We start from the raw sequence: 144,179 nt of genomic DNA, 5'->3' as shown, positions 1-144,179 counted from the left end.
TTTTCAATTCAGCTGTTTATGAGGCAGAAATAAAAGCAGACACGGTTTGTTCGTGCCATGGTTCGGACTGGTCAAGACTTTGAATTAATCATCAAATATCCCTAAAATAATCTTTTATTTGAATCATGTTCTATTCCAAAAATTCCTGTGTTTTTCAGTGGCACCATGATCATTAATGCTGTCAGGACGTATTGGTGAAATACGCAAAAATACACCCGGGTCTTTTTAAGCTAAATGTGGGCATAGACACTGATTGCAGCACTGAACATCCATCATACAGTTAGACAGGGCTATAAATGTGTTCCTTACTGTATATAAGCAAAGCCTGGTGGTAAGTGATTTAATCCCCTTTCTGTTTCTCGTCACACAAGACCAGCAGCTTCCATTACTCAGCTGAGATTGTTTCAGAAGAAGCAGACATCATTTCGAATATGCAAGAAATAAAACATGACGCTTTCACAGGAAAATAATCAGCAACATGAAGGTTCAACCGGTTACCGCTCAGAAATGAATTATTTCCCAATAACAGTATGGCTTGAAGTGTTTCATTCCTCATATTGCACAGAAGTGCGCCTATAATTCAATTTTTAAATGAATTCAAGCACATTTTGTCAACTTATTTTTAGACATAATGTTGTGGAAGACACAATAGACAAGTTTGTTCCTGTTACCACTTAGCTTATAGCAGCTATAAATGGATCAACAGCCTTTTTTTTTTTCTTTCTCTTTACACTGCAGAAAAATAACATCTTAGAAATGGAATATCTAGAATTTACTTAAACGTATCTAGTATTTTCTAATACAGAATAACAAACTAAATCTAAGCATGTTAAATCTTCCTAATCACTTTGAAAATAATTTCAAGCTTGAAATAATTTCTTTTAATATTGCCTCGATAGTTCTTTTAATATTCTTTCATTTTAGGTATTTATTTCTAGACAAATGTGAAATGATCTTTCATAGAGCTAGAACAAAATCTAAGTTTGAAATAAGTCGGACTAGAGATAGGTTTACAAGTCTTACATATGGATAAATGTAAGTGTCTGATGAAGTTTATGAAGAACATGAATACGTGTTTTTGTTTATCTGTTTAAGTGGAGTGTCCACCATTAGCAATTCCCAGTGTAAGTTGGTACTTTGTAAATGATTATCATTCAATAATCATAACGTGATTCACATAATGTGAATTAAGTCATAGAACCCTTGCAGAAAGCAAGACTTTCATAGCTGCTGTAATAGGAAATGTTTTACCATCTTGAATCTGATACTGTTATAAACAATCATTCACACACCGAGCAGAATTAAGCAATAGCATTGTGGTATAAGAAATGTTTATACAAACATGTCCTGGCTCTTTCTGGGTTTATCAGCTGATTGAAGCCAATCCGAAATCCAAATCTGATGCCTGTTTTAGTGTTTGGAGCAGAACAATTGACCTCCCTGTCTTTCATTCGCATACAGTCTCGTATTGTAAATATGCATTCAAACAGATCACATCACACAGGCCAAATTTTCTTTGTCTCTCACCCTCTGTGGTTTCCAGTTCAACCATGCCTGCAGGCATACTGAGGCAGCTGGAAGGGGAAGGTGAAATAGCCTTGAGAAGTGAAAGAGCGAAGGAGCAAAAGAGAAAGAAAAGCTCTGATTCTGCTCAAGCAGAAGGGCCACACTGATGATGGGTGAAGTCATTGTTTGCTTGCATTGCATTTCTAGTCACCCAACACTAGAGTTCCAAAGGACTGGTATTTATGCGCATGGGCACACATGATGACAAAATTTGCACGTAGCCAAATGGGAAAAGGAAATGTTCATATTATTAGCAATGACAACCAGTCCAACACATGTTTCTCACTCCAGTTAGAGTGTTTGTGTTGGAGGGACTGAACAAAGCTGTGTGTGTGTGTGTGTGTGTGTGTGTGTGTGTGTGTGTGTGTGTGTGTGTGTGTGTGTGTGTGTGTGTGTGTGTGTGTGTGTGTGTGTGTGTGAGAGAGGGAGAGAGAGAGAGAGAGAGAGAGAGAGAGAGAGAGAGAGAGAGAGAGAGAGAGAGAGAGAGAGAGCTGGAACAGACCCTGGAGGCCTTCGATTTTAGCCGAACTTCAAATACAGCTGAGTTTTGTTTGACACATGGATTTTGGCTTATGTTCACACAGAAAACGGGAATAATCAGGAAACAATATTTCTGTTCCAGGTTGAGTCTGTTGCAATGTATAATACTCAGTTGAACCCCATAAACCTAATTACATTTAACCTGAGTACTGATTAAATTAATAAATTATGTATGGCCTGCTTGATCTAATCCATTGAGCACTAGTTATTTACACTTACCTGTCCTGCCATCTAGTGGACAACTGTTAAACTGATTATTTTTATTAAATGAAATCGCCAGCTATCTGGATCTGGGAATTTAAAGATTAGATAATTACCACCCTATGTAATTGTACCAGTCTTCCGTGCCATGAAGCTTTTGGACCCTCACTGAGATGAGGCCAACCATGTGAGGATCCTGAGACATCTAGAGATGTGCCAGCTCCAGTTGGACTCTTCTTCATGAAGTATTCATACATACCACGAGGAGATGACAACTAGATGTGGTCTTTAAGGACAACAACCTCCTCATCAATGCAACATTTGTCAGACTGCATATTGAATTAGCGTATGTTTACTATCACACCCTTCAGTGTCACCCAAATGAGGATGAGGTTCCCCTTTGAGTCTGGCTCCTCTCAAGGTTTCTTCCTTTACCATACAAGGGAGTTTTTCCTTGCCACAGTCACCTCAGGCTTGCTCATTGGGCATAAATACAAACACGTTTAAATATATATAATATCAATCTTGAATTTTTGTATTATATTGATCTTTATATTAACATTTTGTTTTATGTTTATGTTCTGTAAAGTGGCTTTGAGACAATGTCAATTGTTAAAAGCACTATACCAATAAAATTGAATTTGTGTGTGTGTGTGTGTGTGTGTGTGTGTGTGTGTGTGTGTGTGTGTGTGTGTGTGTGTGTGTGTGTGTGTGCGCGCTGCATTAAGAAGTGCTTTTCTGCTTATCACAGAGTAGATATTTGAGTTCATGTAAACTTTCTGTCAGCTCAATCTAGCTTTACATCTTTGACCTCTTTTATTAAAAAGGCATTTCTGTGAGCTGAAATTCTGCTCACTCTATGTTTTTCCCCCACAAAATACTGTGTAAACTCTATGGACGGTTGTGTGTGAAAATCCCAGCTGATCAGCAGTTTCTGGGAATCACAAGTTTCAAATCAAATTCTGAAGATTTTTGTGAACATTAACTAAAGTTTCGGACCCAAATCTTAGTGAGTTTATTCACTGTGCTGCTAGTAAGTATATACAGTATATATACTGTGGAGGGTGATTTAAGTTGTATAAGCGTTATAAGAGATCCGAAACAAGAATGTTCTGTGGCCAAGGTATAAATTGTTTTCTAGGGATCTGTCATGTCATTGTATTAAACATTACAGCAGCTATCATAACAATTACTCACAACAATGTTATACTAAACCTGTTTTACAACTAGACATAAATAGTCATGGTGATTAATGGCATTATGGCTTCCGTCATGACATGTCTATGGTGTGAGTTCAGTGTCAGATGGTGGCTATTGTTTTAGCTTCCCCGTTCTTAGATGCTCTATGGGGACAGGCAGAGGGAGAGGAGGGGGGGGAGAGAGAGAGAGAGAGAGAGAGAGAGAGAGAGAGAGAGAGAGAGAGAGAGAGAGAGAGAGAGAGAGAGAGAGAGAGAGAGAGAGAGAGAGTAAAATCTATACCTGGGGTGCTGCCACCATCAAGCCCTTTTGTACCTTTTTTTGAGAATGTGCACACACACACACACACACACACACACACACACACACACACACACACACACACACACACACACACACACACACACACACACACACACACAGAGTATCATTTTTATTTATTTTCTACCCTGTTTCCATTGCTGACTCCTAACTCTTTTGCTCTACCCCTTACATCAGACATTCATAATAAATGAACCCTATTTACAAACCCAATAATACATTGCCATTAATAATATAAGCAGAAGTAAAAATGACAAGCATACAAAAGCCTGTCAAGAAGATTTTACCCACATTTGAATTTCAAATGTCTTCTTCGGGTCTGTCACTTGGACTGGAACATATTATGCTTATAAACCATTGTCTGTCGAATTATTATTTTCTTTTCTTTTCCTTTTTTTTTTTTTTTTAAGAAAATGGAAATATGTAACAACAAAAACAAAACAATCTGGCCACATATGCAGACGAGTGCAGTTGTGGTTTCAGCATTTTGCAAAATAAGTGGATTGTTTTCTCTGTGCCCTCAGTCGTTTTGCAGGTTCGACTCTAATTCATCTCTATATGTCTGTAAGAGAGGGTAAGGGAGATGTGAACCGGACCCACGACTCCTCTCTTAGTGCCAAAATCCATCCAAGGGGATGCAATTTACTTCTCCAACATCAATAACCCTGAAACCACAGACAAAACGGGAGACTTCAATCAAGCACACATGGAAAACTTATGCTGAAACCTATTGCATGCAAGCAGTCAAAATGTGAGTCGGGGAATGATTTTATATTTCGTAATTTTTTCAGTGACCAAAAACCAAGTGGCCAAAGAGAAAAAATCTATATTTTAATGAGAATATAATGTTATGGGTTAAGCTTCAAATCAGCTAAAAAGCAATTAACTTCTCTTGAACTGTTGAAATGCCAGTGTTGTTTGCTAAAGATGTGCCATGATTTTGTAAAGACATTTGTTTTAGTTCCACTTTATGGTTTATACACAATTCCTTTTATTTACCACAGGAGCCGGGGGCAAATTTCTCAACCCAACAGGAGCCAATGAAGAAAGTTCTGTTTGCACTAAGGAGGAAAAAAATATAATATTGAAAACAAGGGATTTGTTTTATTGCACCAAACACTCAAATTATCTACTGCATGGAAAGATATAAATAAGAGCAGTCATGACTGGATTAGATATTAGATGTGAGGGTTAAATTTATTGATGGGGAGGAATTCTAATTTTTTAAGTCTATAATGAATTTATTTTGTGTGTGTGTGAATGTATTATATATTTCCTCTTAAAACCCAACATAAAAAAAACAACAGATAAACATAAAAAACTTCTTTATTCAAACTTCTTCAAAACACTAATCATAAACTCCTGTTCTCTGTCATATCTAATTTCTATTTTTTGGGGGGACAATGTGTGCTTCTAATCTAATTTTAGTTTCTCCTCTGACTCAATATTCAATAATAAAAAAAGGGATGTGTAAATAATCCACCTTGTTCACATGTATTACTTCCTGGATCACTGCTGTGGGTGTTATGGATGTCAGCAACCGGGCTGAAAAATATCAAACTAAAAGCATACAAATCTTTACCTTTTGCTCACAATAAATAAACACACAAATCAATCAATCAATCAATCAATCAATAAAATCCTGCAAATGTGTTAAATCAGTAACCTGATCTAAGCCATTTTAGCATGGAAAGACATGGGGCCCTGCTAGCATCTGTCTATGAATAAAAGACAACAATATAACAACTGTATTTTATCATTTGAATATTCTAGAGGAATACAGACAAAGGTACGTTGAAGCAAAGTACTATTGGATGTACTATATGAAGGTTAATTGCTTATTTACACTAGATAAAGTCTGCAAACTGTGCTGTTATCTTTCAACCTTTATTTCCAGGGTGTGTTTGTTTTTGGAGACTTCTGACACAGAGAATTTCTTTTAACTGGCGAATGTGAGGCTACCAGTGACTTTTACTATTGTTAAACTGTTTTATACTGGTCTACTGGGCCAGCTATTATTAACTGATACTATAATGATCTACTACTACTACTACTTCTACTTCTAATATTACTACTACTACTTCTACTACTAATACTACTACTAATACTACTACTAATAATAATAACAATAAAAAAATAATTATACATAACTAAAATTATTAAAAGCGCTATACAATATAACTAAATTAATTTACTTAATATTTCACTGTATTCATATTTCTATATTATATGTGAACTTAACGTAAACTATATTAGAGGTGAAATATCTATATTATATATGAGCCTATATAATGCCTAACATATCAAAGAACAAATCAAAGTACGTAGCTTTACCAAAAGCAACCACACGATGTCACTATATCACTATTTTCTATTTGGATTATATATTCCACTGAGCTGTGCAATTGAGCAGGAAATTCAGCAACCCACAACAAAGGTCCAAAAACAAAAGCCCAAGATCATTACCGGTGTACTCCATCGGGTGTTGAGTAATGACCTACATCCACCGTAGTGCGCTGTTTGTCTGGTACAAAGTCATTTGGAAATTGTCCAGTGTCACGGTTGATCGCTTAACGTGAAGCCATCGTCTCCTGCACTTGTGACGTCACAGTGCTACAGGTGAACCAGAGCTCGGGCGTCACTTTAGTGCAATAATAAACAAATCATACGTGTTTATAATGTCAGAACCTATAAAGGCAGGTACATGTGGTGTTGCGTCGTGTTGACACAGTGTTCAGTAGTAGTTTTTAGTGTGTTTAGAGTTAGGAAGTGCTGTATTTGGGACGTAGCCGAGCGCGTGCAGACGTGAGAGAATTTAAGACGCAGAACACGGAATGTCGGCGGAAGGTGACACCTTGAGTCACGGTTTCTGTTTGTTCGCTTATTTTCGGACTCACGTAGTTAAGTGTGAGCGTTTCACATGATGTAAGCGACAAGTCGAGTCCCAACAGCATCCCTGAAGAAACATGAAGCTCCCTGAGTTAATGGTCTCCTCTCGGCTGTAGGTGAGCAGGTCGCTGTCGATAGACAGAAACTTTCGTATTTTGCGTCTTTTAATAAACGGGTTTGTTGTATTTTTTTAGTTTCTACACATTGTTTGTGCCTGTGTGACAGTTGAAGAGTAAAGTGAGTCCAGTGTTTTGCTTTAAACTTTTGCTCTATATTTTAAAGCTTTGATGGAACACTGTCACTTCACTCAGGGAGCTTCCTGTTTATTAAAGGATGTAGTAACAAATGGCAACAAAAATTAATTTACTTCTGTTATTATAGCAGAACTAGTTTGTTTGAACTATCCCAGTGTAATGGAAATTAGCTTGGAATAATAACATGTTGAATGTTAAACATACACACACACACACACACACACACACACACACATATATATATATATATATATATATATATATATATATATATATATATATATATATATATATATATATATACACACACACACACACACACATATACATATACACACTTTAAGGAATGTTGACCTTCCTGAATTACCTGAAAGTGAAATATTGCCCTCCAGGCAGTATAAAGAGTTAAAATTGAATCTTTAATTTCGGCTATCATTTCATTTTTGTGTGAACAGGCTGCATTTCTTACAGTATCATGATTTTTTTGCAATCATTCACTAATTTCGAATGAAATGTAGAATTTTAAAAACAAAAACAAAATCAAAGAAAGACAGAGTTTTCCAAATTTCAGTGAAACTGACACTGTGTCTCAAGCTGGTGTTGTAAAGTAAACATTTAACGTGTTATTTTTATCTTCCTGTTACACAGGAACACACATTACAGATGAACCTGAATCTCAGGTGAATCATCATCACTTGTCTTATACAATTGAATGTTAAAGCATTTCGTTATTATTATTATTATTATTATTATTATTATTATTATTATTATTATTATTATTATTATAAGGATTTAAACATGGATAAAGTTAACTGTAATCTATTCCACTTTTCACTGGCGAGATAAGGAAATAAGAGAGAAATTTCATGTAATCGCAAAATCTTTTAGGCTTTTTTTTTAAGGAAACGTAACATTTATTGTTACAAGAACTATTTCTCAATTTAGTTATTCATCTTTCAGTAAAACAGAATGTATTATGCATTTAGATTTCTTTCACTTAACATCAAGAATTGTATCAGTAAGTTATTTTACGCTCAGATTGTCTGCTTTCTAGGAAATGGTTCATATCCACACTTCTGTCTATGTACGCGATAAGGGCCACTGCTAACTTTTTATCAGCGCGGTTATCGTTAAAAGGAAGTGGTGGGGAAGTGGAAATACAGTGGTTGAGCTTCCAGAAGTGAAATCCTGGCCTCAGTTTAAACATGATATGAATTTAAAATCAATAAATAAATAAATAAATAAAAGTTCCAGAGAGCTCTTCTTAAGAGCTTTTGTTAAGCCCTGTAACCCAAAAAGCATTGGAAGTTTGTAGTTTTATTCAATAACAAGTCCTATAACAAGTTTTTTTTTTCCCACCACAGCATTTTGCCACACTTTCAACTTTCATTTACATTCATTCCAACATCATGCAACATTTGTTCCGGTTATAATTCACCAACACCTGCATCTCAAGTTAATAAGAGAAACTGAAGCAAAAAAAAACCAAACAAAACTGCATTTATTTTCTCTGGCGTCCTTCATCAGAGTTCTTTTAGATGAGTTTTTATGTTAGAAATATAATGAATTAGATTCATATAAATCTTCCAATCAGATTAAAGATTTCAGTAACCCTGTGGTAGAAATAAACCTCCTCATGAAGTTGGTCTGCCTTATAGGAATAATAAATCAGTAAATACTTCATTGTGTGTTGTAAGGATCCTGACCAATCCTAATTGTTATACATGAGCATTGTTGGGATTACATGAATCACAGCATAATGCATGATTCAACAAACTTGTGGTTTGTAGTGAAATTGTGGGTAAAAAGAAAAGAAGAGAAAGAACGCAAGGGAATTTTACCATTTGACATTAAGGCTTCACAGTTGAGATTTTCTACCATGTGTCACAAGGCAGTGTGTAGCTATATGATCACTCCCACCTCCTTTCTGCTCTTTTGTGACAACCAGTCACGTGCACGTTTGCCTATAATTTGCACCATGCCTTGTTAATTTGTTCACAGCTTCTCAGTTTGTAAGTCTGTGCTTTGTTTAACTTTCACGGTAGTGTGTAAGTAAATCACATCTGTTACAGTTCCGTAGAATGTTTATAGCAATTTAAGCTTCATATTGCAGTTAATGGATTATCAAGTGACGTGATTTATTGTCAGCCTACTTATTTTCCAGGGCACCGGTTTGATCCAGGTGTTCATGTGGGTTTCCTCCCTTGTGAGTTGTTTGAGTTCTCTGGTTTTCTTTCATGCACTTTCTTGAAATATGGCAGTAGGTGAACTGGGCTGTTCTTGCCCCAAGGTGTGGATGAGTGTGTGAATGTGTTTTCACCCAGTGCCAGCACCCATCCAGAGTGTATTTCAGATAGCATGCTGTTGGTCTTGTTTAGTTTAAAACATGCCCGTAGGTACACAGAGATTTTGCTTTTAGTTGTTTATACTCTGATGTTTCTTTCGATAGTGTGTGTACGTGAGTATCCTGTCACTTTAAACTTTAGGCTGCTTCCTTAGCAAGCATCACTTCCTTTTCACAAGCTGCTGCAGTCAGTCAGACCATTCAGCTCTGTGTGTGTGTGTGTGTGTGTGTGTGTGTGTGGGGTGTGTGTGTGTGTGTGTGTGTGTGTGTGTGTGTGTGTGTGTGTGTGTGTGTGTGTGTGTGTGTGTGTGTGTGTGTGTGTTGTCAGTGGCCTTATCCCATTCCCTAATAGCCCCTCCTTTCCTTGACCAACCCATCCCCCTTCAGTCACACATCCATGCCACATGAGGCCCTGCAGTCTGACTCAGTGAAGAAAGTTACCCCAGCCAGATTGTATGTACATGTGTGTGGGTGTTTGTGTTTGTCTCAGACGTTCCTCTGCTGAAACACACTGCTCTGCCCTGCTCCGTCTTCACAGGAAGATCCGGCATTAATTATTCTGTCTTTGAAGGTAATCATGCAGTTTATTAGCTATTTTAAGCAGTCTGACTCATAGCAAACCTGCCGCTTTCCTCTTGTTTCGACTGCAGGAGTGTTGCACTGCACTGCACCACTTTTTTCAAGGCTGTCAGCTCTGCGATACGTGCTGAGCAGGGGCTTTTTTCCTGTTTGTGTACACGCGAGATAAGACAAAGTAACGCGACTTAGAACTGTAAGAGATCTGTGAGGTTTGTTTTGGTGAAGTGTAAATTGAAGCTTTTGGTATCTGTGAATGTTGACTCATCTGATGAGAAGAGTCAGAGGGAAAATATTGGGTTTGATGCTTTCTCAGCAATTTTGTTTATTTACTTGGTCATGCAGTATGTTTCTGACATCTCTGGATCTTCTTCTTCTTTTTTTAATCAGGGTTTTGTAAGTCAGAGCAGTATATAAAAATGTGCCATATGACAAGTAGCATAATTTAACAATGCTAAACAGGAGAGACGGAATGGCTCTGAGCTACAGACGTTAATTTGCGAACAGCTTGTTGTAGAGTAGTATCATTAGTTTATAATTATACCTTTAGGATCAGTGTTGTACCTGTTCAGCAGTTGTTTACGTTGATCATACTCTAGGGATCTAAAATTTAACTATAGAACTGCTGACTGTTCCTTCATTTGGCAAATGCACTGCTTCGTTCCTGTCCGTTTATATTTTACAGTCCCTGCTTTTCTGTGCCTAGCCTTTCTGAATGCTAACCTAAAGTTTTGTGCTTCTCCAGCTATGAGCAGGTCCGGGATGGAGCGTCGATTTGGGAGGCTAAGCAGACAGGGAACGTCTGAGGAGCTCCCTGAGCTGAAAGAGGTGGCCGAAGAGGTGAGAAGCCAGATACCAGTGTTGACTGTGGAAGATGTGGACGGAGATGTTGAGAACAAAGAGGAGAACGATGGGAAGAGGAAGACTAAGGAGGAGGAGGCAGCAGAAAGGGAAAGGAAAGCTCAGAGGCAGAGCATGACCATACAAGAGCTGGTGGATACAGAGAGGAACTACTTGAAGAGCCTACAGATTTGCACAGTTACTATCCGCACCAACCTAGAGAAGCTACAGGTAGGTCAACTTCTTACTGTTTTACTGTTACGATGGATCATCTAATCTTCACCACATTTGATCTCTTTAGTGTAGTGTTGACAGTATGTATGTCTCTTGTGGAGCTTGTGGTTTGCTTCTGAACTAGCGTCAATGCCGCTGCTGTAGGAAATGAATCAACACCTTCTGACTCATGAGAATCGAGAATTAAACAGCGCTGTGTTATAATATGTTACATACTAAATATTGTACTCCTTGCAGCCCCCACTGGGTAATCTGGATGGAATGTTCCAGCACATTGACAAAGTCATGGACGTGTCTGTTCGACTCCTGAGCCTCCTGGACAAGGCACAGCTGAAGCCCAGTGATCCTCAGTTCCTTGAAACTCTCTGTAAGTATTACAGGAAAAACTAGACTGTAAAGTTCAGGTTCATCAGAATGTTTTCTGTGTGCACTGGCTGCAGTCTAGATACGTAAAGCATACCTGGAGATATTTAGTGTTGTAGAACAGGAATGTCAGGTTCAAATTCTTCAGAGTGCTGTCTCATCTCTCTGTTTCACACCCATCATAAGTCTGCCGTATGTGTTGTCTGACTGGAATGTTCCAAAATTAGCACATTTTGAAATGTACGATCTCTGGTACACTCTGAAAACCTTGACGTAATGATGGAATTTCGCCAGATACTCAGCCTCTAAGCCTCAGGGTATAGTAAACAGGAGCAGATAAAAAACATTTTGCTGATACCAACCTTTAACTTTAAATTTAAATTAATTTTAACTGTCCTATTTTGTAGGTACTTCTTTCCTACAAATGACAGAAGATATAGAGATGGCATACAAGGAATATCTGGCAAACTATAATAACATCACAGCTATAGAGGCTGGCTACAAGCAGAAGGAAGTCCAGTGGATGGAAATGGTGAAAGTCATCAAGTCCTCTGCGTAAGTTGCTGTCACTCTTCAGGTGTTCAGTTTACAGCTTTGTAATCACCTTGGAATCAATGATCTGGCTAAATGTCTTTCAGAACGTAAACCTCTACCAGTGTTGAGCATTAACGCAGTACTATAACGCAGTTACTTTTGTCAGTAACTAATACTCTAACGCGTTACTTTTTAAATATACGGTGTTTGGCCGTTACTTTTTTGAATTAATTCATTTGGGCTGAAGTGTAGCCTACAGACTAACCTGTTTACAGCAGCGACGCATTGTAGGATCAGTGGTTGCCAACCACTGTAAACACTAAGACGCACTGTGGGCGTGTTTCCGTTTATACAAGTATGTGCAGCAGTAATGGTGAGTCAAGGCGAGAGCAAGCCAGGTTTCTCAAAGTGGAAATATGCTCATTATTTCTTTAAAAAAGTAACTAAAATATTACTTTTAACAGTAACGCGTTACTTTTTTGGTTTAAATTAGCAATTTTGAATGAAGTAACTAGTAACTGTAACTAGTTACTCTTTCTTAGTAACTAGCACAACATGGACCTCTACATAGGCCTGTGACACATTAACATCCTTCTACACTTTTCTTTTTGTTTCTCTCAGGCCAGATGTGAATGCCTCCACTCTCAGTTTCTTTTTGGTGATGCCTGTACAGAGAATTGCCCGTTACCCCCTGCTGCTGCAAACAATACAGAAACACACTGACCCCCAGCATCCTGCCTACTCCCTGCTGGAGGACACGGCCCACGCCACAGTCCAGCTCAACTGCAGGATTAACGAGTACAAGCGCTTCCGTGAAGTGGGTAAGGATCTGCCTTCAGTTCAGGAAACATTTACAGCATCAACACTGTTTGCTTATGTCAACATAGCTGGCTGTTGCTTCTTAACAGGGATAGAAAGTTTATTATATGCCACTGTTGTGTTTTTCTTTTCCATTACACAAAAGCTGATAAGTACAAGAAGACAGAAAACTTGACCATCAAAGACAAGATCAACCGGCTGAGTGGTCACAGCATTGCTAAGAAGACAGCCAGACTGAGCCAGTACATTAAACATGAAACTGGTATTGTACCAAAGGTATTGCACATTGTTTACTAAACCTCCCTTATAGTATAAAGTGAGATTATGCCCTATAGTTAAACAGCTTAATCTTTAAACCGCATTGGCTTTGTCTTTCTTTACTATTCGTGCAAATGAGGCTGATGGGCAATCAGACATGTATGAATACTGTATTTAACACTTCACACCTTGTAAAGTGCTGTGACTTGGGTTCAGTTTGCCGAAAGAAACTATACTATTTAAAAGAAATGCTGTTTATTCAGAACACACTGCTAATGTTTAAAATGGTTAATATATTTTTCTCTTTTGACTGTAGGTTAAAGATGAAGAGTTTGATGCCCTTGTAGGATTTTTCTTTATTTTAGAGAAGTGTGTTACAGATCTGCATGCCAATATGGCAACCTATCTCAGCCACCTGCAGGTAGGTGATGAATGAAAAGAAAAAGAAAAAAACTCTTATTCATTATGAATTTATTTGACGTATTCTGACATAGTTTGTTTGGAGTTAGCATGCTTCCTTGCCTTGCTATTTTAGCTTTCATGGGGAAATCCTGTGGTGGTAAATTTGTGTCACATTAGTGCGTTATGATAGTGTATAGTATATGCAGTGGTCTGAGTTTTTTTTTTTTTCATCACAGAGGTTCCTCAGCTGTAGGCCAGAGGAGGCTGACTTGGACCTGGAGGGTGAGAAGGCTGCCCTCTTCTCAAAGGAAATTACTGTTGCTCTGAGACAGTGGATATTCCCAGTTTATGTGAGTGCTCAGGATATACTTGAAAGTGAAGTGAAAGTGACATTACATACAGCTAAGTACGGTGACCCATACTCAGAATTCGTTCTCTGCATTTAACCCGTCCAAAGTGCACACACACAGCAGTGAACACACACACACACACACACACACACACACACACACACCGTGAACACACACCCGGAGCAGTGGGCAGCCATTTATGCTGCGGTGCCCAGTGAGCAGTTGGGGGGGTTCGGTGCCTTGCTCAAGGGCACCTCAGTCGTCGGCCAGCCCGAGACTCGGACCCACAACCTTGGATTACGAGTCAGACTCTCTAACCATTAGGCCACGACTTGCCCCCGACTTTCAACTTACATACTTGAAAGTTATGAGAAAGAGGAGTCAGTGTGTCAGCCATACATCAGTTTCGATCTTAATGGATTTACTCATCCCCAGGCCAACGGAACCTTGCAGATAGCTACACACTTTTTTGTTTTAATTGTTTTAATTGTTGAAGCATTATTATTAACAGTTTTATGTGCCAGTAATTACCTCTGTCACACTCAGAACAAACTTGTTCAACTTTTTTATTAAAATCAGAAAAACGAAAAATAAGTTTTTGTTTGAGATCATGTTTAGAGATTATCATGTTCTCATTCTGTTTCTGCACCAACACATCCTGCATCATATGCTTATGATTCATCTTGAGCTAGACTGTGGAGGCAGATGTGCAGAATAAAAGATTCATCACAGTAAACCATAACTGATTAATTTGTTTAAACCCAACACTGTTTCAGTACATGAGATTATATACTTGATCATATTTAAAATGTACTTATGCTTCCTTTAGGAGGTTCGCCTGAAGACTTTGGTATTCAAACCGTTGACTTCTCTGCATGAGCTTATGGCCGGGCCACGTAATTTGATCCGCAAGAGAAGGGACAAGCTACTAGACTTTGAAGCGATTGAGGAGAAGAGTAGCCTGAGCTATGATGAACAGGCCATTGCCAACACCTACAAGACTATTAACACACTGTTGCTTAATGAGCTGCCTCAATTCAATGCTAAATCCCTGCAGCTGCTGTGGGCCACTCTGGGTGCCTTCAGCTGCCTACAAAAGGACCTGGCTGTGGACATGGAACAGCTCGCCACCAGCTTTACTCATCAGGTTGGTAGGAGAAGTGCAATTGGGAATAACAGAATGGTTTGTATAGAGTTTAATGCGTTTCTTGGGGCATCTAATTCCCGTAATCCAAAAACAGATGGTCTTTGTTCTCTCTGACCTTAATTGCATATAATGCTGGAATTGAAACTATTTTACTAAACTGGTATAAAAAAATAACAAACCAAAAACACTGCTCTATCACGTTATCACTCTGACATGGTGGAATCCACCAACCAGGAAACACAACTCGAGCAAGAGGATGAATATAGATGCTATGATTATATCTTTGTCTCCCTTTTCTTTATGCAGCTCCCACACACTTATATGGACAACAGTGCATTCTGGGAGTGGGCAGAGAGCTCAGTGCTGGAGGGTGCCAGGAAGCTGGAGAAGCTGTGTCAGAGCGTCCAGGATGAGCTCAATGCTCCCATTGTGCAGGTTCGTCCCAACACAGAGCCTTGTTATTTGTCAGTGCTGTATGGGTTACACTGTGTCCACCCTTAACTTGTTATGGAGCTTGTGAGCCATAGAGGAACAGTATAGGAAAATGTGCTTAGTAGAGCCATTCACCTTGAATTAGCCAGCCAGAGGGTCATGTGTTTCATAGGGAGCCCACCTATTAAGCAAAGCCCTATCTGAAGCCAAACACTTTATGACCAGGCGTACTGTATTACAGCTGGGAGCAAACATCTGTCGTCTATTTGTTCGTATTTTTTATATGGAACACATGAACTGGCTATAAGAAATTAGAAAGATCGTAAAGTTATATTTCATATTAGAACAAAATAAGTACACTGGACACAGTTGTCATTGTTCATAATAGTGTGATTCTCCTGTTTGGAAAATGGCATTACTTCACTGTCTGTGGTTAATGATAAAATGACCTTATTCCCATCATCATGATGTTGAACAGGCAAGTTCTGACAGATGAATTGTGTCTGATCTGTTCAACATACTATCAGAGCATAATTTCCTATCAAAAGTTTATGCCCATTTATGTCTTTCATTCTTTTGTTCTCCATAAGCAGGCCATGTATGATCAAAGACCACATACAGCATATTCTCAGTCCTCTGCCTTATTTCATTTGGGGCATGTGGAGATGCCCCAAATTAAAAGCTGACTGGTCTATTAGCGTAGCATTTTTGGGGATGGGAGTATTTAAAGTCTTTTCTAATCATGGGCCTGAGACATCCCTTCCAGGCGCACCAAATGAACAGCAATTCAAATGTCATGGTGCATGAGTACTCATGATGATCTCATCACAGTATATAATAATAATATTTTGTAGTCTGTTGCACTGGTTTAATTCAGCTAGACAGCAGCTTGTAAGACTATGGTTTTCACAGTGTCATGGGTAATAATTAGAGCACTGAGTCAGATAAATTTTGCTAAACACGTAACATTATTATTACCGCAGTGACAAAGCTTCTGTAATTGACAGTTTCACAGGATTGGATTATGCTTATGATTATTAGTGTTATTATGAAAGCTCTTGCATTTGTTTGGTTTGACAAAATAAATAGCAGTGACACCACAGTTATGCTTAATAAATCTTATTTTAAAATGTGATTCTGCCCCTTCTTATGCTTTTGTATGACTGTCTAAGCCATTACTTTCCTTGCAGTACCTTAGCAGTGCCTTGTATGTGAGATTTAGGTGAATTATTAATACTAATACATGTCATTATAAATACAGGGACAAGTTAACCAGTTTAGTGCTAATCAGATTTGTGCTATTGTGTAATGGTATTGAAAACATCAAGTTTTTTGATTTGATAATTTTTTTTTATTTGAACTTGCTAAATAAATAAAGCAACTTACTTTTTATGATCAGCACATGCAAATCAAAGCATAATTACTGGTTACATGCTCCTACAAATATTATGGTTCGATTAAATTTCTTGTTAATTTGAGCAATCAGAAAATTGCAAAATCTCAGTGTGTTGTGACTATTGACCTGTGTGTGTGTGTGTGTGTGTGTGTGTGTGTGTGTGTGTGTGTGTGTGTGTGTGTGTGTGTGTGTGTGTGTGTGTGTGTGTGTGTGTGTGTGATCTATCAGCCTGTTGTTACAGTGTCTGAAAAGAGCCTGAAAGGATTGATGGAAAAATATGGAACAGGAAAGCTCTACCAGCTGACTGGGCCTGTGGTGGCCACGCGTGACCTTGATCTTAACCTGAACAAAGGCGAACTGGTGGCTGTGATCAGTGAAATGGACACGCGAGGGGACCGCCGCCGCTGGCTGGTAGACGCAGGAGGTATTCGTTATTCATCATCATTAAAAACAACATTTAATACCAAGATTAAAAAAAGGTTAAATCTAACTTTTGTGCAGAGTATCTATTTCAATCATACATGACATAGGAGACAAAGGAAGAGAACATGATTTGTTTGTTTTTTTGAGCACTCCAGGGTTCCGTGTTTGCCCTTTATTCAATGTAATATGTTTATATGCAACTTTAAACATCTGCTAAGTCAAAGGTTTTTGAACCTGGAGTGTCTTCTTTATTATTATAGCTTAGCAAAACAAAGCAACACAGAATGGCAAATAAATAACCAAATGCTGCACCGCAGATTTAAGATCTGAACCTGTTATTTAAGATCCTATTAACAGACCCCTCTAAGATCCTAATGAGAAGCTAAATAACACTTCTAGAATTAAAGGATAATATACCGTATCTTGACAGTTGTGCTCATATTCACTACAACAGCATGAATATTAGTGTGATATTGCTTAATTATGAAATTGATTATTTCAGTTTTCAGAAGCTGTTGTAAAATCATCATTAAACACATACCTGTGATCACATACCTGTGATCACAATAACTGAATTCTGTATTAACACTGAAAGTTTTATACAATACCAGTTGTTACACTTAAGCCAATAAGCTAGCCACAGCTTACTGTTAACAGATTATTAATACGTGTCATTTAATTATTGAATGCAAACTTATGACATTGTTTTCATACCTTGAGCTTCATACCTCAGAACATTATTACCTGTGATACAACTATGACACACCCTGTCCTCGCTCATAGCTTCAGTAAACGTGTGTCTACTACTGTTCTATTTTCCCAAAGGGTTATTTTTGTGTTTTGATTATTTTATTTGTGAATCCTGAGGTAAACGTAGATGTAGATTTTTTTTTCCCCAAAAAAATGACTATATAGTGCACTTGTTTTGTTATTTTAAGTTAGTTGATGACCGTTAGCATATCTTTGTGACTATCCTTGAATTTATATTAAGTATTTGCTTGAGTTGTTTTTAGTATCAGCAGCGACATCTACTGCTCAATTGCTGTCACTGCACTAGCTTGCACATTTAATGTTTTCTCCCTGACAGCCATGTTTTACACACACACACACACACACACACACACAATCAAAATCTGTTCGTCTTTTCAGGTCCCAGGGGCTATGTTCCAGCATCCAAGCTGACTCACTACAACCATGTTTCTCTGGCACAACCTCCTCCTTCCCCACTCCTCAGCGCCACATCCAATGGACCTGGAGCAAGGAGACACTCGTACACACCAGGAATACAGCCCATTATCACCACAACTGCACCCTGCTTCCAGGTGACCAACACAGAAACCACTATAAGAATTAAATGGCAGGTTATGAATGGCAGCCATATACTCGGCCTAAATTGGGTGTCAGAGAGATGAAGAGCTGAAGAGAATGATGGCGATGATGTTCTGCCTTGAGAGCATCAATCACAAAGACACACACACACACACTTGGACAAATGTAAAAGAGTATGCCTACTTTAAGGAAGAGTATATGTGAGCATGAGCTTTGCAAAGCAATAGAATATAAGCACAATAAAATCACAAGCATAGAAATGACCAGCATGGACTCAGCAGCTATGTTTGATTTTAATTTCTACATGGATACATGTTCACACTGAATTATTCATTCATGTGCTTTGGCTTTCAAATGGCATATTATTTTGCCAGTTTTTTGGGGAGAAATCTGAAGCCATGATGAGCTGTTCTCTGGCTGGGTGGGCGTAGGTGTGAGGGAGAGATTTATGGCAGCTGTGACAATAAAAGTGTGGCCGTTCTTTTTCCTCCCCTCCTTCTTCTTTCCCCCCGACAGTGCCATTAATCATTGGGTCATTAAACACAGCCAGGCGACATCCAATTTCAGAGCTGTGTTGTATCCTTCACCTCTGTAAACTCAGGTGAGGGAGGTTAATAATTTGCCCACAAGATATTATCTGTTTAAAAACAGTTTGTTTGGTGGGTGGTTCATTGATACAGCAGGCAGTGTTGAGGTGATTCACACCTGACGATGGTCTTTCTTCGCTTGTCTGTGTAGGTTTCTTTTAAATACTATGGTTTTCTTCTTTAGTTTATGTACTGTTATTGACATTCCTTCTAGAGGGTACCCTCACACCTTTTTTCCAAAACAGGCTCGTGATAAACCATAGCCTTGAACTGAATAAATCTTCAGCCACTGGAAATTAATTAATGCATTTATTTATTTATAGATGATTTATTTGTAGTAGATGTTACTTTTATTGGCCACATGGGGGCAGTCTTAGCCTTCATTATGAATTCAGACTCTGGCACTAGCTTAAGAACAGTAAATGGGTCAATGTTTATATCATTATTAAGTATATTATGGACTATAAAAAGAGAACAGGGCAACTAAACGTGGTAACAGTGAAACGCTCCCTAATGCATTTTACTCCCGAATCCATAATTTTATCCTTTCTTTGTTTTATTTAAAAAATAAGTAAAAGAAGTAAGTAAAGCTGATAAATCTTTGCAAATGCAGCTTAAAATGTTAACAAGGAAGCTCTGGAGTCTTGAAGACTTAACACTGTAGAAAAATGTAAAGTTACAGCTTTATTTTTGGCTGTAAAGAAAGTCTGACCCTGGAGAAGTTAAGAAGGTCTGATCCTTCATTCTTCTCATAGAACACCTCACCATGTAAACAACTGGGTTCTAATCAGTTTACCTGGTGCTTCCACTATGATAATTGCTATAGAAACGGCAACATATTAGAACAATCCCATTGTTATTAACCTTGCTGCCGCAACTCATGTTAGAGGTCTGTTTTAGAAAATGAATCCTCTCATTCTGACCACTCAAAATAAAGCAGTGCTTCGACTGTGTTGTCTTCAGCCAACGCTGTAGCTTACTTAAAAGGAGCAGAATATGGACTAATAGTGGAGCCTGAACAGATTTTCCCACTGCTGTGTACGACTATTACTAAATGTTTACAACTATTACTGAATGTATCATTAATGTATTTATCCTCTGTACATAGCTGCAGTGAATTATTTAGTTTGGGCTGCATCCCAGTTTGCTGTACAATGAAGTAGCAGTGAAAAGTGAACTCTATTTATTCATTAAAAGCTTATTTATTATTCTCTTTTCTGTTTCTCCAGGTGTTTGCAGGGTACGACTTCACAGCACGGAGCAGTCACGAACTGTCTCTGAGGTCTGGAGAACCAGTGCGTGTAGTGGAGCCTCACGATAAACGCGGCAATGCCGAGTGGAGTCTGGTGGAGGCGCGAGGTCAAAGAGGCTACGTCCCTACTAACTACCTTGCCGTTCTGCCTTCAGTCGTGGCGTCGCCCACCCTGCCTTACCACTAGTATCTACTACCACAGCATGTCTCTATGTGCACTCCAAACACTCCCAAACACACAGCTGAAGTGTTCTCCATGTGAGTGTGGGTAGGTGATGATTTCACTGTCCAGTCTGTGAGCTGGAGTGGTGCTCAGGCCTCATCCAGAGTCTCGTCTGCAGATCAGCTCTGTTTTAAGCCGCTGCACAGAGAGCCGTTTGTCACAGCCGCAATACCAGGTGGAGATGAGCTGTGCAGCACTGATCGAGTGTGTGCTGTGTGGGTTTAACTGACGCTTATTATTTGTCTGTGCGAATGGCTCTCTGTTAGAGTACGATTGAAGGCATGGAGTAATCGAGTGATAGGATAAAGGGGTGATGGACATGTTCTATGCCTCAAGCCATGCGCTGCATTATCTGTCTCTGAATCTCAGAGGAACTTAAAAACCTTGAGCTTTGCTGTGAAACGTGGATCTGAAGGTGTGAGTCAGCTCTGATAAACCTGGCTACCATGCAGAAGGGGGCCTATTTGCTAAATCTGGATGAGCTTGAGCTTTTAATTTTATTTTTGTATTTAAAAACTGTGAGACTAAGTGAGGCAATACTGAATTTTATTTTTTAACTGAATGTTAAATAATTCCTGAGTGAAATGTATAGAAGGAATGTTTTTAGAATTATGAGACACTGCATTATGTAGATATGGTAGTGTATACTGTTTAGAACATTGTAAATATTTCTTTCATCATGTAAATATGAATCGCAAAACCTTACTCAGTTTTAACACTGGATTAACATTGCATTCTAGTTGGCATTTTTTTTGCACAATGCGTTGCACTGATTTAACTACTGAACTTCTAAGAAAAACTTTTAAAAAACTAAACTTATGAACTTCAGCAACTGAAGTTACTGTTGCACTAATGCAGAGAAAACCACCTGGCTTGCTGCAGTGTCGGCACACCTGCAGTTACTGTAGAGCTCCACTAGGGGCAGCAACGCTCCATTCTCTCACATTCAATTTTCACTGGAATAAGCTTTATTCTGATTTACTCATTGTATGTTCTCAGAAGTAATTATGGACCCTCTCTGCTGTACAGTGTTGCATGGAATTGCTTTGCGGACATACTCCAAAAATCACTGTGGCTTCTTTTTAAGCTTAAACCAAGAACATGTAAATCTTTACTCTGATACTAGAATCATTTTAATTTATTTTTATTTAATGTACCACTCAAAACCTTGCACATTTTAAGAAAAAGAACATCAGTCGATTGCTTATTACTGGTTACTTATTAAATGGTACAGTTGCACAGAACAATTTCTTTTTTTTTTTCATTATTATTTTTTCTTTCTTGACATTATAATGATACCAATGAAGTATTTATTGTCTTCTTGGCAGTCTGTCTGCTGTTGTCTGGAGCATTATACACGACACGGGGTCTGCTGGTCTGATTATGGATTTATTTCTGAAAGCAGAAATCAGGGTTTGATGCTGCATTTAGCTCTAATGCACCTATTCCTGAGAGAGCGTGTGAATGTCACTGCACCACTGGTGATGGCTGTATCTTGCCTGATGCACATTTTGTGTGTGTGTGTGTAGGTGTATGTGTGCGCACACAGATGTGCATGGATACATGTTCTGTGTTTGTCACTGTCTCCTCCCACAGCCATTGTTGCTTGTCAGCAATGATTTGATGCATTGATTCCCTTCAGCTACAGCCACCTCGCTGAGGCACAACACACTATAAATAAATTTTTCTATTCAGCTGGCTAAAAATAGCTTCTTGTCGGCAGGATCCCTCTGCCGTGCTGCACTCCCTCTGTGACGATGCTAGTGCGTCTGTTTTCTCTCCCGTAACACTGATTTGTACCGCCCCCCCACTTTTTTTTTAAACCCTCATCTCACAACCAGGGTTGTAAAGTGATATTACTTCCTTGTATCTTCTTGTGTGTGTGAGTTCCTTTGCAGAGGAAATCGGCTGCGAATAAGAGTTTTATTGGAATATAGAAAACCCACTGCTAGATTGGATTTGTCTATTTTGGTTGCAGGAGGCATCTGTATCCAGCACTCTGGAGAACATGTTAGTTCCAGCCGAGCGAGTAGCCATCCTGCTAAGAAAATCTCCCAGCACAAAATCTCCCAAAATCTTTTTGCACGGAGCTGCAGTGCAGCAATAGCCTGGGATTAAAGCCGCTCCAATCGATGTTAGTGATCCTTCTAACTTCTGCTAGACCTGCCACAGAAAGAGCCCTTCTCCTCACTTTAGTCCTTTCATCTAAACATCTTTTCAAAGTTCTGCTCACTGGTTTAACACTGAAGCTTCATGTCCCAGAAAGGAATGCATGCAATTACACACTTGATTTCAGATCAATAAACTTCATCACGATTCACTTATAGAATTAAGTAGATTGGAAGAGCCTTGGGTCGATCCTGAGATCCTGAGTTGTCTGTGTGTTTTGTCTGGATTCACTGCTTTCCTTCCATCACCAAGCGAGTAGTTGGATTTGCGATGCTAAATTGCCTGTATGTGTGAATGTATGTGTGTTATGCTGGCCAGGGTTTATTCCCACCTCACACTCAGAGATTCTGGGACAGGCTCTGGATCCAATGGATAACCAAGATGGTCAACTGAAGATGGGGAAATGAATATAGTATAGTAATATTGTATCTGTGAACAAACCGTTTAGAAGCAGTCATTTGCATGAGAGCTTGCCAAAAAAAAAAAAAAAAAAAATTGACTGCTCAATCTGCAAATACAACATGAGACCATTTGATTCATTTAGGTCTCACTGGTGCTATAAAGTCTCACTTATATTCACTCCTGACCTTGAGGCTACCCCAGGGTGCTTCCCGTGTGGCTAGCATACAGTATGCCACATCTACACCTCCATTCTGACTAACGTTTCAATCTTCACCAGCACAACCATGGATGATGTACACTTGATTTTGCAAATAACACCATTTATACCAAGACCGTGGTATCAAATACTGCAGTCTGTCTATCTTTCTCTCGAATTCCATTCGTCATTAAACAGATAATATTGCTTTTAAAATATCAGCGTTGTAAATTTATCTACTCCTAACTGATAGCTGAATGCTGAAAATGAAAGTTACCAGTAAAAAGTTGTGCAGTTGCACTTTGTCACTCTGAATGAATTCTATCCGAATGAATTGCAATCCGATGCAAATATTTGTTTATCTTTTAAATACATATATAACAAACGAAACTTCTGTGCAAGTGCAAAGCGATTATTTCAGATATAACACCCCTTTCAATTTCGATAAAAGGCGCCCCTGGAGCAGGTGAGGTTAAGGACCTTACTCAAGGACCCGACGTTGATGCCTCAGCGGCTTGTGGACTCGAACCCCAACCTTCTGATCAAGATCCCAGCGCCTTCACCGCTGGACCATCACGCCCTCACCCGCTGGACCATCACGCCCCCACGCCTAAAGGGTTTTTTATCCGATTCCTACTGAGTTGAACCACAATGTTTTTAAAAAAAATCTATGACAGTCACATTGTTGTAATTCTAGGCTTACTACCTGCGGTTTAAAATAATGCATTGGTGCTTTCTTATCTGCATATTTATAGCCTTTTCTTGTATTGGCTAAATGCAGGATAACTGAGTCATAGTCAGTGTGTTCTTCTCACAGAGATCTTCTCTTTTATGATGGGTTAATGTATTGCGGCTGTGATGAAATTATTTGTTGCTAATTACAGCGCCAGTTATTTTTTTCTCAAGAGAACTCCTGGGATTTTAACACTCACTATAAATACAGCTTAGCTGAAGTCTTGTGAAGGAATGAATAGCAGCAGATTAAAACCTTAAACAGTAAGATATGACCAGAGCACAAGCAACTAACTGAAGTTTTTATTATCAGCTGGAGCATAGCTGTCATGTCCTCTGGGACAGAATAGAAGGATAATGATAAGACACCCAGCTCTGTGTCTGTCTTTTGCTCTGTTTCAGAGATTGTTGAACCCTGTGCCATGAAGATAACTGCTTTCTCTCACATGCAGTAAATTTTATCAGTCACTCAATCAGAGAGTTATAACTTTCCCAACCCACGCACCAGGATAAATAAATCAGTCCACTGGGTCCACGGTGCAGATTTAGCCTGCAGGCTGCCTTTCTTTACTGCACGTCTAAGCCTCAGATGCCCCACCCATGGGCTGAATGATGTACAGTATACCGAGACGACATTCGCCAAGCAGCTTGATTTCATTTGGTGCAACTGATCTTCAACACAGCAGACACTAACTATAATTCCAGTCTCAGAGAAACCTGTTAGTTCCAGTTTCATGGGCTGCCTCATGTACACACCTAGGAATGTACTTGTACATCCTTGAAATGTACTTGATAATCCTATGTTGTAATAATTTTCCTGAAAATATCATTCAGTCTGACTATGTTGTTTATTAATCAATTTATCAGAAGTGGGAAATTATTTTTGACATAAATCTAGATTTAAGAAAGAAAAAAGCTAACTCGCTAACTAATGTATGCAAATTAGCAAAATTTCCATCAACATGATTGGTGGAGGCTTTGATTGAGTGGCTTAGATCTGAGCACATTTGCCTCACACCTCTGGAGCTTCAAAACATAAAAACTCGTGGCTGTACAGCAGTGACACGTGGAAGCAAGAAATATTTATGGAAAATTTTGATTTTATTTGATTGATCACTTGTATTGAACAGGTTTAGTCAATCCTCTAAAACGAGTATAAATGATGGAAATGACGAAGCTTTACGTAATGTGTTCTCTTAGTGGAAAGTTTAGGAATTAAAACTAATATCTGAAACATGCTCAAGGTAGAAATCTGTGCCACGGAACCATCCAGGCCATGGAATTTATTTCATAGTAAAATAAAATAGGCCCCTCATTGAAGTTTGAGAAACGCAGCTACAGAGCCTGCCGTTAAATGTCATCATTTACAGGTTGTCACTCATCCAGAATGTAGCACTATGTCCAGCTGACATTTTATCCTGGTTGTATACGAATGAGCAACGTGCTCATGCAAGCAAGTCGCTCAGGATCTTTCAGCTGGACGCCTCCTTGCTTCGATGCTTGCTTCGGAAATCCAGGCTATATAAGTGTCCTTCTCACTTCTTTGACCTTTTGCTCTTGCTCCTTTCCTCCTTGAAGATTCTTGTAAACAGTGACCCAGCATGTAGCGGTTCTAAGTGTTAGCAACTCATGGAGGCTTCACTTCATAACACTGGGGTTCCTGGGTGCCTTCGGCCTTGATTACAGGAATATAACTTTTACATATTTTTATAATATCATGCATTATATTATTCATTAAGTGGACAAGACATGAAGAAAATCAGAACACAACTACAAACCACAAACAACAGCAAATTCAAGGTCAGGTTTATGTGTATAAAGAGTGTTTATGCATCTATATACTTTCTGTTGAACTTCTTGTGAAACATTTTACACTCCTACACAGACACGGTGCATAAAAAAGGTCTAAACTGTGTGTCCAGTCATTTAGAAATTCAACATTAACTCACAGCACAAAGTTTGATTGGAAATGATGTGTCACTATCATAACTAAGAATTATTTTTGTCTTATTAAGACTGTTATCTGTCTGACCTAGTAAAAACAATTTAATATGATTTAATATTACTATAACGAAGAGTCATTTTGTCTTCTGAATAACTGACTTCTTCTAGGCAGGTTTAAAGGGTTGACATTCACACTATTGACACCATATCTAAAACAACATCCTGTAAATCAAAGCATCAGTACATTCAATTACGATCACTCGATATTTCCTCTTACTGTAAACATCCTCCAGCTCGGTGTTTTCTGCCATCTCTCCCACTGGTGCTTGCTGTAGTCAATCAGCACAGAGTGTGTAATGTTAGATACAGACTTATTCTTCTTGTTTTGACTGAACATCAACATGTTGCTGAATTTGTGTTGTAGTGTTCTTGGCTTGTTAATATGTCACAGGAAAAAAAATGACAAATCGAAGATATCACAAATCGGTGTTTGTCTTTGAGGCCGTCACCCCCAGTTTGCTCGTTATGCGAAAAACGTTAGAGATATATAGAAACTTAATTAAAAAAACATTTTATTCTGTTTCTATACTAATGCAAAGCTGCTTTGAGACAATGTAAATTTATAGAAATAATTTAAATTGAATTGAATTTGGCTTTACTGGTCAACTAAACATGACATTTCACAGATTGTACTAAACATTTTCCGTGATATAATGGGGTGGTGGTGTTTTTTTTTATATAACGTGCAAACAAAAAGTGTAGAGATGTGTGATACAAAGCGAGACAGTACAGGATAACTTTATATTTACATTTCTGCCATTTAGCAAAGACCCTTATCCAGAGTGACTTACATTTATATATCAAATTATAGAACTAAGCAAATGAGGGTTAAGGGCCTTGCTCAGGGGCCCAGCAGTGGCAGCTTGGTGAACCTGGGATTTGAACTCATAACCTTCTGATCAGTAATCCAACACCTTAATCACTAGGCTACCTTATGAACACTATTCGTTATTAGCAAGTAAAAAGAAAACTATGTTTAGTTGTGGAAGTCTGGTCATTGGACCCGGGGTCACGGGGAGCCTGAGCCTATCTCAGGCGTAATCGGGCATCAAGGCAGGATACACCCTGGACGGAGTGCCAACCCATCGCAGGGCACACACACACACACACACACACACACACACACACACACACACACACACACACACACACACATACTGTGTCCCCCTAAAGCTTGACAGTGTTTCCAAAGTAATGATTTACAGTATAATCTCAGTGTCCTGTATTTTTGAGTCTGGATCCTCTCAAGGTTTCCTTCATATTTCTTTTGCCACTGTCGCCTCTGGTTTACTGATGAGGGATCTGAATCTCCATCCAAACGTCTGTAAAGCGGCCTTGTGCATGTTACATATTTTGTTGAGTGTTTATCCAGAGCAATGAAACATATCCAAAAATGATTCTTGATAAAAATGATAATTATTATAAAATGTTTTTAAAAAACCCCACGTCAAGGGGTTGACCCCTTTGACCCCTCAGGTCAAGAAGCTTCTGTTGTCATTTCAATCATATCCAGCTGGTACATTACACAGTGAAATTGAACAACTTTCTGGTGCTACATAATATATAGAACTACTGTAAGTACACTACACAGTACTACATAAAGTGCATGACAGTGAAAGACAGACGGTACAATACAACAGATTTGACAGTGCAGCTTTGACCAGTACACAGTTCTTTAATGAGTAAAATGTTATGGATGTAAACATAAAGGACAGTTTGCAGCAGAAATGATGTAGGTTATCCAAATGGTACTTTATCCTCATGATTGTAGCAATAAGTCTAGAAAGTAATGTGAGAGAATGTACATTTCGGTTTGTAAGTCGTGTCCATCAAGACACTGCTGACTCTACATTGTTATTGGGAAAGAATTTGGCAAGGCTGTGTGCATCCTAAATGCCAGCGCCATTGATTGAAGGAGCCACTCGGCACTTCAAACAGTATCTGTACTGCATGATAATGCAGTTTGGAGAGAGATATTGTCTTCAGCATCCACACACACACACACACACACACACACACACACACACACACACACACACACACACACACACACACACACACAAGTCTTCCATATCCACATAGAAATGTCCCCAGTGACGAAACAGAGCTCCAGCTCTTCTACAGACTCACCAAAGAGCCCAATCTCAATGGCAATCAATCCAGTCACACCAATACACAAAACATGCTTTTTCTTCTTCCCATCTCACCCCTCAACTCCCTGTAACCCCACCCCCCATTCTATTCTTTCCTCCTCTCTGTGTGTGACTCATACAGAGATAAATCTTGGTAGATTCCACGACCTTCACACCTCCCTGATTCAAATGAATCCACCCCTACTTTAAGGCTGCGGTGTTTTTCTGATTCTCTTCCTGCCTCTCTTAGCCGTAAAATGAATAAAGGATGATATATGTTTTAGAGAACCACACACTGATAGCTTTTCCATAAAGTGTCTGTCAACATGGACTGCACCCAACCTTCTACACAGATACCCTTAGGATGGCACAAATCCAATTATCATCATCTCAATTTTTCATCCTGTCCTAGCCCATAGGTTTCAATTCAGCTTTATGAACCAATCCGAAACACTGTTCCATCAAAATGTCTCCATGTTTCAAAAAAAAAAAGTGTTACACATTAATTAGCGTCAAAACTCATTTCATGATCCCTGGAAGATGTACTGAGTGATGCTTGGTTTAAGATTCCAATACACGTATCATTTTATTATTCCTGGAGGCCACGTGGGCTTTCAGCAACCGTGTCTCTTTGAATCCTGAACCACAGTCTTTGCATGTGTGTGTGAGGATAATATCCCTGCTGTTTACCTTTCCGACCGCCTCGCGTGCGTCCGCCCTGATCCTTCTCTGACAGCTTGCATATGAGACCAACGTGTGCAGAGCGCTGCCCTTTCCTAACCTTTCCCTAGTGCCTTACTCTTTAATTAGCAGCTCTGTCCACTCTCACAAATGGCACCCGGTCGGGTCAGCCTTGGAGGTGGCAGTCAAATCGCAGACAGTGCTGACATTTTAGCGACTGTTTCTTTTGAGTATTTGTGTATTATATTTTGGGAAACAGGAAATTTTAATTCATTAACAAAATTCCAAGGGCGGATACAAAGAAATTTCTTTCACTGTGTTCTCGTCAGTTTGGTTTTGCAAATTTCCACCCACTCTCTAGTTAACTCTCTTTTCATACGACATTACTAACAAGGGACAGCTGGGCTTCCATCGAGACACGTGCAGCCAACCTCTGCATCTTCTCAAACGGCCGCTCCCGCTGTGTCACAAGGCAAACGAAAACACTCGGAGGAAAGGCTTTATATGACCCATTCTGCATGCATGACCTCACAGACACACACGATTGGCTAGTGTCACTGTGACTGACAAGGAGAAAGAGTATACCATCGCTCGCACCTAGAGAACACAAGCAATTTTACTTTCTTGACCCCTAGCCTTCTTCCTGACTCTGGTATTTGAGGTTGCAATCTTGGGACACCTTACAGGAGATAAAAAATGGTGTAAAAAGATAGTAAGAAATACCCTTCAGCTTTTGGGTTTAGACCTCACCCACTTTGTATTTATAAATCCTATAACACAGATACGTACTGTACATGACTACAGATGCACTGGCAGCGTGTCACAGCTTTAAAATCCTATTTAATATGACAGTTATAAATTTTATTTTGGAAATAATGAAATGAATTGAAGTTGAAGAGTTTGCATTTCTGTTTTAACGTCCCTATGTCTTCTCGTCTGTCCATTTTTCTTTTGAATTTCAGAAGCAGCTGTTTCTTTCCAGTCAAGGTTATGCAGGCGCTCAAGGTCAGTGCCATAACAGTGTTGACAGACAGGGAATGCTCCTGGGATAAAAATGTCACAGGCCAGAGAGAGCAGCAAGCTGAAGCGGGCTATGAGCTCTGATAGGGTCAATCACATGTGAACTAGAACATTCCATGTCTCCTTACACAGTAATAGAGAGTCTGTACTGAGCATTTAAGTGCTTTGATTTCCTGTGTGTTCAGCCACCGGGAAAAGTCATGGGTCACCTTTCATCCTATAGAACAGGAGCTTTACTAGAAACAACATAGGATCAATGGCCTAATGCACAGCACATATAAATGGCTTTGACCCGTTACTGGATTTTTACAAGCGTTCCGGGAAACAGTCATCTCCGTTCAGTTGTTTCGACGTTCAGCAAATACACGCAGCGAGTGTTTTGCCGCTACTGTAATACGCTTACATGTAAACAGAAGCCATGCTGGTTATGTAGTAAATAGTGTTGCTAATGTAAATATTGTGTGCACGGGATAATGAAAAACAAAAACACATGCTCTTTGTGAGTAAAGTTGTGATAATAAGAGTTATAATATCCTGAAAAGGAAAAGATTTGTCAAGGGGCAAAAACTCCCAAGAAATGGCCTTCAAAACAACCCTTTCAACCTGTAGTAACCCAGGATTTCTAAAAGTGTTCCCAAACATAACTGGCATTTGAAATGTATATCAGTGGTATTTGTAGAAGCCAAAGGGTTCCCTGTTTTGATGTTTGACCCTTGCATGGAATTCAGAGCGACGCCTCATCCTGCCTCCTTCAGCCGTCTGCTGTAAATTTGGGCTAGTGTTACTGCCATTGTGTTTCCCAGCTCAACCCACCATCCTGTGCTGCCACTAGAGGGCGTGTTATTTTGTTATTTATTTTCAGTAGTGTCAAAATGAACCGACCAATTTTCCCCTTTTGTATTTCATCTGTCATAATCATGATCCAAATGGCAGCAAGGGCCTTTTTCTTCATTACACTGTGTAGGTGTACAGACATTAAGATTCTGCATGCCTGCTTTAGTCATTTTTACCCAGAGGTATTTACTGAAGTGAAATAAATGTGATGAGGAAACAGGACAAAAGAAAAAATCTGTCAGGTCGCCTGACTGGAATATAAAACATGTCCCTCTCGAGCATCCTGCGATTATGAACTAAAACGTCAAAAGCACTTCTAAGAAAATGAAGTACACATTGGTGCTGTGATAAGATGTATGGTTCATGCAGTCGGAAGGCCGTGTTGGGATGCCTGCAATAATTGAGTACTCTGTGCTATTAATTCTGGGTAATGTCTGCCCCCTTGCAGACTGACCTCCATGCCCTGTTGTCCAGCTTGTATTTTTTTCAGAGTCTGTTGTCTTGCCCTTTCTCCCATTTGTTCTGTGCACTTTAGCTTTGACCAGGTAGTACTGTGTCAACGCCAATCCCTTCCCTCCTACAAAGCCTCCATTAAGGCTCTTAAGCTTGATTCGATTACATCACGATCGGCATCGCTCACGTCTGAGCCCTACTTTCATGCGCTGGCTATGCCAGCGTTCTGGTAATATCCACAAAGTGCTGGAAAAAATAGAAAGCAATGTTGTGCTACCTATTCCCTGCTTCTGTGATAGACATCCAGTGAGATTAACTGAGCACAGGAGTGGAACTTAGTAAATGTTACTTTTTTTTACTGCTTTGTGGCCACGGGTTGCTTTCATGGAGAATTGTAGCTGTCATCCATCATGTGAGGCTCAAAGCTGTGTGGCGCACCAAGGCAATAGTGATGCACTTGTGGACTAAATTTAGGTTGCTTCTTGCCTCCATTATACATGAGCCTGTGTCTAGGGTTTAAAAAATCCTCCTCTGTCTCTCTAACTAAAACTCACTGAATACCAGGTACAGTTATCCAAAAAGCACCTTGAACAACCACCTAGTTACACCATCATGTTTCTCATACCCAAAACCCTGTCTCTGATTCAGCAGCTGTAGTCCTCGTCTATATGTCTAGCCATCCCACCACTTTTCTCGCACTTCCTTTACTTCTCATGCTCTTACCTCCGACATCGTCACTGAGCTTCTCATCTCGTAAATGAGTGCTGCTGGTAAGTGCTAAGAATAGAAGCTTATATACTTTTGTATGTCAGTACACAACCACAGGATTTCTCACTGGAACAACAAAAATGCATCACCAAAAAAAAAAAAAAAAAAGCACCAGAATTGACAAAAACACATCATTAATATTTCAATATGAGCATGTGTATAGTTCCAGGTTGGGGTTTTCCTTAAAAGGAAATAAATTTATATTACAAATGAAATGGAAAATGATAACTACTGATTATTAACTGGTCATCTTACATCTCAAGATCATCGCTCACATTCAGATAGATATATAGATAGATAACCCAACATTTGTGCTTTCTGCTCAATCGCCGTTTAGGTACATATAAACAATACCAAAATGGAGGCTTTCTGGTTTGGTATCCTGTGTACGTGCAGTACACAATGTGCTGTTTTTGACTTACAGTTAGACTGAACAGGAAATGGTGTCTATCTCTTTTAACCACACTGTGGTTCTTCTCTAAGCTTTAAAAGTAATCATTTGTACTTCATTAACAGTACCACAACATAGCTATATTGCACCATTTCCTCTGCGTGTTGCACGTACTGTTACACAAAAGTCCTTATTAAAAATGTTATTATAAAGTCCATGCTATAATTTAATCTATGAAGAGATGGATTGTCTGTGGAACACTGAGTTTTCACTTCCTTTTTGTGAAGAGAAGCAACCTGAGTCAGATATGTCATAAAACATGATCAGTGAGGAATATGCTTGTAAACACTCCAGCAATTCAATTATTTGTGTTATTTCATGAAAATGTTGGTTTATTCTGTTAGTGTCTACGGCTGCACAATTCTCCTCGTATACAAGTCATTTTCCTCAAGACGTATAGTCTGCTTCAGCGTTTCTTCTTTTCGAATACTTTCTTTTGTTTAACACAGTTAATGTGGTGGTAACAGAACAATGATTGTATAGTTCAAGTTCAGGGAATGTTTGTTCTTATACAGGTTAAGATGCTCTTTCACACCTACTTTCACCAACAATGTCTGAGAAACAGATTGAATTAGCAACATGTTGCTTTAAAATGACATAATTACAATTTTTTTTTTTTTACAGAATTAAAATATCAAAAAAAGTTGAGGTGACTTCAAATGAGGGGTCTTTTTCAATATAAATATTAGTAAAATGTTATTATATATTATATAATAATACTGAGGAAAATTTCTCTGGCTCTTGCTTTGGCTTATTCATTCTGGGGATTAATGAATCACATGTTATCAGGCTACATTATTCATTACTGTATTTATTATTGTATGAATACTTGATTGAAGATCTGCAGTATTCCAACATTCGTGTCAGCTTAATATACCAGAGCTGACATTACAGTTGACTATTAAAATTGCTATATGGTTGTTATATATAAACTGTTTTTTGTTGTTGTTGTTGTTTATTGAATTGTCTGTTTGCACCGTCTCACCGTCTGCTTGCATCAGCTATATATAATCAAAATGACAATAAATGCTCCTTGACTTTACTTAATTACTAGCATTGCTGTCTCTCACAGGATGGCCACAGGAACATGTGGTATATACATAGACTATTAAGGTTTTATAAGCTGATATAATGTGGGAAAAGAAAAACAAAAGACATTATATACTCAGGAGGTACAGTGGCTAGCAGGTTTGTGTCATTTCACGTCTCGTTTCCTGTCTCCACTATATGTATGTGGAGGATGCATGCTCTTCCAGTGCCATAGAGGTTTCCTCCAGGTTCTCTGGTTTCCTTCCACAGTCTAAAAATGTGTTCTAGGCATCTGTACCCTGCCTTGGGTTACCTATGAAAGGCTAAAGGTTCCCTGTGAATCAGTAGGATAAGCAGTGTTATGGATGAATGGATGGATGGATGGAGTATAGATTCTTTTATAGTGACCGAGTCGATGTGTTATGATTGTCTCTTACAGTCACAGTAACTGAGGTGAAATATGAGCTTTAGACACTAACATTAGACACAAAAACAATTAAAAAATTATTTATTTTTTATAACTATCATTAATTTTAGTGCTGATTGTTTTCGGGTGCAATGGTATGTTTTGTTATTTATTTACTTGTGTGCTCATTTATCTACAATGGCATTTAAGTCATGAATCATATAGCATGATGGGGGGCATTTGGAAACAAGGCTATGGCCTTGATGATTATTTCATCAATAGCTTGTCCAGGCCACTCACTAGATCAATATTACGCAGCCTTGGGTGATTGCTTGCTGCGCTGAGCTTTTCAGTCATGTGTTCCTGTCATGTTCCACACCAAATACAGGAGAATTACAGTTACTTCTTTGAGGTATATCCAGTGTGGTGCATATCTGTCCATTTTTCTGTGCTGGAATGAGAGACAGATGCACAGATGTACTCATTACAGCTGAGCTCTTAATCCTGGGAGAATGAGAGGTGGAGCGTCCTCTTTCTCCAACGCCGGAGGTGAATATAGGAAGACTAGTTCTGTGTCTCTCTGCTCATTCGATACACGGCTTCAGTCCCGTATCACGACGTACTCTAGTCTGTCAAGGACACCACAGCACAGGGCAGGTCAGTGTGCTCTCATCAACAGAGCATTGTAAAATCCTGACCAAGCATGCTTATTACCCAAAACATAAAACATATACACCACTGAATATGGCACTAGCTTTACATTTCATGTAAAATGATGACATTTGAAGTCTTGAGAAAGCATTATTTGTTTTGCACTGTTTTTGCATGTTACAGGGATGTGCAGTAATCTCTATAAAAAAAAAAAGCTTGCAGATTTGTATCAACCCACATGATGCTGTGTATAATCTCAGAGTGGGATATGCTATGACATAACATCAGCTAATGTGCAAATGCAACATTTGCAAAATTTTCAGATAGCTCTGAGGTCATTTGCTGTCCTCTGCTGTAAATTGTAAGCCCGTTACAGTTTCCCAGGTGAACTGAAAGCCACTGAGGGTCAGTGTTAATGTTTGTTGGTGCCACTGTGAACTGTTTGACTCATGCCTGTCCTTCAGGCTAATGATGGTCAGCCCAGATGATGTATTTGCTTACGGCTGTGGCTTGGTGCAAGGCAAACCATTAACGTAAAGCCACAATCATTCCTTGTAATCATTTTTAAAGCATGTTTAAACATTATATCCCTGAGATAAGGCTGACCTCCAGTAAGCAAAGTCACCTTTAGAGTTAGATTACAATTAGCTTTTGAATGAGCTTTTCATGCATATTAGCTGCCTGAAGGGCTTCTTGCATTTTGTTTCAACCTTAATCAACATTATCATTCTGCTGATTGCATTCCAGTGTGTTTTAATGGGCAGAAAACTTCCCTTTCATTATAGCAAGATTATAGTTGACTCAACAATCCCTAGATTGTGAGCGATAGTTTTCAGTTCTGCATTGTAAAGAATAGTCAAAAAAACTACTTTAGTGGTGCCAAACTTCTCTTAGATACAATGATTTTCATACTGTAGTTGTTTTTAAATGGCTTCCCTGAGAGCTACAAGTGTGTGCAGCAAGCCTGCTGGCTATTTACAACCCTTAAACCTGTGACTCAAGCAATGCTGCTCAATAATGCATTAGACTGCTTTTAGGAGCAAAGCAATGGCTGAGTGTGTAATTTGGCAAGAAGTTTCAGCTGAGTGCAGTTTTTAAAGCCCATCATGTCATGCCATGCCATTTATTTTCTTCTTAGGTCTTTATTATTTTTTATTTGGAGCGGCTGTCCATTAGTCACCTCCATTTCAACTACTGGAGCTAATAACGCTGGTATGGGTCAGGTTTGGTACATACCTCTGATCCAGTGGGGTTTTTTTGTATTAGTGCTAGAAGCACATACACCTAATCACTCAAGAAAATGCCATTTCTCGGGTAAAGTCTGCATGGTATATGGAAACCTTTGCCATTGTATTTATTTATTAACAACATAGCATTTGATGGTTAAGACCCTTTGCTTAAGGGCCAAGCAATCAGTCTCATCATTTCTTCATCTCATCATATCGTCACTGGCTAGCAATGGATGTATTAATTAGTAGAGTGAAAAATTCAATATTAAAAACAACACCAAAACTCTGGTAAAATCTGGTTAAAATCTGAAAATCCCCAGTGGATTCAGTTTTATTTGTTTCAGTCGCAGTGAAATCACCCACAAGTTCCCTAATCAAATCCACCATCTTTGCTGAAAGTGTGTCTGCCTCTTGCCTGATTTCCTGGTACAGAGTAGAAGAAATATTAGAAACATTGAAGTTTTAAGGTACTGATAAGAAATCCTATGAAAACAGTTTTGTTATTATGTTGTTAATTACACTCTGAACATTTACACAACAGTTTGTTTGCAGAAAACTTGCTTCTATCTGCATTATCTAATCACACCCTGCCTTGTAGACAATGTGTGATAGGAATTTAACTTACGCGAGGGCAAATTTTAATCTGTACAGTCTTAAGTTCTATGTCTGTTGCTTATAGTGTAACTGCTGAGAATTAGTTGAGGGGAATACTGTGTTGTAACCTACCTACGCACCTACCTACCTACCTACCTACCTACCTACCTACCTACCTACCAACCAACCAACCAACCAACCAAGGGCCACAGTTGCTTAGTTGTTAGCATGTAGCATGTTTGCTTCACATTTCCAGGGTTGGTGGTTAGATTCCTTCCTCTGCTGTGTGTGTGTGTGTGTGTACAGTATGTGTGGTTTTAGCATGTACTATCCATGCCTTAAGGGTTTCTTCCAGGTACCCCAGTTTACTCCCCAGTCCAAAGCCATGTTTTGTAGGCTAATTGGCATCTCCAAATTGTCCGTAGTGTGTGTTGTGCCCTGTGATACTAGCATCCTGTCCAGAGTGTACCCTGCCTTGAGTTTCCTGGGATAGGTTCCAGGTTCCCCATGACCCAGGAGGATAAGCAGTTTAGAGGATGGATGGACTGATGGACATTATCAGAAATAGACTCCTGTTGAGTTACTATTTTGAAATAAAGAGCTACTGTAAGCATATTTTAGCTGTAGGTGCAGAAACACATAGCACCCTATTGGTCTATTGTTTTGAATTGATCAGCAGTAATCAAAGACCTTTTCTTCTTCTGCCACTCGAAATAATTTCTTAACATTTTGGTTAATATGTCACTGCACCTTTGCATAACAGCCACTTGTTTTGCATAACCATAAACCTCTGCAGCAGTCCGTTTTTTGTTCGTTCATACCAGACAATTCTTGCATGATTGTCTTTATCATGTTGTGTCATGTTGTTGTGTTTGCCTTCGAGCAGACGTACGTTGAGTTTGTTCCCCTTACTAATATTCCTTTGCCCCATTAGTTCTACTACTAACCACCAAGCCTTTTGTTGTGTGTCAGAGTTTTTTTTTTCTTTAACACTTCCTGCTTGCCAGCACCACAGTATAATGCAATGTAGTGTGTAAATGTAAAAGTAATGATGGGTGTAAATTTTTTGGGGGTAAATATTTTTGTCGAAAGAAATAGAATAATTCATTACAAATACATGTTCCTCTAAAAACGTACTCCTCAAGGGTATTTATTTGTTTGTGAAGGCCAAATTACCATAAAATATTGAGGTGATGACCAAAAAAATATTTTCTAGTGGTCTAGGTGTTTTAACATATTTTTCAGGAGGTGTTAAGAGAGATGATTGCCATACTAAAAAGCAATTAACACGTGATAAATATGTGTGATGCCACCTCTGTCCACAGATTTCTCTGGACTTCGTCTTAAAGTCTTCACATTCTCCACACACACTGAGTGCATCTCAGTTTGCTGTCACAGTCTCCCGCACATTCTCAGTCACATCCTGTTTACGCTCGTGCAGACACAAATGCACTGATTCATTTATGCATAATGTTAAATTCACAATCTCCAAATAAAGACAGTTAGGCTGCTGTTAGGCTGAAGAGTCAGAGGAATAAAGGAGAGGTGTATGACTTTAGATGTTCCTCTTCAGTCTGCCACATACCTGTTATGTAAGCAACAGTAAATATACGGTATATTAAGTGGTATACATATAATGGAACACAATGGTTAGTAGTAATCGCCTCACAGGTATGCGGTTGTGAGTTCGATTCTCACCTCTGACCTGCTTGTGAGGAATTTGTGGGTACTCATGCATAATAGGCTGATTGGCATTTCTAAACCGACTTTTGTGTTAGAAAATTAATGGATGGTATATGCCTGCACATTTCTGACCTACTCACTAATTCTGAAGACTGTGAAGATTGTAATGTTCTATGTGACCTTTTGTTGTTAATATGCCTATATGTCAAAATGACCTCTGGGCATGTGTGTGTGTGTGTGTGTGTGTGTGTGTGTGTGTGTGTGTGTGTGTGTGTGTGTGTGTGTGTGTGTGTGTGTGTGTGTGTGTGTGTGTGTGTGTGTGTGTGTGTGTGTGTGTGTGTGTGTGTGTGTGTGTGTTAAATGTGGGGATATTCTAAAATTTGGGTTTGTGTTTCATTCTGAAATGTGATAGATGGACAGAGATTGCTGAGTGTAATGAGAAGTATAGAAGCAGGTGTTTAGGTGGCTGAGGTTGCCAGGGCTACGCCGGTCTTCCATGAACGATCAGCACAGTGTGAAAAAATTAGGGACACGATGATCTGGTGTGTTGGACAAGAATCATTTCAGAAGGGCAAAGCATAGAACAGGGAAACATTTCTCTCTTTCATGAAGCCATTCAGTGCCAGGTACTCCGGAAGATTAGCAGGCCTGTTGCTAGCTATCGGTGTCCAAAATACTTCAGGCAGTGCTGTGAGAACTTTAGTGAGTGACAGACCTCTTCCTAGACCTCTTCTTTTGAACAGAACATTGAGCTCAGTATGATGACCACTTTGCCTTTATGTAGTATTTGCTCCTGGGTCTTGTACCTGTTTCTGTTTTTCAGTACATAAACATGCACATGAATATATTAGAGGAGTTCTCTGGAGGTTGTCGTATGAGTGTATGATTTCACATTAGCAGCTGCAGTAGCGACAATAAAGGATTGTAATGATCTGATTTACTTTTTACCCTGACTGGAATTAAGTAATGACCTTCTGTAATAAAGTCCTCCATGTCTGACTGCCAGAACACAACACAACCATAACTCTACCTTGAGGAGGCTGCTCTCTCACAGCAACTTATAGCTGTGACACATTTAAGTGGTTCATGAGCAGCTTGCCAATAGAGTATTGTACAATCTGTTTATTTATAGAATGTTTACTTGTTTATGTAACTTGAACCTAGCTAGCTAGAATCATGTTTCTCCTGGACAGTATAGCACAACACTTTTTTTTTTCTTTAAAAATATAAAATAAATTAAAAACCCAGAAAGTTCCATTTGGACAATTATCTGACCACTTTTGGTGAAATAGTATTTCCATTATAGCCCTTAGGTTGCGAAATGTAACGGAATTTGGCCTGAAATCCTTTATTCGTGTTTGGTTTTTTATGAGAATATTTTCTGGATTTTTCCAATGCATTTGATGGCACATTATCACAAATGACTGCTTGTGACCACAGTGTTGTATGTATGTGTTCCAGTATAAAGCTAGCTAGGTTTTCTATCAACCTAGATAATAATGTTGTAAATAGCAGAGGTGGGAGTAAGTCACACATGTGCAAGTCACAAGTAAGTCTCAAGTCATGAATGTCAAGTCAAAGTCGAGTCGAGTCTTTTTTTTTATATTTGTCAAGCGAGTCTCAAGTCTCAAATTTGCGACTTAAGTCTGACACGAGTCATGTCATATGACTCGAGTCCCCCATCGCTGGTAAACAGTACTGCCATGTATAAAGACACATGTTGTGCTGCAATATATGTATGTATATGCTGCTCTAACAGACTGTTTGTATCTGGTAAGAAGGGCAAAAAATTAAGCACTTTAGACATACTCAGGTTATTGTGTAGATTAGTAATGATTAAATACACAGAGGAAAATGTGCCTTTTTTGAGCGATTGTTTTTCTTTACAAATCAATTTAGTACAAAGAAATGAAAAAATTGATTAGAACATACAATGTGGTATAACACTAGAACAAGAAACAAATGATTTGAAAATTTTGACAGCATCCCTCTATTGTGATTGATCTGAGATTTATTTATGTAACTTGTTGTATTTTACTGTCCAGGGGACATTAACTGAGAAGTTCCACTGAATTCTGGGTCCTGTGTGAATTCTCATGTTTTGAAAACTGAAACATTGAAAACATTGAAAACATTTTAGGCTCATCCAAGCAGTCTGATATTCTATTTGTTGAACTTTGTTGTGAGTGCCAGGTGGATGATATACTAAGCAATTTGGAAACCAAACAGCCAAAATCTACAGAGTTGTGTGAAGGCCCTGGGAAATGACCTCCGTATATTAAGTACTTTGTTGTAGTCTATGCTGAAAGTAAACATGCTACAGCATAGATGGTTTTCCCTGGATTATAGAAGTAAACTAAGCTCTAATAAATCATTCAGAAGCCAGGTTTATTCTTATCTTCAACCTTGCACCGGCAACTAAATCCGTAACCTTCTCTAGCTCTGCAACACACTCTTGCCCCGGACTGAGCTTTTTTTTGGCTGTAGCTGAGGAAAGAGGTGAACCATAAGGGGAGCTGAGGTTCTCTACATACCACAAAGGACACTCTGGTCCGTTCTTCCGTTGTGACGAAAGGCTATTTCTAGATCGAATCACATGATGACAGTAGGCATGTGTGTGTGTATCTCGTACCTCCTCCTGCTCTTTTTAATAACCGCCAGACTGGAGCCTGCCTGTGTGTACATTGATATGTTTAAAGTTTAAACACATCCTGCTTGTGTAGTTGTACCTGTTCACCATAAACAGTAAACAAAGGCTGTTCTATTCTTGTTGACTAAAGTAGTGCTTGACTTCAGAGAGTAGTAGGCATTGTGTTAATTCTCAGCGCTCCTCACAGTTTCAGCCAGAATGCTGTTGTGGGTTAATCAAATGAACCGGCATCTGTTAGAGACACCTGGTTCTATGTGTGTGCATGTGTTTTTATACCCAGTAATAAGAAATCTTGGCCCAACTTTTGCTTTATTCTGGGTGGAATCGTCAGGATTGGAAAATGGTGTAGAGATTTTAATCTGAAATCACCATGAAAGTAATAAGTGAAGTGTAAATTCTGGATTTCTGGCAAAGCCTAAGCAAGCTATGCCCCACTTTCTCATACAGGTCATGATTAGGCCATGTTTACTTCTCCTCTTCTACATTCTGCCAGCTAAAATGGTCAACACAGCTGCCTACAGGAATCAGACTTCAACTCACGTGTTGTTTCTCACCTGCAAAGGGTTAAAAAGCATGTGAGGAGGTTTGCTTTCCATCATCTTATCTACATGTGTACATTAAACAAAGAGGCTGATTTAAACTTTGAACACAGTTATGAAAACAAGTGATGGTGGTGTGTTTGGCAGAGCAAGGTTAATAGTTTGGGGAAGAAGTCACATGAGCATGGTGTGTCTTGTTTTGAATTCCTGTACTCCAACTGTCTAAATATCCAAGGAAGGGGATATTGCTATGCTCTGGTTAGAAGCATAGCTGCTGGAGAAGGAAGCATGTGTGACAAATCCCAAGAAACCAGGGAACGTGTGACATGGAAGTGTGACATGGCAGTTAAATGTGTCTCATCAAAATCCATTGGACAGCATCATTTTGCACTTATTAGACTCTAAATTTCCTTTCAGATATTCTCATTCTAAAACTTTCTGCTTTAAGCACAGCTAGATCTCATTGCACTACTTTGTAATGCTTATTGATTCCTAAGACATAGCTACACTGTCGAAGAATCTAAATGGCCTTCAAATGGCCTTGCCTTGTAGTTTGGTGGGAGCTTTACACTTCCACCAATCCATCCCCTCCCCACATAATCCAGCAGAGTTATCGATTGGTGGGCTTACAGCTCTCAGTTGTGGCGTGGAGGATATGGAACTCCTCCACTAAACAAGGTAGAAATCCAACTTTACTCTCATTCGTTATTGAAGGACTTTTCCTAATGGACATCCCAATCTTGACCGTCTTGGAACATATTTGTTCCTGCTGCATGCTATTTGCATGATTACTGGATGTAAATGGTGCATGGAGGTCACCCTGATGAAACCGCTGACTCTTAAATATAGGGCAACATCTGAGGAATGTTAAGGCACTGATGTGGAACTAACCTTCCACCAGCAGCAGTTGTCCTTGAGCCAAGAGCGCTCTGCTGATTGAGGCTGCTGACAAATGCGTTTCTCATTGAGATGGACGAATCTGCCATATGACCTTTGACATAAAGTACCTCACCCCATGGATATTACAATGTAGATGAAGACAGAAAAATCTCAGCGCTTTCTCATACATGGATTAACACTTTGAAGCACTAAGGCAGCAGTAAAACTGATTAAACAACGCAGGTGGCAGGTGGTGTGCAACAGATCCATTTCTCCTCTGTGACTGAGCTCAGAGGTTAACCATGCCATAACTGTTTTCATCACCAGTAACCTGCAGTGTGTCAGTTATTGTTGTCCTTCGTTTTATTAATAGCTGCACATTTCTCCTGCTTTGCTGTTAAAGCGTCTGTTAATGCTATGAAAGCATCTACATGCGAGCATGTTCTTGCTGATTCTCTTGCTAATACATAGGGTAAATGTAATAGGGGACAAAATGAAAACAAACCTCTTAAACACATGTCTCAAACATTTTTCGCTAACTCACCATTTCCCAGTGATGTTCAATGTGATATTAATAAGCAATCCAGTACAGAAGTGTAATGGAGACAGCAAGAGCTAGGCTTAAATTTCTAACTATATGACACAGCTGTGCTAGGTTACAGCAGAGACTTGACTCGTGAGTGATATATGAGATAAGCATGATGGCATTGATGGTGGCATTAACATGAAGCTGAAGCTTTGGAACCTGATCTGTTTGAGCAGAGTGTATAGATGAGGTGGTTAAAGAGCTGGACAGACTGAAGAACTAAAGAGCTGGCTGCATCTCTTTTAGCAAGAGGCTAAATCCTACTGGCAACACTATCTGTAGCTAAATGAACATTATTACGGTATTTAACGAAATACAAATGAACCAAATTAAAAATAAAACAACATGTACATGAAATACATCTAAACTATAAAACCCAACTAAGAATTTCATTACAAACAAATATTGTTTTAATCATAAAGATTAATATGCTAGTGGATTGTTCTTTTAATTGGACACTACAGCTTTTAATAGGATCCTCAAAATATACGATCTAGCCCCTCACAGTATACACTAAATAAACCACAGCAACCAAATTCCTCACAGACCTTTGAGCCTTTTGAGATATTGTCATTGCTATCCCAGTAAATAACAAACAATAGTATTTTATGAGTTCTGCCTTCTCTTTGAAGTGCGATAGTACAATCTGAAGCATTTCCTCGAAACTTATCACTAGGCTGATTTGGGGTTTGTTAATTATTCTTGGCCAGATAAGATTATTAATGGAAAATTTCCAATCATGGTTGTGGGGAGTGGGGGGCTAACAACAAAGAGGAAACCAGAGTTTATCCCAAGAGTCTTAAATTCCACGGAATTGAACTTAAATTCCACAGAATCTCTCTCTCTCTCTCTCTCTCTCTCTCTCTCTCTCTCTCTCTCTCTCTCTCTCTCTCTCTCTCTCTCTCTCTCTCTCTCTCTCTCTCTCTCAGCCATACCAAGGATGGACATGGAAATACTGTAGGCACAAGCCACTGGAAAGAGTCTGGATGTGCTGTGGGGACATTTGTATGCTGCATTTCTAAACACTAAAGGCAAAATCCAATCCAGTCAACAACAGGTGCTATATGCTTTAGTGCTAGAAGGAAGAGAGGCACTCTATGTGTGGTCTAGTAGGCAAACAGCTCATGATAAGTTCTGAAGGAACAGTCAGTGTGCAGCGATATGTGGTTCATGTGAAGCAGAATAAAGTCAGCCTACTGGCTGAAACCCTACCGTGGATCGGTACAGCTTATATATTTTCGTTACTCAGACTTTTGTGTACTGGGCAGGTCTTTTGACTCTATGGATATAGATGGAGAGAGACTGATAAGATTTACTGTATTGCAGAGATACATTGAGTTCAACAATCCAAAAACCCTGGCACTATCCTCATAATAGCAACATAGGATACAATTTTCGACCATTTGTTAGCAATCCTGATGGATACAAAGAGATAATTATTCAGGATATTGCTTACGGTTCCTTGGAAAAGTTCACATTGTCTGATTTATTGTGTTGCAAAATGAACAAAGACTAAATACAATGGTCTCACAGCTCATCACGACACTAGGGAAATGGCAGAGAAATTCAGAGCTTCTTGTTTGCCATGATTCCAACCCCGTTTTCAGTACTAGAAATGTGTGCAATATATACCCACCTAAACACAGCACTACTGATCATTAATTAATTGGGGGTTTTTTTTGTTTGTTTGTTTTTTTTATCCAACAGAAAGTGCTTGATTTGCAATTCTTGGATTGTAATGGCAGCAATTACAGCTTTGGTTTGTCTTGGCCATGCTTCTCTGAGCTTGCACATTTTGATTCCTCAATGCAAATTTTTACCAACTCTTCCAAATCAGATGCAAAAATTACCATTGGGAAATCGGTGGCAATTTTTAGGTAATGAAACTCTACCACTACATTTATGGCATGTAGCAGACACCCTTATTCAGAGCAACTTCCTCGATGGTAGGAATGGCGTTACCAGGCTGTTGGCTTGTTTTTAGTCCTCACCAAATAAATCAATTTGCTTTTAAACCAAATGGCTTGATTTTTTCCCTTGGTTCTCATCACAGCAAGATTAATCTGATCTTCTGTTTTATTTGTGAACTCTCCCCGTCAGAGATATTTATTGTGCAACAATTCAACAGAACATTTGAAATGAACCCCAGTGTTATCAGTTTACCATACAGTAATTATTTAAATACCCAAGAAACTAGCCATAATTTAGCCATTAAAAGATAGAGAAGTAAATGCTTATCAGTTTTTAGATTTCAAATGTGTACATCGATGTTGCAATACAGCAAAAAGACAGGTCATCACTAGTTAGTGAAAACTTTCTGGTGCCACTCTTTATAGATGAAGCATACTGTAGGCAATAAAATTTTTGACAACTGATTTACTATGAGTAAACAATTATATCTCTAGGGATATTACAATCTGGTTAAAAAATGTAGTCAATACAGTTAGACATGTAACTGTTTCCTGCTTGGCATACATTCCTCTAATCTCTTGCACCATTATTGTATAATAATTTAATCCTTATCATAGTAATCCTGACATTGTAATTTGATTAGCGTTCCACAGATGGACAGATCATCAGAAGTGTTTCTGGAGAAAAAGGGTGTGCCTTTCTTCATTGTCTAGGCAATCTAGAGAGATATCAGTACTGAGTTATTAACTAGAACATACCAACACTACAGGGTTGTGTTCTAAATCTAGCAGTGGTAGCAGACTAGCATTGGGACAGCGATATCATGAAGTAAGGACAAAACATGCTAAACGTGGCCTATGACACTTGACACATTTTCCACATATAGTAATTCATTCTAGAAAGATGTTGCCCACCTAGTGCAATAAGCTCTGGTTATTCTTATATGCTTTACTTATATGATTATAACAGCCCAACTATTTCATTTTACTTAAGAAGATTATTATCTTCAGGAACACTAGAAGAAACCAATATACTTTGAATGAGGTGTTTTTTACTGTTCAAAAGGGAAGAGGAAACAGACGCTTTCAGAGAAAAAAACACATTAAACGTCTTTTTGCTGGGTTTGTACTATCAAGTGTACACTTTTTGAATATTTTGTATGTAAACATTGCATACGATTCAGAGATACTGATCATCAGCTGTGGAAAAGGCTTACTATAATGATTTTTGATTGAATACAATAAACCACTTCAGTATTTTGTGGGTAATTGCATCATGTGAGTGTCTGGTATTGTTGAGGACTGCTGGTGTGTAATCCTGCTATACTTCCTTCTTCATGAATGAATCAGGTTTGTTTCCTCCTCTGTACTTATGTGTGTCACTACAGTTCAGTTCAATTCTCTGAAAATTTTTCATGGCTCAGTTGAGTCTTGCATTAGACACTTACGGGAAAGTCCAGGGTTTTGTTTTTTTTTCTCTTGTGCAGCTGCATGCTTCCTTAGTTAAATTTTTCCTATCCGCATAACCTCAATGGTTATTTTTGTCTGTTGCAATCAAAGTTCAATGCTCTGGTTTTAGTGATTATAATTATTTGGACACCATCTGGGCTCATGTGCATCATAAGCTTTGTGCATTCATCCTGTCACAGCAGGTGAAGGGATGTGTTGCCATGGAGGGCACTAGTTCATTGGGAGGGTGCATCCTGTATTTTAATCAGATGACTAATCCCAGTCTTAAACTCCTTAATTAGACTCAACCCAAGTCAGTTCTCTTTCCCCTTTTCATCTTACATCCTGTTACTGTAGCTGAACTGGAAGAAATAAGTAGGCAGCTACTAAACCTGAACAAATTTGCATGTGCACATGAAGCATGCTAGCTGTTGTTTTGAGTGACACATATACAATATCCCTCCATTCTAGCACGATCGTCTTAGAACAGGCTCACTAAGCTGTTGATGGTTTAATATGCTTCCACTGTTTGTGTGTGTGTGTGTGTGTGTGTGTGTCTGTCTGTCTGTGTGTGTGTCTGTGTGTGTGTGTGTGTGTGTGTGTGTGTGTGTGTGTGTGTGTGTGTGTGTGTGTGTGTGTGTGTGTGTGTGTGTGTGGGTGTGTGTGTGTGTGTGTGTCAGAGAGAGCCAAGCAAACACAAACGCACACAAACACACACACAAAAAAATGCTATAAACCTAAGACAGATGCATTTGATTCCTTGGCCTTGTAAATTTTTAAAAATAAATATTCAACCCTGAATTTTTATTTTGCATCTTTATATTTTTTGTATCATAAAATAATTTCAAATACTCAACATGATGTAATAAGCATATATGATAATTATATTAAGGACCTTCTAATGATTTACTTACATTTGATTTTATTATTAGTAAATTAATTTCAAGTCTATAATTTGGTTAAATGACTTGTAAAGAAACAGTCAATGTCAGTGTTAGTCCATATCACAATATCATTAAATATAAAAGAAAAAAATAAAACATGCTCTTCTTCTTCCCCTATTGCTAGGAAATTTTTTAAATGATGCAACTTCCCTGTTAAAAATGTGACTTGTATAAGATCCCATATACAGTATGTCATAAGGATGAATGTGTTCAGGACACAGTGTTGTGGGAAGGGTGTGGATAGATAGATAGATAGATAGATAGATAGATAGATAGATAGATAGATAGATAGATAGATAGATAGATAGATAGATAGATAGATAGATAGATAGATAGATAGACAGACAGACAGATAGATAGATATATAGACAGACAGACAGACAGACAGACAGACAGACAGACAGACAGACAGACAGACAGACAGATAGATAGATAGATAGATAGATAGATAGATAGATAGATAGATAGATAGATAGATAGATAGATTACTTTATTGATCCTGGAGGAACTTCAAGCATTCAGTACCAACATACAGAAAAACTAAATTATTACAACACAGTATTCCCCTCAACTAATTCTCAGCAGTTACACTATAAACAACAGACATAGAACTCAAGACTGTACAGATTAAAATTTGTCTTCATGTAAATTAAAAACCTACGTCACGCAGTAGCATTGTCTATAAGGCATGGCGTGAGTAGGTAATGCAGATAGAAGCACTTAACACATAACTCTGAACATACAGGAATAATAAAACTGTTTTCATAGGATTGTTTATCAGTACCTAAAAACTTCAATGTTTTAATATTTCTTCTACTCTGTACCAGGAAATCAGGCAAGAGGCAGACACACTTTTACCAAAGATGGTGGATTTGATTAGGGAACTTGTGGGTGATTTCACTGCGACTGAAACAAATAAAACTGAATCCACTGGAGATTTTCAGATTTTCACCAGATTTTACCAGAGTTTTGGTGTTGTTTTTAATATTGAATTATATTATAGATTTTTACATTTCTAACTTTCCAAAGTATTACTCTAAGTATTCAAACTGAGGCAGTTGAGACAGTTGCACCCAACATACTAATATCTTTGACCCAAAAGCCGTAATAAGAGCAGATGTTTATTTGCTGTGAACGTTATTTGTGGAATGTCTTTCTGTAACCGCACACTGTAATGATATCCTACACGCCTACTATCAGGTGTCACCCAGAGTTCCCTGTTTAGTCTGGTTTCTCTCTTGGGTTGGGTGTCTGGTTGTCTCAGGGTTGTTTCCTTGTCGCTGTTATGTCTTGCTCCTTAGGGATCTCTCTTCATCAGGTGTTAAAGAACTGTACACCTGTACTACTGTTCCTAAACTGAAGTGATACTGTAAATGACATGTACGTCCCTAATGTTATTATAATGTTAGTATAAAGTTTTATGTTTGCGTGGATGGATCATGGTACTGAAATTTTTGAAGCAGAAAAGATGATTTTTGTGATGAAAATATCAATTGTTAGACTTTTCATCCATGCAAATGAGGGAAATGTAGGGTTCAATTCCTTCCTTTTTTTATTTTCTACTTTCCGACAGCAGCGAAAAGGAAAGCCGAGCACGCTCTGAATGTTCCAGCAAAGCCTTTTCAAAAAGAGCCCTGACTACTTTATTGCACAAAGAAAAAGAGAGAAAAAAAAGGAAAGTGAACTGAATTACACCATTGGTTCTTTTTGATGTGCAACCATGTAGAAAAATCTGCATTTATAAGCTGGGATCTGCAGAATATGTTAGATTTTGAGCTGTGTTTTATGAAGCATGCAGTAGTAATTAAAGTAATCATTTCTCTCGAACCAAGTTTGCAGCTTGCTTCAGTATTCGTCTTGCCTTCTTCTGCTTCATGTAAATGGACTATCACTGCTTGCAAGTGTAACAAAAGACATTAATTAAAAAAGAAAAGAGGACAAAGGTCATCTTTAGAGAAAATTAAGATGTGTAATATGTGTCCATATATGGAGCACCGATAAACTTGTATATTTTGCTCAATTTTGTGCTAAGTGCACTGTAAAGTATTTTTCTGAAGGTATAACATTTTGCAGTATACTGTTGCTCGAGTATATATTTAGCTCGTTTCCCCCATTATAAATGTGAGGTGGATTGGAGTGAATACCAGTTGTTGTATAATCTTTGTATGACTAACCACTGCAGCAAACCGAGAGTAGCGTCTCTGTCAGAGCTGAGGTAGAAGCCAAACATACACACACACACACACACACACACACACACACACACACACACTCACTCGAGAGCGAGTCAAAACCAAACTACATGCAGTGCTGCTTATAATCAGGATAATAACCCTGTGCATAATTCAATTACCCAGAGGTTCACTGTTGAAGGTGTGTGGCTCTGTGATAAGCCAGCTGTGTTATCACGTCCTGTGTCTCTGGGTACGAACGTTTCTCTGTGCTGCTAACGGCTACACAAGGGCTTAAAGAAAGAGCGGACTAGAAGGGTTATGACAGTCATTGCCTTCATTATCATTTTGTCCTTTGGGGATGGTTGAGCATTCAGGTAATCATCTGCCATTCTGTGGGATTCATGAGAGTTGGTGGCGATGAGATCTAACCTCTTGGTCCTGTGCTGAATATTTGTATGACCTGGCCTGTCTTTCTATCCGCAGGGAAGCTCTGACAGTGTCACTCATGAAAATTCTGCTTTTGTGCTCTCTATTTCTCTTCATCGCCTCAAACACTGAGAAATATTGGTATGAAAATTGCACATATCTAGGCAGTGTCCCAAACATAGTCCAATTTCCTCCACAATCACCCACACCTCCATTACCTGCTTTATGGGAGCTCTTGCAGCTATGATGTGCTCACTGAATGACTTTGAGTGCTGAAGAAATGTCTGCCTCTGTTTATATACGGGCCTATATATTTACATCAGTGTGTGGGAGTCTCCTGTACCTGTGTGAGCTTGCATATGCGTCTGTATCCATATGAGCACATGGTTTCTCCCTTTTCATCATCCCCGGCATGGCATCCTATAAATCATTGAGTCTCAGGGGATTTACAAGCACTGTAGAACCGGTCAGGAGTGTAAGCTTTTTACATCTAAAAGTCTAGATGTGTACTCAGCATTTCTGCAGGTGGAGGGTCAGCACACATTCCCATGCTAAACAAAAGCCTGGCTGAGACCAGAACAATCTGAAGCCAAAGCAATGCTTTGAGTTAATGTGTACTTTAATGAATACAACAATAATCTAGACTGTAGGTATGTATTGTCTTCAATATTCAGTCATCTCAATATACTGTATATGAAATATCTCCAGAGCTTTATGATAGGCTCAGTTTTAACATACTTTTTGTCTTTTCTATTACTAAAGAGCTACTCGCCTGGATCATGCTCAAACAAATCACCCGAGGCCTGGATTGTTTCTATTTATTTTTCAAATCAGTTGGAGATTCTTTGTAATAAGCAGGTTGTCAATCATACAAGGAAGACAGGGTAGTAATCAGCAAATAATGATAAATAAAAAATGTTCCCTCAATTAAAACATAGATATGATTATAAATATAATATAATATGATATGAATATACTACTTCAGTTGGCAAAATTAGGGGGCACGGTGGCTTAGTTGGTAGCACGTTCGCCTCACACCTCCAGGGCTGGGGTTCAATTCCCACCTCCGCCTTGTGTGTGTGGAGTTTGCATGTTCTCCCCGTGCCTCGGGGGTTTCCTCCGGGTACTCCAGTGTCCTCCCCCAGTCCAAAGGCATGCATGGTAGGTTGATTGGCATCTCTGGAAAATTGTCCGTAGTGTGTGATTGCGTGAGTGAATGAGAATGTGTGTGTGCCCTGCGATGGGTTGGCACTCCGTCCAGGGTGTATCCTGCCTTGATGCCCGATGACGCCTGAGATAGGCACAGACTCCCCGTGACCCGAGAAGTTCGGATAAGCGGTAGAAAATGAGTGAGTTGGCAAAATTGCAAACACGGGATTCTTCTTTTAAAGTACTACCAGTGAAGGCACATATGTAATTACTTTCTGTAATAGCTGTACATATATTCAATGCACCTATATCGATGCATCTTGGCCCAGATCTGCGTGAAATCTGGGTTAATTTTGACAAATTGTATGATCCTTTGAATATTGTAGTGTATTTATATGAGTGCCTAACCTTAACCTTAATCCTAGATTTTGCATTAAATTAGGTGACATCTTGGAGGGATTGTATACAGAATCACAGCATGTAATGGTCAACATACTGTTCTTAAAAAATATCATTAGAATTTTTTTTCCAAGCTATATATTTTGAAAGCCTTTTTGGTAGAAAGCAGCTTTGATCCCTGAAGCCAGTTTCATAAGGCATCTAAACTGCCCTAGCTGCCCCAGAACACTAGCAGGCAACAACAAATATCCTTTATTTGACTTTAGGTTATAAATGACTGTGATATCCTTTAGAGTTGATTTCCAGTTTACTGATGATGGGATGGAAGAAAAGTTTAACATTGTATGGTCTTCGTAAATCTCTAAGAAACTGCAGGCTTGGAAAGCTGGTGCAACTAGGAAATCTCCAGCTTAGATGTTTCTTCTGAAAGGCCTGTAATGGATGAGAACCTGATGAACCATGATGGAGGACCAGTGGCTACAATTATACCACATGTGACAGCCACCAATTTGCACAGGAAAACACTAAACTTATCCAAGCATTCGCATTGAAGTTAGCCATCTAGATCACTAATGGTAACCTGGCATGAATGGGGGAAGAAATGCTCCTCTATTTCTGTAAGCTTGGCTAAATGGAGAACCTGATAATGCATGACCTGTGTGAAATTAGTACATTTCTAATCATTCTTGCCCACTATGTAGACTGCCTGGGCTGGTTCCTTCGGTCATTTTACAGCAGGAGGTAATTTAACATGGGGCATTGAACTGCATTTGGAATAGTCACATTTTACTTTTCACACACAGTAAACTAAAGATGACATTTTATTTTTTTTCTTGTTTTTTTTTTTCTCGGCAGAGTTGTTATGATCTTACATAAGCAATGAGCCTGTGATGGTTCTTTGTGTGAGAGATGGCGAGAAAAGAAATCCACCGATTCAGGACACAATGGTAAGAATCCTATGTATGCGGCAATATACACAAACATTGAAGAAGCACAGATTATGTCATCCTCCAGCATTGTCAATGGACTCCACATTCATTTATCCCAAACAGGACCTTGCTTTGATGTGCACTTTGATAGTGAACTTCAGGGCAAGATGAATGTGAAATGGAGGGAGGGGAGATGTTTGACACAGGCACATACCCAGGGAAGCTGTCATGAGCCCAGGCTGTACAAAGTAGTGTCTTGTCATGCAGAATAAACCATCCATCAAAGCACATCTATTTCATCATACCATGATGATCAAAATATCAGCTTGCACATAGCTCAGCTGGTAATTTAACATTTCCCCTTTTTTGTAAAACGTTTTGGTGGGCTGCATTTTTTGTGGTGAAACCATATTTTACACAGAATCTGTGTCTAAATTCTGAGACATTTTCAAGACATTTTCTTGATGGTATGTAAATGGTATTACTTTGTTTCTCATGCAAGTTTGCAATGATGTTTGCATGTGTCAGGTTAGAGAGGAGAAAAGAAAAAATAATGAGAAGAAGGACTGCTTAAACAGGCTGGTTATGGAAATGTATGGCAATGCTGAGTAGCACATTTTGTGTGTGTGTGTGTGTGTGTGTGTGTGTGTGTGTGTGTGTGTGTGTGTGTGTGTGTGTGTGTGTGTGTGTGTGTGTGTGTGTCCTTGGGGCACCTCTATACATGGTTGTGTCCCATTCCACACTGATATGCACTGCGGGCCTGATGATTCTTCTACTTCTCAGAAATATGTTTGGGTACAAAATATTTAGTTAAGACTGTGCTACATTCGTATGTGTACCCTGTAACCTCAGTTTGACCTTGACTTTCAAGAGAAGTGTATTGACTGCATACACAGCAGCAGGAAAACAATTCCCATGACTAAACTTACTGTGACTTTAGAGTGTGCGTGCATGTGGGGGATTAATAGATCAATTAACAGTACAGAAGAAAACAATCTTCATTCATCCTTCTACTTACTGTACCGCTTATGTTACAGAGGATCGCAAGGAATGTGAGACTAATCCCAGTACACTTCTATCTTGTGCTGATATGCAACTAAGCTGACAGTTTTGAACCACTTTACTTCCCTGTACATGTATCACTCATAATTCTTTAGTAATCCAGATTCATTTTGCAATTGCAAAGGAAACCATATATATATATATTGATTATCTCCCTCTTCCTCTCTTTAGTTCTCTTCCCCCACTCCCCATTTTCATTTTTCCTTTTATCTTTTCTCTGTCCTTGACAATATCTTGACTAGGAAGAAGGAATCAAATAGAGGCATGCCAAAGAAATGTCCAGTGCACAGCCAATACTAGACCTCTATTTATTTGTATAAAATCAGATGACAGAACGTTTTTCTGACCTGCCCAGCCATCTATTAATTTACCTAGTGTGACAGAGGCAAATGCACTCATAGGAATCATGTGAGAGTTGTATGTGTGTTGGTTCTCAGATCCTGCTTCCCGACACTATAAGGCCAGCCCCACTCCAAACACACCCACTTACTCCAGCCTGTTAAATAGAAGCAGTTTTACCCAATGACTGTGCAGCCTGCCTTACCTGTTTTGCATGTTCGTAGTAATCCTGGCCTTTCCTCCAGTAACAGTAGGGCATTTCATGCCCTTTATCCACAGTTTAAACTTCACCCTACAGAATGTAACAAAGACACATTTCTGTGATTAAATGGATCATTTCCTCTGGAGTTCAACTCAGGCTGTCCTTGAGGTGCCCGACACTGTAGTTCTAACAAGGTTAGAGTAAACAGCCTTCCTGTCCCATTCAAATATTCCCAAAGTCCAAAGCACACATTACCAAAAGCTAAGATGGAGGTTTTCTTATACTCAGAAGATTAACTCTCATTAAGACGCTATTAGAATCAGGGTCGTTCAAGAAATTAAATCCAAATATACATCCTTGTTTGAGAAATTCTCAAAAGAAACTGCTGTGAAGGCATCAGAGGTCGGTCATTACAACAGCGATGTAAACGATTTAAAAGTTGTTCGGCTTAATTTTGAATCTGTTGTTTCCACTTAGAAACAAAACAACGTTAATGGAATGGCTTTAAAACTGTAGTCATTTCGGGTCAATGAGACACATTACATAGTAATTTACCCCTATAAGTTGAAGTAAGCATCTCATATATTTCTTGCCACTTGTGTTGTTTTCTACTGCATCACATCGACAGTGAATTTGGAGGCAGATACATGTACATGATAATCCCCAGCACACTGGTTATAAAATGAAATAACAACCACTACAAAAACACTAAGAATCACATTAAAAGCATCACCTTCTTCAGCAATCGTAGGAGAGGCAACTTCAACAAGATCAGCAGCAGCAACAATATATACTGAATACATACACACATACATATATATATAAAATGTCCAGCTCATTAACATCTATATATAGATCTAAATTGATTTATCAACTATTATGCTTTCACTTGTAACTACATGGCAACTAATGGCAAATGCATGAGAATGAAGATTCTATGTCTGGACCCACAATCAGGTACTGTGGGGTTTAAGGGTTTACTGTACCTCCTTAAAAATTTAATTTACCTCCTGTACAGTGCCACCCATGTAATAATCTTTTCATAAGCAACATATATTTGACAGTAATGAAAATGAATAAAATTCTTGCGTTTAATTCTCAGTTGCAAATCCTATGCAATCCGTGACCGTCTGGTGACCCATAAATATTACCAGATGTAGGTTATCCTCCTCACTGAGGCTCTGCAAAGACTGACAGTAGATTCTTACTCTTTACTAATGATGCAGATGCTACATACTGACCCTCTCTAGATCATTTGTTATGGTGGGCAGCCATTTGTCCAGTTACATTTGATTCCTGAAAAATAAAAACCACAAATTAAAAAGAGCTCAAATTCTTTTAATGTTCACTCTGTAGTGATTAAATCAACTGTGGGTGGATATAAGACTCAATTAGTTATTGACTGCACTGTACATGACCAAGTCTCCAGTGAGAGGATATGGAGCTATGACAATTAAATGGACCTATACTAAGATATTTTTCAAATTTGTTTCCATTATTATAAATGGTTCTCCTTTGAAATGGCTGTACTATTCCTCTACATCCTATTACAGTAAAACAGATGACCTAGAATAAGATATTTTTAAAAAAGCAACCATTTTAGACTTTTCTGTAGAGTTTAAGAAAATCGTCTGAATACGATAAGATCATTTTACAACGTTACAGCAGATTTAACATCATCGTATTATTTTTGTTTTTCAAATTAATAAAAAAAAAAGTAAAAACACAAAAAAGGATAAAAATGTAATTTTTTTTTACAGTGAATGAGTACACTTTTAGTTTTTTTTCTTTTTGCTCATTTATAAGTCGACTATCTTATGACTAGGAAAATCCAATGCGAGACAACTTCTGCACTTTTGCAATAAGTTATTTTCATTTTAAGACAAGACTTAACATTTCCTATTTTGTGATGCAGGAAAAACGTTGTCATAGATTGCTTAAATTAACCTTCACTCATGGCTTGGCAAAATAGTAATTTTGTTAAACTGACAAAAGGGATTAGAGAAGTAAGGAATAAAAGATAGCAGGGCATTTGCGTATAGAAGAACATGAAATGACATTAAAACACAAAGCAGATCATTTATCAACGGTTAACCTGTGACTTTATTAAATAAACAATGACACATCTTTCTGTTTATCCAATTTATAGGTGCATTTAATCAACTCGAGTCAAATGGCTCTTTATTGTCTTTCCTTTTTATTGCTTGTTTAAACTGGAACAAAATAGCATTTCCCCATGAACATGGTGCAACAAATGATACAATAGCACAATACATAGAAATACATACAATGCAGATACACAACAGAGGGAGACCGGCACAAAATATACAATAAATAGACATGATGATAAATACACATCACTGCTGAAAGGAATTGTGTGGGAACACCAAGTGCTAACAATTACATACTGTTAATTATCTGTTAGCTATTAACTTTGAAATGAAGCAGCATTAGCACTATTAGCATCATTATAAATGTTAATGGTGTGTAACATCTGCAAAAAAAATTGCTATATAGATCAGCTATAAATATTTATGGTACAAAGAAACCTGATAAGATACCAGCGATCCTGACAGCTTCTGCCCTCCAGACCTGTCTGATCCATCCTGATGCTCTACTTCTGCTTGGAGCCTTCTTCACCTGAATGTTCACTCACTGCTGTGCTTAGACAGTCTTAAGATCATCATGAGAAGGCTATGGATAATCCCACATGGACACTCTAAAGATGGCTAGTCGAGTGCCTGTTCATTAGCAACCAAAATTTTTATTGATATCTTTAACACTAAAATTCTGTAAATGTCATCCAATAAAGTTAAAAACCTCTCAGACCGAAAGTCATGAAATTTACAATATCAAAAGAATACATTTGTTTATACTTTTCTGATTAGTCCATTTGACAGTTTACAAATTTTTTATTAAAAATAGTTAAAAGTGTTATACGATAAATAAAGTTTCAATTAATTTATTTGAATTGAAATCATAAAGCACAAAGTCTTATGTCCTGAAGACTCACCAATGGTGGAAAACCTACTAACTGATACCACAGAGCCAAGACCCAAGGGTCCTTCCATAAATGTTAAATAAACGTCGCCTCAGACAGAACCTCACCAAATCAATAAGTATATGATTATTAATATAAACGGCCATTCAATTTACAGTTAGAACTTTAACTCTTCAAGAAAAATTATAAACACAAGAAAGGATAGAATACAGCTGGTTACTGAGAAAAATCACAGACGCTTGAAACATCTTCCAAAAATGTTAAATAAACATTTTTTCATGAATAAGATCACCATATTAACAATTATATGCATTTTTCATAACACTTTTTTCACAACAATTCATGTGGCATGTCTGCCATACAAGTACAGTACAAGTGTACGTTGTTACTCTAAAAATGACAACGTTAGAATGACTACATTAGCATAAGTTTACAATAGTGTAAAATATTGGTTAGGACTTAGAAACGAAAGTTTACCAGCTAGCTTAAAATGCAGGTTAACTCAACTTTGAAAGGTTTTTGAACTCAAAAGATGGCTTTAAGTTTTATAATTCAAAACTTGTAAACTTGAGCTCATTATCCAAAAATTAAAGAGAACAAATAGTTTCACAGAACTTAATCAGGTTATTATGTTTTACTTAATAATTACTTAGTCAAAAATCTCTTGATGTTTTTACAAAAGTAGTTGGATTAGAATAGTTTTATACTGAATAGTTTAAGTTGTATAATGGTATTCCATATAATTTAGGTTTAAAGGTGTAGTGTACATTCAAAGCAACCAACTAATCCAAGTCGGGAGTCGTTATATTCCTTTTCGATTCCTTTTTATTTTGAAACAGGAACATTTTCTTCCAGAAAAAGAAATGTTTACTTCCAAGCAGAAACAAGATTATAACTTCATATAAAAACAATGGAAATACAGTGAAAAGCTGTATCGATCTATCACTTGCTTGTGGACAACTAACCAGGATATGAAGTCTTTAATTACCTCATCAGAACGCCAGAACACAAAAGAATATATATATAAACATTATAATACAAGAATATATATATAACATTATAATACAAATATATTATAAATGATCATTTACAAACCATTCAATATCCTCATATTTACACATTTAGCCATGTATTATGGCTCCAACAAGTTGAATTAAGTGTATCATTGGGTAGGACAATGAGCAACACCACATGTGACATGGTAATTTAACGCTAACCGTATCAAATGGAAAAGCAGCGACCAGCATTGGAAAATGATGTGCTCACTGTGTTTACTGTTGCCTGTGAACAGCTCTTGCTGGATGCAGAACATGACTGACCTCTAAAAGCCCAAGCCTTGTGGGTGAATCAATAAGATAATGTGACTGAGGAAAGGGTGTTCCACTGATTGATACTCACATACAGCACTGTCCTCTAATCTGACAGTTGTGTGAAAGGGCCAGACACTCACTCGTGTAACCTTTCACAGCCCCGTAGCAGGTGAACCGCACAGCTGTAACACACTTTCAGAGTTTTAAAATGACCTTGGATTCCTACATGCCACTACTTGCTCTCTGGATCACTGTTGCTATGTCATTCAGATCGTTGTCAGTGGTCTGGTTTATTATTGTTTCTGTTCAGCTCTAAGGACAGAGCAGTTCTCAGGGTTTGGTTGTGTCACAACAATGTAATTAAAGAGCAAACTGCCGCTTGTTGTTCGTTGCCCGTTCACATTACACACTTTATTTTTTAATTCCACTTGTTCAGTATTACTCAATGGTGTGAACAGTCTCTTCTGTCATAGAGTTTCAAAGCCATTAACACCACTTGTATGACCCATGTTTGTTATCATGCATGTGATGTTTTCAAGATCATACTAGGAATACGATAATCCAACATTTTAGCAGCAGAATGAATGAATCAGCAGTACAAACCTTTTGTTCAGATTTTAGATGATGGTTCATCATCTGTTTGTAAAAAGCCTAACTGAAAATAGGCTAGATGCAGAGTTGCTGTTTTTGCAGCTGTTACTTTCAGGTTTGCTGTTGCTAGCATGCTACTAATGATGGACAATTGTGGCAGTGATATGTGCATGCATGGGGAAAAACTTCCTTTTCATTACAGTTTACCACTTTATATATATATATATATCCAATCTCGAATACCAAAAACTGGCAGTCAAATGTTTTATTCAATCAAATCTTGTACTCGACTGTTTTATTTTGGATTTGGAAATCAAATAACTATAAGGATACACTTGGTTTAACAATTATCTCTTTAATCAAGACTTTTCTTTTTTCCAAATTTTTGGAGAATCATTTTTGGTATTTTCAAATTTTAAGACATTTCTTTGTAATTGTTTAGCACTTTTAGGCACATTGTAAGCTTTAAACCACATTTTAAATCAATTTAAATCTGGATGATTATAAATACAGGTTGAATATGTTAAAATTTAAACAAAAAAAATTAAGTTATTTATTTATTATAATTAAATACATAGCTTTAGTAGACAATAAACATGAAATCAAATATTTCTGAATATAAAATTCTGTGCTGAGCCTGTCCTTATAACAAGCATAAGAATATAATAGACAACAGAGACAACATATATATATATATATATAGTAAAGAATAAAGCTGTAAATTGGATATGCACCTGTCACTTATATTGTATACACTGTACACACACTATAATACGCTACGTAAACAATCTGTAATCCTTTACTTCTACAGTACCTCCAGCTATTACTTTATTGTTTTAAGCAGTAAATGGTAGCTTCACATGCCCAGTCCTGCACTTAAATTGTTCCTGGGTTGCTAATTAAAGCCATGGATTGTTTAACAGCAAGTTAGTTTATCCTGTCTTTAATCTGTCTTTTATCCTGACCTTTATCTTTAATCTGTTTATATTAAAAGAGAAGGGGAGCACAAACACACTGTCATTTTTAGTTTCATAATTTATAATTGATTTTTTTTTGTAAATATATGGAATATTTATGAAATGTTTGACTGTCAGTATTTAAATTCGGTTCGAATCTGTCTGGGAAAATGATATATTTGATCTCGTTGATCTTGTAATCTAGGATTAAGTATAGCCTCAGCAGCTCACAGATCATTTCTAATAAAATGAAACAAAATGTGGTGGATTAAAGGACCTTTCAATCACTTATATTTTGTGTCATTTACACTTTTGGGCTTGCTCCCTATGACCTGAACCATTTAAATAGCATGTTGATGCTAGGTAGACAAAATACTGTTCAATGGGTTACTGGCCTGAGGGTACTTTCTGATTTGACAAAGAAATCACAGCACTCTTTTCAAACAAGCATGTCGATTTAAATCTATTATTAATGTTAATTTGATGGGCGTTCATGGTGCAGTGCACAGGTTTCTGCAAATCTGACTGAACTGGAGCTGGACCGTGTGTTTTGGTCTGTATTGGAGCACGGCAGTAAACAAGTGAGTCACACTAAGTGCAGTGAAAACAACAACATTACTTCTCAAGATGCTCATTTAATGTTGGGCAATGAGGAAATGGCAAAAATGCTTCAGTGTCATTAGTGAACATTGGTAGACAATTCACAGATGTCAACGATTCCCAGGGAGCAAGAAGTGCATTCGTTAACTAAATTCAAGGTCTTGTTATGGACTACTAAAATGTCTGTGTCATGGCTTCACCGGGCTAATTGCTGTACATTTGCTAGTAAATTTTGGAAAATGTGTCAGATATGAAGGTGCTTGTGAGGAATAAAGCCTGGTCTAAATATGGGCTGCACTGAAGTAGAAGTAAAAAAAAAGCGCCCATCCTTGCTGTATAAATGAGTCATAGGGTGATGAGTAAATGAGGCACTGAGACAGTGGAAGAAGTTTAAATCCTATTAGGCTTGACTTCTTTTCGACTGAACTTGCTTTAGAGCTCATTGTGCAGTTTTTCCAATCACCGGCGTTCACACACGTCAATCTTTTTAACCGTAACCTTTCTAAAGGCTTGAACAAAAATCTGCGTTTGTAGATGCGGGTCTGATTCTATCCTGCAGCAACATTCTCATTCACCTTAAACAGGGGCTCTGACTTTTAGATGGGAAATAATTTTTACAGACGTGTCACAACAGAATGATTTTCTGAACAGAATGATTTTCTGAACAGAATGATTTTCTGAACCTAATCCAACTATTGAAAAAATGTGTTCACATGTTCTCATGTGTTTAGTAATATCCAAGATGTTCATTAGAGCTCTAAAGGTTTTTTATTCCATTTTCCAATCACACTTAAACCCACTTAAACCTACAGGCAATTTAGTTTAGCCAGTCCCCCCACTGGAGGAAACCAGAGATATTCTAGATTGGGGAATCTAGAATAGGCAAAACTTCACACAGCTCTGAGGCAGCAGCCAAATTTACTCAAACATTGCTCATTCAATGGCAGATTTCTAGCATGTCATGCGCTATCCCTGGTTTGATTCCCGTCCAATACAGACCACAGTTTGTGCAATCTCACTTGTGTAATACCTTTTGTCACACTAAATTAAACTCTTGCCTTATGTTGCTGTCTTGTGTGTTGTCTCTGTTTGTTTGTTGTAAGCACCTTATTTTAATTGTACGGGTGTGACAATGTAGCACAAACTTTCACTGTTTCTTGTTTACGCTGTGTTTTGGAAACATCTGACAATAATGTAATGTTGAACTTGTTCCACCGTGCTACCCTTGGGCCAATATGTAACTCTTTGGGCTCCATTTAATCTAGAACCTTTATGTCTCAACAGCAGTTATTCTTTATATTAGAAATAGTGTAACATATTTACAGTTTATGTAGGAACTAAATTTTAGATTAGCCACATTCACATGGAATAACCAGTCTTACTGGTTCATCATAATAATAGTTCATCAAACTATCAATAAAGGCAAGAAGCCCCAAAGGTACTGTATGTGGGCACCTAAGTACAACTAAACATCTCATTCCAAATCCATGGGCATTAACATTAGGTTGTTCCCCCTTTATTATAATAAGCATCATTCTTCTGGGAAGACTTTCCACTAACGTTTGGAGTATGGCTGTAGGGATTTGCTCATTCAGCCACATGAGCATTAGTGAGGTCAGGGCGAGATGCACAATGAGGAGTGCAGTCAGCCTTCCAATTCATCTCAAATGTGCTTCCATTTCCATTTACAGCATTTGGCAGATTTGGTAAACCATGCCTTTATAAAGCTTGCTGTATGCACAGGAGCACTGTCATGATGGATTGTGTTACTTAGTAAAGGGAAACTGTAATGCTATAACATACAAAGACTATCTATACAACCAGGTGCTTCTAGGTTTGTGCCAACAGTTTGGGGAAACACTAGGTATCTGGTGTGGTCTGAGTTAGGTGTCCGATTACGTTTGGCCCTACAGTGTACGATCACATACCCCTAGGGGTACCTGAAACTCACTTTGAAAACACGGATTTAGATATTTTCCTCTTGCCATCTTGATACTATAAAACCTTAGATTGCTCAGCTTTATTACACACACCACAGAGATATGATACCTTGCTTTATGGCATCATGCATCAAATACATCTGATTCAAGATTCAAAGTGTTTATTGTCATATGCACAGACAGAAAGCATGTTTCCCTGCACAATGAAATTCTTACTGTGTGTAAGCATTTTAATTTCTCTAATCATTTTTCTTATTTTATTTAAAGGTCCCCGTTACAAAACAGACATTTTGTGTTACAAAATAGATTTTGTAACAGTTGTGTAATAGCAAGTGCCCTCTACCGGTGAACCGATGCTACAGCAGCGGGAGCCAAGTCGTAATACCGACGTTCACGAGCTCCTCAGCTCTCATTCTCTAGAAGATGGCGGACTGCGTTTCGCTGTTAGATGAGGAGCTCTCTTCCTTCGTCTTCAATTACCTGACAGAAAACTCCGGGAGCCCGGTAAGAAACCCTCGTGCTTCATAAGAACAGGGCTGTGGCTGTTTAACCGGCCTGGTGTTTTCTGCGCGTGAGGTGTTTTGCGGTGCAGCTCCGGCTCGTGATCCTGAACGATGCAGCGCGAGCGTCTCAGCTCCCGGTCTGCCGGCGTCTCGAGCCCCCGCTGACGTCTGCGCTTCACGTGGACTTCAGAGGAAATGACTGGAATAAATCGCCAAAACGCACAATTGTGTATGAAATCGTAATTCATTGAATGCTTCCTTGTGCCGTATGTGCTCGTTTAGTCTCACGTGCATGATTATGGCGGTATCTTAAAGTTTGAAAATGAGCTCGGGAAGAAAAAAAAAGTCGCGCACGTGGGTGCTCAAGTCCGGTGAACTTGAACTCTAGACATGTGCTCCAGGCATCAGATCGTGTGTGTGTGTGTGTGTGTGTCTCTCTTAACCAGTGCTTTCACTGCTGTTTAACCAGGTCGTTAAAACAAAACCAACAGCAGTGAAACAAATGCTGAATTTTTGTTGTTGTTGACTTTCTATATGTTTTGTTGCCTCTCTAGAAATATATAAATAAACACCGATACAGATGAGTTCAGAGGATATGATTTAGGTCTAATCCTGTATGCAGGATCAATTAGTTTAACTGGATATTTATTATTATATAATAAATGTAACTTTTGGTTGTTTCAATTTTTTAATGTAGCTCCCATTCATTCATCCATCCATTTATTTATTTATTTATTCCTCAGCCACTGTGAAGCTCCACAAGGCTTCGAACAGGAACAAGTCGGACTGTAGTCGGACTTTGGACGTGTCACCTGACGTGATGCACAATGATTATGTTTATTGCGCCTTTGTACTATAGGTGTCTCTAGGTGTAAATTCCGCATCGTTGCGTAATTGAGGAAAAGTTGCACGGTACGTGATGAAATGTAAAGGAAGTGCAGAGTCGGAAAGGGGGAATGTTGACTCGAATACCGAGCGTTTAAGTGGTTTATTGCACGAGGCGATTTATTCAATATACACCGACGGTGCGCGTGGATGGAAAATTTGAAACGTACCGATACAGCATTGAAAATCGAACGGAAATATATAGGGATAAAAATGTAGATTTGCAACTACACTTAGAATTCGGTGAACTCTACGGCTCAATTCAGAAGCGCGTATTAAATTGCGTGTGAAATGCTAATATGAAATATATATAAATATATATTAAAAAAAGGCGATTGTGTTGCGCTCGCGCAGGGTTACCGGGTCGAACCGCCCGGGGTTTGGGTTTGTGTGTGTGTGTGTGTGTGTGTGTAATAGTACTCCGTCCTCGTGATACGAACTTGCTGCAGTCACGTGCTCTCGCTCCTGCCGCGCGACGTAGTGGAGTGCAGAAACGTCACGGAGGACGCGCGTGCGCCGCAGCAACTCGCACGCCAACCATCTCCCTCCCCTCTCCCCCCGTCCCCCCCTCCCCCTGTTCTCTCCACTGCGTTGCGCAAAAGTGGAGCAGCTCTGATCACGACTTGCGGAAGGTTGCCAGATTGGGCTTTTTGGAAGCAACAAAATAAATAAATAAAAATACATACAGATTTGGAATTATGACTATACATGTATCAAGTCAAGTAGCTTTTATTGTCATTTCAGCCATATATAGCTGAGGCAGTATATAGTCTACATAATAAAAACATATGTGTATGTATGTATGTATGTACACTTATTGGCCAATTTATTAGGAACACATGTGCCTTTGCTTATTCATGCAGTTGTTATCAAGGTTCATGTCGAACATCAATATGGAGTGTGATCTCAGTATATATGGCTGTTGGTGCCAGACAGGCTGGTAAGAGAATTTCAGAAACCGTTGATCTCTCTAAAGCATGGGCGTGCAATCTTATCCACAAAGGGATTGTGTGGCTGCAGGTTGTATTCCAGCCAAGCAGAAGCCACACCTTATTCTATTTGTTTAATCCGTTCATCGTGGTCTAACTGCCGATCAACTATTAAGCATACCTCCAATTTGGCTGGAATAACAACCTGTAGCCACACTAGTCCTTTGTGTTTGCGATTTCAGCTTACACCAAAAAAAAAGTTTGTGCTGTGACGTTACTTCTGTGAATGGAAACGCGTCCTCGAGATGCAAGATATGTCAGAGGTAAACAGTTCAGGTTGATAGGACGGCCATATTAACTCAGACATCCACTCTGTATAACCGCAGTGTGCAGAAAAGCATCTCAGGATGTGCATGTGGAAAATAAAGGCAGAGAAAATCCTTGGTGTAGAAAATGATAAAGTGCTCAGGGTCACACATATGTGTGTGTGCTGTATGTACTTGCTTATAATTAACGATATAACTGTGTACATTTTATAATTGTTAACGTGGTAGTGCACAGTGTTCTGTTATTAATAGAAAAATGTTAAGTTGCAGCTGTAGTGAGAGAATAAGATTAAAACTGATGGGGGAATATTTTGATGACTGCAAGTGGCAATAATTCCAATCTGGCAACACCAGACCTGTCGTTCCCTGTTCAAACTGGCTGCAGCAGAGAGTTCAGTGTGACAAGGAACTCATCTCCACTGAGTTTTAGACCCCTTGATCTGCTCGACTGATGGAATAGTTGAGAGCCTGCTAATCCAAATCTTAGCCAGGTTGCCATTTTAACTCACTCCGGTTTTCATGCATGTTTCCGTCTTGCATTTATCTTGAACAAATCCTAACTGACAGTCAGCTCTATCTGGCTTCCATCTGTACATAGCCTATGTAGTGTGTACATGTAGGTGTGGATACAGTGCGAATGCTGATGAAATGGTTACATGAGAGACTGACATTTGATTTAACCTGAGCACATACCAGTGGACTTTTACAATCCAAGCATCGGCGCTCATCACACATTTAATGAGTTCTTTTCCATCATAGATGTTCACACACTGGATGATTTATGAAGGATAGGCAATTACCGGGGATCATATAGCTGAAGGTCATTGTGTAGCAGACACTACAGGAGCCAAGACTGAAAAAGACATGAGATAAGATCAAGCCAAACTGATACTGCCGTACTACGATGTTATTAAAAAGAACATTACGCACTTCACTTAAAATCTTGTAGGATTTGCATAGCTATAGGTGTTAAATACACTGCAGCAGCTCTCAGGCTGACAGACTTTCTAGCCCAACAGTGCGGTCGTGATGTGCAGCACTGCAGTGCTATGTGTACTGCTTTCGTGATATGGGCTGAGTCACCTGGCTTGAAGAGAGTCAAGAAAATGTATTTGCACCCTTCACTTGCTCTTACCGTCTTCACTCAGCAGGAGTTAGCCGATCTTCGGTGCCACTGAGAATCTTTTATGTCCCATTGCCACCACAAGCAGCAGTGACATCCTTTTCGAAAGAGGGACACAATGGTCTCTGTGGCCACACATTTACTTAAGCATTTCCATAACTCCTTCCCCCTCAGTGTCTTAAGTGTTATGCTGGGAAAAACATCAGGTCCAAAACACAAAAAGTGCCTGTTTAAGATGTTTAAGACGGTTGACATCATGCAAGGAAAACTGGATCGTCGTGTTTGATTCTGCTTTGATCGTAAATGGCAAGTAATTCAATATCTTTGGACATTAATTTGTAATAAGAGACTGAGCGGAATATTAAATCTGCAATCGCATCATGTAAATTCGAAATGTATTTCAAGGTTATGTTGCACGTCATCTGCTGGGCTCTTCTTTGCCGTCTTCACCCCAATTACCATGCAGAATGTTCTCATGCATATGCCACTCTCATCTGTGTAATGACACTCGGAATAGTTATTTAGATTGTCCTTTTCCTACATACAAGCCTCTGTATTTTGTCATCGAGTTTTCAGTGGAGCCTCAGGGGGATCGGGGAGGTGTGTGTGTGTGTGTGTGTGTGTGTGTGTAAGCAAGGTTATGGATCTATATCCAATTCTTACTGTGGACTGGAAGGGGATTAAACATCAATAATTGATACTAAGTTATCCACCGTCAGCTGACATCTGGCATCAAAGGTTAACCTTTGCTTTGAGTCTCCAGTCATAAGTCTCAAATAGAGAGAGTAACTTACTCTTTGCCTCATTAGGCATCGTTCTTAAAGACGACCAGCATTTTATTCTCATTTCCACTTTGTACTTTGACATTCTTGAGCCTTCTTTCCATTATAATTACCGTACACTGAGCCGCAAAAGTTTTCGTCCGTGCTGATTTTCTACATACTTGTATGCATGTGTTAATAAATTACAGATAAATTTTCAAGTGCGTACATTGACATAATTTACATTTAGTGATGCCAACAAAACTACATACTGTATAAGGAAAAGCTGAAAAAACAAAACCAAACGATGCTGTAATGCAGCCAGGCTTATAGGTTTTACGTTATTCTTTTTAAAATCTTTTAATATAAGGTTCACCAAATTTTCATTCAATTTAGGAATAAGCTATGAAATAAATAAGCTATTTAAACCCATATAAACCCTGACATGATTTTCATGAATAAAAGGGTTTTTTTTTGTGTGTGTGTGTGTGTGTGTGTGTGTGTGTGTACATTCTCTTGTGACAGATTTATGAATAAATACGTTTATATAAGGTGTTATAAATGGGGCCCTTGGTCCTTAATGAAAGATCAGTGATGGCACGTGAGGCATGTGACCTGGAGATTTTGCCAACGAGAGAGCTTCTGTTTTCTCTCTCTCTTTTTTTTCTGCTTGTGATCTTGTGTTGGATTTTACATTAAAATAAATATTTCCCATTTCCCACTTTTACTCTGTTTCCTACTTCCCACTTTTACTATGTTTCCCATTTCCCACTTTTACTCTGTTTTTAATTGTAGTTTCATACGTTACACAGTAATTGCTAAGCTGTTTTTGCCTAGATGTTATTTCATCATTGCTGTTTATTATTAATGATACTGTACTGAAGCAGTATTTCTAAATGAATCGAGCTGAGGAAAGCAGCTGTGCTGGAACTGAAACCCACCTGAGGTTGGCCTGGCAGTTGAGGTCATTGTTTGGATTGGTCATCATTTGCGAGTCCAGATTGGCTTAAGCCAGCAAATTTGCAATCTAAAAAAGGTCGCAGGTGTGTCGTCTGTTTCACAGCATCATCCCCCACCTGCTTATTGTGTGAAATAAACGCACACAATGCACATTGTGATTTTTAGCAGACTGCAGTCTGTCCTGAGGTCATTTTGGTGCAAGAAGGTAGAACATACAACCGTATGCTTTCGGTGTAATTAAGTGTAAAACACAAAGTATTCAGTAATTACACGCAAACTTAAATTCTCTCAATTCGTTTACTCTCCAAAACAACAGCGATTAGCATCCGAAAAGAGTAAATTGTATGGAGGCAGGAGCTAATTCATGCTCTTAATCATGGTGTTCTGTCAGAACCCATTTAAACATCATTTTTTTTATGTTTTGCTCAAAGTTCTGCAAACTATGTTTTGTCCATTAGTCACCAAACCAAATGTGATTTCTGCCACGTGAATAGACATTGTTTTAGCATGCATCAACCACAATAGTGAATCAGTTCAGCTGGAAGGAAATTTTCATGTTTTTATACCATAGAGGAGCGGCACACCAAGCCCCGCCATGGCAATGACATCGAGGGAGGGCAAGCTCAGACTGGTAAAGCCTCACGTGGGACAACAGAAAGCCGTGAAGCACTTCGTTAGCAGAGTTGCCAAGGACCCTGCACACAGTTGACCTCAGGTTCAACCTGGTCATGTGCCATATAATATAAAATATTGCACTTCATGATGGATCATAAACATTCGCCAAAGATTGGATCAGATTTCCGTCACCAAAAAAATTATCTTCAGATATCTCGGATATCCCCAAAACAACAAAAAAAAAACATTTCTTTAATGCATGTGTGTTTGCATTTTTCCAATTTTCGTCTAATGACATATTAGCAAAGACTCACATAGCCGAGGGAAAAGGGTCATACCCACAGGAATGTCAGAAAAATGAGTTGGCAGATAAACATGTTGCTGGGGGCTACAGGGATTTAGTAAACGCTGCTCCTTGGTTTATGGAAACTGGCAGCATTCACGAGGGTGCAGGCTGCTACTCATGCCTCTGCGAAACTTTCCATTCAGACCGTCGAGAGCAAGGGAAGGCCAAGGCGAGATGACTGGCTCCTCCCAAAGCAACAGAGCGGTAGCGGTTCTTGATATGGTGTTCTGCTTGAAGGAAAATTACTGAAAGTGTGCAAGTCTTTAAGAGGGGCTGTCTGTCACGTGTAGTTGAGTGAACAACTGATTTGCTGGGCATTTTGCCAACACCTACAAAAAAAAACAAAAACCTGTACAATTTCATTATCTTTATTGACGCAACCTGGCAGAACAGTGAGTCTCCAGCAGATCAGATGTAGGTGAACACATTTCCCTCTTCTTCTTGTATGCCTGTGACCTACTTCACCACTGAACTTTCAGCTTGGCAGGCTCAGCTAGAACTACAATCACCACGGCTCTGCAGTTTGTCACTTACTTAGCCGGTACGGACTGGCTTTACTCAAGCCCATTACAAGCTCAGTTAGGAGGATAGTGTCTTGTGCTGTATTCACACAATCAAGTGACCGGTTACTTATTTCACTCCGATATATGTTTTAGTTCCAATTAAAAACACCAGATAAAAAAGAATAGCCTACAACTTCATATAGGATTTATTCGCATCTCTATTGTTTAGTATGTATTTTTAACATTGAATAATGTGTTCCATACTAAGCCTTTGTGGCAGTCTGTACCAGTTATGTAGGCTACGTACAGCAGGATTGGTCCGAGGATTTGTTTTGAGCTCGTTGTTCGGATTGGTTGCTTAAATAATAAACATAGACAATAAAATAAACATAGAAAATGAATGATTACTAGTCCCTTTGACGCTTAAAAGAGTTATCATGTATTTACTCATAACTTTTTGCAAGCATTCAGGAGTATATAATCTCAAAGCGATACAGGGCCAGAGAATCTCATTCAAGATTACATGTTATTGTAGTGAAATTACATGAAATATCGTTTCTCTGCTCATGTCCTTTAACGCGGAGTTTCATCATCAGTTTGAAGATTGAGAAAAGAAGCCGTTAACGTGCCCTTTACTAGTAGGGACTTGTAAATTATGCGGATGTGGGAGTCAGAATAGGTGTGTTTCCCATTCAGGAATTTTAGACAGTTTATCATTTCAGTTGTTACAGACAAATGATTCTCAAATGATGTAATACGTTACGTTTTCTTCAGCCTTGTCGTTCCTCCGTGTGTTTATTTTCCCCCTTGTCTAAAGTTTCGAATCTGCAGTCGTTTTTAATTCATCCGTTCTAAAAGTCTTCCCATGTATTCTCTCAGTACACCTTGTGCTGTTCACAGAGAGCCTATGCATGACCCTATTTCCAGCCCCACTAGGACTTTGAAAAAGACCGAGCAATCTCATTGGGTCACATTAGCATTTTCACTGCATAAATTTAAATATTTAGCTTTTGCAGATGATCACACAAAATGCATCACACATTCAGCCTTGCCAGAGTCTGATTCTTTTTTTTTTTAATAACACAAAGCTGGCACGTGCTTTGCTCTTGGCATTTCTAAAATCTTGGTCATTCAGACCTTATCTTGCGGAGGGTGGAGGTGTAAGGGATGCGTCTCCTAAGGCACACACCCTTATGAGAAAGACAAACATTGGTGCAGGTTTCAGAGAGATCCAACCTGGCCGTGATTGCTTATTGATTTCTTTGGACGTACTTCTTCTGGGGTTCTTTTGCAGGAGAAAAAAAAACACATTTATACCTTGATATACTTCCTTGACAGTTTTCTGAGAATTAGTTTTGGGTTTTCGTTACTGTTTGTATTTCTTAAAATGAATGTTTGAGCCCTCTTGTGCTATAGTAACAGCTACTAAAATGTATAACAGCAACATCTTCAGTCATGTGACCTAATGAGGAACGCATAATGTTAAACACCCTAATGGGGAATGGAAGTCACGCTTATGTTAATGCCCTTTAAATCTGCCAGCATGGTGGGATACGAGAGGCCAGTCACATGCTGTTGAAAGTCTTGCCAAGTAGTGTTATGGTGTAAACCCCACCTCCTCAGAACTAGGACAAAGAGATGTTCTTTCATGTGGAGTACATGGCTTTGTTTTAGAGGTGCCACCACAGAACCATTGATTTTAAGTTGGACCATAGAGTGGAGAAAGGCTCTCTGGGGCGTCCCTTGCTAAAGACTCATTAAGATGGAAGAAGCACACTAGAGTGTTTGTGTCTTGCCAGGAACTCAAGGTTGGCACAAAAGCCAAATAAAGAGCGTATTGTTGAAACCTGCAGAATACGTTTTGGAGAATGTTCTGGAGTGCTCTGTAGTGTGTCTCTACAGAATAGCTTATCTCTTAGACAATAGGTCAGACATTACCGGTAACACAGATGACAGCTTCCTGCATTTATTCACCAAAACTCAAGGAACTGAAGGAAATGGATTCCAGACACAAAGCTATTGTACAGTTGAGTAAAAACAATGGCCTGATCTCCATAACTCAAGGTCTTTACACCGTGTCCTTTACACATAGCTAGATAGACAGGAAATGGCTGTGAGAGGGGAAAAATCAGAGTGTACTGAATGACTAAGCCATCGTGTTCTCCAATAGCTTGTTACATGCACAAATGGATCCTTCATCTCCTGGCAAACACCCACTAATTCACACTGACAGGAGCCCTATAGGTGTAAACTCCTACTCTTTTCTCAAAATACCCCCCTGACTGCTTGTATAGAAACATACATTATATATATATTACATTATAATAGAGATTTGAGTGAGCTGCTAGTTATTTGTTCTGTATGTACCAGTCATGTATAAGTTGGTAAGTAACTATATATTATTTACTTGAATACAGCATTTGTGGAATGCAAGGAACTGATCATGAAGGGTGCCCGAGGTAGCCATTAGTGGAATGGCTTGGCTGTTGGTGCCAGAGGAGTTACTTTACCCCCTGTAGACGTTCCTGTCTGCTATGAACAGGAGCTGCCTAGAATAGAGGTTACGTCCAGACGACAGCCAGTGACACAGAGACCTCCAGCTGGGTTTGCTAATCTGCTGATGACTGGGGTGAGAAAGGACAGAGATGGATTACCTGCCATCCCCTTTCCACTCTCTTGTGCCTGGCACAAAGTCCCAAAGGACTTTCACAACTTTGTGCAACTGCCCTTATCTCTGAACTGGTACATATTAAAAAAAAAAAAAAACAGCATAGTTGTACATTGCCCAAGTATACACATGAAATCCTTTCCAAGGAAAGAAGATTACAGGAAAATATTGCAGTGTGACGTTTCTGGCTTTTGGGTCACTTGGTTTCTGACAGTCGCACACACTGGTCACTTGATTGGCCATGCACGTGGTCCACTCCCACTGCAGATCACGTCTTGTGTACAAGACACCAACAGTGTGTATAGACCCATCAGGTGACTCTGGAGGTGGTGGCGTCTCAGAGTAGAGATGCAAGGTCACTTGTGTGATGGCGTGGTCACGCTTTACAGCCTTGGGTTATTTACTGCGGCCAGAAAACCACCTTTGGCTTGAGGCAGCTGGATCCACTTCTAACCTGACTGTTTGAGATTTACTGCAGAACAACTGGACGTGAAGCAGTTTTTACTTTTTTTTTTCTTTTTTTTTTTATGGTTACAGGGAGTGAAGATGGATAGAGCCCAAACAGTAGCAGGCATTATGTATTTATCTCAGGGTCAGTTAAAGTGAAGGCCAGGAATTATTTTTTGTAGTAGGGGTTTAACGCGGCCTAAACCAGAATGATTTCTCTTTCATTTAAATGAACCCTACAACTAGGCCTCTGGAGAAAATCTGGTTCTATTTCCCAAAAGATTCGCAGTCATGCGACTTGTTTCACACAGGATCCCTCTCTCCGTTTACTCAATCACATGCCCTCGGAATAACATGCCTCCTATTTGTAACCGTATTTCTCTCTTTCAGACCATCTGTCCCACCTCGATACTCTATCAGTTTCCATCACTACTGAAATCAGTAGTATAGAAAAAGGAGCCATTTGTACAGGACATCCTCGATTACCGAAGCCAAGACTGATCAGGATGAATAAATGTTTCATACCCTTTTTAGCTTTGTGGATCATAAGAAGATTATAATTTACATAGATTTGGTTTCGTGATGCGAAGACGTAACCCGGCGTGATTGAATTTGAACGTGGCAGGTATCAGGCGGACAAACGCAAATTGTTAGTTTATTTATTTATTTTGTGGGGAACTCAAAGGAACACGCCCCTTTGATCTGACAGCTGTGAAGTTCAAAGTAGCCCTGCTTGTTCAGAGGAGCACATGTGCTCGTCTTGATCTGTATCAGTAGTATCAGATAGGTAGCAGCTGCAATCATGCGATACGCTGCTTATCGTCCGTGCTGTATTTTGTCGCGTACAGACCGACAAACTTTGGTAGGAAGCGTACGTCTTTTCTTCAAGTTCTTATGGAGAGAAAGTTTGTCCCAATTCTCTCTTTGTTTCCGTTCCGCTCGGTCCAGCTTCTATTCCAAATATGGCTTTGCTTGTGTGTGAAGCGAGCGGTCACGTGCAGCACGACTACACATACATTTGTGTCGTGGTTCTCATAGCTGCCGCTGCTTTGCCGGATTATTCTGCTGTGTAAACAAGTGTGTTCTTCTCATCACTTTTCCTAGTGTGAGAGCAGACTTTTTTTTTTTTTTTGAAGATGAAGAAGAAGCAGATCCTTCTTTACTTTCCTAGCTTTAATTTTCTCTGTGAAAGAAACATTATATTATCATAGCATTATACAATTTATAATATATATATATTATTGTTATATTATTGTTAAGATTTCTACTCTTGCAGCTTGTGCTCTATTCTTTCCTTTAGTCAAGTTGTGGGAGTTAGTGATGCTGTTTCTGTCTCCTGAGAGGATTTTGATATAATGGAGGCCAAGTTAGGTAAACAGTAGCGTAATTCCTAATGGACTTATGCCCTAAGCTATGGATATCTCCTGAAATTTGGTTAATCTTCCTTTACAACTGCCCATTAGTGACGTTAAAGTGTATACGTAAAGTAAAACAACTCTCTTTTGAACATCCTATTCCCCAGTCCTAAATTTAATAACTTGTTTTCTTTTAAAATCAAATTTTTTAACATAAACGTTAGCGATGTCAAATCTTTAATAAAAGTACATTTATCCGCTGATGTTGCTGTATGTCCTTGAGCCAGCTGAGTCAGTTTGTTCTGTTCTCCACCCCCGGTGTGTTCGGTGTTCTATGCACATCACTCTACATCTCTGTAATGAAAAGAGCCCAAATGTCATCCAGTTTGCAGAGAAAATGAGCGAACGCTGCCTTGATGGCTGTCTGAAGCTGGCAGATTGTCTCTCTGCATCCCTGCTCCTCCCTTATCGGTCATCCCAGACACCACAGGTGGGGAAACATCGTAGCCTGGGAGTGGAATGTCATGCCTGTAAGTCAGTCACACTACAGCGGTGTAAATCTCCAGCGGATGTATTTACATGTTGACCGAGCTTCCAAACGCCATGTGGTTGAGATAGACCGATGTGGGAGGTGTGGGCTGTGATGTGATGTGGTGTTGGTGCTAGGCAGCTGATGATTTAGCAGGGATTGGATGATGAGTGCGGCAAGTGGGCGAGGTGAGTGATGTGTCACAAAGGTAGCCCTGGCTCTACTGTCAGCCTCTCAAGGACATCTCTGTACTGATTGGATTGGCTGAAACCCAGACAGACACTGGCCATTGGCTAAGGGTTAGTCTGAGATGCTGTGTGATGTTCATGCGATGCATAATCCAGGGCTATTTTGCGTCTGTGGCATTTAAATTCTATTTGGCTAGCACTTCACCGCAAGACCGCCGTCGACATGCTATACAGGGGATTACGTGACAAGGCAAGGGTAACACGCATGTAATCGTTTCCCACACAAAAACTGTGAAACTGCATAATTATGAGACTGAAGTCTTAGTTCTCGGAGAATAAAATGTTAGTAATTACAGCTCTCATCTAATAAGCACTGACTTGAGACCCTGGGATCCCCAAAACGGCAGTTACAGATGGGAGGGATTAGTCACGCAGACTGTCGTCGTGTGACTGACAGGGCTTGTGGTGGATGGTGGGTGATGGGTGAAGGTAGTGGGTTAGGGCTTAGGCAGAGTTATGGCTCCTGCCTGTCAGAAGAGCTAAGCAGACCTACACAATCATAAAAACGAAGTACTCAGGAAGAGGGTGCGGCATTTTCCAGGAGTCCTCTGTCCCCAAACATGGCTTAGAATTTGAAACCTCAGGCATTTCACATTTACTCCTGTTTGTGTCCGGATAGTCATGGATAGTAAGTGTATGTGTATGAGGGTGTTTTTAGTATAAGGGGTTTGTTTGTGTGCTCTGCTCCATTGTTATTAGTGATGCATTTACAGATAAAGATGAGCCTTATTAGGAATGTTTGTGAGAGCACTGAAGCTCATGCATCGCAAAAATAATGGCCTTTGTTTCCGGCTGTGTTGATCTGAAATCGTGTTGGCAGGTCCAAAAAGTCCTCTGATAAATTGATGAATAATTGACAGTACTTAATAATTTTACTGCACTCTATGCTCTTCCAAGTGCACACTCTCTGTAAGGAAATCCACACCCTCGTAAAAAAAAAAAAAAAAAAAAAAGTGGTAATACTTTTAAGGCTATTATGTAACTTTAGTAAGTGTCGGTTACATTTTAATGTTCATGATGCTTACCTTTCAATAAAAGAAAATAAGATATAGGTACATATTCGGTTGCTACTGTCCACTCAGTGTCCAATGGAATAATTTAAAGGTGTACTACATGAAATTAACAATAAGAAGTTAACCATTTTACCTGAGGGTGTAGCATCCAAAAATGCTACATTATTTAAGTTTTTGTGTTTGTTCTAGATGTTTCTCAACAAGAAAAATATGCTACTTGGCTGCATCACTTTTTGCGATCTAGTTATGAATGGAAAGCAGTAAAATGGCCCTGGAGAGGTAAGAAGAGCGAGCCACTTGCCTCAGGGTCTGGAAGAGCACTTCAGCTAATTAATTGCCTCAGTAAAGAAATGATAATTGTGCTGGGGAAGGAGGGGTGATGAGGTGCCATAGTGGCCACACAGAGCAAAGAATTAAATTGGACCCTTTTAATATTGTGAATCATAACAAGCTGTTCGATATACATGTTGTCATTAGAGATATGCACGATGAAACTTACAGTCAGGTGAGACGCTTATGTATTTCCTGGTGTTTATTGGTGAACGTTCCCTGTCCATGTCAGTGTTTCTATTGAAATGCTGTGTAAATGGAAATCTACACTTACTCGTTATCACAGATTGACTGAAGCATCATAACCTCCAAAGCCTCATCTATAGGTTTCTCATTTGGAGAATCTAGGCCGTGAGAAGTACAAGGGCCCCTGTGGGACGAGAGCCACTTTCGTAGCATTTCATTTAAATCCCAGAAGACGTCTCTCCGCACAGGACGCGCATTTCTGCCTGGCCTTCCAGTGGCATCGTCAGTGTCTTTGTGTCCTGGCGTGGTGCACTTAATGCCTTGTGCATTTGAGCAGATTTTTTTTTTTTTGCAGGATGAGATGTGCACAAGGTCTGATTTTCTGCAGTTGGGCGTGAGGGATCCTGAGGAAATAGCTGCCTGTTGAACAAGAGCGTTTTGGTGGGAAGATTGCAGCAGGCGTCTTAGGGGTGCTGAGAAAGGAGGAGTGAAGCAGTGAGCTGTGACAAAACAAACATGATGCACCTTCCAATAGTGCTCAGCAGAACAGCACAGAGGAGAAAGCTTTAACTAAACAAAACTCTTAATAAGGACATGTCTTGTCTCATAGGGAAGTGAAATTGTGCTGTGTTGCCTGTCTCTTGCTATCTTGCTATTCACACCTTTTACTTGCTTTCTCACAAGTCCTGTCACGTGGAAATGGCTTGCCGGAGGACATCCGTTTTCAGCAATTACATCAAGTAAAATTGTGTAGCATTTTTAACAACAGACATTATCACAAAGCAAGTTTACCAAAATTTGAATGTAGAGTTAGATTTAGATTACTAATTATCAAGCCTGAGGCAACCGTGGAAAGGGGGGGAAAAATCCCTGAGGCAACATGAGGAACAAAACTGGAGAAGAACCAGACTCTGGATAGTAGAATTTAAAATCATTACTCTTCCACAGCTGTATACTATAAAGTTAAACAGATTGAAGTGTGTTGAGTGGGTGTTTAGTATGAACATGAGTCTTTATGATTATAGCAGCAATACAGCTTTACAGGTGAGATTATTGTTAGACTTTAGGATGTTTAACCTATGCACCTTATGATCCTTAAGGCTTCTTCATCCCTAAGTTGTGCTGTAAATGTTGTGAACTAATAAAAAAAAAAAGCGCACCAGGAGTAATGAACTCCAAACCCAAGAACATATAAATCGTCTTTATTGACTTCAAGTTTCTTAGTGATCCCTCATAGACACACTAGCACTGGTTTCTTTGTGTTTGTGCGCCTTTATTATCGCTTGTGATCTTGATTGGCTGTACAGCTGTAATTATGTTACACTCACTTGCCCTCACTTATAATCTTTATTGACTGACATTGTAAATCTGTCATTTGGCTTGCTGTGGGGTTTCAGTTTCTCAGCAACGTGCAGAAGCTTTACTATCTCGGCGTGCATAAAACCTCGTTGAAAAGCCATCGGACAATGATCGAGACATGATGGTTTAGCAAATTGAGGGTGTGTCGAAAGGAGTATTTAGTTACATTTAACATCACACAGCACAGCCAAGCCATCCAATTTGAAAGGCTGCTAAGGAAGCTCAAAGCCCACAATCAAAGGCAATTACAAGTTGTTTCTTTCTTTTCTTTACCTTTCCTATTATTTACTTTTATTGGTGTTGGAGTCACATAAACAAGTCGTTCCTGCATTTTTTTGCTTGGCTCATCAGACACAAGCTTATTAAACTAGTCAGAGAACAACTCTGCAGGGGAGAGCGAAGCTAATGATTCACACAGCATCTAATTAAATCTCTCCTACCGATGAAGGGAAGACAGAAGATGTTGTTATGTGACCAGGATGCATCACGGACACTGAGAGATGCTGCGCTGTAACCTTTCATCCTTGATGTTTACTGTGAAAGTGGATGGAAAAACATGGCAACAGGCTGATATTAGAAACGCGCGTAGGATTATATTATATCAAACGAGCTCTAAGCTTCAGAGCGGATTGGATTTCTGGACATGTGTCTGTTAAGTAATGTTACCGAATGACATCTGTAATGATTAACATGAGATTAAACAATCTCCATATGAATGGCAGAGATTATACAAATTATGAAACAAAAGTTGAAACAAAAAAAAAAATAGCAGGAAATAAAAAAACTTCCATTTAGTCACAGTTCATTTCTATATTACAGGTATCATGAAAGCTAAAAATAGCAATGACGAAGTTGATTTAATGTAGTATTTTGTTCCAGACTTTTTAATTTCATTTATTTTATTTGATTGGAATTCCTATATTTTATTATGTTTTATCCTATGTTTTTCTCTCCATTTTCACAGCCACTAGAAGCATTGCTCCCCTGATGAATCCTTTTGCTTGGATTTTGTTGTATGAAACTCAGCCAAATAGCTTTAACCACAGCTTTGTCTTAGTATCTCAGGTTTGAGTTTGGCAAAAGTATCAGCACAGTAAGATCACTGTTAAATGCTAGAGCAGCTTAGAACACTCTGATACCCGTTAATATAATCCCAAGTTTACGATGCTAGTAGGAAACATACACTGCCCTGTTTAGTTAGCACCTGCTTGTAGGTAGTAAGAGCTGAAAGAGCATGTATGCATAATTTTGAACCCTTGCAGCCGTTGCCCTGTTGGACCGTTCTGTATTATTAATGGCTCCTACTAGAGGATGATATAACGTTCATTTGATCCCAGCCAAGATGGACTTAAAAATGTAGCTGAGTGGATTGGGGCTGTTGAGGGCAGGAACTGCTTCTCCAGTGTGTCAATTGATCTCAGGGCCTTGCAGGGAGATTTGGGGAGTCCTGTTACCCAGTATGTCCTGTTCTAGTGTCCCACGTGGTGCTCATGATATTTGCACCAAAAAGGAATGACCTTTCATGGAGGAGGAGCCGTGCTGAGATTTACCCTGCAGGTAGTCCCTGGTTGTGGGACACACATCCGATCTTCACCCACGCACACAGAGGAAGCGGTATGGGTGGCAGAGCTGTGCTGCAGTCTGGTAACTCAGTGCTGCACAGTGATTTCTCAAGCTATTCATATTAATTAACACTAATGTCATCGCATTTGTCTTGCTGAAATACATTTGAGACTTATTATTATAGCGTTACAGGAGCGGGAAACGCGACTGTTCCTGACAAAATAATCATAACCATACATCAGCAACAATCAAATAACTGAAGATGACAAACTCACAATGCAGGCCTAAATACAGCTAGAAATACAGCGGTCCATGTAGGGAATTAATTACCATTTGTCAGAAAGAGAAATTCAATAGCATAGTAGGGCTCAGAGGCTATAAAACCATCTGATCGGTCTCCGCTAACGGCACTGCTAAGCAAGTACAATACTTTGAATTTTGAGCGGGGGGGGGGGGGGGGGGGGGGGGGTGCATACTGTGTCAGTATCCATCATCTATTACAGCCCTGGTACATATGACAGATGCACACACATCATAGCACTGCCTGCTGCTGCCTCGCTCTGAGAGATGTTTGGCATATCTTTTAATTGACTAAGAACTCTCATGGAATAGTTTATCAGCCTCTGTTGGGTTGGAATGCAGAATGTTTATTTTTGCTTGTCTTGCTTGTTTTAGATGGAAAATAGGCCCTTTTATCCTAGCAAGGCATAGATGGGAGGCAGAAAGTAATATTCACGTGGGCTAATTTCATGTAATGCTGCTACTCTGTCTTGAGTTTCCGTTCCGTTCAGCTATCTGGGTCTGACTTTTTGCTCAGCACATGGTCTAAGCTGCTGCAATGTCCTTGACACAACACCCTGGGTAGACAGTAAGAAGAAATCTTTCCTGCTTTAATGACTCCTAATGACCTTAACCTAATGACCTTAATTAACATATCCTGACAGATTCATTACAAACCAAACACCGGTTGTTGTGCCTGCTAACCTTCTCCCAAAGTGACAAATGCTCGCCGTGATGTCAGCATCACTGCCATTCTTAACCGGGTAAGTTCTCTTAAAATAACTCTGCACTTAGAATGGGGTCCAAGGCAACACTATTCTAACCTAATTATTATTAGAGTAGGTTGCAAACAGGCCACAAAAGCAGCTGGAAAATGTGAGCATATAAAGGCCAGGTTACATTTTATTTTGGTTGACCCTGCAGTTACACTTTCCACTCCCATGGCTTGAAGATAGGGCCTAGCAGATTGCACAGCCTTCTGTTTGAGCATCAGGAATTCAGGGTGAATCATCCCCATGCTTCAGAGCGCATCCTGAAAGCCAAACACGTCCTGTGGAATAATCACGATTTTCCGACTCAGGCTTCAGTTGAACTTAGTATTACAATGTTCTCCCATTCATTCTTAACCTGGATAAACCTTAATAACGATCAGGTTTCTATACGGCTTGGATGGGTGTTAAGATTTATGGGTAAAGCTGGAGATGAAGACAAAAAGGTTACGAAGGACTTGGGTTTCATTATCGAATGCATGCGCGGAAAGTGGAGATATACCTTTTACGTTAGCATTGGCAAGGGTTCAAGTGATCTCGTGTGTTAGAGACATTGCATCCTTTCATAAAGCTGTGAAGTAGTCAAATCTTTGCACCTCTATCAGTCTTCCTCCGTTCATCTGATTCAGTTACATGAATGAATATAAAATGAATATTTTAGCATTTGTACTACTAAATGTCTCCTATAGTAAACCGCTGCCGTTTAGCTGTGCATGTGAGCCGAACAGCTGTGTCTGTGCGGCGTCCTTTCAACCTTTCTCGAAGCAAAGGTCAGTACAGCACTTCAGTCAATTCTTGGGTTTCAAAACAAACCCCCTTCTCTCAGTATGGCCCTAAAATAGAGACGGGAATATAGCGTGCCTTGATTCCTTGGCAGCTGTTAGCAAACGAAAGAGCAACTTGTGATGGTGTCTGTGGCACTCTGCAAGGCTGTGTTTGTTCTGCCAAAATTTTACCCTTGCAGACAGACTTTTAATTGAAGTGCCTTTTTTAACTGAATTGCAACGTTTAACATGATTGTAACGAAGCACCGATGTTCAGTTACCATCTTTTTAGGTTATTTCTCAGACATTCCTCTAAGGGACAGCTGCATTCAAAGAGAAGCTTTTTTCCATATTTAGACAGAGTTTTATGTTCCTGGCCAGATTTTCAGACTCAAGTGAAGATAATAGATGTGCATAGCTAACCTTATTATGTGCAAAGGGTTTTAAATACTGAAATCAGTATTCAAATGTTTGTTTGGTTGCATCATGGGAAGAGGGAAGGGTGATTTGCACCCTTTCAATTTATCAGAGAACAGATGAGATTACTTAGTGGGTAGAAGTGCTGCTCGGAAAAAGAAAAGAAAAAGCACTGGGTTGAGCTTCAAAACCTTATTTTTTTTCTCTGTAGATTTGATATTTGAATAAATAAATCCTCTATTGTCAAACACATTGCTGAGTGGAACCCAACAGAATCTAGTTGGTGTCTAGTTTATTGAATATCTATACAATTTTACAGATACATGAATACCAAGTTAGTCCAAATGCTTTGTAATATTTATTGTGCAATCCATGAGATTGATGAGAAGGAGTGGCCGAATATGACCCATGGTCGTGCCATTGACTCTTCCTAAGGTTGTAGTCTATGTTGTGAAATGAATACTTGGAAAGAATGTGTGACCTACTGAGCTCTCTGAAGGTAAGAACAAATTTTGGAGCCTTGACTGACCCCTTGTGGTGTCCTTTGAAGAAAGAAGCGATTTTTCATATTGCTGTGAACCCACATAACTTGAGCCTGGGGTCCCACAGTACACTGCTCTCAAGATAAACGTATAGCATGGTGTCGGCTGTGGTCACTTTGTCCTAGGCCACCTCCAAATATTATGGATCTGAGGGTTGAGCATACAATGAAGCCCACATCCAAGAACATTGCGCATTCAGAGTGTGTTATAATCCCAGCTCACAGAAGAATGGTTACTCTAAAAGAACAAACTTTAATAACTCTGCCTGCTGTCCTGTTCGAGGAATGCTGCCTACAAAAGCGGTTTGATTTAATTACCACAGTCCATGTTGTCTAAGAGCGAGGGCACCGACGGATGCTGACTCCAGCATATGAATTAGTCCGATCTGGGCTGGTGCCATCTTCCTTGGCTATCGTGACTCAGGTTCCTCTTGCACACATCCAACGGCTATATTGTGGCTTAATATACACCCAGCTCCCTCCCTGACCTTTTATTTCTTCTCTATAACTTCAAACCGAATAGCAGAACTGCCCAGATGACATATAATGAGAACTACTGTACTAACACAAAATGACTTTTAATCTTGTTCATAACATTTGCGGTGTCAATTTAAAGTGGAGTGACCGAGGCATTGTTCTTAGGCTTCTGGAGTTTCCTAAGAGACTGTAGCTTTGTGACAGCCTAGAAATAGTACTTGTATTGTCCTGAAACACCCCCACTCTCCTTAGCAATAGTCGTGACTGCAGCAGGTACAATTACCTCAGCTTCTCCTAGGTGCCACATGCCCACAGTGGTGTTAATTTGAGCTTGGGCTGCAGCTCTACTGCCAGACTCACAAAATTGTTCAAGGAGCATGAGACATACAGAGGCCTGCTAACGGTCATACACAAGGATCTGAAACCCGAGAAGGGCTACTCATTGCACACCCGTGAAAATGATCTGGCTTGGAGAGCTTAGGAGTGTTGACAACCCTTTGGATCTCCTGCTGATCTTTTCTCTCCTATATCTTTGAGTAACATACAGGCTTGGATCAGGAGTCTTATTTTTGTGTCCTTGCCAGACAAGCTTATGTTTCTGCTGTCCACGAGTTCCTTAAATTGTGTGAGGCTGTTTTAATTATTTGCTTATTTAAACACTGATAAGATTTCTCTTAATGTTGACAAGTTATACTGGAATGACATGACATCATTTTTGGCTACAGGTTCAGACATTTACAGTAGTCCATTGATGCAAACTGTTCAGTAATAGAATCTGCCCTGTTATGTAAATGTAACTTGGGGTGTATTTCACAGCAGAGCATTATTTTTACTCACAGCTCAGCGGCAGTCAACAAGAATGGCATTTTTACTGTAATTGGTTCCCAGAAATAAGTAAAAGCCCAATCTTTTTTTGTGGTACTTCCTCTTTCATCTCATTAGCTGGAATGTCTAGCTTGCTCTTTTGCTGCTTCCATCAGTAGATTTGCCCTGTGGAAGACACTGACAGGCTAAGACACACTACCGCTTAGACGTGATGAGAATCAAGTCCTTGCAGAACATGAGAAGAATTATTCATTAATAACAGTTTTCTGGCATGTCCTTCCTTTATTCTTCTGATAGTTTTGGCAGGTAATTATTAGCTTTAACCCATTTCCCAATGATCCTCCCTTAGCGTAAATGCATACCACATTGAATGAGTTCTGTCTGAGCGACGGGCTTGGCAGTGTCCAAAATAAAAAAGGCTATGTTAAATAAGCCTATATTCATTAGATTTGATGGGTATCTCCAGGGAAATTTCAGATTACCCATTCCCTCTGGGAATTTTCCCCTACAATTATCTATTCTATTTTTCTGGTAACCTTATGGGTTGATCCTTTCTCTAATACATTGCTGATAACCTTTTCATCTTCTATAAACCTTAAATTATGGTTCAAATTGAGTTCAGCCCTAAAAAACAGTTAGGTGTTGTCAATATATCAATGATGGTACATCAGTGTAAAAGAAATAAAAAAAAAAAACCTTCTGGCTCTGAGGCATCGGTAGCACTGGCCTGAGTAACAGATGGAAACTAGGGTCTCTAATCTTAATCTTCCTAGAACTGTGGTCATGGTGTCCAGACAAACCTCCATATGGTGCTACAGCATAGTATTTCAAGTATTACTTTCTCAGTTAAAGTAAGTAGACTAGAGTATATCCAGGAGAGCTAAACAGATTTTCACAAAACTCAAGCACCAAGGTGAAAAAGACGTTAGGTGATCCGTCTTCACTGGATTTGTCTCTAGACTTTAAATGTCAGAACATGCTGGGAATCCCTGCAGTAACATAATAAATGATATTCTACAACAACCTTACAGGATTCTAAAAGTTTGTCCTGCGAACAAACATGGTCAAAAAACTTTTGAAAAACTTTTTTTTTTAAATTACCTTTTTTTCTCTCTGTAATTTGACAAAATAGTTTCAGTCAAATACTGTGCAATAAGGACATGCCTACGACATGTGACAGGAAGGATTTAGTGACTGCATTTGTGTAGATTAGAGAAGAGCTTTAGAAATGGAGAATGGAATAAAACTAAGCCAATTTGGAACACTTCCAGTTCTTGGCTAAGGTTGGCTCTGATTTCCACCAGAAAAACCACTGCCTTATATCTGTTCAGTGTTTTAGCAGTGATCGTTAGAGTTATTGGGTTGGGGATTCTCTTCTAATTTGGGAATTTAAAACTCATGAATAAGGATATTGTCACTTACTATTTTACCTCATTTTCTTACCAGCCCATTTTCTGTTTTTTTTTTTTTCGTGTCCATTTCCCCCCCTCATGAATTGGCAGCAGTGTATTTTTTTTTTTTTTCTTTTCTAAGAACTTTATCCAGTTCACCATGATCCCATTACTGTCCTGGTGTGTTTAAGGGCACTAGGACTCTGACATTTTCCATCTTAACTCCACCACCTGCTGGGTTCAGATGTTGTGTTAATGGAAAAGTTTTGTTAGGAAATGTACTACTTTGTATCTACTAATGTTTATCAAGGTCCATTTAAGTCCAGTAGGAAATGGTACAAATATGGTCTAATATAAGCCCCAGTAAGATTTTAGTTTTTCTGAGAATGGATTTTTAAAGAATTACTGATTGCGGAGGCTGAATATTTTAAAATAAATACATTTTGCCAGCTCGCAGCTATGGAATTGAGTCTTGTATCAATCATATGTCCACATGCAACAGGGAGGATGATGTCTTTTCCACTGTACATTGCTGCCCCAGATTTTTCTTTAACTGCCCTACTTCTATCTGTCTAGAGTTAATTTTGACTTTCTCCACGACTGCAGTAGAAAGCATGTCTTAAATCTACCTGAGAACAGCACATTTAATCGGTGCTTAAAGCAGGTAATGGGATGTGCCACCTATTTTAAAAGGTTCATCCAACAAAATTAAATTAGTCAGTTAGTCTGTCACATGCTAATATCTCCCTCGGATCTAACAAAAAGTTGTAAATATCTTCCTGCCCAGTCTCCAGGCTTTGGAAGAGCTGTATGTGAGGGAATCCATTTAGTAGTAGCGTCAGGCTCTGTCTAGGAGTGTGCTGAAGGATTATGTGGTTGTGGGTGGTGTGTGAGTGTGTCTGTGTTTGATAGAGCAAGCGAAGGCCAGGAGAAGCACTCAGTCCTGGCCCATCTGCATTTGGCATCAGCACTGTTTAATGCCTGGCCCGTCACAAGCAGCTTGTGTAAGCCAGTCATAAGACCAAGGATAACAGCTATATATAACGTACCTTGGATAGCTGCATGCTGAAAGGGAACAGGCCACCTAGATAAGAGCCTATTAGCCTGTGGGTGAAGGAGAAGGGTGAATAGGTCCCAATTTTACTCCTCAAATCAAGACATACTTAGGCCTTTTATTTACAATGCAGTGAAGAGACATTCAGTAGGCTAGCACATACCGCTTGTATACGGACAATGTGAAAGCATATAAAGTAATCGCATCAGAATCGAAACAGTAGTATCAGTACTATCTACTTTTACATCAGATGAGTTATGAAATAACTTGGAAAAGACTGTTCGTGTATGCATTAGGTGTATGCATGAGTTCATTAAACCATCTGCCTTATTTAGAAACATCACCACAACATTTTAGTTCTGGATTCAATCATTCAAAAGTAGTAAATCCCATACGCATGCGTCTTACACGTTGTGTCTTCACCCAAGCATTGTTAATGCTTAACACACTTCATATGAGTGTGTGATGTGTCCGTGTGTGTCTGCTGTACACACCACACTTTCCGCCTTATAGCGTGCTAACCATAACTGTTAATGTTTAAAAGTCTGTTTCATGAAGAGTGAAACTTTTTGAATTATTACATCAGGCAATGTAGCAAGAACAGGCTAGTCAGCTAGTCAGTCACCTATAGGTCTGACCAATGGAAAAGCTAAATAGATATACTTTTAAATCCTTTATACTTTCGTCATTTAAATTCTTGCTAAAGTTTCTATGTTTGTTACATGCCTCAGTTTATCAGCAGTAATTCAGGAACATTCAGAGTCCTGATATTGTTCTCTGGCTGTCCAATGACCTTGTCACATGCCAGCTGCCCCGCAATCCCCTCCAGTGGCCTGACCATGTATGGCTGGGTGCAAAACTCATCGGTCACACACTTTGCTCCGCATGACCGTATGTAAGGGACAATCGAGCACTCATGAGGGTGAAGGTGATCAGGAATGATTTTTTTTATTTATTTATTTATTTTTTATCTTGATGCCCTTTGATAAGGACTTGTTTAATGTACAGAAACCGAAGCCCTCACGTCATAGTATGAGTTAATGTTCTTTAAAGTGTAAATGCTGCTGATAAAATAAATAGATGCAATTTTCTGAATAGATGTCAGAAAATTCATGATTCTTTACTTTAAAGAGGTACAGCAAGGACTCAAGGACAAGATGGCACAAAAAGGCAAGAAGCAGTGTTTAATGAAAATTATATTAATTATGCAACCATGCAACCCCCCCCCCCTATATATATATATATCCAAATGTGAAGGTTCAGTGCGTTCACCAAGGTGTGTAGGTTATGCTCATAATGATATGAATTATGCATCTACGTTATTTGAATTGTAATAAGCTCAAAATGGAATCACTGGTGTGTATGAAGATATTTAGGTTACTGAGGTGAGAAATAGTTGGTCTATTGGTCTCTTAGTGTATCAGTAAGGGGGCAAAATGGGAGGGAACCTAGAGTTGCCGTAAATAAGTTCAGTCTTAGTATGTGAGTCACACCTCAGTGGCTTTCTCTCCCATGACCAGTTCCAGCTTTACACCATTAAGTGCTGATGTATTTTATATGTTCAGCGTGTCCTTGCGTGCTGCAGTGTATGCAGAAATATGTGTGTGTTGCTATGTGTGTGCTGTCCCAGCTCAGTGACCTTAACCCGCCATCACCAAGGAGGTTTTTATTGATTGATAGCAAGGCTCTCCATAACATAGAGAGAAGGAAGGAGAGCGGGAGAATCGAGGAAAAGCGGAAGGAAGGACCAAATATAAGGTTAAAAAAAAAAAAGACAAAGACATGTGGATATGTGAGACGGCAAGCATATGTTGAGATTGATTAGCTGCGGTCGCTCGGCCACTCCTGAGTGCTGAGGATGGGGCGAGCTGTAGGAGGAGGAGAAGAGCAAGATGACTCAGGGGCACGTGAGAAGGATGTGAGGAGAGTGCTAAAAAGAGCAGCAGCAGCAACCGCAGCAGGGTCTCTGCGTGTGCATGAAGCCTCTGGAATCAGGATGAACACCTGCATTAGTGCCATAAATGCTCACAATGATTTAGCCAACCTGTGCTACCACAACTCTTCCCAATCTCCAGAAGTACTAGGACAGCAGGCCCATATTTCTCATTATTAACATTAATTACAGTCACCCAAGCCGTAAAACTATAGATGCTACGTATAATCTCGAAATATCACTAGCCACCACAGCTCATTGCAATGGTCTCATTGTCTGGATCAATCAGCACCGCGCTCAGTAGCACTCACGGCTGACAGATTACGATAAGACGGTAAATTCCTGAAATAGGACTTTTAATCAGTAGCCTGTGAGATTGTAAGACATTCTTTGGTAATAATTTCATATTATACGTCATTCGATGTTGCTGCTGACGTTTTACGGACACTAAAAAAAGCTCAGACCTTGTATACACTTGAGCAGGCCTAGTTTAGTGAATCGCATGCAAACGGATCGGCGCCGTAGTCGGCTTTGTGAAACAGAGATGGGTGTGTGTAGTGGAAGATCTCATCAAGAATGCATTTGAGAGGCTGTGTAGAATATTCATGATTTGACCTCTGTGAAAGTAAAGTGTGTCTAGGTTATCTGCCTCAGCATGGACAACAGCAAGAGCTTGAGTTATTAAAGCGAAGACCTCATTGCACATTTGCACACATCAAGAGGAACTATAAGGGTTTTTTTATTTTGTCGCACCCCCTTGGGGTTTAAAGCACTTCCCTTCTCACAGTACTTAGTCTCTTGTGTGCAAACACATACTCTCAGTGTAGAACACACACACTTTCTGCATTTCTCTGTCCCACACGTGTTGTCATTTGATTACTGAAATTCATACACAAACACCTAATTTTAGTTTGAATTCTTGGTTCGTTATTGGTTTTGAAGTTTTGCTGATTGTGAAGGTTGACTTATATATAATACACTGTGCTCATCATACCTACCGGATATCCGTAGCTCGAGGCAATGTGATAGAGTTGCCTGACCACAGGCCTGCGTATTGATCCCCCAAGAAGGAAGTGTATTATTAGATATGATCTTTAGGGGAAATGTCTCTTTTATGTGTTAGCCTGTCAGTCTGTAACTTTAAAGTCTCTCTCTCTCTTTCTCTCACTTTCTCTTTCTCCATCTCTGTCTCTCTCTCTGTCTCTCTCTCTCTCTCTCTCTCTCTCTCAGTATGGGGAGGAAGAGGTGTGCTCAGATCACCTGGACACCGATTTCCCTGACTTCGACCTCTCTCAGCTGGACGCCAGTGACTTTGACTCAGTGAACTGCCTCAGCGAGCTCCACTGGTGCAATGACCACTCAGACAGCTCCCCTGCCTCCATACAGTACAGCGTTGGGGATGCAGAGCTCTTCGAGGTCAGACCATACATTCTTCTATCCTCGAGCCAACAGTGTTGAGCTCTGTTCTAATTGGGTTTAATGTGGCTAATATGACAACAAAAAAACCCAGTGGTTTGGCAATTCATCACAATTTGGAAGTTTGTCAAGAACAAGGAGATCAAGTCCAAACTTGGACTTGTTTGTGTCAACAGTGATTGATCATAAAGAGTTGTATCTAGTGCTAATTCACTCGTTGCGTCATGTAATTTTGGACTGGGATTGATTTTTAGCCACTGAGAACTGTTCTATTTCAGGTGCCAGGGAAGCCATTGATCAGTACGTCAAGTTCATTTAACCTTCAGGTGGAACCAAATTTTGTGAGATAGCACTGCAGCTCCACATGTTATAAGAGTATGGTTACATGGGCTAAGGATACAGTAGAAATCAAAATGTATTAGATGTACACAAAAGGTTAAATGAAAGAGGATTCATTTTTTTTGTAGAGCTTTATTATGAGGCTTGGGGTCACCTAAACCTTGGATCGATCTTTGCACTGTAATCAGATAGCTACACTGTTCCCAGGGCAGAATGAGAATGTGCAGATATACCACTGTCTGGTCTTTCAGCTAGAGGTCATCACCTGTCTTATCCCCCTCTCTGTCTCTCTGCTCTCTCTCTCTGTCTCTCCCTCTCTCTTCTCTCCAATAGACAGAAGAGGATAATGCAGCGCTGCTTGCCGCTCTCACAGACAGCCTGGATGGCATTGTGGAGGACGGCGTTGGGGAGCTATCTGTGTTCCCCTCGCTGGGTGGAGACCCTGTGGAGGAAGAGGAGGAGGAGGAGGAAGACGAGCTCCTTTTGGAAAGTGAGCCTGTCCAAGGCTCGCTGAGCCCAGAGACAGAAGACCCGTCTCTAGTAAGAACCCTTCCTTCCTGTTTAAGGTGGATTTGGATGGGCCTCTGACTACCCCACAGCATGGGTATGATAGGCAAAACAGGTCTGAATTTTTCTCATTTTGGGCTTTTCAATTCTCTTTAGCAACCACACTAATAAGAATCCTTTTCACAGGCGGGGAGTTGGAGCACAACACAAACAATTCCTTTAGCATTCAGGCTCTTTCTCTGATTGTTTCTCTTTTTTTGTCCATTTGCCTTATTTTCTTTCATCGTTTTCTTCTGCTTGTTCACTTCCATTCTGCAGTTTTCACACCTCTTTATGAGAGGCTCTACAAATCTCAGATGGAAAACAAAACAAATCAAAAAAAAAAAAAAAAACCCCAAAAAAACAAGATGTTCTCCTTTCTCCTGCTCCCTGTAGTCTATTACTGCCTGTTTGTTTGCTTAGAGTGCATAAAGAAACCAGCTCTCTGGACACATTTTTTGTTTTATTCCATTGATGCTTTTAAATCAGCATGATGTGACACTCGGATGAGCAATTTGAACACATTTCTTTTCATTCTGTTTAAATAAATTATGGGTTACGGGGTTATATTTGTTAGAGGCAATGTATCTAAAAATGCAGGCCCAAATTCAAGCCTTAATAAAAGGACTAAAAGATCACATTGTTGAAGGTTTTAAAGGTCTTACTGTTAGCTCCGGGAAAGCACGTAACTGAAAGCCTGCTACATTTGCTTTTGTTTAGGCTTGAAAGAAATCGGGACTAAATTACAGAATGGTAAACAACCTTAAGCAGTAGATGCTTCGGGGAGAAGCAGTTTGTTCTTAAACTGATGTAATATGTTCAGGTCAATATTTTAAGGGGTCAGAATGTTCCGCCAAATGGTATTATTTTTAATTGAAAGCACACTGAAAAAGAACAACGTATTGGAAAGAAGCCTTTCAACACTATTGTCTGACTTTTTTTAAAAAAGTTTTGACACCATGAAAAAGCATTGATGTTATTAAAAAACAAAACATTTACTAAACTAACCTTTATAATAAGACACCTTGTACAGGAGGAAATAGAACTGACCATAGCAATTTAATTTGGTAATTAAATAAGATGTATTTTTACAACAAAGTCAAACTATTTACTGTATTGACATATATAGACGTATATATGTATAACCCTAGCATTATGGTCTAGACAGGTGTATTTCTGGTCAGACATATAGCTAATGAAGGCTTCCTCCTCCTTCTTACACCTCCTCAGACAGCTTTATAGCTTATTATGTCTGGGGAGCTGTATGATCCCAAAAAGTTCTAGAGTGCCCTCTGGTGGCTGATGTGGTCAGTGTGCCTTAGCCCCCACAGTGAGGCCTGTCTGGTCAGGATACAAGGGCCGCATTGAGGTCCTTTGGGCACCGTTGGGAGGGAGAGAGAGCCGAGCACATGTTTTCATGGAGTAGATGGCTCTGGCATGCCGGTGGCGTTTTGTATAGTGCAATGGAAGCACCCGGTGCCCCTTTACTTCCTTTAGTGGACGCTGAGAATCTGCCAAACTAACACACTATCACACGCTACAGGACTTATACAGCTGAGGGTTACTTTTTCATGCTGGTTTCATCACTGACGCACATTCCAGGTTACTTTCTCAGAAGAAAAGTCTTTCTTTCATCTCTCTCTCTCTCTCTCTCTCTCTCTCTCTCTCTCTCTCTCTCTCTCTCTCTCTCTCTCTCTCTCTCTCTCTCATGTTTGTCTCCCTTGGCTCTCGCACCAGGGTATCTGTGAGGGGTGAATTGGTGCCACAATCGGATTTGTGTCAGCAATTCCTTCTTATGCAGTGTTGTGTTTTAGCGATGAAACTGGAGGGGTTGGGGAAGGGGGGGTGTCCTCTAACACCATGCCCAATACAGCTTGAAATTAGCGTTGCTGTTTGACATGTTTCTGACTCCACACCACCTGCGTTTTGATATTGTGTTTGTGATTCTTTGGCAGGAATCAAATCAAAGCAGTAAACATTTAATGTAATGATGTTAAGTTGCTTGGATGGATAGAGTGGCATGCCTGCTAATTAGTTCTCTCTCTCTTTTGCTCTCTCTCTCTCTTTTGCTCTCTTTCTCTCTCCCTTTTTTCTCTCTCTCTCTTTCTGTCTCCTGTTAACAGCTGAAAAAGCTCCTGTTGTCCCCCCCAAATGTGCCTGTGGGTCTGGACTTAAACAAATTGAGCAGCGCCCTCAGTAAGACTCAGCAACTCAAGTCCGTTCGTCCCGTTCTGAAGGTGAGCCGAGTTTGTTTGTGGCAATAAAACACAAAACTCATGCACATTGTAACAAAATTGTGTCTGGGACTGCTAGCATCAGCAAGAGACACTGTGCATTAAGCAGCACTATCTGTGCTGTAATAGAGTATTCCTGCCATCACACTAATGCTTGCCTGGCTTTTACCTGTGTGACCAGAATGAATTAAACTGGTGTTGCTTAGAATTAACAAGCCACATTGTGTTGCGTGGCTGTGCTTTGATGTGTCGTAGCTCTGCCAAGGCAAGTGCAGAATTAGCGCTGACTGTGGCCATCTGTCATAGCATAACCATGGCTACCGGAGGGGTAAAGGGTAGCCCTGCTTTAGACTAAGAGCTTACATAAAGCCTGATTCACCATCTAGCTTCTCATAGCGTGATTTTAACTTTAGCCCATAATCACAGAGTACAAGGTAGTTAAATTAAAAGTCTTAGCAATCGAATTGCTTTGAAGAAAGAAAGCTCAATGGTTTACTGGAGTACCGGGTTTTATATTGGGTTATATTCTTTATATGCAATAAAACAACCTCCACATTGAAACATAAATATGTTTATATTGAGATATTGCGCTTATGTGATTTTAGTGCTAATTTGTCGGCCGGCTACGTTTACAGTTGCGTCACATACCGACATCACAGGAGGACACTGATTAGGCAAATAAATTCATTGTCATAATAATGAGAAATCTAGCGCAGAAGTAGTGAAGACAGCAAAGCTTGGACTATATGACACCGTTACACTGAATTTAGACAGAGACTCTAGGCATAAAGAGGTGAGAGAGCTGGACAGACTAAAGTACTAAAGTGCTGCTGTGTCTCTTGCTTTGGGTATAGCTGAATTGCAGACCACATATTGATTATAAATAATTCTATGCAAGTCATTCATTCTGGACTTTTCCTTTAGGTTACCATAGCTTCCTTCTTGGTAATGTTCTAAAATATCATTGTTCTCTCTCTTTCCTTTGGCCTCATCTCAGAGGGACAGAACGTGCACAGTGGAGAGGAAGCCGCGAGCGTTCAGGCCTGTCAGTCATCTCTGCACTGAGCTGCACCGCCACCTCACCCAGGAGGCCAACACTGAGGACACACCTGCAGCTGATACTGAGGAGGAGGGGGAAGAAGAAGAGGAAGATGAGGACAGTGACTCGGACGATGAGGAGGGGGAGGATGAGGAGGAAGAGGAGTCTTCATCCAGCAGCGAGGTGGAGTGCACAGTGTATGCTGAGCCGCTCCAGCCTCAGTTCCCCTCGGAGAAAGAGCGCCACTCTGTGGTGGAGCTGATCCGCTACATGCACACATACTGTGTACCATCACGCAAGCAGGCCAGCTGGGATCGCAAGGAGCGTGAAAATGTGGCACGCAAGACCAAGCCTGAGAACCCTGCAGTCCCCCGTATTGCCACTCCCAGCTGTGTTAAACCTGCCACCCTGCCCAATGCCCTCTACAACAGCAGCACAACAAGAACAACTAAACCCAAGATTCCTTTTGTACGGCGCAGAGAAACTAAAGCGCACTCTCTGCTGAAGGAGCTGCTGGAGGCTGTCGCTTCCTTTGATGTGAGCAAGCCTTACAGACTGCACAGCCCACCGTACATCCACAGCAGGACCACTGCTGCCCGGCCCAAAGCTGAGCACAAAGACACAAGTGTCATCGAAGGCTCTCAGGTGGCTGCCAAGCGGCCTAAATGCCCTGAAATAGACGAGGGCTCGTTTTCGGTGCGCCGCTCCCGCCGCTTAGCCTCCTTCCCGAGTCGATTCGGAAAAAGGTTACGTCCAAGTGGACACTCCAACGAAGAGGAGAGCGCAGTCCGCCACCCTCCCGTGGATTCTGCTGAAGACAGCATTGAGAAAGCAGACTCACAGAAGAGCCCTGAAACCCTAAACCTCTGCTGTAATGACGGTAAGACACAAACAGTATGACAGGAAGATTGGTGGCCAACTAACTTGGTGATAACTTGGTTATAACTGAGGAAGTCAGTCTGTTCTTTTTCTCTGATTGCAGAGAAGCGTGCCTGCCTCTGCCTGCCGCTGACTCCTAAATCCACAGGGTGTGTATTCCCCTCTCCTACTTTGCTGTAGATTTGCCAGATCCTAGACACTTTAAATGTTTCTGGATGCATCCCATGCGATGTCGGGGGGACACGTAGTGATGCTACACCTTGCTCGAAATGAAGCCAGTTGTTCAGCTAATTATAGATTAATGTGACACAAATTGCTAAGCAGGGCTTAGCATCTAAGCTTCATAAATATTATTTTGTTTAGCATTTATTTGATGAATTGGTTGTTCATTGTCGTTCATGCTGTTCTCCATTTTCTAAAGTCACAAAGCCATTAACTCTTCACTCTCTGTTTGGCACGATCAGAGATCCAAGAAGGCCGTATGAGCAGACTCTCTGCGTGGAACTGTGCGGCACTGCAGGTAATGTCATGCTCTCAAACAGTGGTGTAAGTTCAAACTCATGCCATGGGAAGCCATGTACTCACAGGATTAGCCCTTGTGCTCGTGAGGTAGACGACTAAATGAATAATGAAGCAGAGAGTTCCATTACATCAGAGCCACTAGGTTCGGCTGCCTGTGACATTTACATAGCAAATAGCATGGTGCTGGTTTACACCTGACAGCACTCACTCATTGTAGACTTATCAACATAATACAGAACATTATTATTATTATTGCTATATAAATAATATTAACATTGTAAACCATTTCAGCCATTAAAAGTGGGGTTAGGTTAATACTATTCAAGTCAGAGCATTTTTGTTTTTTTGATGTTGCTTGGTGATTGAATATGATCTGCTGAAAGAAGGGAAAATTGTTTCTTTGACTTTCTGAATTGCTGGAAATAAAAAAGCAACCAACATCCATGCAGTCACATTTATCTCAGCTCAGCTTCCTGCAATAACATTCAATCATCAGCCTTTATAGGCTAGCAGAACATTTAAGTGCATGGCTTTAGATGGTCCCATTAAGGTTGGGGCTCAATCTGTAACTAGCTAGAGCTAGATTTGCCCAAGTTGCTGTCTGTACCTTAGCGCTATATATATATATATACTATATACATTATATATTATAAATATATTTTACATTTCAATGCATTCACAAAAATGCATTCACAAAAAGCATTCAAGTTTACAAGAAAGAATTCAACTTTAAGTCGGAGTCTGCAACTAAAGTTAGACTCAAGACTAAAGTAAAAAAAAAAGTTTCGGTTTAAACCTGTGTTTACATTTAAGCCTTGGATTTCAATTAGGGTTGTCGAATAATGTGTTTAGATTGACTGACTGTTTTTTGGCTTACTTTAAAAAGTGTGTCCTGTTTTCCAGGACTCACCCCACCCACAACGCCTCCCCACAAACCGGTCGATGAGGAGCTCTTTAAGCCTGAGGGCAAAGCCGATCTTCCCGGTAAGAGCTTGTGCCCAGTGCGGACACACCTGAGGAAACTTCCCGAGCAGACAGAGCTGTATGCCCAACTGCGGCGCATGGGCCCAACAGGCGAGATCCAGAGCAAGGGTGCATACAGAGACCATGACTACTGCATGCTAAACTTAGGGGAAAGCCACAAACGGATTGCTAGCATCCTCCCAGTATCTGTTTGCTACACTAAGGATCAGGAGGAAGAGGAGGACAAGATGGGGGAGAAAAACAGGCAGGAGGAGACAGAGGGCCAACAGGCTGATTTACACCCAGACTTCTCCCCACACCAACCTGCCGAGACAGGACAGCCCTCGCCTGCCTGCACACCCACTCCTGAGGCTGATTCCGAGTGCCCAGACTCATGCCAGCCACCCTCACCCTGCCATCAGATCAACCTCAGGTAGTTCTGGAGCTACCTGATTTTTCTTCCCATGTTTCTCTTTGGAAGTTGGTCTCTTTTTAACTCTCTGCTCTTTGGTTCTTTACAGCTGTGAGAGCCACTGTGACAAGCAGAGCAATAACACTACGCACGGGCAAGAGGAGGATGGGGTAGGTAGTGACTAGGTTGCATAATCTACACAAATGTATCTTTTGGAGATGACCAACACATTTAAATGTGGGGATGTGGTAGCTTAGTGGTTAAGGTGTTGGACTACCAATCGGAAGGTTGAGAGTTCAAATCACGGGTCCACCAAGCTGCCACCACTGGGTCCCTGAGCAAGACCCTTATCACTCAATGCTCAGGTGTATAAAATGGAACAGAATGGGAGTCTCTCTGGATAAGAATGTTTTCGGAATAACTCTATGACTGGTAACTCATAATTGTGTATCGTTCCTGTGGTTTTTAGGACAAGTGCCAAGTATTGTACATTCACAATCTGCCGAGCAGCGTCACACAGGCTGTCCTGCGCAAACGCTTCAAAGCCTTTGGCGAACCAGAGGACTGCCGGGTGCTCGTCAAAAAAGAGTACGTACAAATCCTGGCCCTTTTCTTACTTGTGCTAGTAAGTATGGTATGCAACGTGAGGGATTCTAACCTGTGTGTGTGTGTGTTTTAGAGAGCGCTGTGGAGTCATCACTTTCAGGCAGAATCAAAATGAGCTGAATCAGAAGCACAGGCAGAATGACTCTGTGGGTCAGTATGCCGGAATTGGCAGTCGGAGGTTCAGCAGGAAGCGGTACATAGATCTGGGTAAGATGCAGGAAGTGATGGAGTCAATTCGGATGTAGAATGAGTTAGAGTTTACAGTTTATTGAAAAACATACACTTAACATCCACTTTATTAGGAACGCCTTTACACTTTCTCATTATTTATAACAGTGGCCTGATTGTTGGTACCAGATATATGTATTAAAACTAAGGCATGTTATCAAATTAAGGCATATTATACTAGACTAGACTAGACTGTACTAGACTAAACTGGCCTAAACTATTCACTGCTCTATGCCTGATCATATGGCCAGCTCTAAAATGAATGTTGTTTTAGATCTTGTTTTGAATTTAAATGTTGTCTTGTAGTAAAATACTTCTATAGTCATTTTTCCATGACTTCCTACATGTTTGTAATGTGACCATAATGACCTGTGCTTTGTATTTGGTTCAGATGAAGCAGGACCAGGCCCGGTGAAGAGCAAGTATGACGCAATGGACTTTGACACTTTGCTTAAGGAGGCTCAGAGGAGTCTACACCGCTGATACGCCTTACTGAAAGCTCAGCGATCGTCACTCCTGAGCCACCTCACAACCTCAGCCCAGACTCCACCTCATGTTTACATTTTTGAACATTGAAATCGTGAAACAATTGGACCTTCTTATTGAGGCCGGAGTGCTGCTGAGGCATGAGGACGAAACAGAAATGAAACAACAACAGAAAGAAGTGTGTGGACGACAAACACTAGTGGCCTCTGAGTGGCCCTGGCTTTCTGTAGCAAACCCTTGCTCTCTTCGTTTGGTCGTTGTGACGTCTGTACGTGTGTTGCTTTTTTGCTTAGGGTTTTTGTAACCTTTTGTCACTTTTTTCGGTGGAACTGCAACGTTCACCATTTTGTCGTACAAGTATATAAATGATAATTGCTTTATATTAGCAAAACTTTATGGATGTTCAACTGTGTGTTACAATGACAAAAAGTCGGGGGGAAAACAAACGACAAAAAAAAAATAACTCCTTACAATGTAGAGTTTACAAATCAAAAAGGAACGAAAAAAAATATTTGTCTTTTTTTTTTTTTTTTTTTTTTTTTGGTCATTTTAGTGCTTCCTTATTTCATCTATGCACTCAAACGAGGTAGCGCTTGTGGTTTTCTTGCCTCTTCCCTCCTTTTATGGTTGGGTTCTTGCTGCTGGCTGCCACATTTAACAAGCAATGGAGCCCGAAGACCTGACCAACTTTACTGTACTACTACTGTACAACTACACCACTCACATTTACCCCATCATGTCCATAAAGCTCTCATTGTGTCAGGTTCTAGGTATGAAATCAATGCACTTGGATGCGTAGAATGAAGAGAAAAAAAAAACAACGACCATTACGATAGACGTCTTTCAGTAGAATGTATCCCTTGAGGATATGAATGTTGATCAGTATCAGTTAGTAACACATCCCATCAACTCAATAGCCATTGGAATAAGACGAGTGTCTACGGGTAGAGAGAAGGGCCATGGAAATCCGGGAGGAAGTTATTTCTGAAGCTTAATCTCCCGAGAGATACCAGCGTATCTCTATGTTGTTTACATCTCCCTCTCTCACATGCTCTCTCTATACTCAGTTTTTTTACTCTTTCCTATCTAATAGGGGAAGGTCTTCGGGTTTTTCTAGCTCTTGCCTCGTACTTTAAACTCTTTATCGTTCTCTGTCTGTGTTTGGAGTGAAAAAGTGTACCTATGTGTATCTGAGTGTGTCGTCTGTGTTTTCTCGGGTCCTGGGATGGACTCAGCCCCCAGTTTTATGAAGCTGGGAGATGGTCACTCTCTGCTTTTGTTTTTGTTTTTATATATGGGGGTTTTGACTCTATCCTATAGATCCTGTATAGTGGAGCCATGTGCTTTTAAAAGTGTGTGTGTGTGTGCGTGTGTGTTTCTTATGCATGATCCTTGCCTCACCTGTTTTAACCAATCACCTCCTCAGTAACACACCAGGAATCTGAATGTTTACATCATTTGAATCCTCCTTTGACTTTAATTGAGCGCACACTAAGTACAACACGCCTTATTCAGCGTTAAGGATACTTTATCAGGATGTGCCTTTTCGGCCAACCGTAGATAATCGTTCATACACATTTTTCGTAATACCCACACTGTTTAAAAGAACCCGAATGAGTGTTTGTTTTAGTACGTATACTACTGAAGGAGGATGTGCTGTTTACATGACTATATATAGATCTATATATACATAGGTATATAATCTGTACATAGCCCTGTGTCTAATGTAAACATGACTTGTATGGTTGTGTGTTGTACAGCGACGTGGTCACTTATGCGTTCAAAAACAGGCTTGTCAGGGTGTCTAGTAGGGCGAAAGTGTATTAATGGTGCCAGCGCATTGGGAGGATTTAAGATTGAGCAATACAGGGAAGCACGAAAAGAGACGTGGCTTCGGAAGTCCAACTCTCTGTTGTAAAAAAGAATCCCTTTAGAAGATGATGAACTATGTTCTGTTCTTTCTTGCTTTTTTTTAAATTATTGTAATGAAATAATTCTTTTGTTTTAAAAAAAAAAAAAAAAAAACCTGATTTAAGATGCAATACATGTTATCAGAGATGGCCATTCTCATAAAGGAAAGGATTTATTCTGAAAATTATTTGTCGAACTTTGAGATGAGATCCTGTCCTGTATGTCGCAATGAAATACTCATTAACTAATCTGTAAGATGTAGTTTCCTTGACTTTGGATGTTGGGTATAATATCACTATCAAATCCCTCACACGCAATTGTGAACGTGTGCGATTTTGAGTGTGTGTGTGTGTGTGTGTGTGTGTGTGTGTGTGTGTGTGTGTGTGTGTGTGTGTGTGTGTGTGTGTGTGTGTGTGAGAGAGAGAGAGAGCATGAATGTGCAAGTGTATGTCATAGACCTGCTGGAGTGGGGGATTTAGTACTCGTACACTAATGGGTCGAATGGAGGTCTTACAGACAGTCCCATCAGGAGAGCCTTAAACCAATAGGGGGGAAACTTTTAAGCTTTTATTAATAATCTCTACTGTCCTTTAAATGTCCAATCTGTTTTCTTAAGTGAACTTTTTTCAATACAGCCATACAAAAAGATATATAGAGTACATATATATAAATCTATATGTATTTGTGTTGGTGTAGATAAATATATAAATATATATATATAGAAGATATAATTTCTTATAGAATTTTGACCATTTATTCAGCATTTGAAAGCACTTCTATACATTTCAACATACGGTGTCAATCTAGAATGTACAGACTGAGATAATCCAAATGTAAGGGAAAAAACCTCTCAAAGGGAATCCTCTTTAAATGCAATACATCTCCATTTTAGCAATCACTATTTGACCAAAAAGTATACTTAATGTATGTATAGGAAAAGTGCAGTACCACACTGAGTCTTTCTCATGAGCGAATGTAATGAACCGGCCTTTTCTTCTCTGCCCTCGTGTGTGAGAGCGAGTGTGTGAGTGCATCCTTATTTTCATTGCTAGTGTAAAAAGTGTAAGGAAAGAGTCAAACCTTCTCACTTTATCATGTCACATCCTCGGTCAGAAAATAACCCAATATTGGAAAATATCTGCCAACTAACTCATCGATTATTTGATCAAATATCAGTTTATTTACTCTACATTATGATCATAAAATATCCCGTTTATGTGTTCAATTGGTGCCGAAGCCTCAGCGAACAGAGTGTCTGACATCTTTGTGAATCCATGAAGCCAGTGATGGTTGTAGTCTTTCTGCTTCAGTATCACGTGTTTGGTGAAAACGAAATCAGCATCAAAGGGCATACATTGATTTCTTTGTTGTTTCATTTCTATTGAATTTTTTTTTTTTTTTGTCTTTACATCAAATGACTATCAAACTCACTATGATTTTTTTTTTAATGTTGTTTTTTGGAATATGGTAAATACTTCTAGTAAGATTTTATATTTTTACATATATTGGTTTATTTTTAGGTTTTTTGTTTGTTTTTCTTTTTCTTTTCTTTTTTATTTATATGCCACTTAGATTGAATGTCTTTTAATGGTGTTTTTTTTTTTTTTTCTTTGTATTGTGTGATTTCATAAGTCTTGAGAACGGAGACAAATGCATTTCAGTATTTTTGAATTGTTGAAATCTAGTTTCACAGATTATCTATACGGTGGGAATTATCTGATGTTATAAATTATATTTTAATTCATGTAAATAGTTGGAAAAAAAAGATGATGGCTTCCTTTTAAACTGAATACATTTCTCTTCTGAGATTGTTTACATTATTAAACTGTAGAAACTGATCCTCATATACTGTTAAAAAAAAAAGAATAATAATAATAATAATTTAAAAAAAAAAAAAACATATATTCATTGATTTGGCTCCAGACAATAAAAAGTCCTAATGAACACTGACAATGTGTGCTGTCTGTTAAAGCATGTGGTACGGTGTTTTGATCATTTATTTGTGTTATGCTCCACTTCTTTGCAAGGAAATAAGATTGACAAAGATTAATGTGTTGTGGGTTGAATTACCCTCCACATCAAGCACTGTAAGCACTGTGAGAATATTCCTGGAACGAGCGGTGCGGGTTGGACTGGAGCTCGTGAGAGAAGGACGCTGAATCCCTGTTACATTCTAAGGTGCACACTGTGCCAGCATTAGATGCACGATTGGCTAGTGAAGACTCTGTAACCGGGCAAAGTCTTAAATTTGAAGGATGAAGAAAAGACCCTTTACATTTAAAGCAGTATCCTAGTGATGCTGCTGGTGGCTTCTTCCTGCCTCATTCCCTTGTTTGATGCTGATTTCTGCAGAAAAAGTGTGTAAACATTTTGACAGCTGGCTTAAGGACACATAGTTGTCCTTTTTCGGCAGCTGTGAAATTCAAGGACAGTACACATTACGTCAGATAATGCTGACGTACCCTAACCGTGCGTCTGGGATGACGACAGCACTGTAGCTAAAGCCCTCATTCGCCAGCTCCTAATCTGCCAAAAAGCTCACTAACCTCCCTGCTCAATTACGCCATCCCCTGCGGGCATCATCCTGCCGTGTGTTAGATCATTATGCGTGCTCCCTGTGGGACCGTTAGCACGCACAAGAGCTCAACCGAGTGTGCAGCATCCTCTAGGCAGAGAGAAGCATGGCTCAGTCACAACATGTAAAACAGTTATTAGCTTTGATAGGTTTATTTTTAGCACTGTCAGTTTTTTTTTCCCTTACTGTACATAATTCTGCTGAACAGAAGGGAAGTACAATGTGCTCAACAGTGCTCTAATTAATCATTTAAACTTTATACATGCATTAACTAATATACGCACATCAATGTATTATCATTATTGTTCATGATCTAATAAAACCCTCAGTGGGATGGGAGGATGGGGTAGGGGCTATTAAAGCCCCCGAAATATTCTATTGCATTTCCAAATGTCGCTGATTATGATCTAAAAAGGTTCATAAAAAGACAACTGATGTAATCAACACAATACCTCTTCATTTAATCACTCAAACATTGAACAAACTCATTACTTAGTTTGTGTAATCACATTTTATTGGGTGCTGTAGTGAGAAAAAGGGAATCAAACAGACAATTTACAGACTGTACAGATCACACAGTGATTTTATTTTGTACTCATCTCTGGCTACATCACTGTTGGTTTGATGCCACTAAGCCTGTACACTCTTCAATGTTAAATCTAAGTGGAAAGCAAAATGTATATATGTTTTTGGAAAATTTCTGTTCTGAAGAGTTGAAAACTCAGCTGAGGACACAGGTCTTGGACTGGGAGGCTTGGGCTGCGATTGCTGGAAGAGAAGAGAGAAAAGAGCATAGTTAAGGTTAATATTTCTCTATCAGTGTTTAGTGTCAAATCTACAGTTTTATTAGACTGTCTTTTTATTATCCTAAACCCAGCAATGAAGGGATTCTGTCAGAATCAGAAACATTATCCAAACTTCTCGGATCACGGGGAGCCTGTGCCTATGTCCGGCGTCATCGGGCATCAAGGCAGGATACACTCTGGACGGAGTGCCAACCCATCACAGGGTACACACACACACTCTCATTCACTCACATACACACACACTACGGACAATTTTCCAGAGATGCCAATCAACCTACCATGCATGTCTTTGGACCAGAGGTGGAAACCTGAGTACATGGAGGAAACCCCCAAGGCACGGGGAGAACATGCAAACCCCACACACACAGCGAAGGCGGGAATCGAACCCCCAACCCTGGAGGTGTGAGGCAAACCTGCTAACCACTAAACAACCGTGCCCCCGGAATCAGAAACAGTCCTGGTTAAACTGGTAAATAACCTGCTACTGGCTTCTGATATTTTTCTCTCCTTGTTTGTGTTGCGGGGGGGCACGGTGGCTTAGTGGGTAGCATGTTCGCCTCACACCTCCAGGGTCGGGGTTCGATTCCCGCCTCCGCCTTGTGTGTGTGGAGTTTGCATGTTCTCCCCGTGCCTCGGGGGTTTCCTCCGGGTACTCCGGTTTCCTCCCCCGGTCCAAAGACATGCATAGTAGGTTGATTGGCATCTCTGGAAAATTGTCCGTAGTGTGTGAGTGTGTGCCCTGCGATGGGTTGGCACTCCATCCAGGGTGTATCCGTCCCTCGATGCCCGATGACGCCTGAGATAGGCACAGGCTCCCCGTTACCCGAGGTAGTTCGGATAAAAGCGGTAGAAAATGAGTGAGTGAGATGAGAGTGTTTGTGTTGCTTAATTTAAATTAAAATTTTTTTTAATAATTAAGGAAATGGCTCTCTTCTGGCTCAGGTCTTACTTGACTGATCACTATAAGTTTTTAGATGTAAATAGTATTTACTCTTACTTTTACTTTTGGTCCTTACTAGAACCAAACGATATGAGCTCTTTCTCTCTCTCTCTCTCTCTCTCTCTCTCTCTCTCTCTCTCTCTCTCTCTCTCTCTCTCTCTCTCTTTCTCTCTTTGACATATCTTTGAAATGCATTTGAACAGTTCTGCTTCAACCACAAACAGTTTTGCACGTCTCCATTATTGACCAGTTGATAACCATAACAGAATATTTCTATTTTATAATTATGGATTTTTATTTTTAAGTTTTACTTAAATAGAAGCCAATTTTAAAGTTCTCACCCTGTTTGGCAGCTGCTGCAGCAGCTTCAGCCTCTTCCTTAGCTTTCTTGGCTTCTTCAATCTTAGCAAGTTTAGCCTCATGTATTTCTTTAAGAGCGTTCCACTCCTTCCTGTTGTTCAATAGCCTATCTAGCATGGGTGTGATCTGCACATGGAAGCGAGAGAACTCCTGCAGGGAGATATTGAAGAGTGTTTAATGCTACAGCATTGAGTCAATGTAATCTCAAATTAACATGTCCGTGAGTGTACTAATATACTGACATCTCACTGTGTTCGGTTATCAGAAAACCTGTATGCTCTCAACTAGGAACAGTTGTTGGAGCGGACAATCAAGATTTAAACAAAATAGTTTTTTGTAATCCACCTTAATGAATTCTTTAGTCAAGTTTTGAACAATCTGCTTTTTCAGAGACAAATCAGTAGCAGTTCAGAACTTGGCTAAGAGCTTTAAGGAGTTTATTTTGATTTTCATGACTAGGAATAACATTTAGAGTAGTATTTTGAATGACCTTGACAGCCTATTTTTAATTAATTTAAGAAATAAAAAAATAAATAAAGAAATAAAGTTCATGTAAAATCTAAAGCCAGTTACATTTGGGCAAACTTGGAAGTGATGAGAGATGCTGAACATAGCTTGTCATTAGCTAAATTGGCTGACTCATTAGGTCATTTATTTTCATCAGAGAAGCTTTATAAATAATGTATTTCACATTCTCCCATTGCATTCGTAATCTCTGTAATTGTTAGACCCACTTATTACTGTACATAACCATTCACTAAACTGTAATTAACTGTCACTTAATTAGTGCATTTTCTAAAGAGGTGCAATTCTATCAATGCCTAGAAATACTGGAAGAGTTTAGGGGTTAGTTAAGAGTTACAATATAAGTAAATGTTGCCCCATCAAAATGGGAGAACTCACCTTGTAAACAAAGGAGCAGACAAAATCGATGAAACCACATTGCAGCTTGGGTAGATCATCTGCTTTGTTTCTGTCCATCATGGGCTAGATGGTAAACAGAGGTTAGTATGAAAATACAATGGAACAAACATCACATTTTTTAAAATCTTCTGAAATGTTGTCAATTAGTAGGCCGATGAAAGAACGGGGTATGAAAAGATCTAGAGTCAGTGTGGTGTAAAATATCAAGTTAGGGAATAGTGCAGCTGACTGGGCCACTATGACCGTTCTTTATGACTCACTGCACCACATAATGGGCAGTACATCATGATGTGTCCTATGGGCAATCTCTCTCTTTCTTTTTCTACTCTCTGTCTTTGCCATCATGGATGGCCTTCTTCTCCGCCTCCTCTGTGTGTCTCATCACTCTGGCAAATGTCTCACAATAGGTTGCTGCTCAAGCACAGTCCTCTCCAAGTCACCCTGCTCCCAGAACTCCGCAGCCACAGACAGTGCCACCTGCAGGATCATACATGCACAAAGCACATGAGTTTAAAAATACCAGGATGTGACCCCAAGCATACCTGGAATGGTGCAGAAAAAGAAAATTGCACAAAACCCTTCAAGCATTAAGAAAATCCTAACTGTTAGCTACAGTGATTAGAATGCCTTCTTATCTTTACCCTTTGTGCCTGTAAAAGCTCTAGACATTAGGCATATGATTTCTTGATATTTATTTGATGTTGATGCTAAGTGAAGTGATTGCGAAGCACTGATTATGTTTCCTGTGTGTGCTTCATTCATTAATTTGCTCTGCAAACTGCACACAGATATTAAACGTCAGTGTTCTATTGGCTGAGGCAGGACACGGAGATACGTTTTCCGATTGTAATCTTTTATGTCTGTAGCAGTGATGAAATTAGATTAGCAGTCAACTGATATTTTATAAGAAGGGATATCAGCCTGTCTGTGCAATGGAGCTTTTGAATAAATCTTTTAAATTTATATGTGAAATAGCTGCAAGGAAGCATCTTATTTAAAAGGGGTTTAATTTGCTGCACTCTCTGGTAAAAGACAAATTGCAATCTTGGAAAGTAGTTGATGTAAGCTGGAGGAGGTCTGCATATAACTGTTAAAAAAATCCCATTCCTGTCCTATCTATTATGCCACAGCTTCTAAAGAAATTTTGTACAATCCTGCTAGTTCCTCAATGAATTCTGACCAATCCAGCAATCCCTCATAAAATTCTGTCCAATTCTGCCAACTCTTGAAAGAATTCTGATCAATCTTTCCAGCTCCTAAAGAAACTGAGTAGTCCTGCCTATTCCCAAAGTAGTTCTGACTAATCCTCCCTGCGACTGAAGAAATTCTGGCCAATCCGGCCTGGTCTCAAAGAAATCCTGACCAATCCTAAAAGATGCAATTAATCAGCTCAACAGAACAGAAGCAACATGATCATAAACAATCTACTCTGTTGGTAATCACACAACTGAACAGGACCAAAGCAGTAAGCTCAGTCATTATTTGTTCTCCATTTGTTTTCCAGAGCTTAGTTACTTATTTTAGCCTGTCATCAAAAGCAAAGCATATAATAACATAGCATAAACAACATATTACATTACCATATGAAAAGCACCCGAATCTCATTACATTATTGCCTGAAAACACAAAAATATTTGTGCAGCCGCAGCCTTTTCATGCAGGAGCTGTTAAATCTGGCCTGCTGAGCAAAACTGCATTATGCCAATGTAATGCCATACCTTGCTTTGGATCTCCCAGGGCTTGGCAATAGCAGATAAATCACAGGCAGTCATCATCATTGCCCTGCCATGAAAACATCATCAACCTCATGCTGTGAATATGTGAATGAACTCATATGGACTAAAATCACAGTCAAAAATGGAGAATGCAATGGTTTATTTCTCTTTCTGTGAGTTAGTCAAATAATTCTGCCACACAGTCATATAGTGGCAACACTGTTAGTCATTTCTTACATCACGATTTCTTTCCTGGTCGTCTCCAGCATCATGTACTTGGTCCAGTCGTTCCAGTTCTCGTAGGTTTTGGATTGATCCACAATTTTTTGGAACATGGTTCTTTTCCTGTGAGCAATATAACAATTAACTGAATGCCATTCACAGTGACACACTAATGACAGCCCAAGAGTGTTTCCATGGTGATACACTTATCAACAAGCCAGCATTCATGAACCATATTCACAGCATTATAAGTAATATCCTTACTTGAAATACAAAGCCAAATCTGTGGCAATAATAGCTACGTCCATCAAATGGATGACAATGTCGTGCTGCCGTCGATTAAGATTCTGGTAGATATTCAAAGCCTGAAAAGATGAATATATAGACAGTGAATAGAAAAATATGCAGATCCTAGAGGTCAGGTTCTTTTGAATTTGCTTGGGATGCACAGACAAGATGAAATTTCTTTAAAATATTATAAGATGGTTTGATAAATTAGGGAAGCAAATCAAGTCTTAAGCTCACTTCATCTCTCAGCAGGGTTTTACCAAACTCCAGATGGTGCCTCTCAAGAATGGAAGAACCGTGCAGCTTTGCCAGCGGGTTCGCAGATCTGGGAAAATAATTCCAGAAAGGAGATGATCTAAAAACATGCTAAATTAATGTCACACAAATGAAAAGCAACAGATCATAGAAATACGTTGTCATCAAACGTAACAGTAACATATTTGCAGTTAAGGGCAGTAATTTTGCTTGTAAGTGGTTGTAAGAATGCGATTGCAAGTATGGTTGTAAGTATGCAGCTCATACTTTATTTGGTAGAGGTTGTTTGTCCCACGGTGATCGATATCATGGCATAAGCCGGCTGTGACCATAGCCATAGCCTCCAAGTCTGTGTAGTAACGCTTCAGGTCTCCAGTCTGATAAAAAATTATTTAGTTTCTTAATTCAGTAGATTTGTTCTGTTTTCAGTTGCTGTTGCTTACTTCTGAGATAATTTAGAATAACAAATACATATGGAAATAAACATGAAAATAGACAACTTTCCATGGCATGTGACAGGCTTTATAATTATGAATTTAAATATAAGGGGCAATTTATTTCACCTAGTTACTCTCAGGTTAAACATATCCTAGTCTAAAGGTTTGTGCCTAGTAGTTATATTTTCTATTGGAAAAATAAAGTCTCAGTTGTAATCCACTTTTAGATGAAAATATAAAATGTGTTGTTTTGAACTTAAGGGTTAAAGAACACCCCTGCGGAGCTGTGTGAGGAGACTCAATGTCTATACTGGACTCCAGAGAGCTCATTACGTTCAGTGACACCTGGGAGTGGTGCTCATTAAGGACTGGACTCTCATCGGCAACAAAATTCCATCCAGTCTGTCATATGACTCAATGTCTGTGTTTACTGATGAGACAGCATGATGCAGTTTCATGCCTGGATGCCTCATTATCTTGCTTCTAGATCTCCTTTTTAAGGAATACGTACTGGAGGAGGGCTTTATAACCGTACATATTGGCAGCAAACTTTGAAAAGGTGACAACATATTTGGAAGGAATCTGTCAAATGCACATGCAAGGGGGGTCATTTGGTTGTATCTTGGGAGAGATTATCAATTCTGTTTATAGATTCAATTGTTGGTCTAAAATTTGCTGAATGCATCAAGTGCTTGTTGATAACATAGCTATATTTTACCATGAGAAGTGTGAACATTGTCTGGCCCACGTTGAAGCCGTGTCTCCAGTTGTGGTAGGTAATCCTTCTATAGCCTTTACTGACTGAGTACACAAATCTCACCAGCACCTGGAAACATATGACACTTTATTTGCCTTCTTAACCAAGCAGTGTGAATTCTGAAATATTTAGTTTAAAGTTTATGTTTACAGCGCAGATGTACTGGGGTTACTGGGACTAAGTGGTGCAACAGAAAAGCTCTCAGCAGATAATGAGTTTGAATCCCAATAATACCATGGCCATCTACAGTATAGCTGCGAATCCAAATTTAGGAGTGCTTGATGGTGGGATGGTGTTGCATTGTCAAGTAGCACAAAACTAACTAGTTGAGAGCAGCTTGGGAGACCAGAGAAAAAGACTGTCTTCTCCACTAACTAAAGTTTCTCTAACACATGACAGCTACCAATCTAGGTAGATGCGAGAGCTAGCACATGCTTCCTCTGAGATATGCAGCCATATCCTGCATCTTTTCACACTACTGCTTAAACTCTCAGAGGAAAGAATTAACAGACCCAATCTAATGGAAAAATAGGGACTAGGGAAGAAACAAAGCCACCCTTTGCAACCCAGAGAGCATCCTGGACCCCCCAGATTGGCATAATTTGTAATATAGATTCACTTATTGTTAGTACTAACCTCACGAGGTATATGAAACTTGTCCACCACTCCCAGCTCATAGTACATTGATATACCACACTTAACCAGGTCCAGCTCAGAAAACTCAAAGTCACAGAAATGAAACTCGAAGATCTCTGATTCTTTTGGATTTAGTAGAGTTCCTGCCTTTAAGACAGATAAAAGGAAACTAAATAAAATATCTAGCTAATTAATTATATTTGAATATTTCCTTTATTTGTGTTGCTGGTTTTTAATACCAGAATCTCCTCCAGTTCATCTTCGTCACATTCATTTGGTTCTTTCTTATACAACTCCTGTGTATTCTAGCACAAAAGAGTCAATAAAAATATAATTATTTTAACAATATCATAGAAAAGATAATAGTTTCTTTGTGGGTTACGATAGTTCCATATTATACATATCATGCTATTTTTACTGTACTTTTTTTTAATAAAAAAGATCTGATTAAAGGATACATTGGTTTGTATGTTTATACTATGTGTGCAATACTATGTTTATCTGACAATGTTATGATGCAAACTCACCAAGATGTTCTGAATCTCATCCTTTCTACACTTGACATGGTAAAGAACCATGTCCTGAAAGATGTCTTTGCGATTCTCTAGCTTGTTCATCTTATCATACGTGTCTGTGTTGAGCACTGACCAGCCCAGGAACTGAGTTAAAGACTAAAATAAAACAAGACAAGAACTGGGATTAAAATAAACTTTCATTATTGATGATCAGTGGAATGCAACCAGTTTATTCTTACAGAACTAAAGATGAATTAGTGAGAACGGACTGAAAAAAAAAATCATTTGGAAATGATATGGAAATCTTCACAGTCTCTGGGTAAAGAGTTGATAAATCAATAATGCAGACTGTGCTGTGTAAAAATACAACTGTGACTCAGTCTGAATCCTCAAATACCTCCATTAGTGTTTCGTCCATTTCATCGAACGGCTTTCCATCTTTCCTATTATAAAATGTTGCCACGCCAACTATTTCCTCTTTCTTGTTGACGATGGGTAGAGACAAGACATTCTTTACAGTCCAGCCTGATTCATCCAAAGGCTCTTTCTTAAAATAACAACAGCAACAAAGTTTAGTTTCAAAGCACGGTTCAATTAATACACTTTCCAAATGCAGTAAAAATTAAAAAATTCATTGTTTTTACTTGAAAGTTGAAGAAGTCATCATCGGCAGCATTCATGATGTTACAGATCTGCAGGAAAGATGGAGACTGTCATCAAGAGATTCTTCTCTACAAAAACATTTAATAAAGTAATTGTGTGTCCATAGTATTCAATCATTATATTCAGTTAATGCCTTTCTGCTTGTGACTGCTATGACTGTCCCAGTGACAGACGACTCTTACCAGACCATTCTCGGCCACGTAGGTGGGCAGTCCACTGACCAGAGCCCAGTGATCAGCAGGGGGACTCCTATATAACAGAGCATAATACAGCAGAATTGCTAACAATATGACAATATGTACAATAAATCTCTCAGTGTTTAAGATGTTAGGCTACTGCTTGGAAGGTCATGAGCTCAAATCCCAGTAGTACCAAACTGCCACTGCTGGGTCCATGTACAAGGCCCTTAAACCCTCAACTGCTTATCTATAAATCAGATAAATGTAAATACATAAACCCAAAAAGCCTTAATATTACTCATGTCTATATATAAAATATTCATGTCTAGAGACCTTACTGCACTGTAACAACAGTAAGCAATTCAATGTATATAACAATTTGGAGTTCGACATCTATGTTTCTATCCCAGAGTCTTAATTTAACTTGATTTTTTTTCCTGACAAAGAAGCTTGTTGAACTTAATCTGATTTAATGATCAAATGCTTCATCAACTTCAACAACTTACTAAAGACTACATTAATCCATAATGCAGTGTGAAACTGTATTATACAATCATTATGATCTCTGTCATGTAACCAAATGTAATTTCCAGAACTATATTTCTCTACAACAGAGGGTGAAATCACCATTATTCAGCACTATTTATTTCAGACCTCAGCTTGGTTTGTTGTTGTTGTTGTTACCAAATATGTATGTATATATACCAAATATGTTACCAAATATGTGTATATATATATATATATATATGGGGAAGCTCTTCATTTGTGAATGCTTACCACTGCCTTTAATGGTGAATGGAGGATGGAGATGTGATTTCGCTAGATAACTAAGCTCTTTTTTGTTTAAAGAAAGATAGCGTTGAGTGGGTGGAGGTGGGGAGATGGTGAATGTCAACTTTTATCACAAGGAGTGAAATAAATAAACAGGGATATACAGTATAAGCAGTGAACAAAGAAAAAGTGACAGATGTGATAGTTTCCCAAATTTTGCTAATTCCCTGGCTCCACTTATGCTGAATGAATGTCATGATTCTATTGTATTAAAGAATGGATAAATTTATTTAAAATTAAGCTTTTTTTTTAAACTGGTGCTTCTGTTATGGTGTTACATTCTTCTATGTTTTAATAAAAGCAGCATCTGTTTCTGACAGTCATAATCGGCTTCAGCCCAAGGCTATAAATAAATCCAAGTGAGTAAATTTTTCAGATCACAAATGATAAAAGTGAAGTGACTTACGGTATTACTTTAATGTCCTCCTTTCCATGTAATATATAATCAATCACTTTGTAAAAAATGATTTCCTGAGGGGAAAGTAATATCATGAGTTTCTCCTTAACACGTGCAGGTGTCTTTGAGAAACAGAATATAGGATTTTAGGAAATGAAGGGTATTTAATGCCTTGAAGTTTGCTACTCACTCTGCCATCAGGAGTCTTTGGGCCTGAATACGGAGGCACCTCACCCATCAGAACAGGCCAAAGGTCAAAAAACTCCTAAAAGCATAATAAGAGATGCTTACAAAGGTTAGTATTCACTGAGGTAAAGTACATAGTTTCCACAAATAAGAATATAGTAATATGTAAGTAGTGCTTTCATAATAGATCAATATAAAAAAATAATGAAGTGTATACCGACAGTCATATGTGAATATACATTTCTACTGGTAAAGGTATTTATTTACCTTATATTAACTCAACCTGTAAATTAACACTGTGACTTATACATAATATTATTGAAGATCATTTTTATTATTAATGAAATTAAATTTGATTTGGATTTAGTTTATTTTATAAACTTTCAAAAAATTCACAGCTTTAAATTCAAACCCAGCACCATTAATCAGTTGCTTTCAGACAACCAGATGTCTGATAAAAATGGGTATAATGATATGGGGACAATGATGGAACTACAGTTGTAGAGTTGTGTGAATTTACTCAACTTTCTTACTTCACAAAAATGAACAATTTGTTTCATTTGTATTAATATGTCAGGGAAGGGTTTAGTTTCGAATGTGTCTCAACTTTACACTGTATTATAGCCTAAAATAAATCTTTATTAATAGTGCAAGCCATAATATTTACAGTACTGAAGTTTCCAAATGTGTAGATACGCTAATATTTAAGCATTATCATTACTGTTGGCTGTATACTTGATGAGTCATGAGGCTGTTAATGAATATTTTCTGACTTTCTAAAGAGCATCATAATGAACTCAGTTGTTAGATAAAAGATTTAGGTCCAGTTTTAAAAAATTTTTATTTCTGGACCTTACAGTTGAGTGTTACAAAGAATGATATGTGTAATGTATTTGTCATATTTGCTTTTTCAAATATGTGTCTCTGTGTCAATATCGCAATGCAGAGTCTTGTCTTACATCATAGTATACTCAATCTTTTCAATTTTCAAAACAGATATTTACATTTACATATCAAATATTTTTTTGTTAAGTCACATAGTTACCATTTTTTACCACTTATTAACCCTGTATTAATTCAAAGTTATAGCACTACTGCAGTGTTCAGTTAAATTACTTTTGTCTTGGTCATATCCAAAAGGCCCACGGAGTAGCGGTCGCAGTTGAGAAAGGCTCGGACTGTGTACAGGGCTTTGTGGAACTGCCTCTCAATATCAGTCAGCTCCTCAAACACTTTACTGGCAGACCAGAGTAAAATCTGCCAGGGAGATGTAAACGGAAACCAGTGTTAAAGCCACCGTGTTGTTGTACTTGGTAAAATTATAAAATATTACTAATCATCTCACCTGTCCTTTTCTGGTTTCACAGTTGTGCAAGTAGCTCAGGTGAAACACTCGGAGAACCAGATTGGCAAAGTTCAAATATTTGCTCAGCGCCTTAAAGAAAGCATTCAGTTTTCAAGCAGAATTCTGACACTTACAGTAAGCAGAGAATAAAATGGACAGAACTAAGATAGAAGCATTGCTGTACATGTCTACACGATGCACATCAATGTGTAGTGCCAATGTTTGTGTGATCTGGAATAAAAGAGAATAATATGATGTGCAAGAGTGTGACAGAGAGAGAGAGAGAGAGAGAGAGAGAGAGAGAGAGAGAGAGAGAGAGAGAGAGAGAGAGAGAGAGAGAGAGAGAGAGAGAGAAAACAAGAAAGAAAATTGGGAACGACAGACACCTCTTCATCCTGTGTGGTGAAACAGGAGCCACCAATCTTGTTCACCGCCATTATGACAGCCACCATGTCCTTCCCGTTCATGATGGGAGTCGCCAGTACATTCTTAGTCTCATACTCTGTCAGTGTGTCCACAAAGTCACTGAAATGAGTGCACTGAACAAAAAAAACACATGTAAAGAATCATCATGGAAGCATGACTCAACTTATAAAGAACTGCCAAGAATGCTAAATTATGACATGCAACAATATAGTTAGTTTTGAAAGGATATCAGTTCGAATTTATTCACCTGTTTGCTAGGAATTCCAGCTTTTCCCCTGAAGTCTAAAACGTTTTGTGTATGCTTTTAGGCTACATTTAAATATAGTCAATTTTGTCATTAAATGAGCACCTTCCAAATGTCTGTCTGAACATGTGGCTGAGATCAGGAAAGACAAAACAAATCTGGAAGTAAGGATTCAATCTGCTGTCACTCTTCACCCCAGCACATTTCTGAGCTGATTAGATCACAACACACTATATTTTTCTTACTTAATAGTTTAGACATTTTTTGATTTAGCTGAAATATAAAAGGTGCAGGTAAGCTGCTGCTATTCCGCTGACTTAGAGAACACGGCTTTATGCACTGACCTTTAAATCTAATCCAGGGTCGCTCTAATTCAAGCAAGATTAAAGAGCTTTATTCCCTGTGGCCCATCATAGTCAGTGGAAAGAAAGAGACCTAATGCACTAATTCCACTCTGCAATCATATAGTTTGTGGAGCAAAGAATTTACCCGAAGAGCAATCAAAGCAAAAGAGCAATCTTTTAGTACATTGTTAAAGACAAAGTTATTGAACATATAGTGATATTTTCAGATGGTCAGTTAGATGTAGGAGATGGGATAAAGCAAAGAGGGAGCACCACTGCTGCAGCCAAGAGACTTTGTATTTCAGTCACATTTTCATCGACAAAGATAAAGGCAGTCAATTTATTACAAATGATTATGTGCTAAGCAGAGGTCGTGTTCTACAGTGAAAGTCGTTTTCCAGTAGAGTAGCAGGTTTTCATGCTACTAAAGGAGAGGGACATTCTGTTCCGTTCTGAACTAATTGCAATAAGTGAGAATTTCACGGTTTTTATTTGAGACCATTGTGCACCTTTTGTTTTTTGTTTTTATTTGGGGTCGTGTGATTTAGGATGATATTACTCTATTGGATCTTTGAGCATTGTGATTATAAAATTGGTATTCTTTATTTTCTCTTTATTTCATTTCATTACTAATTAGAGTATTAAATGTGTTAGTATTGTTTAAATATTCACATAAATAGAGTGACGTCTGTCACATTCTATACCTACCAATCAAAATACAATACATCATTGCACTGATGAGGATTTTGCCTTTATCTGATTTATAATGTGGAAAATAGAATGTAAAGCTTGTTGTTCATGCTACAGAAATGTGAACTTACACTGCTCTCTACTGGTCAAAATATTGTTTTTGGAGGCAAGTGGGTCACATTATTGATGCAGTATTTAATATATTGTGTCACATTCAATTATTTATGAAGCTTTCAGTCATCTAGTCCATTCTGAATATCTAACAGCAGTAAATTAGTTTATATAGAGATTATAACACATGTACATGTCCAGTCCTAGACTGTAGCCTACCTGTGTCACATTTGGTACATTAACTGTCTTCTTGACGGTGGCAACATGACCCACAATACCCATGTCCAGTGGATACACAATCTCACTGTCTGGTTGGACCAGGCACTCCTCCATTGTGGCATTTTTGTGGACGTTGAAGAGGCGAGTGGCCAGCTCAGCCGTGCCATTCCTCTGCCGGTACATGAACAGGCTCATGCGGTCAGCACGTATGATGAAGCTCAGATGGCGCATGAGGTTGAACAGAGCCCTCTCCATCTGTAGGTGGTCCTGAAGGTCTCGCACCATGTCAAACACAAACTCGCTCTCCTCCAAAGAGCTCAGCTCATGGTACTGGCTGATGTCCACTTCACTCTTCTTTGATGTGGCCAGCAGGTGTGACACAATCTGGGCTCTAAAGTGGGAATCATAGTATTGCTTGGCAAAGGCAGGATTACTGTCCAGAAACTTTTCAGCCACATCCTGGTCTACTACAGCCATATAGCTGCCTTAATTGAGAAAAAACTGTCTATGTCCTTTGAAAGTTTCCTGTAGGACTGAAACACTCCAGTGGTGTGTGATGTCTTCTATACTTGCAATGTGGGCAGATCTAAATGGGATTATGTGGATTGCTTTAAAGAGGCATGCAGGCTCCAAATCTTCCATCCAATTATGATTTGGATTATATACTGCACATGGCCAGAGTTCATATACACTATATGGCTGAAAAGTTTGTGAACACCTGACCATCACACTAATAATATATTCTGGATTTAGCATCCCCCTCTAGCCAGTCCCCTTCGCTGTAATAATAATCTCCATTCTTCTGGGAAGTCTTTACACTAAATTTTGGAGCAAGACTTGGAGTATGGGGATTAGCTCATTCAGCTACAAAAGTATTAGCGAGGTTGGGGACTCCTGAGGAAGTCCTGGGAAAGGCCTGGGGTGCCAGTCAGTGTTCCAGCTCATCCCAAATGTGTTCAGTGAGTGAGGTCAGGGCTCTGTGCAGGCCACTTGAGTTCTTCCACTCTTCATGGACAAAACCTGTCTTCATGGACCTCACTTTGTGTTCTGGGGCACTGTTATGTCCAGGGATATTGCTAAGCATAAATTTCTACTAATTGTCTTGAACGCCTATTCTACTGTACATTTTACGTTCTATACAAACACCATCATTCATGAAAGTTTTGCCTGACTCCTCTCATGTCACATCAGACTGCCTGAGGCTTTATATAGTTTAAACAACAAAGGATTTTAATTATTAAGACAAGTGCTGGCAGCAGCTTAAAGGGAAAACATGTACATATTTTGTATCCTTCCACAGACCTACAAAATAGTGAACAAATTTATGGTAGCTTGATGCTTGTTTTATTACTAATAACCAGATCTCTTACCTCTTTCGTTCAAAAGAAACAAAATTATTTTTATTATTATTTTTAAAATTTCTTCAGTTTCAGTTGTAATCTATTACTAAACCTCTTCTTTTCCAACACATGCAGTGTGACATGCATAGGTCACAAGAGTGGTGACGGTTGTCCGAATTAGAGCTTGTTTTCAAGAGGTATTGTAGGTGAATGTAGTAGTGCTTTGACAAATCTTGATACGTATGAAACGTAAATAACAGATTTTATTTTATTGTGGCACAGCAGTTGAAAATGAGTCGTGCTTAGTTTAAGCCTCCAGTAAATGGAAATTTTAATGTTGCAGGATATCAAGACAGCTTATAAAGGTTTGTGGTTACAATTTATGTGGCACCAGTTTGAGAAAGACCTAAATGTGGGTGGGATGATAATATGTCTACATATTTTTGGACAAATATGTTTTCATAAAAGGATAAAGAGGAATTAAGAGATTAAGAGAAAACAGATAATTAAATCGATTCACTTGTGCAATTGCACTTAAACGTGTTCAATACTTTTTGCTTGTACTTGGGGATCTGCATTCGGTATAGCAGAATATGCTGTCTATGGCAGACTTACCTACAGAAAGGTAGAAGACCTTCAAATAAATCATGACACCACATGCCATGTACATTCTGCTGAGACATGAATATACCATTTACTGCCTTACTGTCTGTCATATAGCCTACTGTAGTGCAGTAATGCCTCAACAACTACCACTAACAACATTACTAATATGAACTATAGTCAAACAAATCAATTAAAACTATTATTATTATTAGTAGTAGTAGTAGTCATAGTAGTAGAAGTATTAGTATTAGTAGTAGTAGTTTTAATATTAAAACTGTTATTATTCCATGAAGCCTCAACAACTACCATTAACAGCATTACTAATATAAATTATAGTCATACAAATCAGAACTAATATTATTATTAAATGATTAATAATGATTACTACTGTTATTAATATTGTTGCTGTTACTACTTATTATTCTTATTCTTAATATTATTATATAAGAGTAGTATGATAAATAAAAGTAACAACAGAAACAATAATCATCTCTGTATTGTCTCTGTGATTATGTTTCAAGAATAAAACGCTTATAACGTCAAAGTTTATAACCGCTTTCTTCCCACTACGCTGCTCCTCTTCCGGGTTCTATAATCTGCTCACGTCACGACACGTGACACTGGTGATCCGCGATGGCTTCGGATCTCGTTGGTGAACTCTGTCGCTATTTTCCTACAGTACAGTCTGCAAAGCGTAATCACGTCATCCGGTGGACATGATAAGATATGAATAAGTGTGTAAACTTTACGAGGTGAGTAACATATTAAACTTGATATTTCTGCTTAATTGTTTGTGAGCCTTGTATAATACACGTGACCTGATGTTACACGTTGCAAAGTTTTAATCAATGACCCATTCATACATACATACACTGCCTGCGTGGCACCTTTTAAAGACGTTTAAGTTTAAGAACGTATAAAGGTGTAAAGTGTTGAAGAAAAATAAGCAGTGTTGTGGGTGTTATTTGGGTCATTTAAACTTTAATGGGATTTCTATTGATATTAGTGAGTTTGTTTACATTATGTTTACACTAAAAAAAATAATGCAGAGTTAAAAAAAAGGAGCTAATCCTTTAGAAGTCTCTATAAAAGACCTCTATCTACATTATATCTGAGTGCAAATCTTATTGTGTCTTATTGTGAAGTGTATGTCTAGTCAGCACAGAGCTGAGATACCTTGATAACTGTTTGTGATGATGTAGAGAAAATTTAGATCAGGGTTAGGGGCAGAATTACAGTATTAACCCTCTTGGACATGAAGATAACCAGAGTATCATAGGTTGCTACTGGAGTTCCTCTTCCACTCCTCCGTTACGGCTTCACGGAGCTGGTGGATGTAGATGTTGCACTCCTCCACCTAACGTTTGAGGATGCCCCACAGATGCTCAACAGGGTTTAGGTCTGGAGACATGCTTGGCCAGTCCATCACCTTTACCCTCAGCTTCTTTAGCAAGGCAGTTGTTGTCTTGGAAGTGTGCTTGGGGTCGTATTCGTGTTGGAATACCACACCCTGCGGCCCAGTCTCAGAATGGAGATAATCACGTTCTGCTAAAAGTATGGGACAGTACATGTTGGCATTCATGGTTTCCTCAATGAACTGTAACTCCCCAGTGCCGGCAGCACTCATGCGGCCCCAGACCATGACGCGCCCACCACCATGCTTGATTGTAGGTAAGACACACTTGCCTCTGTCTTTGTACTCCTCACCTGGTTGCCACCACACACACTTGGCACCTTATGAGTCAAGTAAGTTTATCTTGGCCTCATCAGACAATAATCCAGTTCCAGTAATCCTTGTCCTTAGACTGCTTGTGTTCAGCAAACTGTTTGCAGGCTTTCTTGTGCATCATCTTTAGAAGAGGTTTCCTTCTGGGACAACAGCCATGCAGACCAATTTGATGCGGTGTTTGGTCTGAGCACTGATAGGCTGACCTCAAACCAGTTCCAGTGACCAGTGTGAGAGTGAGTGCGATAACACCAAATTTAACACACCTTCTCCCCATTCACACCTGAGACCATGTAACACTAACGAGTCACACGACACCGGGGAGAGAAAATGGCTAATTGGGCCCAATTTGGACATTTTCACTTAGGGGTGTACTCACTTTTGTAGCCAGCGGTTTAGACATTAATGGCTGTGTGTTGAGTTATTTTGAGGAGACCAAAAATTTACCCTGTTATACAAGCTGTACACTCACTACTTTACACTTTTATACTTTTGTAGCAAAGTGAAATCTCTTCAGTGTTGTCACGTGAAAACATAAAATATTTATCTGTTTGTGTACCGGGTGTACTCACTTCTGTGGCTCAGTTCAAGGATTAGCTCTACATGTCTGTTAAAAAAAGTGCAGAAATTATGCAATGGGAAATCTTCCATGTAGCCATGCCCCACATTATTTACAGAAGGTGGTTTGTTTTATAAGGGAGTGGTGCTGTCAGAATCTGCAAGAAATTTGTGGGAGCTTACTCGCATCATTAATTTGTAATTAATGATGCTTAGGTCAAGATTACTATGCTTATTATGCCCTCGACTGCTTGGTAGTTCCTGCATGCAGTGTTAGCTTTTTGCCTTATTGAGAATTGGTTATATGGTTCTTAGTTACTGAACACAGCAGTATCAGAGTTAGACCCTTAATCTAAACCATACTGTCAGTTTTTCATCACTGTAATTGGATTAAATTGTTTAAGCATTTACCCAAAAAGACTTTAAAACTGAAAGACATTGCAGAATAAATAAGTAAACATTTTATACAACTGTGGTGAGCAGAAAAGCATCTCAGAATGCATAACAAACCTTGAGACAGAAGCTGAAGTGATAAAAAGCTTCTCAAAAATGGTCAGTCTGTCCATTCTGCTCTCATCACTTCCTGCAATGATTTTTTTTGCACTTTAAAGACTTGTATTCAAATATCAAGATAATCAGCAATTTCTAAACGTTACCAACAACCATGTCAGTAAGATTACTAAGATCCCAATTCTTCATTCTATTATTAACATTAACTGAAGCTCCTGACATGCATGTACATCTATTTATGCATTGAGCTGCTCAAATGAATGAGCAGTATGCTCATAATAAAGTGGTCAGTGAGTGTTTATTCTCTGGGGAATTCATAATTGTACTTAACACATTTCATGTAAATGCAACATGTCTTACTTTTTAACATTATTGATTTTTATTTTTTTATTTACTAAAACAAAAATCTGAAGGAAAAAAGTGTTTCTGGCTTTGCAATGTCATTTTATGTCATCTTGGGAGATAAAGCTTGATGGGTGATTTGGCGCCATGAAGCAAATATTGACTGTCCCTGCCTGCCCTGTTTAATGTTCTTGGCTTCACATTAAAAGGCCATATCACATGTTCCATTCCCCCAGGTTGACATGTACTGCAACTTAATTTGTCGTTGTGATATATTAAACATTTGCAAGCCAAGCAGCACGGTTTGTGATTGCTCTAATAAAATCCTACTGTATTTTCCTCTAAGGGAGAGCTCTGGGTCACTACACAATGCAAGGTGCTGAGGCAGACCATGAGGCAGACCGGGCTGCAGCAGAAGCTGACTCTGAAAATGTTATTCAGACTCCATTCATCCTGGAGGAATATGAGAGAGTGGACCAACCTCTGAGGGTGGTGCTGAGCCAAAAACTGAAAAAGCAATGTATCTGCAGCACAGATCGAGCAAAAAACCTGCTCTTAGACTCTATACCCATCTTAAAATGGCTGCCAAAATATCAGATCAAAGAATGGCTCCTGGGTGACTTGATGTCAGGCCTGATTGTAGGCATCCTGCTGGTTCCCCAGTCCATCGCCTACTCGCTGCTGGCAGGGCAGGATCCAATCTACGGACTCTACACATCGTTCTTTTCCTGCATTATCTACACTCTGCTTGGCACATCCAGGCACATTTCTGTGGGTATCTTCGGGGTGTTGTGCTTGTTAGTGGGCCAGGTGGTGGATAGGGAGCTGGCACTGGCTGGATATCTCAGCGACCAGTCAGGAAACCTCACCAGCCCAGGAAACAGCACGATTCTGCACTGTGACCGTAGCTGCTACGCTATTGTTGTAGGCTCCACTGTGACCTTTACTGCAGGAGTATACCAGGTAGGTGCTTATATTCAGTCTCCTAAAAAATAATCCAGCTTGGGGGGAGGGGGTGAGATGTATATCAGATTGTTTAATTTGGTTCTTTCTCAAGATTAACTTGATGGGTATAAACAGATTAAGATGTCCGAGATAACTTCTAAGATCAGTATGTTGGCTGGAAAGAGCAGGCAGGCTTAAAATCAAACAAGATGATGGATGTTGGGTCAAAAAAATCACAAAAAGCGTTTTTTATTATTTCATCATCACAGTGCAATAATATGTGCCCCTTATAGTTTAATGTGGCAACAAGATAATACATTAAGCCTTTTTCTAGTTATCTCAAAGTCCTCTAATTAATAGAATTGTGCTTAAATAAAATGTCACTCTAATGCCATTGTGATGTCTTTCGGTAATCTCATTATGTCTTAATATCCAATTGCCAAATGAAAAATCTGTATGCAAAGAAGAGACTAACACACTTTAGGTATTTACACTAATCTGCTCCTGAATTGATCCTACAAAAAAGAACACAAATGAAACCCATGACAGACACAATTATATTCATTTAAATGCCTTCACTGCAGTTAATAGTAATTAATAAATCGTAATAGTATATAATAACAATAAGGGCGTGAGAACTTTTCCTGTTTATACTTTTCCTTTTCCTGTCAATAACAATTCACATTGTCTCAAAGCAGCTTTACAGAAGTATAGAAACAGAAGAGAAAAAAATAATATATATATAATTTTAATAATAAGAGGAAATAAGAATTAAAAAAAAATAAATGAATACATACATACATAAAAATCTTATACCTAGGATGTGGCTATGACATACAAAGTCATGCTAGCTATGATTTTGTCTACATGACTCAGCTAATTTTGTTAACACAGATTAAACCTGCTTCAGAACATGTTGGAGTCTACAGACTTATCTTTGGAACTAGTTCAACAACATTGATGGACAAATTAAAATCAAGGATCTTGTCAAATTGTCAACAATCCAAACAGATTAACAAGATACACAGCTAATATTCAATATACTGCAACAAAAAACTGCAAATGTGCAGCAAACTATGAACAATAAACATTAAACTACAAAGATACAGAGTTCACTAAACAATTAAATACAGATAAGTCAGTAGACTAAACTGTAGAATGTAAAGTAAACACTAAACTACACTAGATTTTAAACTGTACACATCAAACACCATATACAGGAGTATTCCTGATAATGTAAGCTGTTTAAATCATCCTGAGATGCGTTATCATATAAAGTGTATACGAAGTGACTTGTATAGGTGGAGTTGGTATTAATAATATCTAAATTATATCTCTTAAATTTCTGAGTGGGTAATGTAAAATTACATGTTAGAGTTTCCCATGGGGATGTGTTCTATGATATGTTTATGAGAGCGAGAGAGTTGTTAGAGGAGAGCGAGTGTCTATATATAGTAAGCATTGATTGCTGGTTGATAAAATTAATATCGTCACAGCGTTGTACGAATCATTCATTAATTAGTTTGACCACCAAGCATGTGAATGCTCAATGGCCCAGAAGTCTAATTAACACAGTTAAAACCCAGCAACTCAAATCACTAATTAAAGCAATAATTAAAAATCATATGTATGACGAACTAGGTTTAAAAAAAAGAAGAAAAAAAAAACGTTTACTTGAAACCATGGGATAGGTGACTTTATGTAGCCATAGTCTTATTCTTTTCTTATACTCTTCTGATTTTTTGCTTACGTTGCAGAAACGGTTCGCTTTGGCTAATATTTCTATGATCTGTGGTGTTTTATCGTTGTACATGAAGACATATACTGTAAAACCTAGCACTGTATTTTGCTCATTTTTTTGGCACTGTTCCAGATCTGTTCACATTCCTGATTGTAGAACAATTGTCTAACATCCAGTAATTAATATGCTCTGTATTAATAGTCAGTCAGACCACATTTTTTGCTTTATATGCTTAATGCAGCTGGTAGTAGGATAACAAACAAGTCAGATATATTTTTGTAGTTTTTTTTTCTGTTTAAAAAATAGCATTTCTGAAATTCTGTTTGATCACAACACACAAATCCTAAGTGTTTCATTTTCTTTCAGGTATTAATGGGTCTTCTCCAGGTTGGCTTTGTTTCCGTCTTCCTTTCTGACTCTCTGCTAAGTGGCTTTGCCACTGGTGCCTCTCTAACCATCCTCACCTCACAACTAAAGTACCTGCTGGGCCTGAAGCTGCCTCGTGCCCAAGGCTGGGGCTCGCTGATCAAAACCTGGATCAAGCTCTTTGAGAACCTGGGCCAAACCAACATTTGCGATCTCATCACCAGCATCCTATGCCTGCTCATTCTGGTCCCAACCAAAGAGCTGAACGACCGTTTTAAATCCAAACTCAAGGCACCAATTCCCTTCGAGCTGTTTGTGGTCATTATTGCCACACTGGCTTCCCACTTCGGTCATTTCCAGGAGAAGTATGGATCTGAGGTATCTGGGGCTATTCCCACAGGCTTCATGCCTCCACAGCTCCCAGCCTGGGATCTCATACCCAACATAGCAATCGATGCCTTCTCAATAGCCATTGTAGGCTTTGCCATCACCGTGTCTCTGTCCGAAATGTTTGCTCAGAAGCACGGCTACAAGGTGGATGCCAATCAGGAGATGTATGCCATCGGGTTCTGCAATATCTTTCCATCGTTCTTTCGTTGCTTCACCACTAGTGCCGCCCTGACCAAAACTCTGGTGAAGGAGTCCACTGGCTGCCAGACTCAGCTCTCAGGCCTGGTTACTGCTCTCGTGCTACTGCTGGTGCTCCTTGTCATTGCTCCTCTGTTCCACTCGCTACAGAAGTGAGTATATTTGTACTGCAGTGTAATCTCAGCCTAGGAGAGAAGAAAATTATATGCATTAAAGCAACAAGTGGCAAAAGGCAAGAAGTGCAGGATGCTTTTCATCTACAAACACAAAACCCACACAAACACATCCACTCATTCTTTTGTGTCAGTACATAGACATACAGAGGAGCTATGAATATAAAACACAAAGCCGATAGAACAGTCCACAGAATGCTCTGTAAATTGTAAACATTAGGGCTGTAACGCTAAACAAAAATAATCATTGTCTGAATATGTGCCTTAGTTAAAATAAATTCCTTTTAATTAAAACATGCAACATTATTAATGTACAACAAATGAAATTTAACAATGACCCTTTGTTTGCATAGTGTCTGTGTGATCCATATGTTTGGCTCAACAAAATACAACAGCAAAAACATGAATGAAAAAGTTAAACATTCAGAGCTCTCGAGTGTCTGAAGCATGGGCCTTTTCCTAGTCTGCTGTTAGATTGCACTGCTCTCTATAACTAGACATGTTCTCCATTTCTGATTATGAACTTCCCGGTCACCATGGTGATTTTTTTTCCCCCCAGACTGAATCCAAGCAGAAAGGTATAAATGAAGGTGTGTGCGTTTGTGTGTGCGTGTGTGTTTTTGTGTGTGTGCTTATTAGTTTTCTGTTTTCACGTTGTTTCAGAGATGAACACAGAGGTATGGTTTAGACAGTGGTATTGGTACCATTTTACTGTATTCATATTTTGCAGCTTTTCGTCCAAACTCACTAGTGATTAAACATTGTCACATACTGGGAAGCTAAAGCATCTCTCTTATACCAGCTCCTTCTTGTTTAAAGTGTAAAAAGCTGCATGGTTATTAAAAGCATGTTTTTTGTTTTAAACCGCTGCAGCCTGTTCTTCTGAACAGGAAGTTCTTATGGTCTTTATTAAGTTTCAGGTTTAGCATTCTTAGATGTCTTGACCATCTCCTTTCTTGTTTTTCAGATGTGTGCTAGCAGTTATCATTGTGGTGAACCTGCGTGGTGCCTTGCGGAAGTTTCAAGATGTTCCAAGAATGTGGCGCGTGAACCGCATAGACGCTGCCATTTGGATGGTCACCATGGCTACATCAGCGCTGGTTAACACCGAGCTTGGCCTGCTGGTAGGCGTCCTAGTGTCTGCATTCTGTGTGCTAGGCCGCACCCAATGTGCCCGGATGCTCGAGCTGGGCCAGGCAGGGCATCGTGACCTCTTCAAGGACATGGAATCATACAAAAACCTCCACAAGCAGCCCGGGGTCACTGTGTTTCGTTACGAAGCTCCCATTTACTATGCCAACCAGACTCTGTTTAAGAAGTCTCTGTATCGCAGCGTAGGTCTGGACCCGCAGAAAGAGAAAGCCAGGCGCAAGAAGCTGGAGAAACGCATGAAGAGGAAGGAAGACTCTGAAGTGCCTACAGATATTTTCCTCGATTCTTTTCACACAGTGATCCTAGACTGCAGCGCTGTGTTATTTCTGGATACAGAAGGAGTTAATGCTCTGAAGGAGGTGTGTAAGGATTACAAGGAACTTTCCGTGCATTTGTTATTAGCTCAATGCAGCACGTCAGTGATCGATTCCCTCCACAGAGGGGGTTATTATGACCTCAAGAGCTCACCAATCATTTTTCACACACTCAGCGATGCTGTCCGTTACGCCCAAAGCTGTCAGTTACGGAACGGTGAATGTGAAACTGGTTGCTGATGAAACGCTACACCTTTACTACACTGTCCCGCCAACCCCATGTGCCTTACTGGAATAATTTAAACAGATTATTTTTGTATCATCTTTGGCTATTTCAAGTCCTAACCTACATTAAATGATAGAAGGGATTTATCTTGATGTGCATTTTGTATTCAGTGCTTGTTTGTTATATTTAAAAAATTCTGAATATTTTCAGAAGCATTATTAACACAAAGATGAAGTGTTGTAGCTGTTACGAAGTTGATTACTGATTTGTTTTGTATTGTCTGGGTTTAAGATGAATACAAGAACAGTTAGTGACCTTGTATTAAGTCATGTGTCTGTAGAGGTTTTGACTTCCATTTTGCTTATCAAAGAAAATGAAGACAAGAAAATGTCTTAAAAAGATTTTTCTATACATGTATGCAAAGCTATTGATTGTTTCTCAAATTAATCTTACCAGATTGTATAAACATGTCGAGCTGATTCACAGAATTTAGGCATTTTTAATGACTTGAAAGTGATTTTTTTTATTTAATTTTTTTTTTTGTAAGCTGTTCTTTTTACTTCTACTGAATTGAAAACATTTCTTTTATCAGAACATGTTTGACAACGGCCAAGTACCAGCCTATTATGTGTAAGACTTAAGCAGTTTGTGTGCCTTGAGCGCACACAGTAATGAGTTAGCAACACAAACAGGCTGTATTTTAGTGTGATTAGCTCTTTTACACCAATATGCCAAAGCAAACCAAAAAATGTGTACTGAGCCTCTCCCTCTGCAGGAGATAATCCATGATATCCTTGTTAATCTGATTGTTACATTCAGGGCAAATACCGTGCAGCTGCGATGTACAATCAGGATGTTCAGAACGACTGGAGTTGTAGCTTTATGCATTCCATATATTTATACTACAGCAATATATATTATTTATCCATTACCCTAGATTTCTAGAAGGATCTTCTATTCGTTATTTCTTTGTTTAATTCTCATGTTAACAATATAGAAAGTATTGTTAAAGGTTTATGACCAACGTGAGTGTTCACACAGTATACAATGTTGTTTTAACATGCTTTTAATTGTTATGACCTTTATTTTATGCAAAATAAACTTGATTACAGGACACTTGTCTCCAGGATTTCTTGTATTTAGATAGCTCTTTGTTAAATCTATAAAATAACTGTATCTAAATAGTACTGTATGTTGCTGCTGCTATAGCAGTCATGGCACATCTACTGTATGTGTATCAAGTGAGATTTACCTGACAAGTCTGTTCTATATTATTCCCCCATCTTCCTTAGTGCAGAAACCCTGGAGTTTCCACACAAGCAGAGCGCTTTCTGCCAAAGAATTAAACGCAATTAGACAATTAAAAGTTAAAATACACTACCCTACCTACATTTTGTATGTCTTCACATGGGATGAACAAAATACTTTAATTGAAAATTTATAATAATAACATTTCAAAAGTATATATAAGTGAACGTATCCAGCCAAAATATATACACAGTGGCGTTCAAAAGTGATGTCTGACGTAAGCAAAAAAAAACAAAAACTTTATTTAAGAATATAATTAAGATTTATCAAACCTTTGTATGCATGTTATGTGGTTGTGCTTAAACTTAATTCACACGCTTCTTACTTTCAACTATTTTATTTGTCATGACAGAAACATGTGAAATTGTGCAGATATCAAAATTGGCCACTGAAGTACAAAGCCTGCATTAATTATTGAAAATAGCCTATAATTGCTACAGGGGTGTCAAATATGTTGTGGGCTGTGTTATAAGATGTTTTGTATATTTTGATGAAAATGACCAAGAGGAAGGAGATATCCTAACAAGAACCTAAGAGGATCTTGTTAAACTAGTTAAATCTGGTCAGCTGGCATTGCTTGTGTGCTGGATTTGAACTGTCGCACGGTCCGGAGAATTACTGCAAAGCACCGTGAGACAGGTACTGAGCAGAACAGAAAGCAATGTGGCCGACTAAGGAAGACTAGCAAGTGTTTTGAAAGGTCCTGTATAAGTCGTCCAGTGGTCAGGAACCTTCAGTTGCATCTTAAAGATCTGCAAATCTTACATCTGCAAGACGACAGCTACTGTACAAAGGGTTCGGTTAAGAGGTTGCGTAGCAGTAAAGAAACCATTTATTCGGTCCACCGCAAAAAAAAAACGGCTCATCGTTGCCCAAGAAAATACAGATATCATTCTGGAAGACTGGAGTCATGTTCTGTGGTCTGACGAGTCAAACATGCTTGCATTGGATGGTGTCAGGTAAGTTTGTAAAAGACAAGGGGAAAGTTTTGATACGTTTCTTGCTACTCAGCATTTTGAGGTCCACAAGCAGCCTCCTCAGTCCTCTGACCTTCATCCCATGAAAATCCTTTGGAAAATTCTAAACATGAGTTATGATAAGTCATGAAGGTCATCCAATGAAGCACAGCTTTTGGAAAGAATTGAAGGAAGCTTGGCAAGAAATTATACACAACACAACACACAACAAAACAATCAATGCCCAGGAACACTGCTATTATCAAAAAACAATGGAGGTGACTAATGTTATATAGTTTCCTTACAAATGTATCAGTGACACATGACATTGAAACTTTTTTCAAATTAAATGGAGTTCATACGTTTATGGAGGCAAAAGTGACAGCTAATTTAGCCTGAGTCTTCACTAACTACACTGAACTGAAACATGAACTGAAAGACTGAACTTCAGTCTTTATCTATATTTACATGCACACAGAGACTTATTTCACTAACTACGTTGTGTAGCATGAAAAGGTCACAGCAGATGAACAACCTTGCAACCATTTATACTCCAAATCATTTTCACTCTATGTAAATTTAGTTTTTTCATATTATTGTATGTGTCTGTATGTATTGTATGTTTCATATATTGTTAATGTGTCTGTTACTGGCTTGACACTAACAGGAGCAGCAGTCCAAGTTAATATGCAGAGCTATACAATGACAATAAAAGCTTTCTATTTCTAAATCAGCTCAATGTCTTAATGTGCATCACCCTAATCTTACCACCAGAGAGAAGCAGTGTCACAGTTAGAAAAATGTTCTCTCGTTGCAACCATGTTTTCTCACTAACTGAACTAATCATACTTGGGGTAATTTTTTTGTATGAGAATTGTCAAAATATGCAGCAATTTTATGATCTTGTTGACAGATAATTCCTTTTGGAAACCCGGATGGAACAAGTGTCTGTCATCTTGATATTTGGCTGCAGTTGAGCTGCCACGTTAGCTGGGCTTCATAATGCCATTAACTTGTCAGACCAGATTGGCTCCTGTCAAGGAAAAGACAAATGTATTCTGCCTCATTTGCAAGGCTGAGACACTGAATGTGTCCAAAAAGTTCAATGTCTCAATGGCTTTAGCAGGCGTTAGCTGACATAAGCATCCTCTTCTTGTCTCCATCTTTCAGACATTAAATTGGGTATGCAAACAATGCATTCAGTTTTTCTTTCAGGATATCAAGAAGAATGTTCCTGGGTTTAACCTGTAAAACTTAGAAATAGATAGTCAGGGATTAAACTACAGAATATGTTCTGTATAAACTACAGAATATATACTTCTTTTGTAACTTTGTGACCATGTTTCCTACCAGTCAAAACTGAAAACACTTGAAAACAGATGAAAACACTTGCAGTGATTGACAGATGTGACAGTGATTCAAATCTCAAACTCTTTTTTTTTTTTTTTTTGCACTCAGGGACCACTTTAAGTCTAAAATAACCAGTCAACCTCAATATAGATTTATTTTACTTTAACACATAATACAACATTTTAAATATTAGTAATCTTATTACTAAACTGTTATTGAAACCATAGTGCTCATTTCTATTATTATTATTATTATTATTATTATTATTATTATTATTAGTAGTAGTAGTAGTAGTAGTAGTAGTAGTAGTAGTAGTAGTATGGAACTTTTCATCTTAGCCTCAAGGTAACGTTATTTACTTGATAATAAAGATATTACTGTTACTGAGGTTTAAACCCATTCAATTCAAGTAACCAGCAGGCAAATAGAAATATATATGTATAAGTAAGTACTGGTTAGCAGATTTTTGATCTTAGATATTGATTCCTGTAAACCAATATTTTAAAATCCCAATAATCCCACTGGCCCAGCCAAAGAAACAGAGGGAACAAACTGTTGGTAATACATTGGAACCTAAAGAATTAAAAGGTCCAAAGTACTCCATCCATCCATCTATCCATCTGTGTCTGTCTGTTTAACAGTATTTATTTTAATTTAAATTTTTCCTTGGTGAAGCATTGTTTTTTCCATTGAAAACAGAACAAGCATGAAAACAGCATGACTGCAGAGTCAGAAAAAGGTAATTTGCAAGAGTCCTCATCAACCCCCCTTGTTGACTGAAGCTTTTTAATTGTAGTTGTATAATTTTATAATTAATTATTTAATGGCTTAATTAATGACCGGTCATTGGTTGTTAGCGTCCATAAAAACCCACTCTCCGTTGTGAGTGAGAGCACTCATGAGTGTATTCTCTTCTGCAGCACAATTCATTCTTATGTAAACTACTCATTGCTTCCAATCAGTGTTCTGAAGGAAAGAGGAGACAAGATCCCGTCCATTTTCTGAGTGGCTCTAAGGCACAGTGTGCGAGTGGCCTGAAAATAATATGTTGTCTTGCTGTTAAATGCACACTGGCTTTGCTTTACATTCGGGTCAGGTGTTCTGGTTGCATGCTTATTGCTATGCTTTAGCTTTGTTTTGCAGGTTGTGCTGCAGAAGCAGGCTGTTGAGATAAAGGCTAGTTGTTGGCATCTCAATTTGTCTTCTGCCACCGAGTTACACTGCACCTGCATAATCGACACTGTGCCATTGAACTGCATCTCGGCAAAGAAATAAATAAGATTCTTCAGTAAAAGGCAAATGTAAAATTTGTAACAATCTTTTCACTCAAGGTCTTTTTTCCTGGCCAACAACAGAAATAATTTTAGCTGTACAAAACCGTTATGCATTGCAGGATTTCTTATCACTAATTAGCTTTATCTTATTGTTCCTCCACCATCTTCTAGTAACAGCAAATTCCAAATGAATTCTTAATTCACCTTGTTTGTGCCCTACAAGAGCCCAAAAGTAATCAAGAGCCCAAAAGGTGCATCTAGTGTCCTAAGGTGGGTGGTACAAATGGAGAGCACTCCCTGTGCTTTTAAATCACACACACACACACACACACACACACACACACACACACACACACACACACACACACACACACACACACACACACACACACACACACACACACACACACACACACACACAATCATGGTTTGTGCTGTAAACCAGAGCAAATATACGAGGATGAAACATGCAAACAGTCGTTGTGATCAGTGATTTTTGTGGTCGTTTCTTACAGTACATAGGAAAGCCCGTGCTGGTTCATGTCTTACACTGTAGCTATGAGTACTGTCACATTTATGCCATTCAGGTCATTGGTTACCTCCATCTGCTTTGCCTGGCTAATATACCTGTAGACATTTCCACTCCCCCTGTTCTGCCATACTTAGTCCTAACTATGCCAGTTACCTTGGCTCTAATGTTACTAGATTTAAAAGCTGTGTTAGAGAAAGAAAACCAATCCAAGACCACCAGAGTACCTTTTCCTTAATGAACCTCCAGTTACTTTGAATGAAAGCAAAATGAAAATCATCAAATTATGTAATTTCGTCTGTCACCAAAGCTTAATGCTTGAACAAAGTGAATCAAATCTTGGTTTTGTTCATTCTTATCCAATTGAATGTAGTAAATAGTGCATTAGGATATCAAGGAGGTCAATTAGTGTCCTTGGGCCATATAAATTTAAACATTAGTATATAGAAAATTTCAGTTTAGTGACAGAGAACCAAAAGCCAAAAGAAAAAACCGGAACAGAACAAAAGAAGAAATAGTTTTTGTGTTAAGCAAAACTCACTACATTCCACTCTGTTAGGTTTAACCAAATTACACATAAAATGGCTTAATTGTTTTTACTTGTCTCAGTTACCGAAATAACCAAATATACAAGCGAAATTACTTAAAACACAAATGTTACAGGCCTGATTTGATGCTTGAGGCCGTTGTTTCACTTACACAAGAGCAAAAATAAAATCTGGGTGATACCTTAAACCACGTTTACGTTATCCAGAGAATTATCTGTCAGTCTCTGCCCAGAAGCGATTGACAATATCCTTCGAAGCAGCCTATTGCCGGTCAGCATCAGTCCAACAGAAGGACACAGAGTTACACCTGATTTTAAGCATTTATTAATTGTAAATTTTTTAATTCATGAACGTGCCATTTTAACTCACAATAGAAAATATATTTCAACCTTGTTCACTTGTTTATTTAATTTATTTATTACAACTAACTTATGCATTTTTAATTAGGCTACACCTGCTTTAAGCACACCTGATCCAGCCGACAAGCTAATATGAAATCTATCATATTGTATTCAGATGTGTTTGGAGAAGAACAAACTCTTTAATCCTAAAAGAAAAGTAAATACTTACAGAAACAATTTGTAAAATTGGAATTTTGCAAGCAGTAGAATTTCTTTTTTACCTTGAACTGTATCTGTGTGCTGTATAAACATGTCTGACAGCTAACACCCCACCCCCACCTTCCACCTCTCTCTCTCTCTCTCTCTCTCTCTCTCTCTCTCTCTCTCTCTCTCTCTCTCTCTCTCTCTCTCTCTCTCTCTCTCTCTCTCTCTCTCGCTCTGTGTGTGTGTGTCTGTGTGCGTTCAACAACTCTCACAGGTCTCAAAGGCCCAGTGGTTCCTCCAGATGGCATGTAGACCAGACTATAACAGCTGTAGAGGAGTGAATGATGGGGATAAACTTTGAAAATTTTAACATGCTTCACTGAAGAGAAACAGAAGGGAATAGAAAAAGTATATGGAAAGGAAGTGCTTTTGTTGCATTTTACCTAAGACATTATAAAATATATAAAATATAAAAAAAGATTGCCTAAAGATAAAACATAAAAACTAATAAAGCTAAAGATAAAAAATAAAGCTGAATAAAACCGAGTTGTTTTTTGAGAGTGATTTTTCATCCAGGAGTGGTGTCAGAATGACTTTACATTTGAAAAGCAGCAAGAGATTGCAAACAACAGAAAAAAAGGACTTATGTGAGAAAAGTGTGTTTTATTTCAGATTCCTCTTATTTCAGATGTTATATGATCTTATATGATTCAAAAATTTAGTCAACTGTGATGTGAGGTCTTTCATCGTGAGCAGATATTTGTATAATTAAAGTTTCCTCCATTATTATTACTGCTTCTCAAACCATTTGTGTTGTATGTAATAGTGACAGATTTATGATACTAATGATGCTACAGCTGTTAAGCACATCACATATCTTCCAGGAAAATCTAGCCATGCTTGATATGACCAGTGAGTAAGGGGGACTCAATGTTTTAGCCATCATCAGCTGTGGGAATATGTTATTGCCTCATGCTTCAGAATAAGCAGTTTGTTCTTGCCTTGTCACTGAGCATTTTTCTGGCACTTGTGGAATATAAGGACCACCAATATACTTGTCCTAAAGTACAAAATTTTAAATGTAAAATGTTTAATAATATACATTTGAATATACAAGACAAAGCTAATATAGTTATAAAGGTCAAAAATCAGTGTGCTATCGATTTTCGAGAAGTTCCATATAATTTCAGCTCCTTTAATGACAGTTCTGTAAAGATCAGGTGTATTTTTCAATATGAGATGACTATGTACATTATTGGACCCATGGGAAAATCAAAAGGTGAGAGGCATTTAGTGTGTGAGTCACAGATATTAGTCTTCCCACTCACAAAACCATATATTGCTTAGAATATTGGGTGAGTCACTGCACACTGCTTCTGGCCTCCTGGTATCCAATAGGCTGATGGTGCTGTGGTGCAGAGCAGCGGTATTTAGTCTTATGCAGTGGCTCACTGGTTCATCAATGTCACTTCCTTGGAGATGAATCAGCCACCTCAACAGGTGGTCGGGGCAGTTGGAGTGAAATCAAGGCTTTAAAGGTGCCAAAAAAAGCAGGCAACCATCTCTGGCTTTGATCCACAAATAACTGTGAAGCATTCTCTCTGCCTTACAGCTCCAAAGGGAAGAGAAAATAATAGGATGACAAATTTCACATTTCATTCCCACCAATAATTGTGTTTTGATCCAGAGAGGTGAAGCGTGATCTATCAAAGTGACCCCGGCACAACACAGTGATTTGTTGTGTACAGTCTATCTGGGTATGCTCATCTTTTTCCTATGAATGAGTTTGCCCAGGCATTTGTACAGTGATGACTGATTGAGAAACCTGCATCAATTAACTGCAACAATTTCATAGACGCTCCAAAGCTCTATGCTATAATCAGTTTGCATAGGTATAAATGAATAGTTTAAATAAATTACTTTATTATAGTGTGCCATTAGCTATGGGTATTATACTAATCAGTTATTCAAAATAATGTAGTTTTTAATGTAGCTAGCCTACTGTTCTAATGCTAATGTAACAAGCTACTGTTTATTTATATAGCAGTATAGTGTGAAAAATGACCTTATTGTTTCTAGAGGCCCTTTTTTTTCCTTTTTTTTTTTACATTTTCATAATTTTTACATTTTTAGCTCCTATTTTAATCAAACAATCTGCAATGTACAAATAGTTTTATATCATTTTAATAGATTCAAGTTCAATACTTCTATAGTGTTTATTGGTGTCTTTTGCATGAATGAGCATCTCTCTTTGCTAAGAATCACTGATAGTCTTCATAGCAAATTATCATCCCGGGCCATATTTATCAATGTGTATAAGCATGAAACATTCACACAAAATCAAATACACATTTGTTTGACAGAAATTAATATACTGTCCACATGCAAACTTTTAAGCACCAATTCTGGGACATATAATGGTGGATAGCTTGTAACATTTGTTTCACAATAGCTGTTGATTACCTAATGTCAGGTGTGCTCACAGTAGTTTTACATTTTCTGTTCCTTATCTTCCCTGTCTTCCTGTTATGAAGAAGCATGACATTTTTGTATTTATGCTATGTAGCTTGATAACAAGGTTCAACTAGAAATAATAAGCATTGTTGACAAACATTATTATTTATACACCAAGCCCCCAAACACTGTAGTGTCATTAGCTAGCTTGATGTTTCTAGAAACAAACCAAACAAATAGTGGAGTAACTGCTGTTTTACAGTTCATTTTAATTGTTTTTACTAAGAGTCATTTAAAATTGAAGCTGCAGAACAAAATGAAAATATCACAACTGATTTTCCTCAGATTTGCCAAAGTAGCTTCAGTGTGGCTAGCTTGTTTCAAATTTATATTGTAGCTAGCTATGTGATAAAAATAAGACATTTTCTGTAGCTAAGCTATTTTAAATCATAAGTAGCTTGTAGATTGACAAGATACAGCTGCAAGGTTTGTGCCAAACTATTCTTTATACAAGTTGCTAGCTATACTAATAGCTTTTTTAGTAGCTTGTAGCATATCTATCTACTTTATTAGCAGGGAAGTGTGGCTGTACCATAGCACTGGCCATATCTTTTGGACAAGGATTTAACTGCATCTCTCTGATGGCCTTTCATGTTGTACAGACTTGTATCATATCATGCTGTATCCGTTCACACTATAAGGTCTTGCACTGGTACAGATCATAATATAGTCCTCTCTAGGGGGCTTCAGCTAAATTGGTGTTATACAGAGTCCTTCTCCACAGGACTGAAAAAAATTATTTCAAGAGCACTAAAACAAGCTATTACCTGAGCTGCAGCAGGGGGGAAGGAGGTTGTCAGGTATGATGTATTGATAAAATTCTTTAGTGAACACTCTATAAAATATAATTGTATATTTTTACGAAGTGTTTTTATTAAACAGGATTTTATGTCAGATGTTTAGGGACAATCCATTAATCCACTGCTTTTTCTGGCTCGGAGATGTTGATCGAGGTTTCAAGCCTTAGCACCACCGAGCTACCACGGTTGGGCCATTGAGCAAGGCGCTTAATGCTCACTATTTAATCCAGGACAAAGTGGATATTTCAAAATATTAGTTAATCACACCATCTCAGATCATTACATATTTACCTATTTAATGCTCACAATAAAGATCATCCAAGTTTACTGTGGATTTTTGAAGGTACTGTTTATTAATTCAAAGACAATGCAATCAATGCATTTTAATACATTGTTAAATAGGCTCACAATAAAAACTGATTATATGTAGTATATATAATCAGTTTTTATTGTGAGCCTATTTAACAATGTATTAAAATGAATTGATTGCATTGTCTTTGAAAAAATTACTCCCATCTTAAAAAAAAATTGGAAATAATCAGGTCTCACTTGGCACCAACTCAGAATATACTAATCCAGCATGCTTTGTTATGCCTAACTGGTCCAGTGTTAAATGCATTGCATAATTTGAAACTTTTGTTTTCTTCTTGTAGGTCTGCAATAACAGCAGGATCATTGTTAGTTGGTCTATAAATAAGCCACATGATGCATCTTGAAAAACGCCAATGCATCCCGATTTAGTTAAACCTAATGGCTTTAGTGCATCATAACCATCCACATGCCACAGATAGAGAGAGAGTACCACGGAGTTATAAAGTTGAACAAATCTATTCTGTGTCAAGTTCTTGCAGCAACACCTTCATGTCATCACATTAAACACACAACTTGTGTTTCTGCTGAAGTGCTAACCACATTGTCCGGTAACCAAACAACTGTCCTGGTCCATCCAGTTCTGCTCTTATAGCATTCTTTACATCGTTTAATCTGGGATAGTTTTGTCTTAGAAACACACCTGCATTCCTCAAGTTTTTAGAGCAAACTAATCTATATGATATGCTATTAGCATATTTAGCATATTTAATATCACTGCATAAGAATGTTCTTCCTTTTGAATAATAGAAATTGTTATTTTCTTAGATTAAATGTACAGTAAATTCAGAACTCCACACATGCACAAGAAATAATATTATACACAGTACTACTTCCTGTATAATTAAAGTGACAGATGTATGGTTCACAAACTATACCTTACTTTTCCGGTTTGTCTGAAACATCATTGTGTTTTCTGAATTCTTATTTTGTTTTTGGATTTTTTTTTCTGTTTTTGGATTTGTTATTTTGTTTTCTGAATTGTTATTGTGTTTTATAATTTGTTATTTTGTTTTCTGATTTGTTATTTTAATTCCGGATTTGTTATTTTGTTTTGCGTTTCTCTGCCAATGAACACTGTATCTACATTGAGTTATTAATTTATATAATAAAAAATTATTAACAAAAGCTTTATTACCTGTAGCACTTACAGAACTATTTTATACACGGGATCCCGAAGTCCAACAGAATTATGCACTGGGGCCTTTGATAAATATTACAGTAAATTTTGAATTATTATTAGTAAAATGACTAAGGTTACGTTATTGTGAATACCCACTTCTAGCACATATCATGACCTGATTTGTAAATTAATAAGACCATGACAAGATTTAACATGTATTTTCCATACATGGTTTTAATTATATCTGTTTTATTTTAGTCCAGTCGAGCAACAGTTTTCCTGTGGAAACTACTTTTGTGTGCAGGTTCAATGGTGTGTATATGAGTACAGTAAAAATACATTACTTGTTTCGCAATTGTTTTCGTAATCCCTGTCATAGGCCAACCATGTCAAATGTATCAGAGTGAAATTAAATTGATGCTACTTAATTTTTTTTACTAAAATTTAAGTAATGGTTTTTAATATAACTCCCATTTATTGTTTCTGGATGAGGTTTGTGGATTCTGTTGGTACTTCTTTGCAGGGATGTCATTTGTGTGGCTTCACTTAACAAAATGACGTAATTTTGGAGAATAGGAATAAAGGCCTCACCATACTTCATGCTGCATGAGACAACATTTGGCTGGCTTCCACAAACAAAATGGAGAGATTGTGGAGCAGACAGACATTGTGCAAAGGTTTTGCTTGCTGTGATGTGCACGTAGCAGCTAGGCGAATTCCACTGATGAATATGCTAAATGACAAAGCCTGTATTTCGAGTATTCATAAGTGAGACAAATCTGCAGAAAGTATGTAAGAGTGTAAGCTTGGGTAGGGCTTCTTACGATCATTGCAAACATCATTTACCAGGACACACCAAGGCTGTTTACAGTATGTGTTCTCTTGCACGTTCACAAAATCTGACTGGCTGTGTGGCAGTAAAAGAGAAGTAGCCATGTTGTGTTTAGCCATTCAAGTGCTAGTTTTACAAAAGCCATATTCATGTAAACATGCATACAAACACTCCAAAAAATGGCTGCCACAATATGCATCAGAATAGCATCCTGTCAGTTCAATGACTGACAACCAAATAGATCTAGTAATGGTGCCCCATGTACTGGCCAAAAAACTTCTTCAGCACTGTCAATTTTATTGCATTATTAATTTTTTTTCTTCTTATAATGTATTGTATATTGCTAAGTTATATGTGATTTCCATGTAGGCAAACAGCCTGAAAAGAGCAGGTAATGAGCTTAGAAGTCCAGATATTCACGTTAAATTAGAAGCTAACCATGCATGTAGTCTGGGCTTCACTGCAGCTGAAAGTCAAATTAGAAAATAAGGGTGAGAGCTGTAGTAGGAATCATTCAGAAGAAAGAGGGTATGGGAGAGGGTGTTATTACATGTTACATGTTATTACTATTACATGGATCTTGGCATGGTCTGGAATCATGAGTCTGGCATGAGAATGAGCATGAATGAGCATGTACAGTAATCATATTGCTCTGATGTCAGCAACCTCTTCAAATTTATTGCACAAAAAATAAAGCCTTTGCTCTTATTGGCTATTGTGAAACTTTTTTTTTTTTTTGCAAGCTGTTCTATTTATTTTTATTCCTCAGCTATGTAATAGCATGTTAAAAATGAAACGATAACCATTAGAATTTGTCTCTTGCAGTTTTTCACCAGGACTATTTCTGTTATGAAATAAAATGTCAGGGCTTGTGAAACAAGGGCATTTGATCATGCGGGAGTAAATTGTGGCTGTAATGGAAAAGGGGCAAAAAAACAACATTTTCTTGATCATCTCATGCACTTACTAAAAGCTCTTACCATTTCTTTGCAGACCTTAACTTTTGGCACTCTGTGTAAACTGCCTGCGATTGGCCATTATGTGTCTAGATAAAAGTGAAATGAAAAGTAAGGACTAATTAACTGCCTTCTTTATGCAGACTCATTAGGGCAGGTCAGCAGATACTCAAGGGAGAAATAAATGTCCATTAGTGCTTTCTCTCTTTTCCTCTTCTTCTACTGTTCCACCAGGAGGTACATCTTCTGTAAGTCTCAGCATCGTGACTATAGGACATGTTTTGTGAGACGAAATCTACAGTCTACCCAACCGTAGATGAAAGACTTAAAAGGATCAATCTACAGTTTGTAGACCTGAGAACTTGTACTGTATCTTTTACTCCATATGTGGAAAGCTGGACATATTTTTAAGTTCATATATGGAATTGCGAGCAATTCAGTGTGGGGATGTTGGTATGTTTTTAAGTAACTTCTGCATGTGGAAATCCTCAAGTAGGAATCTTCAAGCAGGATGTCTTTCTCACTCTATCTTTGGATTTTCACAGATCTTGTTAGCCATCTAGCTAATCTGAACTGACCTGATCTCGGGGTTTCTAAGAGGAATTTTTGGTTATAACCGTAAGTTGTTGTATTCTTCACTGCTAAATCTGCTGCACTAGCTCACATAAATTAACCAGATAGGAAATCTGACAGAATATCAATCAGAGATTTTAGTCATTTCCACAGGTAATGTTAACCAGCAAGTTAATCTGAGTCAACTTGACAGGATTTCTGTGGGGACTTTTCCGTAATAGTTGTTATAAATTAAATGTCAAGGATGATTATTATGCATTATTATTAATAAATATTAAGTCACTGCTACTGCTACCTGGTATCTAACAATCAATCTCAGATCCACATGGGAAAGCAACTCTTTCTGAAAGGTTGTTAGACTGGTTGGTCTCTGAAAGTGATCTACACCAAAGTGCTTTATCCTCTGTAGTCAGCATCTCTGAAAGGCAAAAGTGTTCAAAGGGAAATTTATATTTATTCCTTTGCAAAATTGCAAAAAGGCAATATAAAAACTTAACTGAACGGTTGCAGTATCATCATTAACTTCCTAGCAAGAAATGATATGCAAAGACAAGAATTTCTGTCTTTTAAGATACATGTGACAAATAAAGACTTCTTCAGTGATTGTTAACCTTCTTCATTTTTACCATCCTCTTGAGCATGTCTGTTAAGATCCATCACTGTAGAGATGACAAGGATCTTCGCAACCTGTTCCTCACTTATAATAAGGACTCTAACATAACTTAAGAACAGTGAACGGTTGTTTTAACTCTGTCCACTCATAATATGAAGGAACCGCATAAGTGGAATGCTGTTGTAAGCGTGTTGCATTCTAAAATTGTGACAGCTTTAATTTGACTGAAGGTTGCACACCACCAAGTATTACTGCTTATCAATATGGCATACCTATTGCCAAATGCAGCTTCTAGAATAGCCTTGAAAATGTTTCTCATATGCAATAATAATGACAGCTTGGCGCTCCTGAGTGGCACACCTTCGCCTTGAATCTTTGCCCATGGCAACTCGCTGTGAATGCAGTAAGTATAACATCATTTTGTTTCTCCTTGTGTGTACTTTCAAACTTGACATCCAAATCTACATATAATTCCTTAACCATTCATGTCCTCTGCTTGATCATCACTATTGTCAGCTTCTGCAACATCCTGCACTTTCATTACTTCAAATGGTAGCGTCTGTCATTAAAAGATATTTGCTGCTGCTGTCACAGCTCATTTTTTATAGTTCATATATAATGTTCTTATATAACTTATAACTCATAAATAAAATGTGTTGAAACAGCTTTTTACAGTGACAGGAGGAGACTGTAACTACAGTACTTGTAAAAATGGGAAAGTACTGCACTATTATAAAAGTCTTTGATGGACTGGAGGAACTGGAGATTGTGGCTTTACATACTATTTAAGGATTCAGAGGTATAAGAGGATACAGTGATTTTACAAAATGACTACAGAAACAATTTGTTTTATTATAGTTTGAAAAATATAGATTCATCATTGTATTATTCTCTTAATTTTTTTAGCTAAAACAGAAAACTTTTTTTTACTTTGATGTGAATACTATGAAAGATATTTTTATTTCAGATGAGACTGTTGCGGTAAAAATACTTGATTCTGACTTAGTCTTTGAAGGTGGTTTGGCTCTAAAAGGAGTGAGTCATGTATCATAAGACACAGACGATGGCACTTATTCACCAAGTTACATAGAAAAGTGGCATATTAGGTGGGTGCAAAAAGAAAACTCATCCTGTAATATATGGGTATATATGGTAAGTAATAGGGTTTAGTATATTCATCAGCTCATTGCTCTATCTATATTCACAATTTTGGCGAAATGATATCCTCCCATGGGACACTCTATTACCACTGCCATGCTGATGAATCAAATTCAGATACCACAGGTTCTGCTCGGTTCTCAGCATGTCAGTCAGACATATCATCATGGATCAGGGCTTATCAGCTGGAACTCAATCCCAGCAAAACCGAACTGCTGACTATCCCACGTGATTCATCCCCAAGTCAGGATCTTGCAATCTCCCTGAACAACTCGCTGATCTCTCCTTCGGCTACTGCTCGCAACCTTGGGGTAATCATGGACAATCAACTGTCCTTTTGCTTACACATTGCTAAATTAATATGCACATGTCTGCTTGTTCAGTCTCGAGACTGGACTACTGCTTCTCTGAAGCAGGTCTACCTCTTAGCGCAATACAACCTCTGAATGAAGAATGCAGCTGCATGACTTGTTTTCAACTTCCAAATGTCTCCTACACCACCACATGGCTTCCGGGAGCTGCATGATTTAGAATTTTAACGATTTAAAACTCAACTATAAACAGTTAAAGGACATTTTTTACCTTTACATTATTTACTGTCCAGTATCACCCAACTGAGGATGAGACCCCACATAATCTCAGGGAGTTTTTTGGTCATTGTTAGAGATAAATATGAATTTAATTTTGAAACTTTACAATTTTTATTCTGTTTCTATGCTTCTGTAAATCTGCTTTGAGACAATGTCAACTGTTAAAAGCACTGTAATAAATATAAATAAATTGAATTGAATTGAATTGAATTAAAACACTGATGTTTGCCTACAAAGCAAAAATGAACCATTCGAAGACTCATTGATATCATTGTATGAGATGTAATTTTATTTTATTTAAACACTAAAAGACATCAGAGGCAGATTAATTCATTCGTTTATGTTTTATCAATTTTTTCAGTGTTGTGATGTGAAATTTGACTCGTGGAAACGTAACTCATGACTGTACATAAAATCGCAGCTGCAGTGAAATATGAAACAAGCTTTATCTGACTTGCTCGACTTAAAGAACTGGCTATAAAAAGTTATGTGAATTCCTGGAGGAGAAGATGGAAAACATTTCAGTTTTGTACCTGATTACAGCCTTAAAAGAACAGAGCACACTGTCTTTATTTGCAGCAACCTTGGCCAAAAGCACTTCTAACTTAGTGACTTTTTTCCACATACACTTACTTCTTTTTTATTATTATTTCCTCCTGTATCTTAATGGCCAGCTGATTGCTTTTCATTTATTTGCTCACTGGTGAGACATGGCTATTCTGCACAAAATAGAGCACGGTTTGTGTGGATTAGATGTATGTAAGTAAAATGGGGTGTGTTGTAGATATGTAAATACTGTATGATATGTAAATATGGGACTTGGATACGGGGCTTGGATCATGTGTCCATGAAGCTGAATCAGATTCATTATAAAGAAAAGCATCATAATTTTGAAGAAAATTACATATTACACGTGTATATATTTGTTGATTACTGGTCTAAATGGACTGAGTACATTACCCCATTAAAACATATACATTTTTGTTATAGAATGACAGCTATGTGTTCTTACATTTTTGCGACAACCATCAGAGAGGAAGATAACAGAGATATAATAATGAATGAGGAACTTGTTAACTGACAAACATGTTATTTAAATTATTAAATAATAAAATACATATATATATTTATGGTATTTGGCAGAGGCCCTTACGGCGAGGGTTAAGGGCCATGCTCAAGGGCCCAGAAGTGGCAGCTTAGTAGTCCTGGGATTCATGCTCATAACTTGTTGAACAGTGGTTCGATGCCTTAACCACTCAGCTACCACTTCCCCTCAGGGTTGTAAGCTTGACTAGCTTTAAAAGTGACAAATGTCATAAAGATAGTAGTTCTTATGACAGTTTAATGAATCAGATGCAGCTTTCTTCATATATCATTCCATGCTCTTAGTTGCTGTTCAAATGTAATGAATTAGAAAGCACTTAGAAACCTCATGTTGCAATTACAATAGACATTCTGTGTTTTCTTTTCTTTAAAATTGTTATAGTTCACAAATCCAAAACATTCAATGCATGGATTATATCATCAGTAGACAGGAATAAGCCAGAACACTAGCTTCGAAAATACTTTCCTTTTTATTCTGAATTTTTAAACAATAATAATGATAATAATAATAATAATAATAATAATAATAATAATAATAATAATAATAATAATAAATACTGAAATTATATTAAAACACTCTGCATAGTGTCCAAGCTAATGGATATGGAACCATGCAAATTGTGAAAAAGTGAAAAATAAGACATAAATCATCTACAAATCATTTGAGAGAACTATTGTAATTTAACAGGAAACATTACCCTGATTTGCAAATGCAGCATTAAAGACTAAAATACAATCGAGGAGAATATGGGTCTAGTATGGACCAAGATCAGGTGATAGGGATTTTGGGTTTAAGACTGACTTTGAGAACTAGAACACAGGCTTACAATGCTATGCATTTAAAACTATACATGTGTAATTTCCTGCCTCTCCAGCATGGTGTTAATTACTGTGTTTATCTAGCCAGGTATGTATGCTGTTGCACATTTACACTTGAAGAGATTTTTTTGTGACAACAACTCTCACATACTGCATTGTGAATTAAATGTGATCCTGCATAGAAATTCATTCTTAAGGGAAAAAAAAGAGCAGATCATCAAACCACTGCCATGCTTTTACTTTTGTCCTCATTTGTAGCAGCAGACTTTATGTGTGCTGGTCTACAATTTACGAGTGCATCATTCTTTGTTTCAAGCGGTTGTGAGCTATCACTTCAATGTGTCACTTTGTCATAGGCGAAGAAGAATTGGCTCTGCGTCATGTCATTTTGGGCAATGATAGGTTGGCATGGTTTCCGTGACAACCAGAACTTCAGACGGTATAAGAGGAACAAAAAAAATCTTGCTGGAGCGAGAAGTGGCAGTAAAGAAAGAGATAAGATCGGTTCACAGGTGCTCAGCAGGAATGATCAAGCATTCTTCTTCCTGATGGCCTTTACCGTATGTGCGCTTATCAAAATATCTCAGCTCTCAATCACAGATCCTTAGCCATGCATAGCTTATGGTATTATCCTGATATGAGTACAGACTATGTACTTCACATGCGGTTTTGGCATTTAATTAGTTTTGGCATTTAATTGGAGGAATCATAGGCATGGCTAATAACTGTTGATATTTGGCTCCTCCAGAAATGTGGTACTGACATGCAATCAGAGCCCTATTGTGGTGTGTGAAGAGTAAAGCATTCAAACCAGAAAACATATTAATTCAGTTCAAAAAAGCCCACTGGGTCCCTGGCTCAAGAATACCAAGTGTGCATCCTGACTCCCACACACCGATAGAAGGGCTTTATGGTGGCTAAATTTATCAGCGCTCTCTA

General features: G+C 38.8%; 4 protein-coding genes and 1 long non-coding RNA gene across 13 annotated transcripts; 3 read left to right on the top strand and 2 right to left on the bottom strand.

The window, feature by feature from the left end:
• Nucleotides 1-3,920: 3,920 nt before the first annotated feature.
• Nucleotides 3,921-6,427, bottom strand: LOC113636083. The gene is made up of 4 exons (XR_003438964.2): nt 6,292-6,427; nt 5,309-5,385; nt 4,825-4,886; nt 3,921-4,490 (listed from the first exon to the last, which is right to left on the bottom strand). It is a non-coding gene; the product is annotated as an uncharacterized LOC113636083 (long non-coding RNA).
• Nucleotides 6,306-21,721, top strand: arhgef37 (Rho guanine nucleotide exchange factor (GEF) 37). 6 transcript variants are annotated; one of them, XM_027135981.2, is made up of 14 exons: nt 6,544-6,830; nt 7,617-7,648; nt 10,634-10,959; nt 11,200-11,329; nt 11,733-11,880; nt 12,481-12,680; nt 12,824-12,954; nt 13,253-13,357; nt 13,575-13,688; nt 14,518-14,835; nt 15,142-15,270; nt 16,892-17,087; nt 18,236-18,408; nt 20,232-21,721. In XM_027135981.2, the coding sequence occupies exons 3-14, from the start codon at nt 10,636-10,638 to the stop codon at nt 20,439-20,441; spliced, it is 2,178 nt and encodes a 725-aa protein (XP_026991782.2). In that variant the 5' UTR covers nt 6,544-6,830; nt 7,617-7,648; nt 10,634-10,635; the 3' UTR covers nt 20,442-21,721. The 6 variants fall into 6 exon arrangements, 5 of the variants coding, with proteins under 5 accessions (XP_026991783.2, XP_026991782.2, XP_026991785.2 ...); XR_003438963.2 differs by lacking the exon at nt 7,617-7,648 and having other exon boundaries at nt 6,545-6,830; nt 20,232-20,526; nt 20,561-21,721; XM_027135982.2 differs by lacking the exons at nt 6,544-6,830; nt 7,617-7,648 and adding an exon at nt 6,306-6,444.
• Nucleotides 21,722-62,324: 40,603 nt separating this feature from the next.
• ppargc1b (peroxisome proliferator-activated receptor gamma, coactivator 1 beta) lies at nt 62,325-97,282 on the top strand. Of its 2 annotated transcripts, none has more exons than XM_027135566.2 (12): nt 62,325-62,450; nt 88,277-88,462; nt 89,135-89,341; nt 91,471-91,584; nt 92,579-93,500; nt 93,603-93,648; nt 93,964-94,019; nt 94,925-95,417; nt 95,506-95,566; nt 95,866-95,984; nt 96,076-96,209; nt 96,622-97,282. In XM_027135566.2, exons 1-12 carry the CDS (start codon nt 62,370-62,372, stop codon nt 96,711-96,713), a joined length of 2,511 nt encoding a protein of 836 aa, XP_026991367.2. In that variant the 5' UTR covers nt 62,325-62,369; the 3' UTR covers nt 96,714-97,282. The 2 variants fall into 2 exon arrangements, with proteins under 2 accessions (XP_026991367.2, XP_026991365.2); XM_027135564.2 differs by having other exon boundaries at nt 93,579-93,648.
• Nucleotides 97,283-101,732: 4,450 nt separating this feature from the next.
• On the bottom strand, nt 101,733-115,333 carry pde6a (phosphodiesterase 6A, cGMP-specific, rod, alpha). The gene is made up of 22 exons (XM_027135956.2): nt 114,693-115,333; nt 113,045-113,197; nt 112,659-112,748; nt 112,430-112,570; nt 111,318-111,392; nt 111,137-111,201; nt 109,903-109,969; nt 109,702-109,749; nt 109,455-109,604; nt 109,070-109,213; nt 108,782-108,847; nt 108,543-108,689; nt 107,868-107,975; nt 106,980-107,089; nt 106,695-106,782; nt 106,434-106,534; nt 106,185-106,292; nt 105,951-106,014; nt 104,635-104,709; nt 104,212-104,295; nt 103,290-103,458; nt 101,733-101,970 (listed from the first exon to the last, which is right to left on the bottom strand). Exons 1-22 carry the CDS (start codon nt 115,167-115,169, stop codon nt 101,924-101,926), a joined length of 2,577 nt encoding a protein of 858 aa, XP_026991757.1. The 5' UTR covers nt 115,170-115,333; the 3' UTR covers nt 101,733-101,923.
• A 1,900-nt stretch (nt 115,334-117,233) lies between these two features.
• Nucleotides 117,234-126,393, top strand: slc26a2 (solute carrier family 26 member 2). 3 transcript variants are annotated; one of them, XM_047802604.1, is made up of 5 exons: nt 117,234-117,390; nt 118,250-118,594; nt 120,121-120,737; nt 122,827-123,566; nt 124,555-126,393. In XM_047802604.1, the coding sequence occupies exons 3-5, from the start codon at nt 120,144-120,146 to the stop codon at nt 125,291-125,293; spliced, it is 2,073 nt and encodes a 690-aa protein (XP_047658560.1). In that variant the 5' UTR covers nt 117,234-117,390; nt 118,250-118,594; nt 120,121-120,143; the 3' UTR covers nt 125,294-126,393. The 3 variants fall into 3 exon arrangements, with proteins under 3 accessions (XP_047658560.1, XP_047658559.1, XP_026991932.2); XM_047802603.1 differs by having other exon boundaries at nt 118,250-118,600; XM_027136131.2 differs by lacking the exon at nt 118,250-118,594 and having other exon boundaries at nt 117,235-117,390.
• Nucleotides 126,394-144,179: the final 17,786 nt, after the last annotated feature.

Source organism: Tachysurus fulvidraco, chromosome 17 (genome assembly GCF_022655615.1).
Source record: "Tachysurus fulvidraco isolate hzauxx_2018 chromosome 17, HZAU_PFXX_2.0, whole genome shotgun sequence".
NCBI classification, from domain to species: domain Eukaryota; kingdom Metazoa; phylum Chordata; class Actinopteri; order Siluriformes; family Bagridae; genus Tachysurus; species Tachysurus fulvidraco.
Note: the sequence above shows the minus strand (reverse complement) of the source record. Positions and strands in the feature narration are given on the sequence as shown.

Coding starts and splice junctions, on each gene's coding strand:
- arhgef37 (XM_027135982.2), top strand. CDS start 10,636: ATGAGCAGGTCCGGGATGGAGCGTCGATTTGGGAGGCTAAGCAGACAG. Junction 13,358..13,574: donor CCTATCTCAGCCACCTGCAG/GTAGGTGATGAA, acceptor TTTTCATCACAG/AGGTTCCTCAGCTGTAGGCC. Junction 17,088..18,235: donor CTGGCTGGTAGACGCAGGAG/GTATTCGTTATT, acceptor TCGTCTTTTCAG/GTCCCAGGGGCTATGTTCCA.
- pde6a (XM_027135956.2), bottom strand. CDS start 115,169: ATGGCTGTAGTAGACCAGGATGTGGCTGAAAAGTTTCTGGACAGTAAT. Junction 107,976..108,542: donor AGTTTCATATACCTCGTGAG/GTTAGTACTAAC, acceptor ATATGTTTCCAG/GTGCTGGTGAGATTTGTGTA. Junction 106,783..106,979: donor AACAACCTCTACCAAATAAA/GTATGAGCTGCA, acceptor TTATTTTCCCAG/ATCTGCGAACCCGCTGGCAA.
- slc26a2 (XM_047802604.1), top strand. CDS start 120,144: ATGCAAGGTGCTGAGGCAGACCATGAGGCAGACCGGGCTGCAGCAGAA. Junction 120,738..122,826: donor TTACTGCAGGAGTATACCAG/GTAGGTGCTTAT, acceptor ATTTTCTTTCAG/GTATTAATGGGTCTTCTCCA. Junction 123,567..124,554: donor CTGTTCCACTCGCTACAGAA/GTGAGTATATTT, acceptor CTTGTTTTTCAG/ATGTGTGCTAGCAGTTATCA.
- ppargc1b (XM_027135564.2), top strand. CDS start 62,370: ATGGCGGACTGCGTTTCGCTGTTAGATGAGGAGCTCTCTTCCTTCGTC. Junction 93,501..93,578: donor AAACCTCTGCTGTAATGACG/GTAAGACACAAA, acceptor TGAGGAAGTCAG/TCTGTTCTTTTTCTCTGATT. Junction 96,210..96,621: donor GAAGCGGTACATAGATCTGG/GTAAGATGCAGG, acceptor TATTTGGTTCAG/ATGAAGCAGGACCAGGCCCG.